Here is a 124,431-nt window from a genome sequence, read left to right on the forward strand (position 1 = left end):
AGTGTATTCCTCTACTCAGACACTGAAGTGTGGCAGTCACACACCAGGCAGTGCAGTTGCAGGGATGGAGATTTCATGGCCCTGTGGTACCAAGAGAAAACTACTGAATTTCTGCCCCCAAGGTGGGGTGGCTAAGGCAGAGCCGGACAAAATTATATTTGGAAGGGTCCAATGATTTACTTTTCAAATTGAAGGCAGAAGATTATTAATGGGCTTTTACTAGCTGAGGGGGAATGTTGTGCCCAGAAAAAAGTGCTTATAATTACCTGTATTATAATAAATATTCAAGTTACTAATGCATACATTTTCTCTGGATAACTCACTGTCACTTTGTTTTGTATTTCCCTGATCAGTTACCAATAACCTCTAACATCTTCTCACACACTTGTCAGAATTTTGGGTTTCCTGTCCATACTTTTTGACCATTTTTCTTTCTGGGTTGCTGTCTTTTTTCTTGTTGATTTGCAGCAGTTTCTTCTGTGTGCTAATATTAATTTCTCATTCACTTGAAACATTGTAAATATGTTTTCCCATTCTGCCATCTGATATTTGTCCCATGGTGACCTGGGTGAACAGGAATCCTTATTTGGATGTTATCAAGTGTATCACTTTTTCTGCCTTATGTTTTTGTGGTTTGATTCAGATGTCTTTTCCTTTGTGGTTGTCAGTGTTGTTACTGTTGGCATTAAGTATCCTTATGGGCCTTGAGGCGCCCAGGTGGTGCAGTGGTTAAATGTTTGGCTGCTAACCAAAAGGTTGGCAGTTTGAAACCACCAGTTGCTCCTTGGAAACCCTATGGGGCAACTCTACTCTGTCTTGTGGGGTTGCTATGAGTCAGAATCAACTCGAGGGCAATGGGTTTGGTTTGTTGTTTGGTAGGCCTTGAGGAAGGCCTGCATCTATACAAGTGCCAGGGCCTTTTCTGATGTCCTTTCCAAGGCTTCTCTGAGTCCCTAGAGGCTGAGAACACTCTCACACAACAAGCTCGGCTCAGCCAAGAGCATGATGTCACATCTTCAAGGTGCAGGTGCTGCAAGGGATGGGCTGAGAGACAGACGACACATCATAGGGGCTGATTAAGGCATACATTTAATAACCTAATTACTAAACTTTAAAAATTGACATGTAGAACTATTTATAAGTTTAGTAATTTTATATAAAACTTGCTTTCACTTATTCTTTATTATTTTTCAATGAACTTGTTGTTAGGTGCTGCCAAGCTGGTGCCGACTCATAGCGACCCTATGCACAACAGAACGAAACACTGCCCGGTCCTGCGCCATCCTTACAATCGTTGTGATGCTTGAGCTCATTGTTGCAGCCACTGTGTCAATCCACCTCATTGAGGGTCTTCCTCTTTTCCGCTGACCCTGTTCTCTGCCAAGCATGATGTCCTTCTCCAGGGACTGATCCCTCCTGACAACATATCCAAAGTATGTAAGTTGCAGTCTTGCCATCCGTGCTTCTAAGGAGCATTCTGGCTGTACTTCTTCTAAGACAGATTTGTTCATTCTTTTAGCAGTCCATGGTATATTCGATATTCTTCGCCAACACCACAATTCAAAGGCATTCAATTCTTCGGTCTTCCTTCTTCACTGTCCAGCTTTCACATGCATATGATGTGATTGAAAATACCATGGCTTGGGCCAGGTGCACCTTAGTCTTCAGGGTGACATCTTTGCTTTTCAACACTTTAAAGAGGTCTTTTGCAGCAGATTTTACCCAATGCAATGCGTCTTTTGATTTCTTGACTGCTGCTTCCATGGCTGTTGATTGTGAATCCAAGTAAAATGAAATCCTTGACAACTTCAATCTTCTCTCCGTTTATCCTGATGTTGCTCATCGGTCCAGTTGTGAAGGTTTTTGTTTTCTTTATGTTGAGGTGCAATCCATGCTGAAGGCTGTGGTCTTTGATCCTCATTAGTAAGTACTTCAATGAACTCATACATTTGATAAATCAAATTTTCCTAACAGATATCATTTTAATGCTTAATTTATCAAAATTGCTTTAACATTTTAATTATAAATTTAAAGTACCTGATTCTTTCAAATATCTAAATTCTCCTAAGGACCTAAAAAACTCTTGTGAAATAAGTCAGATTTTAAAATAAATTATAAGCATGTTATCTTATAAAAGAAATAGGATAAACAAATTTTAAAATATGTTTGCATAAATAAAACTTAAACAAAAAGGAAACTTATTTTTTTCATGTATTTGTGTTTTAAATTACCCACCCAACCAAAAGGAACAAAATCCCTGCCTCCAACTAGTTAAGTATGGCTTCTCTGTCCAAAACTTAGAGCTGTAATGCTTATTATAGGTCAAAGAATAGCTGACCTATAGGGACCCTCTAAGACAAACCTTACAAGTGTTGGGATAGACTACTTTGGTCATATACTTGAAAATTAAAAAAAAAAACTGTAGTCAGGACTTAACCAATTACTAATCTTAAAAGATTCTGCTTCTTATAACTCATTATCTTTCCAAGAAATGGCCTGTTATTTAAACAGGTTATTTTAGTGGAAGACGTTCCAGTCCTTGGGTTTTTACCCTCTTTCCGTATGAGTATAGTATAACTGCAGCAAGGTCTGCCCCGAGACCTGAAGGTAGCAAACCAAAAGGGAAGAACAAGCTCAGCATTTCTCAAGCTGAAAGAACTGGAGAAAAAATCCAAGCCTCAAGTTGCGATATTGAAGGAATCTATAAGGAAAATATTAAACTACACAGGAAGCATCAAAAGAAGATGGAAGGAATACACAGTCCTTATACCAAAAAGACCTGGTCAACATTCAACCATTTCAGGAGGTGGCAGATGACCGGGAACCAGTGGTACTGAAGGGAGAAGTTCAGGCTGCACTGAAAGCACCGGCAAAAATCCAAGGCTCCAAGAGCTGACAATATCAACTGAGATGTTTCAAGAAACTGGAAGTGCTCACTCGTCTATGCCAAGAAATTTAGAAGACAGCTACCTGGCCAACCGACTGGAAGAGATCCATATTTATGCCTATTCCCAAGAAAGGTGATTCAACCTAATGTGGAAATTGTAGAACAATATTATTAATATCACACACAAGTCAAATTTTGCTGAAGATCATTCATAAACGGCTGCAGCAGTATATCGCCAGGGAACTGCCAGAAATCCAAGCCAGATTCAGAAGAGGACGTGGAACCAGGGATGTCATTCCTGATGGCAGATGGATCTTGGCTGAAAGCAGAGAACACCAGAAAGATGTTTACTTGTGTTTTATTGACTATGCAAAGGCATTCGACTATGTAGATCATAATAAATTATGGATAACACTTCAAAGAATGAGAATTCCAGAACACTTCATTGTACTCATGAGGAACCTGTACATAGATCAAGAGGCAGCCATCCGAACAGAACAAAGGGATATTGCATGGTTTAAAGTCAGGAAAGGTGTGTGTCAGGATTGTGTCCTTTCACCATACTTACTCAATCTGAATGCTGAGGAAATAATTCAAGAAGCTGGACTATATGAAGAAGAACCAGGCATCAGGATTGAAGGAAGGCTCATTAACAACCTGTCTTATGCAGATGACACAACCTGGTTTGGTGAAAGTGAAGATTTTAAGCACTTACTGATGAAGATCAAAGACTGCAGCCTTCAGTATGGATTACACCTTAACAAAAAGAAAACAAAAATCCTCACAACTGACCAATAAGCAACATCATGATAAACGGAGAAAAGGTTGAAGTTGTCAAGGATTTCATTTTACTTGGTTCCACAATCAACAGCCATGGAAGCAGCAGTCAAGAAATCAAAAGACACATCGTATTGGGCAAATCTGCTGCAAAGGACCTCTTTAAAGTGTTAAAAAGCAAAGGTATCACCTCGAAGGCTAAGGTGCACCGGACACAAGCCGTGGTGTTTTCAATTGTCTCATATGCATGCGAAAGCTGGACTACGCACAGGGAAGACCAAAGAATAATTGATGCCTTTGAATTGCGGTGTTGGCGAAGAATATTGAATATACTACGGACTGCCGAAAGAATGAACAAATCTGTCTTAGAAGAAAAAAAAAAAAAAGAAGTACAACCAAAATGCTCGTTAGAAGCAAGGATGAAGAGACTCTGTCTCGCATACTTTGGACATGTTATCAGGAGGGATCAGTCCCTGGAGAAGGACATCATGCTTGGTAAATAGGAAGACCCTCAACAAGATGCATTGACACAGTGGCTGCAACAATGGGCTCAAGCATAACAATGTTTGAGGGTGGTGCAGGACCGGGCAGTATTTCGTTCTGTTGTACATAAGGTCGCTATGAGTCAGAGCCAACTCGACAGCACCTAACAACAACAACAAAAAAAAAGCACCTAATATATACTAATAACATTTTAAAAGCTTTGTTGTTGTTGTTAGCTGCTGTCAAGTTGACCCCTGACTCATGGTGATGCCATATGCTACATAGTAGAGCTGAGCTCCATAGGTTTTCTTGGCTATAATCTTCATAGAAGCAGATTGCCAGGCCTTTCTTCCATGATACTGCTGGGTCATTCAAACTGGTAGTAGAGTGCAAACCATTTACGCCACCCAGGCACCTCTTTGCACCCTTTACTCAAGCTAACATCACACCCCTTCTGTCTATTAAAAATTGTATCACTGCACTGACCACCATTCTGAAGTTTTGTATTGAAATCTATTATATCCACAAAGATGACAGCAGTTTGGGGTAAGATATAAATTCTACCTGCTTGTGCCTTTTGCATTATGTAACCAACCACTAGCACTAGAAAACATGAAGTTCTGGTTCTGGGGGCAAAGTTCTGCCCAAGAGAAGACTGTGGTCTGTCAGTGTTATAGAGATAAAGTTTATAAGTTGACACAGGGACAATGACTCTATGTTATGTACTCAGTCTCTTCCTCAACCCCTTTCGGTATCCCAAGCCCCTGATCAGATGATTTTTAGACCTTTGTATTTGCACAGGACTTAAAGTTTTCCAAATTGCCTTCACATTACCTAGAGTACCACCTCCTCCATGCCATTTCCTTGCAGCTGAGTTCTTCCAATCACTAATTACTGCGATTTATTAAAACAGGGTGTCCGTTTGAGAGAACAGATTGGAAAGGCGGCAGCTAGTTCAATTCTTTGTCATCCAACTTTTTGATTTGTTAAATAAGCTCTAACTGTGTGACTCTTGACTTTCTCCTATAACCCCATCCTCTCCCACTCTAACATGAATTTTGCATTGCTAAACTCAGCTCCTAAGGGTTTTATAAACTATTACATTTGATGTCATTGTATTAAGTCATATTCTGTATATATTCTCTCCACTTAAGACAACAAGGTCCTAGAGGTTTGGATTCCTTTCCTCACCATGAAGTCACTGAGGACTGTCAAACACATGGCTTTCTCATGACACTGCTCTTAACGTTTTTCTTGTCCTCTTCTGAAAGGAAGTGAATACTGAGATGAAAGTCCAGCAACCCTAGAAACCTTAATAATTTAGCCAAAAATTATTGACAGAAGAGAGGGTTAAAAGAATTTAAAAGTCCCAGGATTGTTGGAAAGCTTATATAATGTCTAAAAAACCTGTTTCCTAAAACAAAGGAACTTTGAAGTTGGAAGGAATGTTGTTAATAATGAATAACCAATAAAATATCACATTTGGAAAAGTGTTATACTTGCTTTTCTTTTTTTTCCAGTTGTCATGGAATTGATTCTGACTCATGGAAATCCCATTTGTGTCCAAGTAGAACTGTGCTCCACAGAGTTTTCAATGACTAATCTTTCAAAAGTAGACAGCCAAGCCTTTCTTCCAAGACACCTCTGAGTGGACTCTAACCTCTAACGTTTTGTTAGCAGCCGAGCATATTAACCATTTGCACCCGTAGGGACTCCATATTTGCTTTAGTATCTGTAAAGACCAGGCACTGTTTTCAAAAGTGATTTTGGTGAGAAGAGATGTTTTCCTTACTGCTTGGTGTTTTTCTTCAATCAATTATAATTACGTTATTCACTAGACCATGTAACATACACACACACATCTTAAGAGAGCTCAAGGTAAAACTCTGGATGGTTCTATAATTTTATTTCATTTCTTGGATTAACACCTCCTTTGGAAAAGGGCCATCACGACCTGGGCAAAAGAAAGAGTTGTGGTGTCTTTCTGAAAGAACGGCACATGCAAGCTGATGTATTCCCATATTCCTTGAGGTGGTATGCTTTCAGACTGGTCTTCAGTCGAACTGTGTGAAGCCATTCTACAGTCCTAAGTGATGCCCTCCATCTTCCCCACAGCTTGCAGAGGCTAACCGTTAGAGCCATTAATTACCACAGGAGGGTCTCCCCAACAATGGCAACGGCAAAAAGCCAACTTTACTGGCTAGAGGTTTGAATTGAGTAATGGCTGGATACCTGATCCTTTTAAAACCTTCCAGTCCCCAAAAGGAAAGGGTACCAGATGTCTCCCAAATTTGCATGATAATTAAAAATATAAATTCCCAGACCCTTCTTCTGTCAACTCTGATTTAGAAGGGCTGGCATGGGACTCAGGAACCTAGATTTCATACAAGTGCCCAGATAATTATTATCATCTGGAAAACACAGGAAAAATTGTTTTTTTTAATTAGATAGGCTTGAGTTCACATCTCATACTTACTAGCTATTATTGGTTCAGACCCAGCGTCCAGTGATTTCCAAAGGTCTGGGCATCTCCTTTACCCCAGTACATAGTTACTCTGAAAATGGCAACATGTTCCTTTGGAAAAAATTAGGAAGAATATTCACAGTAAAAACTTGAAAATATTGCAAGGTTCTACCCAAAGGCAAAATGCTTTCTTTTTATTTAAGCTTCTAGGCCTGACTCAGGTCTGAAAATTTAATGAGGGGCCTGATTCTCTATCATGATGGCTGCTTTGAGGCTTCTACTTATTAATTCATTTATTCAACAAATATTGGTGGAGCACTTTCATGTGGTAGAAATCGCTGTAGACGTTTGGGATATGTCATTGTGTAAAGCAGTGAAAAGTTCTGCTGTCCTGAAATTTGTATTCTCAAGTAGTATCTTAGTGGGTTGCCCATACACTTTGATACCAGGGGCCCCATGATCAATAGTCACAAAAAAAATACGAGGGTTGAACCCTCCTGATATTTACACTGGCTTAGCTGCGTGTTATGACAACCAATCTACTTTGTCTTTGGTGCTTGTCACCACCTTCCACTGAAACCAGAAAATCCTTTTTAAACCATAGCATCTTCTTCCAGGATTTTTGGCCATCCCCGCTGGGCACTTGTGCCACTACTGCTGGCAACACTGCCATTGAATATTTGCTGCCACTCCATGTATAGTCTCTAATTGACCCTAAGTCTTTGAGCCACCCCTTCGAGAAGAAAAGTTCTGTATGGAGGATGTCGTTTACTGGTTCTTGGACTGTTGCCTATGTCCTTGCTGACAGGGGCACGGAGAGTGAGTGTCTGGCCCTGTCTGGCATCCATAGTAGGAGAAAGTCCTACCAAGACCCACATAGTGATTTTTCATACAAGTTGAAAGATGAACAGAGACTGGACAACTAAAACCTAAGAAAACAAATTCCCACTAAGACCCACTAAGAGCCCTGGGGGCACAATGGTTAAGCACTCAACTGCTACAAAATGTTGGTGGTTCGAACCCACCCAGTGGCTCCCTGTAAGAGAAAGACCTGCTGAACTGCTTCATAAAGATTACAGACAAGAAAACTCTATGGGGGAGTCCTACTCTGTCACATGGGCTTGCTATGAATCAGAATCCACTCGGTGACACCTAACAACAACCTGACCCATTAAGTGTCCAGGATCCCTTTTCTTGGACTTATTTACAGTATCCTTGGACATCGCAAGAAAGAATGTCCAAATGTGGTAAATTGGACCCAAAGCCTGGATTAAACCAAAATGATTTACCTTGAAGTGAAGAAAAGTTTAATTTTCCCATACTTTTAAGGACAATAAAAAAAGAAAGAAAGAACAAAAGTTAACTTTCTATATTAAAATATTTTGAACACTTGTGTCTAGTCACAAATTAGTCTATGTGAGTAAATTCATGCTGAGTTCCAAGTTTCCAACTCATAAAGGTTTTAGACCTTGGTAAGTTGGAAATACTCTAGAAAACCCTTCAGTTTTCTTTCTTATCTGTTGTAATTGTTTGATCATTTCTAGGACTGTCTCTATGTGGACAAAATGGCTTTCTCCTCTTCTCTTTGTACGGATCCTGTTCACATCTATAAGAAGGCATGATCCAGTACGCAGTTGAAAAACACTAAACCGTATTGGGAAACCAAGGTGGTATAGTGGTTAAGAGTTATGTCTGCTAGTCAAAAGGTTGGCAGTTTGAATCCACCAGGCTCTCCTTGGAAACTCTATGGGGCAGTTCTATTCTGTCTACTCTATGAGTCAGAATCGACTCCATGGCAATGGGTTTATATCATATTAAGAAAAATGAAAATGAAAGACAAATATAACTCCTTTCTCATGTTGTCTCTTCCTCACTTCTGTCTTATGTAGAGCAATTGCTCTTGCTGAATGGGAGAATGATCAAGAAATAGAAAATCTGTGGTCAGAACTGGTCTGGGAAAATCTCCAGTTTTTGAATATGCTGTAATTTGATGAACATTTTAAGTGGCTTTGTTTCAGTCTTTGGGTAAAATTATTATATATGTGAGGTACCATATACCTTTCTGTATAGATAGATAGCTTGTCTCTTCCTTTACAACAGCTATACGAAAGAATGTCTAATTAAACATATAAACACAAAAAGTGGTTGGGTTTTAAAGAACTTGATCATATAAGGTCCAAGAGGGCTTTTTTTTTGCTTCAGTACTTATGTTAATTGAGATTTCCTTTTGATTTATAAAAATACAATTTATTTTTAGAGTAGTTTTAGGTGTGCTTAAAAATTTCTCAGAATGTACAGGGTCCCCATACCGAGGAGGTTTTCTTTTTCAGTCTGTTAAAATGCATTCTTCAGTGGAAAAGGGGGGAGAGGGTTGATTTTACTGACATAGTTGAAATATGGGCATATTTGACATAACAAGAACTCTTGAATTAAATAGGTCAGGATCAAACCTCAGTGTTGCCACTGACTATCTTTCAATGAACAGGGGATGATAATAATCTCTATTTTGCAAAGCTATAGGATTGAACGAGAACAAAGTACAAAATACCCAATCTAACTTCTACCTCATGGAAGGCATTCAGCTAATGTTTATTCTATCCCCCCTTAAAGCCAGGAGTCCTTAGGTGGACTAACAGTTAAGAGCTCAACTACTAGCCAAGCTGCCAGGTTGGCTGTTCAAACTTACCTGGAGGCTCCTTAGAAGACAGGCCTGGTGATCTGCTTCCAAAAGGCCACAGCCTTGAAAATCCTATAAGCGGCTCTACTCTGCACACTTGGAGTCACATGGCATCAGCTCGACAGCAAGCAACAATACCTTAAAGCTGATGAGTAATGAAGTAACCCACAGCCAACCAGAGTGAAATTATTTGGGAAGCATGAGAGGGCATAGGAAACAAAACTTGCATATTAGGTTGAATTTTCCAGCTTATTTGAGAAACAAGTCTTTAGACCCTTACTAAGCACCTTCTAAATTTCCAGAAGGATATTAGACCCAAGGGATACATTAGAAATAAACAGATCCCTGCCCCTCTTAAGCATACCCTCAAGTTAACTGAGAACTGAAGCTCAGGACCTTAGACAAAATTGTAAAGAACCTGTCAGTGCACACAAAATAGTATGGACTAAAGGCCCAAGTATGGGAAGAGGCTGGTAAGCTCAAGGGAATCCAGGAGATGAGGAAAGTTAAAGACGCATCTTCAGATTGAGGGCTATACCAGTGCTAAGTAGGCCACTGCCTGATAGAATCTGGAACCTCTTAGAGGAGGTATCACTGTGATTCACTGGGGTTCTGTTGGGGGGTGGTTCTCTGCTCCTAACTAATCACAGTGGTAGGAAATGCATGGCAACATGAGCAACACTGGTAAGTCTCTGCAAGAATGGTATCTTCAAGGCTGTGAGCCCTCCAAATAAGGCAAACCACTCCCCTTCCCAATCGCTAATAGGACTGAGCCATTCAGGGACATCATATGTGGCTTTAAGTTATTTATGTCCTTCGTTTTCCTTCTCTCTCTTGTTCTTGCCCCTCCTCCTACCTTCTGCTTCCAGATATTTGGGGGTAGGACACAACTCCATTGATGAGACAGATAAGGCAAGAGCAGCCACCTTACCTCCTCCAGGGAGACGGTCAGCATGAAGTTTGGAATTAGCCAATAATTTGTTCTCAAGTGAATATTCTTATTGCGTGGAATGGGTGCTGAAATCCTTCTCAGACTATTAGAAAATTTGAAGGCAGAACAGGTGAGAAGGAAAAAAACAAGAGTAATGAAATGGTAGGATGGAAAAACGAAGGATGTGGAGAGCCTTGCTCCCGTACCACATTAGGACTGTCTTGTCAATGATGAGCCCTATCATAGGCAAACCACTTGTCGCCAAAAGTGTGTGTGGCTATGGAAAATAGAATCAATTGGGAAACTTCTGTCATCCCACTTTCTTGCACTCAGTCTAAAAAATATGTAATCATTCAGTAAATCCATGTGAGAGTGTATGATTGACCACCAAAAAAAAAAAAAATTAAATATAGTCTCTTGAAAGACAATCATTAATTGAAAGAACAATTCAGCACTTTACAGAACTTAGACATTGTGCCTAGGGAAAGGAAGATGAAAAGAGAAAGTCCCTCCTCTCACAGAGGTCAGTCTAGAAAAGAAAACAAATATATCAATGGATAAGAACAATATGATTTTTAAGGTAATAATGGAAGATGTACATGACGGTGGACCAATTCTATCATCATGAGGTGGTTCACTAAGATTACATGTAAGTTGGCTTTTTAAAAAAATTTTTAATAGTATTTTATTGTTTTCCGTGAAGGTTTACACAGCACTTTAGGTTCCCATTCACCAATTTCTACACAAGTTGTTCAGTGACATTGGTTAGATCCTTCACAATGTATGAGCATTCTCAGTATTTCTGTTCTGGTTGTTTCATTTCCATTAATCTAGTTTTCCTGCCCCCCTTACATTCTCATCTTTGTTTTAAAGTAATTGTTGACTCTTTGGTCTCACATAGGTGATTTTTTAAAAAAGACACAGTCCTTACAAATGTTATTCATTATATTTTGAGCCAATTTTTTATTTAGCTACAAGGTGGCCTCGAGTTAGTTTCAGTTCAAGGTTTGAAGATATCTCAGGGCAATAGGCTCAGAGAGTCCATTAGTCTCAACCACCTCAGTAGGTCTGTTTTGTTTGTTTGTTTGTTGTTTTTCTAGATATTTGAGGTTCTATTCCACATTTTTCTCCCATTCTCTCAGGGTCCATCTATTGTGGCCCTGATTAGAACTGTTGATAGCTGTCATGGATTGAATTGTGTCCCCCCAAAATATGTGTCAACTTGGTTAGGCCATGATTCCCAGTATTGTGTGGTTGTCTTCCATTTTGTGATTGTAATTTTATGTTAAAGAGGATGAGGCTGGGATTGTAAAACAAACCTTTACTAAGGTTACATCCCTGATTCAATGTAAAGGGAGTTACCCTGGAGTGTGGCCTGCACCACCTTCTATCTTACAAGAGATGAAAGGAAAGGGAAGCCAGCAGAGAGGGGTACCTCATACCGCCAAGAAAGCAGTGCCAGGGGCAGAGCATGTCCTTTGGAACCCGGGTTCCTGTGAGGAGAAGCTCCTAGTTGAGAGGAAGCTTGATGACAAAGACCTTCCTCCAGAGCCAACAGAGAGAGAAAGCCTTACCCTGGAGATGACCCCCTGAATTTGGACTTCCAGCCTACTAGACTGTCAGAAAATAAATTTCTCTTTGTTAAAGCAATCCACTTGTGGTATTTCTGTTATAACAGCACTAGATAACTAAGACAGTAGTGGTAGCCAGGAACCATCTGTTTCTTCTAGTCTCATGGTATTTGAGGCAGTGGTTCATGTAGACTATTTATCCTGTAGACTAGTTTCTTCTTTGAGTCTTTGGTTTCCTTCTTTCTCTTTTGTTCTGGATGAATAGAGACCAATAGTTGCATCTTAAATGGCTGCTGTAAGTCAGTTCTTATTGGAAGACAGTAATTTGTGAAACAGACTGGAGTTGAAGAGGACATTTCAGGCAATGAGAATGTGGGAACAAAGACATAGAGGTTTGAGGTGTGAAGGCGTATCATGTACAGAAAATAACAATGTTTTGGTTTGGCTAATAAACTGGAGGCAGCTTGAGGTGAAGAGGTAGGAGATGAGGCCGGGAGATAACCCAAAATCTAGATGGGGTGAGGCCTCACATACAGCACTAAGAAATTTGGACTTTCCTTGTATGACAATGAGGTGACTTTGAAGGGCTGTAACAATAATAGCATCAACAGATTATGGTACTGCTGTGTGGACGATGCTGGAAAGGGAAGAGAATGAGGATGAGGAGACAATTTAAGAAACTGATGCAATAGTCCAGGTGAGAGAGGATAAAAGCAAAACAGCTACCATCAAGGTGCCTCCAACTCATGGCGATCCTATGCATGTCAGAGTAGAACTGTGCTCCATAAAGTTCTTAATGGCTGACTTTTCAGAAGTAGATCACCAGTCCTTTCTTCCAAAGTACTTCTGGGTGGACTTGAACCTTCAACTCTTTGGCTAGCAGCCAAACGCATTAACTGTTTATACCGCACAGGGACTCTGGCAGAGGATAGAGGCCTGAAATAAGAGTGACTTTATGGTTGAAGAGGAGAGGGATAGATTCCAGAGATATGTAAATGAAGAAACCACATCGCATGGTCTTCCACCGCATGTCGGGAGAGAGAGTGGTAGAAGGAGAGATAAGAATCAAAGATGATTCTCAGGTTTTTGGTTTTAACAATTGGATGGGTGGTGTTTGCATTAACTGAGATGAGGAATATATGAAAAAGAGCAGGTTGTGAGGCAGATGATAAAATCACTGTTGGACACGTTGAGATTAAAGTGTTTACGGGTTGTCTCTGTAGAGGTGTCCCATAGCTCATAGGATATTTAGAACTGAAGCCAAGGAGACAAGTCTGAAAATACAGATTTTGGAATCATCCATGTGCCATAGATTAAATAAATCAGGAAATGCTCATAAAAAGAAGAGCAGAAGCAGAGGGCTGAGGAAGGGGGCAGAAAAAACACACAGGGAAATTTATAACACTAGACAGCAAGAAAAAAGATATCTGGGTAACAGAGGACAAGAACACCAGCTCTGTTACTCACAATAGCGTTTGATTGGGATTCTATTTCTACTTCTATTAATCACTCCAGTGTCAACAGGAAAAGTGAGGGAGGGGATCGTGTAGCTATTTTTATGTTACTGTAACTGCTTTTTTTTTTTTATAACTGCACTCTAGTGATTGTGAGGGGCACTTACTGTTCTCACCAGATACTTAACTAGACTGAGAGATGATCCTAATGTATATTATTTAGGTTTCTCATTTTATAGTCTTTACTTATAAACTGAATATGGTGGAGGAATGCTGGGTCATTGATAGAACAATTAGCTTGTCATTCACTGTTGAGCATTGTGCTGTAAACAGCATAGGCAGTGGATGAGAGTGAACTTACAGAGAGGGGTCTCCTAGTTCCCCTGTGGCCTCTATTCTTGACTTTATGATATTCAGCAATTATCTTTTTGGATAAACTTGGGCTGCATGATGATCAAACCTGAGAGAAATAGTGAATATGTTATATGACCAAATTAATATTCAGAAAAGCTCTTGTCAGGCTGTAATATTGGGTTCAAATGAACAAGTTTTAGACTAGAATAAATATGAATTCCTGCCCTTGATTTCTGAAAAGTGACTGTCTAAATGAAGGATGGTGGAGTTAACAGTGTAATGTGAAGGCCCCCATTTCAGGCAACTGATATAACATGTCATACAGGCAAAAAACAGTTTTAGTGTGTTCTGGCTTGGAAGCATTTGGAATGCTTTAGATGTGGGTGCCGTTCTAACCAACAAGAGAGGAACTGGAATGGAAATGAGGCCATGTGAGCAACAGTTGAAGAATTGCATAGTGACTAGCAGAGAGGAGTTGGAGGTAAGCAGAAGAAGGTTATGATGTTCTTATAAATATTCAAAGCACTGTCCCATTTAAGAGAAGTTAGATATATTCTGTGCAACTTCAGAGGCAAGATTGCTACAAATGGAAAGAAGGTAAAGAAAGGAGCTTCACAGTAAGAAAAACCTACCTTTTCATCTCTTCATAAATGAGATGGGCAACCTTGTGAGGAGGGGTTGATCTCCCATGCGTGGAAGTTTTTAAGCAGAGTGACATTGTGGAGGAGAGTCCTGGAGAGGGAAAGAAATGGAGCTAGATGACCCTAAAAGCCAGCCTCATGCTGCGAATGGCTATGTGAGATGATCTACTCAATCTCTTCATTTTTTTCATCCTGATAGCAATCTTCGTTCATGAGGTTTTTATTTTTTTCTCCCCATATAGAGATAATCGGTTCTACAAATCTTATAATTCTGCTAGAGGATGAAATCTTTGCAGATTTTTTCAACACGTTTCTTTCTCTCCCGGTAAGTATTCTCAGACTTGAATCCAAATGTTCCATCAATAGCTGAATATCAAATCTCATGGAGTTCAGTGCCTTTTTTTTCAACTAAATTTGTTATCAAGTTAGAACCATTTCAATCAATTTGGGCAAATAAATATGACCCAGATTCTCTTTTAAAGTGTCCACAAGCTTCCCATCATTGACATAATCAGATCCCGAATCTTCTGCCTCCTTGATTGCCTTTATCTGTCCAAAGGTATTTCTCATCACACCTTCTGCTGGTACCCAGTGCTCTAGCAATGGTACCTGGACCCTCGCTGAGCATACCTGGCATTTGCCTACCTCTGCACTTCTCCTCGGGCTGTTTTCTCTGCCCTGAATGCTTTCCTTGTAGTTCCACCTACCAAAGTCTTACCTTTCTTCACATCTCTGCTTAAATCCTATTCTCCTTAAGGAGTTCCTAGGTTCTCCCAATCAGAACTGATTTCTCTCTGCCTTCTTGCCCCATGGCACTTTGCATCCCTCTTGTGGAATGTGTGTGTGTGTGTGTGTGTGTATAATGTCTTCCCCATTCAACTGTGAAATTGTAAATTCCTGCAGGACAGGGACTGTGGATTATTTATTTTGCTCTACTCCCCTCAGCAGGTATCTGACACATAGCAATTGCTGACTAGAACCAAACCTATATATGTTCTCAGTCTATGCAACTAAAACAAACCTCAAACATCAAACTATTCTTAAAGTCAGACCTAGACTATTCCTTTATCTTTTCAGGTTTAATTCTTTGGTTACCTTTTAGTTGGTGCCTTATAAATTGTGGCTCATCTCAGAGCCCATTCCTTCCTGGGTGTGCTACTTGTAAAAAGATAAAATTTTAGACAAATGGGGAAAAACACTCGGCTGCTTGCCTTTGATTCCTATATTGGTGTCAAATGATGCATCAACTCACAAACATCGGGCACTGACTTTGTGCAAAGCACTGTGCCTAGTGGTAGGGATGCAGGTAGTAATGATATTATCCTTGTCTTCAAGGAATTCCCAGTCTAATGTAAGAGAGTGGTATTTATGTTTTTTTTATAAAAAGGGTGACACAGTAGAAGTCTCCAGGAGGCAGTAGGAATCCAAGTACACAGATGGAAGAGACCACACCTAATTGGAAGCACCAGGAAAGGCTTCATTAACCAGGGCACTTGACCCAAGTCTTAAAAGAAGAGTAAATGTTTGATAATTGGCTAGGGATGAAAAGGGGGAAGGAATGATGGGTAAAGTAGGAGTAAGTAGGAGGAAACATCTGGGGGTTAGGTAGCAAAAAAAAAAGCAGAGGGCTTCCAGTCAGACAGAGCAGAGTAACTAAAGGCATCAGGGACTACCATCCTATGGCACATTGGTAGAAACTCTAGGTGACTCAGTCAACAGCTGAAGAAAAAGTTGTGAGAGGGAGACACAGCAAGGCATCAGGCTGCACAGCCAGGATGAACCAGGCCTTGGGGAGCAGTCAGGCCATGCTTAGGGTTTGGACATCACCCTGTAGGTGATAGAGAGCCACTGAAGAGTTGTAAGTAAAGGAATACCATGATCAGACTTTCATTTGCAAAAGTTTATTTCTGTAAAGCTCTGGCAAATGGGTTGGGGTTAAAGGGGGCCATACTAGAGGCAGGAAGGCAAGTTAGGAGACTGTTTCAATAGTCTAGGTGAGAAATGATGACGGGCTAAAGGGAAAAGGATGAGGAGAATGGGACAGATAGAAATTTTTTTTTAATTTACTCTTGTTTTTGTTGAGAATATGGACAGCAGGGTATACACAAAATCAACAATTTCTACATGTACAATTCAGTAAAGTTGATTACGTTCTTCATGTTGTGCAACCATTCTTGCCCTCCTTTTTCCAAATTGTTCCTCCACCATTAACGTAAACTCATATGCCCCCTAAGTTTCCTATCTAATCTTTTGTGGTTGCTGTTGTCAATTTGATCATATACATATCTTAAAAAAGCACAATGCTTAAGGCAGACATTCTTTACTAGCTAAGCTAAGCTAAGCTATGGCTTAAAGAAGACTTCAGGGGATACTTCTAGTTTAAGGTTTCAAGATTGCTTCAGGGCCATAGTTTCAGGGTCTCATCCAGCCTCAGTTGGCTCCAGAAAGTCTGGATTCCTTGAGAATCTTGAAATTCTGTTCTGCATTTTCCCTCTTTTGATTAGGATTCTTCTATAGAATCTTTGATCAAAACATTCTGTAATAGTAACTAGGCACCATTTTTAACAAAGTGAACTGTAAGATCTTGTCACTATTTGAAGGTGAAGGAGAGGCAGTGATAGAAAGGGAGGGCTAAAAGGTCAGACTTGGGTGCTTGGGTGAATGGTGGTGCCAGCCACCAAGATACAAAAGGAAGGAAGAGAGATTGCTCTGATTAATAGCAGTTCTTTTGGGTGATCTTTACTTATATTATGGCTTCTGCCACTGCCTTAACGAAAGGTTTTAGAAGTAACACTGAGACATTTTAGTTAGTCAATTCATCAACACAATTCAAATATTCTAGAAACACGGAAAGTGATGTGGGAGGTGGAATTCCAGCCAGAGTATAAGAGAGTCAGTGGTCTTTGGAGAGTTCCCTGGGTGGAACAAATTGTTTGCACTTGAGTACTAGCCTAAAGGATGGCCATTCGAATCCACCCAGCAGCGTCACGGAAGAAAGTCCTGACAATCTGCTTTCGTAAAGATTACAGGAAAGAATACTGTATGGAGCAGTTCTACCACATAACACATGGGGTCTCCATAAGTTGGAATCAATTCCATAGCAATGGGTTTGGTTTTTGAGAGAGAGTAGTATTTCACATTAAGTGCTGCTGTCAGTTCATAAACAGTAACCATTTAATTCCCACCATCACCCTGTGTGGTGACCATTACTCCCTTTTTACAGGTGAATCTCAGAAGTTAATGCCTTGCCTGAGATCACAGAGTGAATTGGGGTAGTCCTGGAGCTAACCAGACCTCCTGGCTCCAGGCCTGGTGTGCTCTCCACATCAACCCCGTGCTCCCTATGTTGCCACTTTCATGGAGTAAAACTGATTCCACACATCATCTTTCATAATCTCACCACTTTGCAGTCTTACCACATCCCCCTGAGTGGTCACTCAATAGACCAGAGGGGACATGCTGTGTCAAATACTGAGCAGGGAGGGACCACTTAGGATTGAGTTTCCTTTATCAGCTTCTATGTGTAAATATATACGCAGCACCCTCACCTTCTTTCCATACTTCACAGCCAGGACAAAGGAGAGAGAAAGTAGGGGACCACAGATGGATAAACATTTGGAGCTGTCAGTCTTGGGGAAACAGTCAGGCTGACAGACATGGATCTCACTCAGAAGATGGGGTTTCAGCCCTTCTAGCTTATCACCAATACTTCTGGAGCATTCTGAGGCATATCAGTGTCTACACTGAGACTGCTAAGCTTAGACACCTACAAACCTAGAAGCTCTTTCCCGTTAGTCTCAAAGCTGGTTGCCTAGGCCATGGTCCCTTCTCCATGACAAAAGAGGACAGCAGCTGGGAATTACCCATGAATTTTGTACGGTCTGGATGGCAAAGGGGTTAATTTTGGTAATGCCCCCATAACTTGAACTCCTAATTTTCATATCCCCAGTCCTCTCTATGTTCTCTAGTTCAGAAGTTTATGCAAATCCACATCTGTCGCTCATTAGAAAAAGGTCTTTTATTCTTGCTTTAATTCTGCAAGTCTATGGAGAAAGTAAATAAAACAATGCATAAAATTAATTTGCTCTGCAAACTTTCACCCAAAGCGCAATAAATAATAATAATAATGCGCAAAGCAAATGAGTTTTAGTATCATGGGCTTTGTCCTTTGCACACAGGCAAGGTAGCTTCCAGGTTGACAGAGGACAAAAAAGGGCAAGTTGATGCAGTGGAATATATTTAAGAATTCAGGTCCCTTAAAATATGGAAGCAATGGAATCTCTCTTACCCTGTGGCTACAAATGGACCGTGTCATATACATGAAGAAATCCCTGCTCCCTTGGCTGTTTCCTGGCTTTCTTTTGCAGGTCTTTGGTCAGATACCATTTTACATTGTCGAAAATTCACAGTGGAGTTTATGGCCAGAAATACCATATGACTTGGTGAGTAAGAGTCTTGAAAGGTGGAGGGCTTGGGAGAGGGAAAAAAAAAAAAAATTTTTTTTTTTTGAAAGAGGGAGCTAAAAGTTCAAATGTGGTTTGGGAGAGGGAAAGGAAGAGAGGGCTTCGTGGGTGATTCTGGAAGAAAACAGGTGAGTAGTACAAACAATGTCACTCCCAGGTGGACATTACTCCTTTTTTATGTTTTTGCCTCTTGGGCAAGCAATTTTTGGTGAATCCTTCCTTTTATATTCTAGTATATTGTTAGCAAAAGGGATTCATCTCTCAGATCCACTATAATTGCTGGGTAGTAGATGTTTGAAGCATTACATTGAGAAGAATTTTTGAGGCTACATCTAAGCTCAGCAAGAAGGAGTCTGGTAATTGCCTGGTAATGTCTGTCATGGGTATGGACTAGGAAGTAGCAGCCCATGTGCCACAGGTTTACCATTTGCCTTGTAAGGTATAGATCAAGATAATTTACTGCATTTACTAATGGCTACTCAACCATTATCCTCCAGAGTCTCTTCTTTTTCCAATATTTTTTTTCTCTTTATACCTTTTTCCTTTTCCTTGTCTATTGTCTTTCTCTTCTCCTTTTTTACCCTCTGTTTTCCTTTCCATTATGTAGACCTTACACCTACCAACGGCTTCCATATGCATTACTGGTGGCACATGGGACAGGAAAGATTGTTCTAGGCCCTGCTCACAGCTAACTTTGTTCTCCCACTCTGATTATTATCTTTGGTTTTCCTAAGTGACCCCTGAAACTTAAATTTTTTATTTTATTTTCTCCCTTCTCTGGTGGCCCAAGCCCTCAGGGGTCCATCTCATACTCTAAATGATGCAATTGTGAGCCTTTGTGTGTTTTTTTACACAGCATGCACTTTATATAGGTTATGGAGCCCTGGTAACACAGTGGTTAAGTGCTATGGCTGCTAACCAAAAGGTCAGCAGTTTGAATCCACCAGGCGCTCCTTGGAAACTCTATGGGGCAGCCCTACTCTGTCCTATAGGGTCACTATGAGTCAGAATCGACTTGATGGCAACGGGTTTGAGTTTGTGGTTTAGGGGCTTATGAGAAATGATGTTTGTCTACTAAGAAGGCTCAATAGAGTTTTTACCTGATAGCACAGACAAAAATCCCTTCTACTTCTCTGTCAACCAAGTTTTAGGTCACTTTAAGGAATGAGGAAGATTACTGATGAAAGACCAAGAGCTTAAACTCTTTCTTTTCCTACTAATCCATTTGGTAGCCTCCATCTGGAAGCCTCAACCCACGTCTCTACTCTTCTTAGATTTGATTTTTAATCACCACTCCCTCCCCTCCAGGCCATATACTGTGAGTATGAGGTTATTCATTGCCCTTTCCTAAATTGCATTTCTTAGTAGCTCCATTTCTCTTTTCCATTCCTCTTCTGTTTGGACTCTAGATTGCCAAGTACAAAGGATTATTGACCTGGTTGGAAAAATACAGGTTACCTTTCTTCTGTAAAACCAATTTATGTTTCCAGTACATTCTCTGTCAGGAACTTATCAGCTTCATTAAGTCCCCAGAAGGAGGTAAGCATGGGTGTGTATGGGGAGGTGGGGCAGAGTATGGGAATCCAGCTGTGTAACAATCCCTGTGCCTCTCAGTCCTATGTTAAGAACAAATACTGGCTGCCTTTGTAGTCTTAGACATGCTGGTAACCCAACCCATGTAAAGGAAACAGGTGAAAAAAAAAAGGCTGAAAAATGGGTTGTTGTTGTTAGTTGCAGTCGAATTGATTCCAAATCATAGCAACCACATGTGTACAGTGTAAAACTGCTCCATAGGATTTTTCAAGGCTATGATCTTTTGGAAGCAGAGCACCAGGCCTGTCTTCCAAGGTACCTCATGGTAGGTTCGAACTGCCAACCTTTTGACTATTAGTCGAGTGCTTAACTGTTTGCATCACCCAGAGACTCCAAAAAATGAATACTAACAACAAGTGCAGTCCCTAGGTGGTGCAAATGGTTAACATGCTCAAATGCTAACCAAAAGGTTGGAAGTCCAAGTCCCTCCAGAGGTGCCTCAGAAGAAAGTGTTGACAATCTACTTCCAAAAAAATCAGCTATTGAAAACCCTATAAAGCACAGTTCTACTCTGACATGCATGGGGCCACCAAAAGTCAGAATTAACTCAACGGCAACTGATTTTTAGAGCGATAAACAGGAGTCAAACAGGCTGGGCTCTTTGTTTCACTGCAGCCAGAAATGAGGGAGTTATTGGTGGTCACAGGACAGAGTAAATTTTTCTAAAATATAATCAGAAGTGAAAAAGTCTCACCACCTTCACTGCTACCATCCTGGTCTGAGCCACCATCATTTTTCACCCAAGTACTGGAATTGTCTCTTAATTAGTCTCTCTGCTTCTACTCCTGTTCCCTTGCTCACAGCAGCTGGAATGAGCCGTCTAAACCATAAGTCAGATGATGTCGCTCCTATGCTCAATCCCCCACCTAATGATTCCTGCCTCATTGTGAAACCCAGTACCCCTACAATGGTCTTCAAGGACCTAGAGACCAGGCCCCATTTCTTCTTTGACCTTGTCTCCTCCTACTCTGCCCTTTGCTCACTCCATCCAGACACATGATGGCCTCCTTACCGTTCCTCAAATGCGCAGGACACACTCCCACCACAGGACTTGGCACTGGTTGTTTCCTCTGTCTGGAATGCTCTTCATCTAGATATCCACATGGCTACCTCTCTAAACTCGTCAAATCTTTGTTCAAATTTCACCTTCTCAATAAAGTCTATCTTAATGACCCCATTTAATCCTGTCCACTCTTCCAAGCCCTGCCCCCAGCACTCCCAATTCCCTTTACTTGCTGTACTTTTTCTTCCTTTCTGTAGCACTTATAATCTTTAAATTTACTAGATTATTTACTTATTTATTGGGAAACCCTGATGGCATCGTGATTAAGAGCTACAGCTGCTAATCAAAAGGTTGGCAGTTCAAATCCACCAGATGTTCCTTGAAAGCTCTATGGGGGAGTTCTACTCTGTCCTATAAGGTCGCTATGAGTTGGAATCAACTCAATGGCAACAGATTGGTTTTGGTTTTTGGTACTTATTTATTATGCTTACTGTTTTTTTGTCTGTCTCTTTAGCTAGAATGTGAACTCCTTGAGGGCAAGGATTTTTGTTCTGTTTGCTGATGTATCCCAAGCACCTAGAACAGCACTTGGCTACTAATAGGCATATACTTGTGAGAGAATAAATGAATACAATTTCCATCCAGGGTTGAATTGGTAACCTGACTAACAGCTCTAGACAAAAGCAACCAAGTATGTTCCACCCCAGGCAAAGCTAAGATTCAGGAACCTCCATGGAGTAAAATGTTGTAACAAACCACTCAACTCCCTCCTTCCATATATGTATTGGAGAAACTGGGTTAAATGCATACAAAGGGCAAAAATGCCGTCTGATGGGGACTGTAGAAGGGAGAAGTCTTTGGTTGGAGGGTATTTGGGAGCTGTGGATTGTATGCACGCTTGTGGGCTCCTCACATGTCACCTGATGTCATGGCAGAAGGTCTGGTGCCTAGCCTCAAAAATAATACATAACCAGGACCCAACTCATCTAACTGGCCGCCATTCTTCCTACTCACACGGAATGAATGAGGGCTGGCTGTGTGCAAGTTTGAGAGACTGACTAGCAGAAGAGCTCATTCTCCATCTCTTACTGTGGACATTTCTTGGCAGCCAAGATGATGAGATGGAGAAAGGCAGACCAGTGGCTACTCCAGAAATGCATTGGCGGGGTCAGAGGGATGAGGCGCTTCTGTGCCTACCTCAAGGGCAGTGCAGGTGGGTTCTTGGAGTTATCCCTGGGGCCTTTACACTTTCTTAACAGTTTCCAGGGTGTCCCAGACCCTGATTGGCAGATAGGTGTGTCTTTAGTGACCACGGAGTCCCTGGGTGGTACAGATGGTTTGTGCGCTTAGCTGCTAACCTAAAAGTTTAGAGACTTGAGTCCACTCAGAGGTATCTCGGAAGAAAGGCTTGGCGGTCTACTTCCAAAAAATCAGCCACTGAAATCCCTTTGGAGAACTGTTCTCTGTGGTCACCATGAGTCAGAATCAACTCAACAGCAACTGGTTTTTATGGAGACTATAAAAAATGCTTAATAAAGCAGATTGGATAAAAGTCTTTGAAAGCTGAGCACCATATGTGGCAGGTACCTTGCTGGTAGCTGGGGATACAGAGATAAACAAGCGCTGCAAGTCCCTGGTTCATAAAGTTGCCACTCTCATATGGAGACAGACAAGGAGCAAGTAAACAAATCAGTCTCTGTTGCAAAAGTGCTGGAAGGCATTAGGGCAGCCATCTGCTGCTTGTTCTATTAAGTGTGTGGATAGAATATGGTTGCTGGGAGGCTAGCAGCCAGCACAGGCTGATGCTCCAGTTTAGCAAATTTAAGCTTCATCCGGGGGCAAGCCCTAGGTTAAGGGTGAAATCCTGGGTCTCCAGAAAGTAGGAGGAGAAGAACTAGACAGACCACGTCTGTAAGTCTGCCACTCAGAGTTGGCCACGCAAAGTTGAGAAATAGGGAATGCAGCCTTTGGAAACTTTAGACTCTAGCGCCTTTCCACAAGCTGCTCTGGGTCCATGATCTGGGAAATGTTTTCCTTCCCCTGATCTGCATTTTCTGGACAAAATTTAAATGTCTCATGAACAATTCTCAACGTCTTGCAGTTTTTCCTAAAGCGACAGTTCTTCTAACAACAACAAAAAAAAATCACAAAAGACCCCATCCATTAAGTCCCTGTCCCATTCTTTCCCGCCCATCCCCCCTCCTCCCACCCTGCATTAGGGCTTTTCTGAAGATGATGTTTTAACCCAAAGTGACTAATGGTGATGTTCGAGGCAGCAGAGCAGGCTGGTGTAGGGTATCAGCTGCTGCACCCAGATGCAACTACGAAAGGAGCATGATGGGGGTGCAGCTCTGAGCCTCCCCTGTCTGATCTATAGGTGAAGAGCTGGTGGATTTCTGGATCCTTGCTGAGAAGATCCTGAGCATAGATGAGATGAACCCGGAACTGAGAGACCACTACCTCTCCCTCCTGCTGGTGCTGAAGGCCACCCATCTGCAGGAGGGCTCCAAGGTGGTGACTCTATGCAACGTGAACATCAGTAAGAATTCTAAAGCAAACTTGAAGTGAAATCCTCGGAGGATGTAGCAAAACAGTCAAACCAGCAACTGATAACCTTCAGTCCCTTGCTTTGCAGACTTACCGCCCTCTCCTCTATGTAGCAGGGAAGCCAGTGAGAACCCTTAGCCGGGGAAGGTTTGAGAGAGAACAGCTGCACTTAGCCTGGTACTTGCCTTGTCCTGAGATATCATCAGTCAGTGCAGGCTGGCTGGAAGGAGTGAAGGGGAATTGGTGAGAGGGTAGCTGAACAGCTCCCATCATCTTCTGAGCCTGCATGGCTCTACCACATTTTTAAATTGAAATTTTCTAGGACAACCTATAGACCATGGGCCAAATGACGTTCATGTAGCCTGAGATCTAAAAATGGTTTTTACATTTTTAAAGGCTTTTTGTTTTGTTTTGTTTTTTTCCTTAAAAAATCTTCAGCAGAGACTGTACGTGGCTTGCAAAGCCTAAAATATTCACTGTCTCGTGCTTGACATAATAAAATTTTGAAAACCCTGACCCAGAACATTGGATTTATCAAGATTTAAAATTACTAAGTATGGAGGGATTTTTAACCCCAATACAAATGTGTTCCAGAAGATCTGCTGCTTTCCTCTGTTCATGTAGGTGATTGAGAACTGACAACATTAAGATCAGGACTAGTAAGAGTTCCTTCAAATTATTCAGTCCAAACCCCTCCTCCAGTCAGATCTGACCCTGAGGAACCCTATTCAGAGGTACACGACTTTCGTTCTTAAACATTTTTTCTTGTGCATTTTACTTTTCTTTATAATGACAGCCAATAGTCTAAAAAATAATTTCAGGAATCCCATAATATGGCTTATTTTTACGGGGAAGAAAGAAGGTAATCAGAGAAAGGGGCCACCGCGTACTGAGCAAACCGTAAAAAATGTGTCTATTACTTCCATATTCTAGAATTGTGTGAATAACTAATGAAATGCTATATACAAAAACATCCGGGGAAATTCAAAACCTCTCCAATATCATCACCGTCATTGAATCATTTTCACCCTTCTCTCTGTGTTCTTTTCAGAGTCCCTCCTAAACCTCTCCATCTGGCATCCAACCCAGTCAACCACCAGGAGAGAGATCCTGAGCCACATGCAGAAAGTGGCTCTCTTCAAACTCCAGAGCTACTCTCTCCCCAACTTTTATACCCATGCCAAAATGAACCTGGCCAAGGAGGAAGAGTGCCAGGGTTTGATGCAAGAATATGAGACTCGCCTTTGCAGTGTTTGCTACACCCATGAAGGCGGGCTACCTCTGAACATGAGCATCAAGAAGTGCCACTACCCCCCAAAATGGTACTCAAGCAGGAAAAGCAAGAGGAAAATGTGGCAGTCGGTAGACCATGGCTCCTGGTCTTTGGAAATGGAGCTGCCATCCATTCACTCTGAGCAAGACACCATCACCATGCCCCTACAGGAGCTCCTTTCTCGGGAGAAGGTAGTTACACAAATGCCTCCCCTGCACGTGGCCCATTCGAAGGAGAAAATGATTAGTTCCTTGGAAGAGAATATTTGCACCACGAAGTCCTGCACAAAGAAGAAAACCAAGAGTCACTTCCACATGGATGGCCTCTTTGAGACAAAGTTCTCAACCCACCTGAGGACGGTCACTCCCATTATCAATCACTACTCTCAGATGAAACTGAAAAAAGCAGTCAAGCAAAGGCTGTCCTTGGGGTACACCCACTGGGCCTTATGTGCTGACACCTATGCAGGAAGTCCCTTCCGGGACTACCTAAAGAAACAGAATTTGAGAATGGAGACCCAACTCCTGGACCTCTGGCAGGACTTGCACCATTTCCTCAGTGTCCTGATGAATAACAGGAAGAACGGGAATGCTGTCTTTCGGCACACGCTAGGCCACAGAATCTGTGAGCTCTACCTGAATGAGCAAATTGGTCCATGTGTACCACTCAAATCGCAAACCATTCAAGGCCTGAAGAAGCTGCTGCCTTTGGGAGATGTGAACCCCTGGATTCCCAGAGCTCAGAAAGAGATCTGCAAGGTAGGCCACGCTTCACAGAAATGGGTTAGTATCTTGTAGATAGGTCAGACTGACCAAAAATTCTGTCTGGTCACCTGCACTGGCTGAATTAACTATAGAATTACCCACATAGCCCTTCGTGAATCGAAGAGTTGATTGATCTCTTAGAAACAAGCTATGCAAATTCCCAAGAACCAACTGAAATTCCAAGTAGAATCAATTGGGGGAGGGGGAGGCAGTCAATATCCACTTTCTATTCCTTTTCCACTTCCCCCTTACATGGAAACCCCCAAAACTATGAACCTCAGATTGTTCTATTGAGGGAAGTTTTGCGATTTCTTTTCTAAGCATTATGCATTGAAATTCAGCGTTTGCCTTTCCTTGATTAGCCATCAAGGAAATGGTCTTTTGGAAGTGGTTTATTCTTATCTCAAAATATTAGAATATCCTAAAGACTCACAGGAAGTGAGACCCATAGCACTGTGTGATAATGGGTGACTATTTTATGAGGGGAGCCCTGGTGGCAAAGTGGTTAAGAGCCCAAGCTGCTAACCAAACAGTCAACACCTTGAATCACCAGTCACTTTCTGGAAACCCTATGGGGCAGTTCTACTCTGTCGTATAGGGTCGCTATGAGTTGGTGATGGATGGATGACCTGTATTGTCAAGAACTTGGCAGAAAACACATAGCAGAATCAAGTTGGGTAACAGATGGAAGCTGAATAAAGAGACTACATAAAAAAGGAATGGAAAAGTGCTGGTAAGAGTAACCCCTTGCCATCGAGTTGATTCTGACCCTACAGGACAGAGAAGAATTGCCCCATAGAGTTTCCAAGGAGCGCCTGGTAGATTTGAACTGCCGACCTTTTGGTTAGCAGCCATATCACTTAACCACTTTGCCACCAGAGTGGGCCCCCTTTATTATTCCCGAGTTTGAAGAGTTGAGGAGGGGCAGCAGTTACCAGAAGCAGGAGAGAAAGAATGGTGGGACAGTTCTTTAGACAAGTAAGAACCAAAGTAAGTAAGGGCTGGAACAACTACAGGAGCGGTAGTCTTCAGTAGAGAGAGATAGCCAGTCCACAGTGATCTGGAAGGAGGGAGCAGGGGGAGTAGATATCCTAGCCTCACACTTCTCCTGGTTTCCTATCTGCTGCCAGGACTCTTCATTGGATGAACCCAGCTCGACGACAATGGAACCCACCGATGTGGTCCATACAGGTTAATTTCCCAAGGCACAAGCAGGGTGGAGAGTGGACCTTCAGAAGCAAGCATAATGAGCAAATTACTTAGTGCGTTATAATGTATTTACCTTATAAAGCACATTCGCACATACTACGCCTCTTAGCACCGCTGGGGGGCAGGCAGGGTAGTTGTCTTAGTCATCTAGTGCTGCTATAACAGAAATACCACAAGTGGGTGGCTTTAACAGTCCAGTAGGCTAGAAGTCCGAATTCAGGGCTCAGGGGGGGAAGACTTTTTCTCTCTGTTGGCTCTGGAGGAAGGTCCTTGTCATCAGTCTTCCCTTGGTCTGGGAGCATCTCAGTGCAGGAATATCAGGTTCAGAAGACGCACTCTGCTCCCAGCGCTGCTTTCTTGGTGGTATGAGGTCCCCAACTCTCTGCTAGCTTCCCTTTCCTTTTGTCTCTTAAGAGATAAAAAGTGGTGCAGGCCACACCCCAGGGAAACTCCCTTTATATTGGATCAGGAATGTGACCTGGTAAGGGTATTAGAATCCCACCCTAAACCTCTTTAATGTAAAATTACAATCACAAAATGGAGGACAACCACAGAATACTGGGAATCATGGCCTAACCAATTTAATGCACACATTTTTGGGGGGACATAATTCAATCCATGACAGTAGTATCATTGCCTCTGTTGTACAGATAAGGAATATGAGACTCAGGCTAAATGAATTAGCCAAAGACACACAGCTGGCAAGTGGAGGAACCAGGGTCAGAACCCAGTAGTCCTGGGCTCTAAGTCCAGCCTGATTTCCAATAAATCATAATTATCCAAGGTTTCACATTCCAGTAGTATCATGCTGGACCAGCCCATCAGACCTGCAGCCAAAGCTTTCCTTTGCACAACCCTTGATTAAGGAAAGCCCAGAGGCCTCCCTCAACTTTGTTGGTTCATTTGGGGCTTAGCGTTGTGTTTTCCGGATCAGAATATCCCCATAGCAAAGCCCCTCATCTGGGGCTTTGTCTTTGCAAAGATTTTGGAGATATTTGTACACGGTTAAGACTGGCCTATCACGCTTTCTCCAACTGAAAATCTTGATATCATCTTTGCTTTGCTTCTTTGTTTCACATCCATGTCTATATCCTATTGCCTTGACCTTAAAAATATATCCATCATCTGACCACTTCTCCATTTCTCATCTCCCCTATCACAACCACTCTAATGTCAGCCCCATACTCTCTGGCCTGTTTACTGCAGTGGGCTCCTAATTGATGTCCCTGCATCTGCCTTGCCGCGAACAGGCTTGTTTCCACATCAGGATTCTATCAAAATTTGTGTAATTTAACTAAAAATAGGTAAAAGGAAGTGAGCGAGGCTTGAAAGTAGATGGCTTTCTGTCTCACTTGAGAGTAAGAGTGACAAGCGCCTCCCCACTCCCCCCTCCCTTCCTGGTGTTCTGAGCTCCCCTTCCCCATTCCTCTCCCCCTTGTGCTCCTCACTTCACAGTGCCAGGCACGTTGCTGGCTCAGCCACGCTGTTCCTGATGCCTGTAACGTGCAGGTATCTATCTGCACAGCCAAGTCTCTTGCTGAGTCACCTTCTCTTTGACGCCTTCCTTGGCCACTTTATATAAAATTTCAACTCTATCCCCAGTTTTTTTTCTCCTTAACACTGTATCATCTATCATATGTATAATTCTTCCAACATACATTTATGCATATGTGTATATAATATACATCTATTAAATGTAACGTACTTGTATTATATTTCTAATAGATACATAATATGTATACATATTTATAAATATATGTTTATAAATATGTATGTGTCTTTATAAATATGTATATATCTTTAATACACACACTTTTTTTTTAACTTACTTATTATATCTATTTTCTTCCTCCCTAGCAGGACAGGGGCTTTTGCCTGTTTTGTCACTACTGTCTCCCCAGCATCTAGAACATTGCCTGGCTCAACAGACACTTGTTGAATGAATGAATTAGTGAATCAATCTCAGTTGGAAATGACCCCTCTTGGTCTTGTCCCAGGACTACCTTGTCTGGTCTGAGATGAGTGACTCTGCGAGCCTTCTGATTTTCATTCATCTCTCCACTTATCCTGCAAGGCCCAAATTCCAGTTTTAATCTCTTTGCCTTTATGGATTCTTCCTGGATCTTCCTGACCCAAGCAGAAATAATGAATTATACTCCTTCCTTTCCCCTCCCAGACAACTCTTTTCATACTTTGTCATAATGTGTGTCACATGTAAGTTCATCACGCTAGAAGATGAGCTCCTTGAGAACAGGGCTTATGATATATTGATCTCTACATTCCCTGCAATTTGCACAGTGCCTGGAATACAGAGGCACTCAGAAAATAAGTGTCAAATAAATAAATGAGAGTGTAAAGAAATAAATCTAGCTAAGCACTGACTGGTAGGTTCTTTTATTTGTTGTTTGTTTCACTATAACGCAATGCTTTTCACAAATGGGCAAGGTCTTCAAGTTGGAGGTACAAGAGTAGACACACCAAAAGGAGAAACTTGGTTTGCAGAGAAGTTCTGAGCCTCATATGATATCATGATTTGGGGAAGAACAGAGCACTGAGCAAATGTCAAGTCATTGTCTTTGAGTAAATTATGTGTTATATATCTTCTTGGCAACCCTGGTGGTGTAGTGGTTAAGTGCTGTGGCTGCTAACCAAAGGGTCAGCAGTTCGAATCTGCCAGGCTTTCCTTGGAAACTCTATGGGGCAGTTCTACTCTGTCCTATAGGGTTGCTATGAGTCAGAATTGACTCGACGGCCCTGGGTTTGGTTTTTGGTTTTATATCTTCTTAAGAAAATATTGATTACTACTTTCTGGGACTCAGAGGGACGATGAGCGAGCTGCCATATTCAGAGATAGAAAGGAGTACCTTCTGGTGAGAACCGATGCTCTCCCTCTGTGTCTCCAAACTGGGGTCCAGATGCTACAGCCAACCCTGCTCCCAGCTGGGCACAGAGGAGAAAGGCAGCAGGCTGAGCATCTACCTCCTAACTCTTATGTTGTGTTTGGTTTCAGATGCTCAGTCCCTGGTATGATGAATTCCTGGAAGAAGAGGACTACTGGTTTCTCATATTTACAGTAGGGGAAACTTTGGGTTGGAGAGGAATCATGAGGTTGAGGGAAAAAAAGAGTAACTTCTCTTTTAGCAGCCTCATTTGCTAAAGTAAATGAAACTTTTATTTGTCGTAGAGTCAGTTGAGGCTCAAGATGCTTCCTAACGTTCTAAAGGGGTGATATAAGTGGTTCATGTGCTCTACTGCTAACCAAAAGTTTGGAGGTTCGAGTCCACCCAGAGGTGCCTCTGAAGAAAGGCCTAGCAATCCACTTCTGAAACATCAGCCATTGAAAACCCAGTGGCACACAGTTCTACTCGGATACTCACGGTGTTGCCATGAGTCAGAGCCAACTCAAAGGCAACTGGTTTATGCTCTAAAATAAACCTCTCTAGGGAAAAAACTCAAGTGTGTAAACTGGCTTTGACTTCATATGGAATTTCTCCCTTGTAGAAAATGGGTTTGATTAGGAGAGGGAGAAGGTTGGTTATGTGTTTTAGTTCTCTAGTGCTGCTATAACAGAAATACCACAAGTGGGTGTCTCTAATAAACAGAAATTTATTTTCTCACAGTTTAGAAGTCTGAATTCGGGGTACTGGCTCTAGGGGGAAAGGTTTCTCTGTTGGCTCTAAAGGAAGGTCCTTGTCTTTTCTGAGTGTCTGCTCCTGGGAGATCTTAATGTAGTTTGGCATCTCTCTCCCCCATCTCTGCTTCTTTAATTTCCTTGCTTAATCTCTTTTATATATCAAAAGAGATTGACTTGAAATACACCCTACATTAATACGACCTCATTGACATAACAAAGACAACCCAGCCCGAATGGGATTATAACTACATGTATAAACAAAAAAACCAAGCCGTTGTCATCGAGTAGATTCTGACTCATAGCAATCCTACAGGACAGAGTAGAACTGCACCATAGAGTTTCCAAGGAGTGCCTGGTGGATTCAAACTGCCGACCTTTTGGTTAGCAGCCGTAGCTTTAGCCGTAGCTCTTAATCACTACATCACCAGGGTTTCCAATCACATGTGTAGAGGTTAGGATTTGAAACACATATTTTGGGGGGACATAATTCAATCCATAACAGTGTGCAAACGAGCAATGACTCTTAATAAATTGAAAACAGTCAACATAAGTTGCCGTAACAGGAAAACATGGAAGGACTGGGCTATTACAAAAACCTTACTTCTTGTCTAGTTCCTGTGGCAAATGTTGTTTGCCTCTTGTCCTTACTTCCTTCTCTTAGACTCAGAATAGGTTCGCCAATGCCAAGTGGCATAAAAAAGGAGACACTATGAGCAAAGAAGACAACATTCTTCTCTGTAAGAGGGTTCAGGAATCTCTGGAGTTAAGCCAGGGTTTGGCTAACATGGAGGAAATGGATTCTCTGCAATGGCAAAAGATAGTTACTGAGAACCTGAGACAAGGCGGGTCTCTCCAGGTAGAACTGACTTCTCCAGTGTTTCTGGCAGGTAAGGGCAACCACTGTTAATTTATTTGACTTTACTTATAGGCAACTGAGATATATTAATATTTAGCATTTAGTGATTATTTGCAGTATGTCAGCACTGTACAGGGCAAGGGTTACTTCGTTTGATCTTCAAAATAACCTATGAAGTTAAGTACTATTATTGTTGTTAGATGCTGTCAAGTTGATTCCACTACGATATCCATTTTAGAGCTCAGTAACTGAAGCACAAAGTCCTTCGTGTTGCAAACAGTTAAGTGCTCAACTACTAGCTAAAATGTTGCCAGTTCAAACCCACCCAGAGGTGCCTCAGAAGATAGACTTGGCAATCTGCTTCCGAAAGGTCACAGCCTTGAAAACTCTATGGAGCAGTTCTGCTCTGCACATATGGGGTCATCATGAGTCAGAAAATCAACTTGATTAACTAACTACAACAAAAGGAACTGAAGCACAGAGAGGATAAGTGACCTTCAGAAGGTTACACAGTACATAGCAGGGCTAGGATTTGAATTCAGACAGACTGACTGCAGAGCCCATCCTGGCTCTGAAGGGAGCCATACCACTCAAATTTAGTCAGACTCATGCCACCAAAGAGCACCACCACTGTAATGCTGAATACTCCATCCTGTGCATATGACAAGCATATTCTACCTCACTGCACCTCCTTCAGAAGCAGGTCCAAGGCATTTCTGTGATAAATTTTTAACAGCCATCCCCACACATAACATACCAACACATCCCAGAATGTAGAGAGCTATGGTTAGGACCACAAGGCTCTGCTGTCCCAGAAGTCTGGGATTTCATCCTAGCACTGTTTTTGGCTGTGTAAACTTGAGCAAAGTACTAACCTCTCCTTAAACCTCAGTTTTCTCATCTGTAAAATGGGAATAACAACAAGCTTGATGTAAAGATGATATAATTCATGAAACTATTCGCACATTAGGCAGTAGTAAGAGTCCAATAAATGTTAGCCAGTATTATTCAGATTGAACACACTGCTGTAATTATCTATGCTGAGGCAGTTGGAATACTGCAGTATTCCTCAAACTTGGATCCACAGTAAGAAATGCATGACCCAGGCAGGGAACATGGACCTGTGTGTATGACGTGCATACATATGAAATAAGAACATCACAAAGCAATATCTGTTCTTATTTCATAAAATGATGCATTCTAATATTTTTGTTCCATTCCATTTCATTGTTTAAAAGCTGGTGATGACTCACTAAATTTATTATTTTTTTTATATTCTAATGAGTCATGGTTACATTTTGTAAGACATTGATAGAGTGGAGGAAAAGCAAAAGCTTTCAAAATTTCATCCCACCACTCACTAGCTTTGTGAGCTTGAGCAGTTACTTCATCTCTTTGAGCCTCAGTTACTCATCTATACCATAGGGATAATGGCACTTACTTTGCAAGAAGGTTGAGAGAATTAGAGGTAATGTATTTACACAGCAAATAGGTGCTCAGTAAATGGCAATTGTTAGATTACACTCCCCTGCGTCTGTCAGTTTGTCCTACTGTTGTGGCTTACGTGTTGCTGTGATGCTGGAAGCTATGCCACCTGTGTTTCAATACCAGCAGGGTCACCTATGGTGGGCAGGTTTCAGTGGCACTACCAGACTAAGACAAACTAGGAAGAAGGAACTGGCAATCTACTTCTGAAAAATTTGGTCAGTGAAAACCTTATGAATAGCAATGGGACATTGTCTGATATAGTGCCAGAAGATGAGCCCCTCAGATAGGAAGGCACTCAAAATATGACTGGTGAAGAGCTGCCCCTCAAAGTAGAGTCAACCTTAATGACATAGATAGAGTGAAGCTTTCTGGACTTTGGATTGCTGATGTGGCAGGACTCCAAGTAAGAAGAAACAGCTGCAAACATTCATTAATAATCGGACAGCAGAACGTACAAAGTATGAATCTAGGAAAATGGAGTTATCAGAAATGAAACAGAAGGCAGAAAGGTCCATATCCTAAGCAATAGTAAGCTGACTTGGACTGGTATTGGCCATTTTGAATCTAACAATCGTGGCATATATGCTGGGAATGACAAACTGAAAATGAATGATGTCACATTCATCATCAAAAAGAACATTTCAAAATCTGTCCTGAGGTACAACGCTATAGTGATAGAATAATATCCATCAAAGAACAGTTAATGTGACTATTATTCAAGTTTACACATCAACCACTAATGCCAAGGATGAGGAAATTGAAGATTTTTACCAACTTCTACAGTATGAAATTGATCAAACGTAATCAAGATGCATTGATAATTACTGGTGATTGGAATGTGAAAGTTGAAAACAGAGAAGGGTCAGTAGTTGAAAAATATGACCTTGGCAATAGAAATGATGCTGGAGATCGAATGATAGAATTTCACAAGACCAAGTCTTCTTCATTGCAAATACCTTTTTTCAACAACATAAATGGCAGCTATACAGTTGGACTTTGCCAGATGGAATACGTGGGAATCAAATCAACTACATTTGTATAAAGAGATGATGGAGAAGGTCAATATCATCAGTCAGAACCAGGTCAGGGGCCGACAGCAGAACAGACAGTCAATTGCTCATATGGAAGTTCAAGTGGAAGATAAAGAAAACTAGAGCAAGTCCATGTGAGGCAAAATATGACCTGGATTATATCCCACCTGAATTTAGAGACTATCTCAAGAATAGATTTGATGCAAGGCCAGAAGAGTTGTGGAATGGCATCAAGGTCATCAAACACAAAGAAAGCAAAAGGTCATTAAAAGGACAGGAAAGAAAGAAAAGACCAAAATGGATGTCAGAAAAGACTCTGAAACTTGCTCCTGAGCGTTGAGTAGCTAAAACAGATGGAAGAAATGATAAAGTAACAGGAGATTTCAAAAGGTGATTCAAGAAGACAAAATGAAGTATTATGAAATGTACAAAGACCTGGAGTTAGAAAACCAAAAGGGAAGAACAAGTTTGGTATTTCTCAAGCCAAAAGAACTGAAGAAAATAATTCAAGCCTCAAGTTGCAATATCGAAGGATTCTACAGGGAAAATATTGAACAACACAAGAAGCATCTAAAGAAGATGGAAAGCATACACAGAGTCACTGTACCAAAAAGAATTGGTCGATGTTCAACCATTTCAGGAGGTAGCATATGATCAAGAACCAGCAGTACTGAAGGAAGAAGTCCAAGCTGCACTGAAGGGAATGATGAAAAACAAGATTCCGGGAATTGATGGAAAACCAGTTGAGATGTTTCAACAAATGGATGCAGCACTGGAGGTGCTCACTCATCTATGTCAAGAAATTTGGAAGACAGCTTCCTCGCCAACCGTGTGGCAGAGATACATATTTGTGCCCATTCCTAAGAAAGGTGATCCAACAGATTGTGGAAATTATCAAACGATGTCATTAATATCACACACAAGTAAAATTTCGCTGAAGTTCATTCCAAAGTGGTTACAGCAGTACATCAACAGGGATCTGCCAGAAATTCCAGCTGGATTAAGAAGAGGATGTGGAACGAGGGATAACATTGCTGATGTGAGATGGATCTTGGCTAAAAGCAAAGAATACCAAAAAGATGTTTACGTGTATTTTATTGACTATGGAAAGGCATTTGACTGTGTGGATCGTAACAAATTATGGATAACACTTCAAAAAATGAGAATTTCAGAACACTTAATTGTGCTCATGCAGATCCTGTACATAGACCAAGAGGCAGTTGTTCAAATGGAAAAAGGGGATACTGCGTGATTTAAAATCAGGGAAGATGTGCATCAGGGTTGTATCCGTTCACCATACTTATTTAATCTGTATGCTGAGCAAATAATCCACGAAGATGGACTATATGAAGAAGAACCAGACATCAGGATTGGAGGAAGACCCAGTAACAACCTGCAGTATGCAGATGACACACCCTTGCTTGCTGAAAGTAAAGAGGACTCGAAGCACTTACTGATGAAGATCAAAGACCACAGCTTTCACTATGGGTTACACCTCAACAGAAGGAAAACAAAAATCCTCACAACTGGACAAATAAGCAACAGAATGATACATGGAGAAAAGATTGAAGGTGTCAAGGATTTCATTTTACTTGAATCCACGATCAACATGCATGGATACAGCAGTCAGGAAATCAAATGATGTATTGCATCCGGCCAACCTGCTGCAAAAAACCTCTTAAAAGTATTAAAAGCAAAGGTGTCACTTTGAGGGCTAAGGTGTGCCTGACCCAAGCCATGGTATTTTCAATCAACTCATATTTTTGCTTCTATTGTTGTTAGGTGCCGGCAAGTAGGTTCGAACTCATAGCGACTGGAAACACTGTCCAGTCCTGTGCCATCCTCACTAGCATTGTTATGCTTGAGCTGGTTGTTGCAGCCACTGTGTCAGTCCATCTTGTTGAGGGTCTTCCTCTTTTTTGCCAACCCTCTACTTTACCAAGGATAATGTCCTTCTCCAGGGACTGATCCCTCCTGATAGCAAGTCTGGCCTGTTGAAGGGCCTCCTGTGCGTTTGTCCAAGCAGATAGTCTGATGCCTCCCCTTCAGGCTGCACATGAACTCAGAGTGCTAAAACTAGAACACTCTCATCGTTCATGTGGAGAAACTGAGTCCTAGAGAGGTGAAAAGGGTTGTCTGAGCCCGAATCCACTGCGGAAATGATTCACTGCTCTTCCCACATACAGCCAGATTGCCCTGGATGATGACGCTGCTGATGCTGATGGTGATGATGTTGACGACAACAGTGACATAAGGATGCCTGACATTCTGGGTCCACAACCCAGTATTACTTCTAGACTCCAGCAGTATGACCTCAGAAAGTACTGGAGTGCCCTGAAGAGTTCCAGGAGAGCTGTGTCCAGTTAGACTTACTCTAAGAGCTGGCAAACACAAATGAATGTTTTCATTTTGGGAGCAGACTAGATGCTGTTACTCTGTTTTCTATTGCCCAGAACACTGTTAAAACTTCTCTTGCAGTCTCAGTCTTATTGTCCTGCCTCACTGTGGATACAAAAACGTATTCCCTCTAATTCACTACACATGCCTAGAAATGAGATTTGGCTATTTCTGAAAACAATAGTTCACCCTCAGAGAACAATGACTGGCAACTATTGATGCTATTCAAATATATGAGCTGTCAATTCTGAAAGAAATGCTCAAAGAAAGAGCTGAGGATGCATGTTATCTGTCACGCGTCACCCCTAAATGCATCAAGTTCCTTGAAGCAATAGAAGAACGTTTGAAATGCATTTGCAACTCCAACCCACAACAGAGGCGTGCTTTGAAGAGGTTAACGTTCATTTGCATGGGTTACTTCTTGTATATGTATGAAACGTTCACAACGATTTCAAAGTCACATCTTAGTTACCCCTACATCTCTCAGGCAGAAAACCTCCACAGGTCAGGTTTTTAAGAACGGTGGAATCCTCCCATGCTAGAGGGGGAAAGAATCCGTATTTCCTTGCTCCTAATTTTGTCCTAACCAAATCAAACCCATTGCTGTTGAGTTGATTCTGACTCATAGTCACCCTACAGGGCAGAGTAGAATTGCTCCATGGAGTTTCCAGGCTGTTTCCACTGTGCCACCAAAAAAAAAAAAAAAAACCCCAGTGCTGTCGAGTCGATTCTGACTCATAGTGCCACCAGGTCTCCTTTAATTTGGTCTAGGGAACTTGTATTTCTTATGTAAATACTTCATCAAAACACTGTTGTCCTATTTAAGTAATATTTTAAAGGCAAAACCTCGAACAAGAGTATCTGAATCTTTGAACCCAGAGTGGACAAGCTAAGCCCTATCCCTGTTTCCCTACTTGACAGACGTAATGAAAATGTCCTTTGAGGAACTTTGCTGTAAGAATCCAAAGATGGCCATACAGAAGATCAGTGATGACTACAAACTATATTGTGAGAAATCACCTGGAATAAGTAAGTGTTTAAATGATAGATTTGAGACAACCAGGCAAGAGAGAATCTCCAAACCCAAGGGGCATCAGCCAAAAGTGGAATATAAGAATGATTGGGGATTGGGGGGGAGAGGGCACAACATGACCTTTTTTCCGCCTACTAAGCCAGAAAAAGGTATCATGAAAATGCGATGCAAATATAAATTTATGATTTTGATGATAAAAAAAACCCAGTGTGTGCTAATTCCTACCTTCTTATCCTGGGTGGTACAGTAACAAGCTGTCCTGCTAACCAAATGGTTACAGGTCCAAGTCCATGGAAAGTCTTGGAAGAAAGGCCTACCGATCTGCTTCCAAAAATCAGCCACTGTAAGCCCTATGGAGCACAGTTCTACTCTGACACACATGGGGTCACCATCAACCAGAATCGACTCGATGGTAACTGGCTGGCTGGTACCGTCTTATCTAGTTATCACCATGGGATTTTAAATAATGTGGATTTGTCTTTTGCCTGGTTCCTGGAGTCAGGGATTTGAGGTAGGAGGATTGTTAGAGAGTCTCCTTGGGAATAACACTTGCAAGGGAATGAGGAATGCAGAATTGCACAATGGAGACACTCAACAGCAAGGCAGTTAGAACCGGCCTCAGCAGATCCCATAAGAAGCTCTGGAACTAGGATGGCCCTTCAGATTATCCCTTCCTGAGGCCAGGAGCCTGGGCATTGACTAAGATGGGGGAAGCTGAGCTGCACACTACAGCATGCACTATAGGATCCTTGACACTGAAGAGATTAACGTGGTCAACTTGGTACAGTCAAAGGAAAACTTTTATGTCTGCTCTGAGTGTGTTTCTTCAGGTGTGTTGTTTTAATATGCATTCCTAACTACTAACAATGTTGAGTGCCTCTTCATTTGTTTAATATTCAGTTGGGAATGTAGTGTGTATAATGTGTTTATTGTGAGTGTGTGTGTGTGGCATACTCCAATTCAAGTCTCTTGCCCATTTTTATATTTTGTTTTCCATCTTTTGATTATCGATTTGTATGAGCTCTTTATATGTTTTATATATGATTCACATGTCAGTTATGTGTTGCAAGGATTATCTTCTCTCTCTGTCTTGGTGACTTTAATGAACAGAACTTTTTAATTTAATGTAATCCAGTTAAAATTGTTTTCCTTTGTTGCTTCACTCCAAGATCATATTTTCTTTTTTTTTCCTAGAAACTTCTTTGTTTTGCCTTTCATCTTTAGATCTGCAATCCAACTGGAATTGATTTTTATGTATGGCTTGAGATATGAGCATCAAATTTCATTTATTTTTGACATGGATGTCTGATTGGCTTGTACCATTTGTTGAAAAGACTGTCCTTTCCCCACAATTTTGCAGTGCCACTTCTGTTATAAATCAAATTTCCTTATCTACATAGGATTGTTTCTGTACTCTTTGGTTGTGTTGATCTATTTGCCTATTCTTGAAAATATCTACACTATCTTAATTATGGTACATTTATAATAAGTGTTGATAATTCATGTAATTAAGTTCCCCATTTTTTTCTTATTGAAGACTAACAGTTTTTCTTAGCCCTTTGTATTTTCTATGTAAATACTAGAATCAGTTTATAAATTTCCACCAGTATAATTGCATTAAACCTATATGGAATTTGGAAACCACTGTGGTGTAGTAGTTAAGAGTCCGGCTGCATCAGAGAAATGCAAATCAAAACCACAATGAAATGCCATCTCACCCTGGCATTACGGGCATGAATCAATAAAACAGGGAATAACAAATGTTGGAGAGGCTGTGAAGAGATTGGAACTCTTATGCGCTGCTGGTGGGAACACAAAATGATACAACCATTTTGGAAAACGATATGGCGCTTCCTTAGAAAGCTGGAAATAGAAATACCATATGACCCAGCAATCCCACTCCAAGGCATATATCCTAGAGAAATAAGAGTCATCACGTGAATAGACATATGCACACCCATGTTCACTGAAGCTTTGTACACAAAAGCAAAAAGATGGAAACAACCTAGATGCCCATCAACAGATGAATGGATAAACAAACTGTGGTACATACACACAATGGAGTATTACACAGTGTTAAAGAACAACGATGAATCTGAAGCACCTGATAACATAGATGGATCTGGCGAGCATTATGCTGAGTGAAATAATCACAAAAGGACAAATATTGTATGAGACCAATAATGTGAAAACTCATGAAAAGATTTACATCTTTGATGGTTACGAGGGAGGGGAGGCACGAGGATGGAAAAACACTTACTAGACAATAAATACATGGTAACTTTGGTGAAGGGTAAGACAACTGGGGAAGCCAGCACAACCTGTACAAGGCAAGGTCATGGTAGCTCCATAGACTCAGCCAAACTCCCTGAGGGACTGAATTGCTGGGCTGAGGGCTGTGGGGACAATGGTCTTGGGGGACATCTAGCTCAATTGGCATAACATAGTTTATAAAGAAAGTGTTCTACGTTCTGCTTTGGTGAGTAGCATCTGGGGTCTTCAAAGCCTGTGAGCAGCCATCTAGGATACTCCACTGGTATCACCCCTTCGGGAGCAAGGAAGAATGAAGAAAATTACACACAAGGGAAAGATTAGTCCAAAAGACTAATGGACCATAGCTACCACCGCCTCCACCAGACTAAATCCAGTACAACTAGATGGTGCTCTGCTACCACCACTGACTGCCCCGACAGGGATCACAATAAAGGGTCCTGGACAGAGCTAGATAAAAATGTAGAACAAAATTCTAACTCAAAAAGAAAGACCAGACTTGCTGGCGTGACAGAGACTGGAGAAACCCTGAGAGTATGGCCCCTAGACACCCTTTCAGCTCAGTACTAAAGTCACTCCTGAGGTTCACCCTTCAGCCAAAGATTGAACAGGCCCAAGAAACAAAACAAACTAAAGGGGAACACCAGCCCTGGGGCAGGGAACAGAAGGCAGGAGGGAACAGGAAATCTGGTAATAGGGAACCCAGGTTTGAGAAGGGAGAGTGTTGACATGTGGTGGGGTTGTTAACCAATGTCATACAACAATGTATGTACCTAGCTGTTTGATGAGAAACTAGTTCTGTAAACCTTCATCTAAAGTACAATTTAAAAAAAAAAAAAAAGAAAACAGCTCCAACTCCAAAAAAAAAGAGTTTGGCTGCTAACCAAAAGGTTGGCAGTTCAGATCTACCAGGTGCTCCTTGGAAATGCTATGGGGCAGTTCCACTCTGTCCTATAGGGTCATTAAGAGTTGGAATCAACTTGAGAGCAATGTGTTTTATATATGAAGTTTAGGTTTGGGGAGATCTGATATCTTTAGATTATTGTAACTTTGTTTTTAATTGAGGTAAAAGGCACATAACAATATTAACCACTTTAAAGCATACAAGTCAGTGGCAGTCAGTGCATTCGCAGTGTTGTGCACACCACCTGTTATCAGTTCCAAAGTGTTTTCATGACCCCAAAAGGAAACTCCATGCCCATTAAGTAGTCACTCCCCACTCTCCCCTCCTTGAAGCTCCTGGCAACCACTAATCTGCTTTCTACATCTAGATACTTATCTCTTCCGGATATTTCATGTAAACGGAACCATCCAATGGATGACCTTTTGTGTCTGGTTTATTTCACTTAATGTTTTTGAGGTATATTTGCGTTGTAGAGTGCATCAGTACTAAATTTCTTTTTATGGCTGAATAATATTCCATTGTACAGATAAAGCACATTTTGTTTATTCATTAATCATTTGGGTTGTTTCCATCTTTGCTGATTACGAATAGTGCTGCTTTAAACATTCACGTATAAGTTTTGTTTGAATCTATTTAATTCTTTTGGGTATATATCTAGGAGTGGAATTGCTAGATCCTATGGTAGTTCTATATTTAACTTTTTGAGTAACTGTCCAAATTTTTTCCTCAGCAGCTGCACCACTTTATATTCCTATCAGAAATGTACAAGGATTCCTTTCTCCACAATCTCAATACTTCTTATTTTCCTTTTTTAAAAATTATAGTCGCCCTAGTAGGTATGAAGCAGTATCTCATTATGGCGTTAATTTGCATTTCCCTAATTACTAATGACGTTGAGTACTTTTCATGGGCTTGTTAGCCATTTGTATATTTTCTTCGGAAAAATATCTACTCAAATCCTTTACCAATTTTTAAATTGAGTTGTTGTTGAGTTTTAGAGTTCTTTAGATATTCCAGATGCTTGACCCTTATCAGATATATGATTTGCAAATATTTTCTCCCATTCTATAGGTTGTCTTTTCACTTTCTTGATAAAGTCCTTTGATGCACAAAGTTTTTATTCGATAAAGTCCAGTTTATTTTTTCTTTTGTTACTTGTGATCTTGGTGTCATACCTAAGAACTGGTTAGTAAATCCAAGGTCATGAAGATCTATCCCTGTTTTTCTTCTAAGAATTTTATAGTTTCAGCTCTTACACTTAGGTCTTTGACCCATTTTGTGTTAATTTTTGGATAGGTTTTTAAGCAGCAGTGCAACTTAGTATTTTTTGCATGTGGAAATTCAGTTATCCGAGCACCATTTGTTGAGGAGACTATTCTTTCTCATTTAATAGTCTTGGCACACCTGTGAAAAATCAGTTAGCTAAAGATGTATTTGACTTGGATCCACAAACAACACCCATGAAAGCAGCAGTCAAGAAATCAAACTACAGATTGCACTGGGCAAATCTGCTGCAACAGGCCTCTTTAAAGTGTTAAAAAGCAAAGATGTCACTTTGAGGACTAAGGCCCACCTGACGCAAGCCATGGTATTTTCACTCACCTCACATACATGTGAAACTGGACAATGAATAAGGGAGACCAAAGAAGAATTGACGCCTTTGAGTTACGGTGTAGGTGAAGAATATTGAACATACCATGGACTGCCAGAAGAACGAACAAATCTATCTTGGAAGAAGTACAGCTGGAAAGCTCCTTGGAAGCAAAGATGGCAAGACTTCGTCTCACATACTTTGAACATGTTATCAGGAGGGGGCAGTCCCTGGAGAAGGGCATCATGCTTGGTAAAGCAGAGGGTCACTGAATAAAGAGGAAGACCCTCAACAAGATGGATTGACATAGTGGCTGCAACAATGCGCTCAAGCTAACAACGATTGTGAGGATGGCGCAGGACTGGGCAGTATTTCGTTCTGTGGTACATAGGGTCGCTATGAGTCAGAACCAACTCCACAGCCCCTAATAACAACATAGATGTATGGGTTTATTTCCGGAATCTCAGTCCTATTCTGTTGGTCTGTATATTCTTATGCAGCACTACACTGTTTTGATTACTGTAGCTTTGTAGTAAGTTTTGATATCAGGAAATATGAGTACTCTAACTTTGTCTTCTTTTTGCGAGATCGTCTTGGCTATTTAGAATAACTTTCAAGTTCATGTGAATTTTAGGATTAGCCTTTCCATTTATATAAAAAAGGCCATGTGGATTTTGATAGAGATTGCATTGAATCTGTAGATCACTTCGGGTGGCATTGACATCTTATCAATGTTATGTCTTCCAATCCATGGACACAGAACGTCTTTCCATTTCTTTAGGTCTTCTTTAATTTCTTTCAGCAGTGTTTTATAGTTTTCAGTGCATGAACTTTTTTGGTTAAACTTATTCTTAAACATTTTATTCTTTTTCATGTTATTAATGAAATTGTCTTCTTAATGTTATTTTCAGATTGTTGCTGCTGCATAGAGGTACGACTGATTTTGTGTGTTGATCTCGTATCCTGCAACTTTGTTGAATTTGTTTATTAGCTTCATAGTTTTTTGTGGGATCTTTAGGATTTTATATATATATATATATATAAAAGCTCATGTCATCTTTGAATAAAGATGATTTTACTTCTTCGTCTCCAATTTTACTTCCTTCCTTTTCTTTATTTTATTGTCTAATTGTTCTGGCTAGGACTTCCAGTACAATATTACAGAAAAGAGGCAAAAGCAGATCTTAGAGAGAAAGCTTTAAGTCTAACTATTTGTTTACACATTAGCTGTTGTTTTCCCATAAATGGTCTTTGATATGTTGAGGAAGTTTTCTTCTATTCCTACTCACTAACACTCTTCTTTTTTTGTTTGTTTTTGTAGTTTTTTTTTTTGTAGTTTATTTTCTTTTTTAATTTCAATTTTTATTCTTTAGATGAAGTTCTCAGACAAAATTAGTTTCTCATTAAATAATTAATACACATATTGTTTTGTGACATTGGTTGCCAACCCCATGACATGTCAACACTCTCCCCTTCTCAACCTTGGTTTCCCTGCTACCAGCTTTCCTGTCCCCTCCTGCCTTCTCGTCCTTGCCTCTAGGCTGGTGTGCCCATTTAGTCTTGTTTTGTTTTATGGGCCTGTCTAATCTTTGGCTGAAGGGTGAGCCTCAGGAGTGATTTCAGTACTGAGCTAAAAGGGTGCCTGGGAGCCATAGGCTCGGAGTTTCTCCGGTCTCTGTAAGGCCATTAAGTCTGGACTTTTTTATAAGTTAGAATTTTGTTCTATATTTTCCTCCAGCTCTGTCCCAGGCCTTCTATTGTGATGCTTGTCAGAGCAGTTGGGGGTGGTAGCCAGGCACAATCTAGTTGTGTTGGACTCAGTCTGGTGGAGGCTGTGGTAGTTGTGGTCCATTAGTCCTTTAGACTAATCTTTCCCTTGTGTCTTTGGTTTTCTTCATTCTCCCTTGCTCCAGACAGGTTGGGACCAGTGGGGTATCTTAGATGGCCACTGATAAGCTTTTAAGACCCCAGATGCTGCTCACCGAAGTAGGATGTAGAACATTTTCTTTGGCAAACTATGTTATGCCAACTGAGCTAGATGTCCCCTGTGACCATGGTCCCCAGCCCTCAGCCCTGTAATTCTGTCCCTCATGGGGTTTGGATATATCTATGAAGCTTCCATGACCTTGCCTTGGTCAAGTTGTACTGAATTCCCCAATATTGTACACTGTCTGACCCTTCACCAAAGTTACCACTTACCTATCGTCTAGTTAATATTTTTCCCTCCTCGCTCTGCCGCTCGCTCGTAACCATCAAAGATTGTTTCTTTCTGTGTGTAAACCTTTTCATGAGTTTTTATAGGAGTGGTGTCATACAGTATTTGTCCTTTTGTGATTGACTTACTTCACTCAATGTAATGCCCTCCAGATTCATCCATGTTGTCCCTAACACTATTCTTATTACTGTTGAGTGTTTATGTCATAAAAGAGTGTTAGATTTTGTCAAATGGTTTTTCTTCACCAATTTAGATAATCATGTGTGTGTGTGTGTTTCCTTCACTCTGTTTATGTAGTGTATCACATCGTTTAATTTTTCATATGTTTAACCATCCTAGTATTCATGAAATTCAAATTCGAATTCCCTTATTCCTTGAGTTCTATTTGAAAGCCTGACATGTACCTAGATGGCCCAGAATTTCAGTTTTTGTCCTCTCCTGCCCTGTAACTCTGCGAAAAGCTCTGCTAAATTTCTCAGTAGCCATTTTCTTAATTATAAAATGCCTTGAGAGTCAAAGCAGTGCCGAAATCTTTAGTCATTTTCTAAAGGCTTATGGCTTTGTCTTCTGTCTCCAAGTGGTTTTAACATTGCAAACGTCTCTAGGGCAGATAAAATATTGGTGTCAGTTTACCTTTCTAGTTTTTTTGCAACCTCTTTGTTTTCTTGACTTTATGTTTTTCTTTTGTCTTAATTTCTTATAAGCTTACTTGTGAGTTTAAAAGTGTGTTATTTTTTTTTACCCAGCATTTCTAGGTGTTTTCCCTTGGAAGGTTCTTTTTTTGTTGTTGTTAATAATATCTAGTTTTCCAAGGAGCTCTGATGATGTGATGGTTAAGCACTTGGCTGATAACCAAAAAGTTGGAGGTTCAAACCCACGAAAGGCTCCACAGGACAAAAAACCTGGCAACCTGCTCCTGTAAAGCTTACAGGCTAGGAAACCCTATCAGGCAGTTCTACTTTGTCCTATAGGGTTGCTATCAGTCAGAATTGACTCAATGGCGCAAAACAACAGTCTTCCATAGTTTGCATTTTGTTTTTACACCTATTCAAATGTATTTCTTTAGATAGAGTACATATTTCTATTGTAATGAATTCTTTTTGTATGCTGTTTGTCTCTGAAGGTTTTACTAAATCACACAAAAATTTCCTGTGGTACCTTCTACTTAATAAACATTTTTAAAGCATTTATTATGTAGCTAGGCCCTGTTCTAATTTCTGGGGAGTTGTTAAAAAAAGGAATAAGACACCATCCCTGCCTTTAATGAGTTTATGGTCTGCTTTTTTCCTACAACATTAACCTTTAAGGGCTCTTCTACTACTGAGATCCTTGTAATCTATTATCTCTCGATGCTAATATTGTAATACATATTTGAACGAAGATTTCTAAATGACACTAGGGAACCCAAACACCAAGTCTGAATTATGTGTGGTGTGATAGAATAAACCCTCAACATCTGAGAGGCTTGCTGTGGAAGCAGTATCCTCAGGAAAGAGAATGACTTCAATGAAAGCAAGAAGGTGGAGGGAATGCTTGAAAAAGAAGTCGAGAATATGGGAGAGTTTGCTGATTAAAGGAGCCTGTGTGGCTCAAGCAGTTTGCAATCGGCTGCTAACCTGAAGGCTGACAGTTCAAACCCATGCAGCAGTTCCATGGAAGAAAGGCCTGATGAACTGCTTCCATAAAGATTACAGCCAAGAAAACCCTACGGAGCAGTTCTGCTCTGTAACACGTGGGGTCATCATGAGTCAGAATCCACTCAAAGCAACGGGTTTGGTTTTGGTTTTTGCCGATTACAGAGCAAGGGTCCCAGAGGGCAAGTGGAAGTGTTTAGGACAGTAGCAATGGTGTCGACAGAGACAGAATGTTATGCAGATGATGGTCCAGTACAACTGGCTGGTTGGGGGAGAGATGACTCTTGGCCTTGACTAAGGTAATAATGAGGAGAGGTATAATGGACTTGGTCTCAGCCATTTCTATGAGGTAAGTGCCCTAGACCTGGTGCTGGCAAACTTAGATAACACAGCCTGTGCTGATGTTAATCTCAGAGGTGGAAATCATTCCTTAGTCCTTGTTCTCAGCAATAATGGCCTGATATGATAGCAGATGCATGGACTGCAGTTTTTCTGCCTGCACCTAATACCTGATAAATGTCCTTGCTACTTTGCTCCTTCTTATTGTCTGCAATGCTCCTTATAACATGATGTTTCCCAATTTTTCATCAGATTTTGCAGTGGAAATTGTCAAGGAGCCGAGGATTATATCAACCACACAAAGGAAATTGTCTTTTAAAAAGACACATACAAGGAAACCCTCAATGAGACCCAGGTAAGATATAGGATCTGGTTACACCTTCCTCTCCAAACACAAGCTCTCTCTTTAATTTCAGCATGTCTAATGATGAACTTATCTTTCTCTATATAGGTTTCCAGACCTTTTTCATCTATCACATGTATACCATGTTTTTATACAAATAACACATGTGTTGTACGTTTTTGCCAACCATGCCGTTCCCCTATACAGTATTTTTGTAAGCTCGCGGTGCCAAAATTTTTTTTAGCATGCTGTTTAAAAAAAAAAAAAAAATTAGCACAGTGCACTATGAAAATACCTCCTGGGGTGGGGGCTGGAGGAAGGAAGCTGTTGGCAAAAAAAAAAAAAATGTGCAACATGCACATTATTTGAGTAAAAATATGGTATGCTAGGCACACTTTGTACTTTAAATCTTTATTTTCTAAAATTGGCATCATGCAATATATATTAGACAATAACTTTTTTTTTTTAACTTAAACTGTCATGGAAATCTTTTCATGTCGATATGTATAGATCTAACTCCTTCCATAGTATTGATGTATCATGATTTATTTAACTATACCCTTTCAATGGACATTTACATTGTCTTTAATTTTTCATTGTTATAAATATTACCACAATAAGCATCTCAGTACGTGTACCCTTGCCTGTTTGTGTTTTTCTGGATTGTTTATGTACTAGTGTAGTAGCCTCCTAACTGGTTCTTTACTGCCTGTCTCTTTCCTTCATCATCAATTCTAGGTTCAGCCTTTGGTAAGGTCCCACTGCTAGGCAAAGTCTCTGTGGACTTCTCTTCCAGGGATGCCCATCCTCCCATTTTCCTACTTCTTGTTGTTGTTAGGTGCTGTCAAGTTGGTTCCGACTCATAGCAACCCTGTGTATAATGATGAAACACTGCCTAGTCCTACGCCATCCTCACAGTCATTGCTATGCTTGAGCCCATCATTGCAGCCACTGTGTCAATCCATCTGGTTGAGGGTCTCCCTCTTTTTTGCTGACCCTCTTGGTGGCACAGTAGTTAAGAGCTAAGCTGCTAACCAAAGGGTTGACAGTTTGAATCTACCAGCTGCTCTTTAGAAATCCTATGGGGCAGTTCTACTCTGCCCAACAGAGTCGCTATGAGCTGGAATCGACTAGACAACAGTTTGGTTTTCTTGTTTTGTTTGGCTTTGTTGGTTATACTTTACCACGCATAATGTCCTTCTCCAGGAACTGACCCCTCCTGATAACATGTCCAAAATACATGAGACAAAGTCTCACCATCCTTGCTTTTAAGAAGCATTCTGGTTGTGCTTCTTCCAAGAGAGATTTGTTCATTCTTTTGACAGTCTGCGGTGTATTCGATATTCTTCACCAACTCCATAATTCAAATGTGTCAGTTCTTCTTTGGTCTTCTTTATTCATTGCTCAGCTTCTGCATGCATATGAGGTGATTGAAAACACCATGGCTTAGTCAGGCACACCTTAGCCTTCAAGGTGACACCTTTGCTTTTCAACACTTTAAAGAGGTCTTTTGTAGCAAATTTGCCCAATGCCAATTCATCATTTGATTTCTTGACTGCTGCTTCCACGGATGTTGATTGTGGATCCAAGTAAAATGATATCCTGTACAACTTCAATCATTTCTCTGTTTATCGTGATATTGCTTATTAGTCTAGTTATCAGGATTTTTGTTTTCTTTAAGTTAAGGCGTAACCTGTATTGAAGGCTATATAGTCTTTGATTTTCATCAGTGAGAGCTTCAAGTCATCTTCAGTTTCAGCAAACAGGGTTGTGTCATCTGCATATCGCAGGTTGTTAATGAATGTTCCTCCAATTTTGATGCTCCGTCCTTCATAAAGTCCAGCTTCTTGAATATTTCCTCAGCATGCAGATTGAATAAATATGGTGAAAGGATACAACCCTGACACACACCTTTCTTGATTTTAAACCACACAATATCCCCTTATTCTATTCGAAAAACTGCCTCCTTGTTTATGCACAAGTTCCTCGTGAGCACAATTAAGGGTTCTGGAATTACTGTTCTTCACAATGTTATCCATAGTTTGTTATGATCCACACAGTCAAATGCCTTTCCATAGTCAAAAAAAAAAAAAAACCACAAATAAACATCTTTCTGGTATTCTCTGCTTTCAGCCAAGAGCTATCTGACATTGGCGATGATATCCTTCGTTCCACATCCTCTTCTGAATCCAGCTTGAATTTCTGGCACATCCCAGCCGATGTACTGCTACAACTGCTTTATTACTTGTGTGTGATATTAATGATATCGTTCCATAATTTCCACATTCCGTAGGAACACGTTTATTTGGAAAGGGCACAAATATGAATCCCTTCCAGTCAGTTGGCCGGGTACCTGCCTTGCAAGTTTCTTGGCATAGACTAGTGAGCACCTCTGGTGCTGCTTCCCTTTCCCAAAACATCTCTACTGGTATTCTGTCAATTCCTGGAGCCATGTTTTTCTCCAGTGCCTCCTGAAATGGTTGAACATAGCCCAACTCTTTTTGGTACAGTGATTCTCTGTATTCCTTCCACCTTCTTTTGATGATTCCTGCATTATTAAATATTTTGTCCATAGAATCCTTCAGTATTGCAACTAGAGGCATGAATTTTTTCTTCAGTTCTTTCAGCCTGAAAAATGCTGAGTGTGCTCTTCCCCAGAGTTTTCTAACTCCAGGTCTTTGCACATTTCATTGTAATTCTTTCTTTGTCTTCTCGAGCCACCCTTTGAAATCTTCTGTTCAGCTCTTTTACTTCATTTTTCTTCCATTCACTTTAGCTATTCTGCATTCAAGAGCAAGTTTAAGAGTCTCTCCTGACATCCATTTTGTTTTTTTTCTTTCTTTCCTGTCTTTTTAATGACCTCTTGATTTCTTCCTGTATGATGACCTTGACGTCATTCCACAGCTTGTCTGGTCTTTGGTCCTTAGTGTTCAGTGCATCAAATCTATACTTGAGATGGTCTCTAAATTTAGGTGGAATATACTCAAGGTTGTACTTTGGCTCTCAGGAACTTGTTTTAAATTTCTTCAGCTTCAACTTGAAATTAAGGATGAGCAATTGAGGATCTCTTCCACAGTTGACCTATGGCCTTACTTTGGCTGATGATACTGAGCTTCTCTATTGTCTTTTTCCTCAGATGTAGTTCATTTGATTCCTGTGTATTCCATCTGGCAAGATCCACATGTATTGTCACTATTTATATTGTTGAAAAATGGTATTTCCAATGAGTAGGTTGTTGGTCTTGCAAAATTCTATCATGAGATCTCCAGAGTCATTTCTATCATCAAGGTCATATTTTCCAACTATGGATCCTCCTTCTTTGTACCCAACTTTTACATTTCAACCACCAGTAATTATCAATGCACCTTGATTGCATGTTTGATTAATTTCAGACTGCAGAAGTTGCTATTCATAAGGTTTTCACTGGGCAATTTTTTCAGAAGTAGACTGTTCCACTGATACCTGTGTAGCATGGGTGACCCTGATGGTATTTGAAATACCAGTGACACAGTTCCAACATCACAGTAATACACAGGCCACCACAAGGTACAATAAACTGACAGATGAGTGGTGTTTCTTTCCACTTACCTTAGCTCAAGTACCATCTCTACATAAAAGTTCTCCAAATTTTATGCTGGCTATGACTTCCCCTACCTGTGAAAGTCTGAATTCCTGAAGATGCCATGTATTTACAGTGTACTACTTTTTACTGCTGTCTATTTTTCTAAGTATGTTTTTCATCTGCCTAACTGGACTATGATTTTCTTGAAGACCATCCCATTCATTCAGTCCTTCATTTTTTTTTTTAAGTAATATTTTATTGTGTTTTTGGTGAAAATTTACACAGCAAATTGAGTTCCCATTTAACAATTTCTACACAAATTGTCCAGTGGCATTGGTTACAGTTTTTACAATGTATCTGCATTGTCATTCTTCCTTTTTTGGTTGTTTGCTTTCCAGTAATCTAGTTTCCCTTCCTCCTTACCTTCATTTTTTTTTTAAAATCAATCATTACCTATTAATTACTGGCTCTTCAAAAGGTCCTAATCTAGATGATGGAGACAAGCACAAGTAAATCTGGTTGTCCCAGTCACTGATAGAATATTTTGCATAGAAATCATCCCTAAAAGAATGTTTTCAGTTACTGATAATATTCATTGGGGGGTGATAAGCCCTCTGTCTATTTTTGAAACTCTAGGTAGATCTTCCTCCACTTTATGCAATTGAAATTATTCCCTGAGGTTCAATCATGTCTTTCTTTGCTTTTTCAGTTTGTACTACTCATTCCTCTCCACTATATCTACAAAAATACTTATTTTTTTCTATTTAGTTGAGTGTGAGCATCATCAAAGTCTTTTCAGGTCATATATTCACAAGATTTTTAAGTTATATAGGGAATATGTAGGATCATATAGTCCAGTTTCATGTCTTCAGTTAAGACCACGATGAACTGGTCCAGAAATACTACTGTTGCAATTCTCTTAAATTCTGTCTCTAGCCATCATTCAATGTGATAAACAGTAATTGATCATACCCTGTGTCCCAGACACTCTGTGTTTGTTAATGTACAAAAATAATAATCCCTGTCCTTAATCTAATACATGACTAAATACGATACAAGGCAGATCTTAAAATTTTCTGATAAAATATTAGCTAATTGTTATGGGAGTATGGTAGAAGGAAAAAGAAATTTTGAATGAAGATTAAGAAAGCTTCGAATATCAGAGAAGACCCTGAACTGCATGTAGCAATTCATTTGCAAAGAAATTGGAGCATTTTGTGGGTAGGTATGTTTTCCAAGCTGAAGGAATCACACAAAGATATAAAAGATAAAAATTTCACATACATAAAATTACATGGGTGAAAGTAGTATTTAAATATTTGAAAATAGTTCAATGGTGTTAAGTATAGAATGCATGGGGGTGAAGGGAGATAAGACATAAGGCTAAAAAGTTAGATTGAGACCAAATAACTGAAATAAGTCCTTGAGTAAATTATTAGGGAATTTGTATTGATTCAGTGGCAGTGGGGATACATTGGGATTTATTAGAACACAGGGCGGCAGGATTAAATTATTTGGATTAAAAAGGATATTACGCTGGTAGCAATCCAAAACAAAATCAAACTTGTTGCTGTTGAGTCAACTCAGACTCATAGAGATGACATTACAGGAAATCGGAGATCCAGAGACTGAAGGCAGAAAAAATAAGGTTGTTAAAGTTATTCGGGAAAGTAATTTTAAAGGCCTGAAGTAAATAGTGGAAGTGCAAATGGAGAATACAACTTTAAAAACACTAAAGAATCAGACTTCTGGAGTGGTGCCATGAGCGTCTTGCAAATCTTCTCACCAAAACTGGCAAAAACAATTTCAGAATTCTGGAAATTAAATGTTATATATTAAAAAAAACTTTGAAAGCATGTGTTTAAGAAAACATGTGTTTGCGGCATTTTAACTTGGAGCTGCTCCCATCACCACATAAGCATGATAGCTAGCCATGAGGACCACAAGGGGATGGTTTGATTTGGAGCTTCACAAAAAAGCTGTGACCAGGAATATTGTTGAAAACAATAGCAGTCTTGGTGGCAAATAATCAGGGAAGGTAATGATACTACTTGCAGCAATCAATAAAACAGACAAAAATGTAAAACGAAGATCTAGAGAACAAGACAGTCACAGGGAGTTTTGACAAGGCTGTACACATGTTCAAGAGAGATTGAAGAAGGACTCAGTTGTCTACTCATCCCTGACTAATCAGGAAACACTGTGCAAAAAGAAACGAGAGATAAGACAGACTTGTAAACTGAAGTAACTTTGCGTGCATGCCCCAATCCAAACACAGATTTCCTTGACAAAGGATGGAGGGCTCATCAGTTCAAGATCTTTAAAAAAAATCTCTGACTAATCATTGACTGACTATCAAGATATAATGACCTGCACTGACATCTAGGAACTAGAATTTAATTAAATTAAAGAATTAAAAACAAAAGTGAGCAGTTACTTCAGTGGCCATACACTGCAGGAGAGACATGCTGTACAGAGCAATTCACTTAACAAAAAGCAAAACAAACAAACAAATCAACAGCAATAACCTTTGATGGTCAGGAGGTGGGGCATGGGATTCAGCTTTAGAATTGCTTCAATGTATTATCCAAAATGTCCAGTTTTAAACAAAAAAACCATGAGACATGCAAAAAAAGCAGTAAGTATGGCCTACACAGGGGAAAAAAGCAGTCAATGAATACTGTCTCTGAGGTGCTCCAGATGTAGGATTTACCAGACCCAAAATTCAAAAGAATGTGTTCAAAGAACTAAAGAAAATCATCTTTAAAGAATTATAGGAAAGTAGGATGACTAACAGACAATATCAATATTGAGACAGAAGTTGCATAATAGAACCAAGTAAAAATTCTGATGTTGAGAAGTATACTAACTGAAATTAAAATTCATGAGAGAGGCTCAACAGCAGATTTGAGTTGGCATAAGAGAGAATCAGAGAACCTGAGGTTAGCTCAATAGGCTATTCAGTTTGAAGAACAAAAGGAAAAAAAGAAAATGAAACAGAACATCAGAGACCTGAGGACATCAAGCCTACCAACATACAAGTAATAGAGTACCAGAAACAGAGAAGAAAGAAATAAAGAGGCAAAAATTATTTAATATATAACGATTGAATGTGTTCCAAATTTGTTGAAAAACACTAATCTAGACATACAAGAAGCTTAATGAACTCTAAAAAAAAAAAAAAAGATAAATTCAAAGAGATCCACACCTAGCCACATCATAGTTATCATAGTTAAGCTGTTGAAAGACAAAGACGAAGAGAAAATTTCAAATACTGCAAGAGAAAAATGACTCATCATATACGAGAGAGCTGTAACAAGACAGCTTACTTCACATCAGAAGTAAAGACCAAAAGCAGTGGGATGACATTCAAATTAAACCCAAAGGAAGCAGAAGGAAGTAAATAATAAAGATTAGAGTAGAAATCAATAAAATAAAGAGAAAAACAACAGAAAAAATCAAGGCAAGCACGTTGGTTTTTTATAAAGATTAATAAAATTGATAAATCATTATATAACGAAAAATAAGTGAGAAGACACTGACCACCAAACTCAGTATTGAAAATTATAAAGATTGTAAGGAAATGTGAGGAGCAATTTTATGCCTGCAAATTAGACAACTTAGATGAAATGGACAAATTTCTAGAAATACCCAAATACAGAAATACCCAAATTATTGAAACCAGCTCAAAAAGAAATAGAAAATCTGAATAAACCTGTAACAAGAAAAGAAATTGAATTAGTAATCAAAAATATTCCCACAAAGAAAAGCCCAGATCCAGGTGACTCTGGTGGAGAATCCTATCAAATAGTTAAAAAGAAATAATACCAATAGTCCATGAATTCTTCAAGGAAATAGAGAAAGAAGGAACACTTCTCAAATTATTCTGAGTCTAGTATCATTCTGATACCACAACCAAAGATATTCGATATTCTTCAGAAATATAGATGCAAAAATCCTCAATAAAATGTTAGTAGACCAAATCCAGAAACATATTGTTGGGGGACAGCCCCAGCAAGGAAAGACCCTCACTGTGTGTCCTGGCAGATAATCTGAAGAACGGACACGTAGTCCTTTCCAGATTCATCCGTTCAGGGAAATTACTGACACAGGAAAGCAGCTGCTCTCCAGTGGCGGCCAGCTAGAGTATTTTCCACAATCAACTAGCAAGGGACCCAAGCTTATATACCATTCCAGCTGGGACCAAGGCTCATCGTTTTCTCCCATGGCCTTGGGTAGTCAGTGTTCCCAGGGACTTCACGTCCAGGCCCAGATGTTTTCCTTCTTGTCGCTAAAGAATTCCTCGGCCTTGGCGCTGGCCCAGTCATGCCACTCCCAGCCTTGTACCTCAGCACGCTTCAGAGAAGATCAAACCTGATTCCAGTAGAGAGGGGATGCATATAGCTGAATAGCATTACCCTACACATACGAAAGGATTATATACCATGACCAGTGAAAAAAAAATGACCAAGGGGGATTTATTCCTAGAATGCAAGGTTGATTTCATATCCAGTAATCAATTAATGGGAACTTCCTGGTTGGTGAAAGATATCAATGTGTGTGCGAGGGTAGCACGTCCCTTTTTAAGATTTAGAAGTTTTGTGTTGGAACCCTTCCAGACCTTGCCTTATATGTCTCTTCATTTGCATCATTTTTGCTGTAATAAAACTGTAATCATATTGAATATATCTCCTTGTGAGGCAAAGGTGTCTACCTACAAAACTATGGATGATACAACAACTTCACTTGAAATTAAAGAGCATTCTGATACTGAGATACAGACAAATTGAACATCAACTCTGGAAGAATGACAAGAAAAGTAGATGAACCACAAAATTGTATTTCATTAAGAACAAGGATATCAACTATTAAAGAAACATTAGATACTTTTCCTAACTATAAGAGTGGACTCGGGGTATTTATTCCTCTTTGTGCAAAAGCAGTTGAAATGAGATGGTAGGCAGACTGGGGATGCAGTGTAGTTGGTATGGAAATAAGTCAACTTGGGATACAGGAATTTTTACAGAACAGAATCTCTCTTACTCAGAAGAATCAATCACCAACATTTCTGGAGCCAAAATATTTGAGTCCTTCAGGAAACATTTCATTATACCGTTGCAGCATGTTTGATCTTCTCAGAGCAAATATTGGCCAATTGAACCAGATTTGGGATAAAAAAAAAAAACCAAACCCGCTGCCATTGAGTCAATTCCGACTCACAGCGACCCTATAGGACAGAGTAGAACTGCCCCATATGGTTTCCAAGGAGTGCCTGGTAGATTCGAACTGCCGACCTTTTGGTTAGCAGCTGTAGCTCTTAACCACTATGCTACCAGGGATAGGGGGACATTAAAACCAAACACCAAACCCATTGCCTTTGAATCGATTCCAACTCATAGAGACCCTTTAGGACACAGTAGAAAGAAGAGTATTAGTTGCTATTAATCTAGATGATCAAGATGCTATGCTGATATAATGCTGTCCCTAATTAGAGAAAGATTTCACTACCTCATGCCTGTTCTTTCTTATGATCCACTAAACATGCAGGCCCATCATTTTATGTTCCAGATGCTGAAATTAAAAGATTGTGGTACAAAATGCAATATTTATTGTCTTGAGAAGGTTCATGTTTTTGAAGAATGACATAAAATTTGGGGAACTGACTACATTTTTAAAGAGTTGTATCTATTTACAGAAAAGTAAATGGGACATAAATAAAATCCAGTAACCTCAATATGCTTTTGAGTTTTTAAGAATTGAAAATTCTGCTAAGCCATTAAAATATAATTAAAGACTCTTTTTAAAAATGTTTACAAACCATATCACAGAAGCGTATATAACTTTTTTGGAAAAAAATATACTAGAATGTTAAAGTGGCTACTTTTTGAGATAAGAGTGTGATTGAATGTGGAAGTGGACTTACAGATTCTAAGAAATCTTTATAGTCAGTATGTATTTCTTGTATAATTAAAAAATAAAAGAGAAATAAAAACCTGAGATTCTTTATAAAATTTAGAACTATTGAATAAATGTAACGCTTTAGTAAGGTACAAGGTAAAATGGCCTAATAAATTATATAAAATATTAGCTTTTACTGTAAAGACTTATACTTAAATCTTAGCACCCTTTTCACATTCTGTCTCCTTATATAATAATTTTGTACATAGCACAATCAAGAAACAAAACATTTTAATTAAATGAACCAACCTACATAGAACAACATATTTTTCCCCAAATGTAAAAATTTTTTAAAGTAAAAAAAAAAAATCAATTAATGTCATATATCATATTAAGTAGGGGAAAGTCATATGATAGTCTCCAGTGGTGTAGAAAAAGTATTTAACAAAATTTTTTTTTTTTTTTTAAGACCCATTCAAGATAATAGCTCTCAATAACTTGGAATAAAAAGGAAGCATCTCATACTAATAAAGGATACCTATGAAAAATCTGTAGCTAACATCATACTAAATTATTTTTTGCTAAGATAAACAAAAAGGCAGGAATGTTTGGTCTTGTTACTTAGGAGAAAAAGAAAATTCAGATTGGAAAGGCAGAAGTAAAATTGTCTTTATTCACAGAGAAATGATCCTGTATGTAGCAAATCTTAAGGAACCCACAAAAAAATCTATTCGATCTAAAAAAAAAAAAAAGCTCAGCAAGGTCACAGGATATAAGATAAATATACAAAACAAAACTCAATTGTATTTCTATGTACTAGGAATTAACCAAACCAATCAAAGTCATTGCCATTGAGTCCATCCTGACTCAGACCAACCCTACAGGAAAGAGTAGAACTGCTGTATAGGGTTTCCAAGGAGCAGGTGGTGAATTCAAACTGCTGACCTTTTGCTTAGCAGTCGAGCTCTTAACCACTGCACAACCAGGGCTCCAATACTAGGAATTATCAATCCAAAACTAAAATTAAGAAAATAATTACATTCACAGTAGCATCAGAGAGAATAAAATACTTAGAAGAAATTTAACAAGTGCAAGCTTTCTACACTAAAAACTACAAAACGTTGCTGAGGAAAATTAAAGAACATCTAAAGAGATTGAGAGGCATTCCATGTCCATGGATTAGAAGGCTCAATAATGTTAAAGTGGCATTTCTCCTGAAATTGATCAGTAGATTCAACACAATATCAAAATTCCAGCAAGGTTTTTTTTCAGAAATTGACAAGTTGACCCTAAAATTTATATGGAAATGCAAAGGACTCAGAAGAGCCAAACAGTTTTGATAGTACAAAGTGGGAAGACTTTCACTTTCTTATGTCAAAACTTATTTAAAAATACAGTAATTAAGACAGTGTGGTACTGGGATAAGCATAGACATATAGATCGATGCAGCAGAATGAAATGTCCAGAAATAAATTCTTATATTTATTGTCGATTGATTTTCTTTAGAGGTATCAAGCAATTCGATGGGGGAAAGGATAGTTTTTCAACAAAGAGTGCTGGGACAATTGGATATCCACATACAAAAACATGAACTTCACACCAAACACAAAAATTAACTCAAAATGGGTTAAAAACCTGAATGTAATAGCTAAAGCTATAAAAGTTTTAGATAAAAACATAGAAAAAAATCTTCATCGTCTTAGATTAGGCAAGGATTTCTTAATTAATATAGGCTGCGAGAAAATACTTTAAAATACTTGTTAAAGTATTTGTTTCCAGAATATATATATAGAACTCCTAAAACTCAATAATAAAAGTCAACAGCCTAATTTAAAAATGGGCAAATGATTTGAATAGAAATTTTACCAAAGAAGATATACACATTGTTATTATTCACATGAAAAGATGCTCAACATCACTAGTCATTAGGGAAATATAAACTAAAACCAAAATGAGATACCTCTTCACATCTACTGGATGTTTACAATATAAATAAATATATAAACAACAAATGTGAGTGAGGATGTAGAGAAAAGTCATACATTGATGGCAGGAATGTAAAACAGTGCAGCCACTTTGGAAGCTTCTTAAAAAGTTGAATATAAATTTACCATAGAACACCCCAATTCCACTCCTAAGTATCTACCCAAGAGAAATTAAAGCATATGTCCACAAAAAGACTTGCATGCAAATGTTTACAGTAGTATTACTCTCTGAAATAGGTAAATAACTGCAGAACAAGTTGTCAATTGCAAATGTGTGTGAAGAAGTGTAAATAACAACTATGACCTAAAGATGAGGTTTAATAGGCAGTTGAAATTTGGAAAAAGACCTCAGGGAAGAGTTTCACCAGCCTTCAATGAAGGTTATCAGTGAAAATTGGAACCACAGAGGAGGCAGCGATTACCCAAGGAAAAGCCATAAGGCAAAAAAAAGAGAGAGAATTGAGGGTGTAATATTAAAAAAAAAATATATATATATATATATTAGGAGCACCTATATTTAAGGAAAGGAGCCCTTGTGGCACAATGGTTAAGCTCAGCTGCTAAATGAAATCTTGGCGATTTCACAGGAGTAAAGACCTGGCGATCTGTTCCCATAAAGAATACAGCCTAGAAAACACTATGGTGCAGTTCTGCTTTGTCACATACAGTCACTATGAGTCGAAAATTGACTCTACGGCACCTAACAACAACAACATATTTAAGGAACAGTGGAAGAAGAAATTAGCAGCAGAAATTTAGAAATATTGATCAATAACTGTCAAATCAGCCATGCTTTGCCTCAGAGAAATGGCTACCAATAAGGGGTTGTTTTATATGCATAATGTAAAAAAGAGAGTTCCTTGAAAAAAAATTATCCCCTTAAAAACATATCCTTTCTCTGCCCTTCCGCTGTTGTTGTCAAATAACTAGACCAAGCTTACCTCTAAGGAAACCCACAAAATAACCTACTCATCCACTATGCCCTTCACCCATGGCTATTGGCCCTGTGGCCTGGGAGATGCCCTTTCCCATTTCCACATCAGAACAGAATCCAGGGTCACCATCCCTTTCTCTCCACCAAAATGATGCTTTTTTGTTTGCCAGAAACTTGACTGAAGTCCTCCTAAATACACAGCACTTGGACTACTTCAAGGAGTTCCTCAGAGAACGGAAGGCTGAGGCCCCATTGCAATTCCTGGTAGCCATACAGAAGATCAGTGTTGAGACCAATGAAAAGCTTTACAAGTCTCTCCTTGACAATGTAATGAAGACTTTCTTCCATGGCAAAGTCTCTGCTGGTATGCCTCCCCTTTGCCATTCCCTCCTTCCTTTAGTGCCCTAGGAGAGTAATTTGAGAAAGAGCCTATCTTATGTGAGCATCATAAGCGTGCAGAACAGTGCAGAGGCCATGTGGGACAGAGCTGAGAAACAATTTAAAAGGAACAGTGCAAGCGGGCAGCAACAACGATAATAAATCCAAAGTAGTAATAACACCAGTAAAAGGAGCCAAGGACAAGACGCCTACACATAGGTGTTATCATTTATTTTTTAAAAAACTTTTTATTGTGGTGAAATATATATAACAAAACATTTCAATGACTTTATGTGTATAAATAATTAGTCTCATTAAATTTTATTTAATCCTGAAAATAACCATTTAAGGCAGGGATAGATAGCTTCATTTTTACCAAAGAGGAAGGCAAAACACGGAGGAGTGAAATAACTTGTGCAGTTGGTGGGGTCTGAATTCAAACTCAAGTCTTTTGACCCTCAAATCATCTAGGCTGGAGCTAGATACAAAAAGCAAAATTGGAGTGTCCACTACATGTGAGTTATGAACAGAGTTGTACTGGGAAGGAGAACTTTCTGCTTGAAAATCTTTATTTCATAAATTTTGTCTTGTTTTCTAGTTGTCTAGGGTGGGAGGCCACCACTGGTCTGTTTGTTATACTGTGGTGCCTTGCATGTTGCTGTGATACTGAAGCTATGCCACTGGTATTTCAAATACCAGCAGGATCACCTGTGGTGGACAGATTTCAGTGGAGCTTCCAGTCTAAAACAGACTAGGAAGAAAGACATGGCAGTCTTCTCCTGAAAAAATTGGCCAGTGAAAACCTTATGAATAGCAGCAGAACATTGTCAGATATAGTGACGTGGATGGAATCAAGCTATTAGGACCTTCATTTGCTGAGGTGGCATGACTTAAAATGAGAAGAAACAGCTGCAAATATCTATTAATAATCGGAACATGGAATGTACAAAGAATAAATCTAGAAAAACTAGAAGTTGTCAAAAATGAAATGGAACACATAACAATTGATATCCTAGGTATTAGTGAGCTGAAATGTACAGGTATTGGCCATTTTGAATCAGACAATCACATGATCTACTATGCCAGGAATGAAAAATTGAAGAGGAATGGCATCAAATTCATCATCCAAAAGAATATTTCAAGATCTATCCTGAAATACAATGCTGTCAGTGATAGGATAATATCCATACAAGGAAGACCAATTAATACAACTATTATTCAAATTTATGCACCAACCACTAATGCCAAAGATGAAGAAATTGAACATTTTTACCAACTTCTGCAGTCTGAAATTGATCGAACATGGAATCAAGATGCACTGATAATAATTGGTGATTGGAATGGGAAAGTTGGAAACAAAGTAGGCTCAGTAGTTGGAAAATATGGCCTTGGTGATAGAAATGACACCAGGGATCACATGACAGAATTTTGCAAGACCAATGACTTATTCATTGCAATTACCTTTTTTCAACAACATAAACAGTGGCTATACACATGGACCTCATCAGATGGGATACACAGGAATTAAATTGACTACATCAGTGGAAAGAGACAATGGAGAAGCTCACTATCATCAACCAGAACAAGGCTAGTGGCCGATTCAGAACAGACCATCTATTGCTCATATGCAAGTTCAAGTGAAGCTGAAGAAAGTTAAAACAAGTCCATAAGAGCCGAAGTATGACCTTGAGTATATCCCACCTGAATTTAGAGGCCATCTCAAGAATAGATTTGACACGTAGAACACTAATAAAGGAAGACCAGATAAATTGTGGGATGACATCAAGGGCATAGTACATGAAGAAAGCAAAAAGTCATTAAAAAGACGGGAAAGAATGAAAAGACTAAGTTGGATGTCAGAAGAGACTCTGAAACTTGCTCTTAAACATAAAGCAGCTGAAGTGAATGGAAGAAATAATGAAGTAAAAGAGCTGAACGGAAGATTTCAAAGGGCAGCTTGAGAAGACAAAGTATTATAAAGAAATGCACAAAGACCTGGAGTTAGAGAACTCCAGGGAAAAACACACTCAGCATTTTTCAAGCTGAGAGAACTGAAGAAAAAAATTCAAGCCTATAGTTGGAATATAGAAAGAGTCTATGGGCAAAATATTGAACGACGCAGGAAGTATCAAAAAAAAATTGGAAGGAATATACAGAGTCACTGTACCCAAAAGAATTGGTGGATGTTCAACCTACCTTTTTAGGAGGCAGCATATAATCAAGAATCGATGGTAGTGAGGAAAGAAGCCCAAGGTGCACCAAAGCATTGATGAAAAACAAGGCCCCAGGAACTGACGGTATATCAGTTGAAATATTTCACCAAAGGAACGCAGCTCTGGAGGTGCTCACTCATCTATGCCAAGAAATTTGGAAGACAGCTACTTGGCCAGTCAACTGGAAGAGATCCATATTTGTGCCCTTTCCTAAGAAAGGTGATTCAACAGAAAGTGGAAATTATCGAACAAAATCATTAATATCACACACGAGTAAAATTTTGCTGAAGATCATCCAAAAGTGGTTACTTGAATTGCCAGAAGTTCAGGCCAGATTCAGAAGAGGAAATTGAACAAGGAATATCATTGCTGATGTCAGATGGATCTTGGCTGAGGGCAGAGAATACCAGAAAGATGTTTACCTGTGTTTTATTGATTATCGAAAGGCTTTCAACTGTATAGATCATAACAAATCATGGATAACATTGCGAAGATTGGGAATTCCAAAACAATTGTGCTCATGAGGAACAGTACATAGATCAAGAGGCAGTCATTCAAACAGAACAAGGGTATACTGCGTGGTTTGAAGTCAGGACAGGTATGTGTCAGGGTTGTATCCTTTCACCATACTTAATCTGTATGCTGAGGAAATAATCCAAGAAGCTGGACTATATGAAGAAGAACCAGGCATCAAGATTGGAGGAAGACTCATTAACAACCTTTGATATGCAGATAACACACCCTTGCTTGCTGAAAGTGAAGAGGACTTAAAGCACTTACTAATGAAAATAAAAGACTATAGCCTTCAGTATGGATTGCACTTCAACATAAAGAAAACAAAAATCCTCACAACTGGACCAATAAGCAACATCATGATAAATGGGAAAAAGACTGAAGCTGTCAAGGATTTCATTTTACTTGGATCCACAATCAATGCCCATAGAAGCAGCAGTCAAGGAATCAAACAACGTATTGCGTTGGCTAAATTTTCTGCAACAGACCTCTTTAAAGTGTTAAAAATGCAAAAATGCCACTTTGAATACTAAGGTCCACCTGACCCAAACCGTGGTATTTCCAATCACCTTATATGCATGGGAAACTGGACAATTAATAAAGAAGACTGAATAAGAATCAATGTCTTTGCATTACGGTGTTGGCGAAGAATATTAAATATAACATAGGCTTCCAGAAGAATGAACAAATGTGTCTTGGAAGTACAACCAGAATGCTCCTTAGAAGCAAGGATGGTGAGACTGCATCTCACATACTTTGGACATGTTATCAAGAGGGACCAGCCCCTGAAGAAGGACATCATGCTTGGTAAGACAGAGGGTCAGCAAAAAAGAGGACGACCCTCACTGAGATGGATTAGCCCAGTGGCTGCAACGATGGGCCCAAGCATAACGATGATTTTGAGGATGGCGCAGGACCAGGCAGTGTTTCGTTCTGTTGTACATAGGGTCACTATGAGTCAGGACCAACTCGACGACACCTAACAACACAACAACAACAGGGTGGGATGGTAAATTTGGCTCATTTAAATTTATCTTGCAAGTAATTCTAGAGGAAAAAAGGGGGTGAGCATGATTCCACCCTTGAAGTAAATAAACGTACAACAGCAATGAGAATAGAGCCTCCTGTTTAGGCACAAACGAATAGATGGGAAGGAAGAATAGGTTTTTGTGTATTTATTTATTTTTTCTTTTTTTTTTTTCCTGTGGTAAACCAATATAAGGTTATACATTTTACGAAAGTAGAAAGAAGAGGTAAAATTGGCAAATCTTTATTTGTAAGAAATATTTCTTCGTTGAGTCCCTGGATGTTGAGTCCTGTACACCATGTTGAATGGGATAGAAGAGAAAGACAAGTACGAGATCCTGAACTTGCTAAGTTTCTAAGTCTTATTATTTCACACAGCCACCTCTGAACACTTGGAGAATCATATTGTTCTTACAATACTGATCTGTATTCTTGGATTCACCATCTGCCCCCAAGAATGTAACTTTAATCCCTACTCTTCTGCTCATTCCCTATTTCCTACCACTCTCTAAAAAGAAAATCTCAAACCAGTTGCAGAAATGGATCCTTTCAAAATGCCTTTCCATTTAAGCCCTCAATGGATGTGCTTAAGGGGACACATGAATCTAAACCGTGTAAGTATTTGCTTTACCAATATACTTGCACATAACTTTTCAAATATGCTCTTGAGATTTTCAGTCAAACTGTCGACAGCGTGGGGTAGGGGTTGTTCAGAGCCTGGTCAGATTCTGAAACAGTGAGATTCTAAGATGAAAACAAACAAACCAACAAAAACAGTAGCTACCTCAGAAATGGTAGACAAAGAATGATTTTTTCTCTCTCTCTTGCAATTTTTTTTTTAGAAGAAATGCTGCAGTGCAATGCCCCTATTATCAAAGAAATCACTCACGTGCGTCAGGTCAGCGCAACCACATTGTTAACGATCCAGGGCTATGTCATGAAATCTCTGGAAGAGAAGTGGTGAGTATACTCAGTGATGGCCAGGACTCTTTCTGGAGGTGCTCATTGGCTTCTGAAGACCACACTGATCAAAGAGTATCAGAGTCCATTATCACAGCCACCCAACAAAAGAAAAAGCCAGACTTACCTTGAAACCTCCTACCTACCTATACACACACACACATTTCTGTTTATTTGCCTTAACAAGGAACAACACAGTATTGGTCAGGAAGGATAGGCTGACATCAGCAAAGGATTTAAAGGGTAAGAAGAGTATTTTTGAGTATCTCACCATTCCCCTCTTCACATTTCTAACCCATCACCGTCAAGTTGTTCCAGCTCTATACGACAGACTAGAACCGCCCCGTTGGGTTTCCAAGGCTGTAATCTTTACAGGGAGCCCTAGTGGTGCAGTGGCTAAGCCCTCAGCTAACTGAAAGGTCAGCAGTTCAAACCCACCAGCTGCTCCACGGGAGAAAGATGTGGCAGTCTGCTTCCATAAAGATTACAGCCTTGGAAACCCTTTGGGGGCAGTTTTAGTCAGTCTCATAGGATCACTATGAGTTGAAATCAACTCAACAACACTGAGTTCGGTTTTTGGTTTTTTAGTCTTTAGGGAAGCAGACTGCCACATCTTTCTCTCCCTGAGCAGCTGGTGGGTTTAAACTGCTGACCTTAAGGTTAGCAGCCAAGCACTTAATCACTGTGCCACCAGGGCTCCTTTTTCACATTTCTGCTTCCTCCAAGAGCTGACATAGTTTGCTTTGACTGGTATCCTTCAAATGCCAGACTTTACCGTCTTTGATATTCTTGGTCTCCTGTTGGCAGGTTTAAAGATTACCAAGATCTGTTCCCATTGCGTCCTCTGGAGGTCGAAGTTGAAGAACAAGTTTCCCCTAGGAAGCCCTCAAAGACGGCAACAACTTACCTACAAGAATCACAGGTCAGTGAAGAAGAAAGGGAAAACAAGACATTGGGAACAAGAAAACCACTGCCTGTGTGTTATCCCTACCACCTGTCTGTCAGTTTGTCGCCCTGTGATGGCTTGCATGTTGCTATGATGCTGGAGGAAAACCTGGTGGCATAGTGGTTAAGAGTTCGGCTGCTAACCAAGGTGTCGACAGTTTGAATCCACCAGGTGCTCCTTGGAAACCCTGTGGGGCAGTTCTGCTCTGTCCTATAGGGTCACTATGAGTTGGAATCAACTCAACAGCAATGAGTTAATTAGTTTATGATGCCAGAAACTATGACACCAGTATTTCAAATACCAGCTAGGTTACCCGTGGTGGACAGGTTTCAGTGGAGCTTTCAGAATAAGACAGATTAGGGAGAAAGGCCTGGCTGTTTACTTCTGAAAATTAGCCAATAAAAGTCCTGTGGATCACAACAGAATATTATTTGATATAGTGCTGGAAGATGAGCCCCCTAGGTTGGAAGTCACTCAAAATACACAGTGGTCGCAACAATAGTCTTGAGTACACCTGTGATCATGAAGATAGTGCAGGACTGAGCAACATTTAGTTCTGTTGTTCATGGCGTGATCATGAGTTGCAGTGGACTCGATGGCAACTAACAACGACGTGCATTATCCATTGTACAAAAGAGTTTTCACTGTTAGCCTATTTAATCACCAAAATAATTACCTTTTAGGATAAGTTTGAAATCCCCGTTTTACAAAGGAGGAATGTGAGACTGAGAGAAAATGTTACACTGGGAACTTCAAGAGAGTCGGTGTCTTTTCTATCCATAATTAGAATCAAGAGTGGGGCACATGAAGATGAAAATGTCAGTTTCGTTACTGCTAAAAGCTAATTTAGAGAACATGGATTGTCCAAATGGGTTTGATAACCTTCTGTACATACAAATTAGATTTACTTACACACACAATCACTAGCATAACTGAATAATTTAGGCTTCCCCTTACCAGGGTGAGCCCATTACTGTATGACAAAGGGCAGACCTGAACACAAGTCCTCTGCAGACAAGCCAATCCAGACAGATAATGCAAAGGGGTGAGAACTGGGCATGCACATTTTCATCTTCCAAACTCATCAACTATCTAGCTTAATCTTTCTTTCACAGGGGGAGAGAAGAAGGGAAGAAAGGAGAGATAGGAACATCAGTCAGGAAAGTCTCTTCCCGTGGTATGAGCAAAGAAAAATACATATTCCACTTAAATAACCAGTTGCTCAATGTGTTGTAGAGTTGGTTAGTATCAGAAAAATTTGAACCCAGCTCTGTCTGACTCTATGAGAACATATCTCTGAAAATAATGCCTAAGCCCATTGATCCACTACTCCAGAAATGTGACGAGTATTATTGCCCTCTCTCTCCACCATACTTCCTCCATACATAAATCCACTCCACATCAAGGTGCGATGAATGTTGTTATTGTTGTTAGCCGCCATCGAGTTGATTCCAAGTCATGGTGACCCCATGTGTGCAGAGCAGAGCTACTCCATAGGGTTTTCACGGGGCTTTGAACTGGTTCGAAACAGTTCAGTCATGGCCAACAGAAACGAGGGCAGCGTATGCATTGCATAGCGACCAGAGCTATTGCCTGTGGGATTTGATACTCAGAAGGAAACAGCACTGCCCACTCAAAGATGGCGTGGCACACATTCAAAAAGGGGCAGTCAGCCACCATTGTTGAGTGGTGCGGCTCTGCTTCCTGTTCGGGACAAAATCCCACGGGCAAGAGCTTTGGTTGCTATGCAAGGAGTACGATGCCCTCGTTTCCATCAGCCATGACTAAACATTTCTGAGCCAGTTTGAAGCCCTGGGTTTTCAAGGCTGTGGACTTTTGGAAGCCAGTCACCAGGCCTTTCTTCTGAGGTACCTCTGGGTGGGTTGGAACCACCAACCTTTTGGCCAGTAGTAGAGTACTTAAATATTTGTGCCACCCAGGTACTCTGAATGATCATATAGGTTATTGAAAAGAATACTGGACTAGAACTAGGACACTTCATTTTAATTTCAGCTATGCCATTTGCTTTGTGACTTTAGATAAGAAAAGATCAAAGGAAACCAACATGTACTAAATGCCCACCTTTCACCAAGCATTGTTAGGGTGTATACATATATATATTCTCTGACACTCACAATGCTGAAGACTATTGTTTCTATTTTCACATGGAGACATTGAAACACAGGTTAAATTACACAATTAGAGAGAAGCTAGACTCCAGACTCAAAGTTGCTGATTCCAAATCCAGTGTTTTTTCTACTTCACCACTGGCTCTCTAAAGCCATGCTTAGATTCTGTTTCCTTTAGCAGAGTGAAAGAACTGAACTAGATGCTCAAGATCTCATTAGATTCTTTCTGGCTCTTAATAACAACTTCATGAGGGGTAAATGTACTGGAGAAACTTATAAAATGCTTCTGCAAGTATGTATGTGTGTCTTAGTTATCTAGTACTGCTATGACAGAAATACCACAAGTGGATGGTTTTTACAAACAATTTTCTCACAGTTTAGGGGGCTAGAAGTCCAAATTCAGGGTGTCAGCTTTAGGGGAAAGCTTTCTCTCTCTGTAGGCTCCAGGGGAAAGTCCTTGTTTCTTCAGCTCCTATTTCCTGGTTCCTTGGAGACCTCCATGTGGCTTGGCATTTTTCCACTCTGCTTGCTGGATTGCTTTTTTAATCTCTTTTATATCTCAAAAGAGATTGACTCAAGACAGGTCCTACTCTAATCCTGCCTCATTAACATAACAAAGACAACCCATTCCCAAATGGGGTTATAATCACAGGCATAACCAAAAACCAAACCAAACCCACTGCTGTGGAGTCAATTCCGACTCATAGCGACCCTACAGGACAGAGCAGAACTGCCCCATAGAGTTTCCAAGGAGCGCCTGGCAGATTCGAACTGCAGCTCGGTTAACAGCCGTAGCACTTAACCACTACACCACCAGAGTTTCCAATCACAGGTATAGAGGTTAGGATTTACAACACGTGTTTTTAAGGGACACAATTCAACCCCTAACAGTATGTGAGTGCGTGCATACAATTTTACTTTTCTCTTTTAAGTACTTAGAAACGGTTTTACTTGTTTCCTTATTTTTTCAATATTTCCAAGTCTGCATGACTCATTATTCCCTTCTTGTGAGTCACGTTCATCTCTTTGCTTCCTGTTTGTAGCTCCCACACTCTGTCTGCCAATCATTACACCTCAAATCTTCACCTTCAAAGACTGTGGTTGAAGGAACATGAGTAATGGCCCCACCCGTGCCTGGCTGAAGTCAGACTCTTCCACCTGCCAGCAGCTTAATCTGGGGCAGGTTATACAAACTCTCTGACCTGAGTTCCCTCTATAAATTAATCCTTTATAGAGGTGTTGTGAGGAATACATGTAATGAACATCAAACTTCTGGCACACAGTAGACTGTCATGGAAGCAGCTATACCAATGAATATCACACATCTCTCTCCTTCTCCAGAAGAGGGGCTGGCTGAAAATGATCAGCTTTATCAAGAGCTTTTGCAAATACCGCAGATATATGTTGGATCCCATTAAGCGCCAGGAATTTGAAGACTATCTTCACATGGAACTGTACAATAACAAGGAAAGTAAGTCACTTCATTGTGTACTCCCCTTGCTGGTTGATATTTCATCCATAGGGTTAGCCCAGATAAGACTTTGCAGAGTTTATTGCTTGCTGTAATGCTTGCATCAGCCTGAGGTCTAGCAAGAACCCCAGATCCTGGGTGCAAAGCCAACCACAGGCCTGCTGAGAGAGAATGCAAGCTCACAGCTTCTGCCCAAGGAGCCAGGAAGATGGAGAACGCTTATTTAGTCCAAAACAGTACTAGAGCTTCCATTTTACAAAACTATTCCCTTATGTTGTTTAATTTGGTCCTTAAAAAATGCTTTAATTTTTTTTTCTGCTTATAAAATTAGTTAAAAAAAAAAAAACTTGTTGAGTTGATTCCAACTCATAACAACCCGTGTGTGTCAGAGTGGAACTATGCTCCACAGGTTCGTCAATGTCTGATTTTTAAGAATTATATCACCGGGTCTTTCTTCCAAGATGCTTGTGGGTAGACTGGAACTGCCAACTTTTGGGTTAGTAGCCAAGCACTCCGTAAGGAGTCCCTGGGTAGTGCGAATGGTTAACACACTCAGCTGCTAATCGAATGGTTAGAGGTTTGAGTCTACCCAGAGGTGCTTCAAAAGCAAGGCCTGGCAATCTACTTCTGAAAAGTCAGCCATTAAAAGCCCTATGGAGCAAAGTTCAACTCTGATACACATGGGGTCGCCATGAGTTGGAATCAACTTGAGGGCAACTGGTTTGGTTAGAAGCAAGTCACTCTTTTTTAATCTCAAAAGTACTTTCTTCAGTTCTACTAAGAGTCTCCATGGTTGAGGGGTCCTGGAGATCCCGACCTCATTATTAACACATGTTTTTGCCCTGTTCTGTTGTCCTGAAGTATATGCATCACCTTAGCTGGTTGTATAGTCATGGGAACCTTTTGGCATCCAGGTTCTGTCTCCCTAATGATCACATTACTTCCATAGCAGTTCATTCATTCAATAGATATTTATAAATTACCTTTTATGTACTAGGCCCTGTGCTAGATTCAGAGGATAAAACAGTAAACAAGATAGATATTGTCCCTGCGAGTCCCTGGGTGGTGCAAATGATTAACACACTCAGCTGCTAATCAAAAGTTTGGAAGTTGGAATCTACCCAGAAGTGCCTCACAAGAAAGGCCTGGCAATTTACTTCTTAAAAAATCAGCCATTGAAAATCCTATGGCGCACAGTTCTACTCTGACACACATGGGGTCACCATGAGGCAGAATCAACTGATAGCAATTGGTTAATGGAGCATGCATTTCAGAAGGGGAAATAAGCAAAACAAGACTAACAAGATGTATTTAGTGTTAACTAGGGAAGTACATAGTTGTCTAGTTATCTAGTGCTGCTGTAACAGAAATACCACAAGCAATGGCTCTAACAAAGAAAAGTTTATTTCCTCACAGTAAAGTAGCCTAAAAGTCCAAATTCAGGGCGTTAGCTCCAGGAAAAGGCTTTCTCTCTCTGTCGGCCTTCTCATCAATCTTCCCTGGGGCTAGGAGCTTCTCTGCACAGGGACCCCAGGTCCAAAGGATGTGCTCTGCTCCTAGCACTGCTTTCTTGGTGGTATGAGGTCACTCTGTCTCTCTGTTCACTTCTTTCTCTTATATCTCAAGAGAGATTGCCCCAAGACAGTCCAATCTTGTAGATTGAGGCCTGCCTCATTAACACAACTGACATCCATCCTCCATCATTAACATCATAGAGGCAGGATTTACAACATATAGGAAAATCACACAATACTGGGAATCATGGCCCAGCCAAAGTGATAAACACATTTTGGGGGGGACATAATTCAATCCATAACAATAGTACTATGAGAATCCAGGGAGAATAAAAGTAGACTACAGGATAATGGAGGGCCTCCTGGAGGAAGTAGCAACTGAACTGAATTCCGAAGGATGAGTGGGAGTAAATCAGAAAAAGGATGACGGAGAAGACGGTTCCAAGTAAAGGAAGTGGCATGTACGAAGACCCAGAGGTAAGGGAGAGAACAAAGCCTTAGAAGAATTACAACAGGGTCAGTATCAGTTGGAGGTTAGGATAGGGACATTTCCTGATGTTCCGTGTCTTTAAAACCATCGTTTCATATATCGTGTCTGATTTTTTTTATTGTTTCAGGTGGAAGGATAAATCTGGTTTCTGTTATTCCATCTTGGACAAAAGTGGAAGTCCTAAAAAAAGGTTTTAGCACAGGGGTAACAAAATCCAATTTGTTTTAGAAAGATCATTGTGGCTGTAGTGCATACAGAATGTGCTAGAAGGCAGCAAAGTTCAGTGTAGAGTGGAAGTCAAGGTTGGCGCTAGGGTGAAGCAAGTGAAGCAGATAGGCACAAAAGTCAAGGAAGTGCTGACTCTCAGTGTCGTGCAAGTTCCGACCCTGCACTTGTACCACCTGGAGAGTGTGGGCCTCCTTAATCTTTGTGCCCCAGGTGTCTCAGTCACCTTACTTTGGTCCTGGCCCTGAGTTAAATGGTTTTACAATAAATTAAGTGAAAGATACTGGTGCATACTGGTGCTTTAAACTAATGTGGTTGCAAGAGAGACAGAGTGGGTACATTCGAAACATATGTAGAAAGTAGAATCAATGGGGTAAGATGGCTAATTGGATGTGGAAAGAGGAAGAGGTCAAATATGACTCCCAGGTAGTAGTGTGCTGGAGCTGACTCATACTGACTCAGTGAAAGACAATTGTTAAAACATTCAGGAATTTTGTGAGCCATTGTTAAAGCACTGGTAGCTTGAAATTGACCATGGTAGGGACTTTTACACTATAGAAATAGAGAAACATTACAAATCAGCCCCTCTCCCCATCACAGCACACAGTTGCTCCCAGGCTACTTGGGTGGATTTAGTACCTTCTTTTCCTAAAAACTCTGACCATCGTATCAGCTTCCACTGTTGGCCAGGCTTATTTTCTTTTTCCATCAAACTCACAAACTCAAGTCTGAGAGAGAGAGATTGTAAAATAGTAGGGCAAGTACCTTATGCCTTATACAGGTCTGTAACCCTAGTACCTAGCACAGTGTCTGGGACATAACAGGTGCTAGGTATTTATTGAATGGTGTAATTATCCTCCCTTCCTGTATGTAACACTACGCTAAAAGGAATGATACTTATACCGTAGGGAGCACCATGCCCACATCAGTTATTACTAAACAGTACCCAGAATAAAGGATTTACAGTAAAAATAGTAAATTCTAGAGTTAGATTAGACAATTTTCTTAAACTTAGTAAGGCAATTAATTTGAGTCAAGCTGTCATATCCAGCCCCAAACTGTTCCCTTCTCATCTCTGAATTCCTATGGATGGTGTTCTTTGGATATACCTTGCTCAAGAAACTTCCTAGAAGAAATGTCTTATTTTTGACATGCAATCCAAGCCTTCTAGAACCTTCTATGCTCTCCTTTACTCATTCCTGCCTCTTTTCTGTTCGTTACCTTCCTTCCTTCAGTGTCTTTAAAAAAGTTCTTTATTCTTCATGTTTCACTTCTTTCTTAGTGTTGCTTTCCTACATTACTCCTTAACTACTTCCCTAACAAACCTTAAATAAATATCTTCAGAACCACACACTCCACTTCAGAGGTCCCAACTGCATGTTCCATTTTCCCAGTCTCCACAGGAACGTTAGGGATTAGCATAGCTACAGTGTGATTATATTTCTATTAGACAAGCATAAGGCAAATATCTTTCAGTGCTAAGGCGATATTTTTTTCTTAATATGTATTGTCATAGCATCTGGGCAGATGGCCTTTTCAACAGTCTCTTTCCTAGTCCATCAAGTCTAAATAAAAACTTGAGCCTAGGGGTAGGGAATGACTGTTTCAAAAAACCCAAAGATGCTTCACAGTTTGTTGTTGTTGTTATTAGTTTGTTTTGTTTTTCCTTCATTTCGGTTATACCCAAGTTGAAGCCTGAAGGCTTAAAGTGGTTTTATAAGCCAGTTCAACTCCTTTCTCTTTCTGTCTCAGATTTCTCTGCACCAGTAAACCCACCAGGACGCCCGGGCACAGTGCCGTCTAATGTCCGGAGCACAGACCACGAAAATGGAGAAACAACACTTACGAAGCGCCGTATATTTGGCCACAAGATTATCACGGTCAACTTTTTGGCCAATGATATATATTTCTTTTCTGAGATGGAAAAGTAAGTTTCCTACCTCTCCTTTCCCTCATGGATTTCCATCGAAAGTGCTTCCCAGCAAAGACTGATTTGGCTTTGTACCTGGCACAGTGATTTCAGGCCTGCCAGGCAGTGGTCTTCAGCTGAGTATCCCACTGAAGACCGTTGCCGCATCAGTTTCCGCCATCCTTTCCTTTAGCAACTACAAGGCTCTTCAGTGTTCTGCAGCTCCTAATAGTGAAATGCACTTACTTATTCCCAGGAAGTAAAGAATTTTTTTCATTATTTTAAGTATGATAGAAGTCCTCTTAAGTGGTACCACTAGATCAGTAGTTCTTTAGTTAAAGCCAGGGATTATAATAATAAAAAATGGTTGTGTGTGTGGATAAGCATATATGTCTATATAGAGACATTAACCAGAAATTTAAGTTAAAATTTATCAATGTGCATTCATTCATATGCCAAGTTTCTGATGTAAAACCAAAGCTATTCCACTCATTTGAGATCTATACCTGTATAAACTCCAAGGAGTAGCTGGTGGCTTCAAACTGCTGGCCTTTTGGTTAGCAGCCAAGCTCTTAACCAATGAGCCACCAAGGCTTCTTGTATAAACTATTCCCAAAATGTTATCTAAAACCGCAAACCAAACCAGTTGCCATCAAGTCAATTCCAACTCATAGTGACCCTATAGAACAGAGTAGAATTCCCCCATAGAGTTTCCAGGGCTGTAAATTTTTATGCAACCAGACTGCCACATCTTTATCCCACAGAGCTACTGGTGGTCTTGAGCTGCCGACCTTTCCGTTAGCAGCCAAGCACTTAGCCACTGCACAACCTGGGCTCCTTCAAATGCTACCTACTAGTTCTAATTTTGCTTTCTCTAAAGTGGAGCAAGGTCCCTGGGTGGCACAAGCAGTTTCCAATCAGCTGCTAGTGTAAAAGTTGGCAGTTTGAACCCACCTAGTAGCATTGTGTAAGAATGGCCTGGTGAACTGCTTCCGTAACGTTTACAGCCAAGATAACCCTATGAAGCACAATTCTACTCCATAATACATAGGGTCTCCATTAGTCAATCAATTCATTGGCAACTGGTTTAGTTTTTTTGGCTTAAAGTGGAACAAGACTTTAAGGGTTACTGCAAAGCGATGTTATCCTTCTGTAATTTTATACTTGTTTTTTCTATGTTTTAAATTGTCCTGACACACCTCAACAGCAATTTTTTTAAGTGTTTTGCCCCTATTAGAATGTTCCAAAGCATTCAAACTTATTTTTATAGAAACAACAAATTTTCATGTTCATATTTCATCATTTTACATAAATTATTAATTACAGTAGCAAGCATAATAGGTAAAGATATTTGGGAAGAAAGCAGGACCCTTGGTAAGCATCTCCTCAACTAGTTGGAGCAGAAGTGTGGGGGTGAACTAGAAACAGTCCGCCAGTGTGTGGTCAACAGGCCATGGGCATCATCTTTTGTATTTTAGAAGAAATGAACAGCACCAACTAACCCAGTGCATCAGTTAGGGGAGTTTATTTAAGAGATCTTCCACCCCAATAAGGGAGTTAGTTTAGTCCCACAAACTAAAGTTTATCAATTGTTTACTCTATATTGAGTGCTTGTTTTGGCATTGTATCGAATAACTATGGTGAAAGGATACAACCCTGACACACACCTTTCCAGACTTTAAACCACACAGTATCCCCTTGTTCTGTTCCAATGACTGCCTCTTGATCTATGTACAGGTTCCTCATGAGCACAATTAAGTGCCCTGGAATTCTCATTCTTCACAGTGTTATCCAAAATTTGTTATGACCCTCACAGTCAAATACCTTTGCATAGTCAATAAAACACAGGAAAACATCTTTTTGGTATTCTCCACTTTCAGCCAGGATCCGTCTGTCATCAGCAATGATCTCTCTGGTTCCATGTTCTCTTCTGAATCCAGCTTGAATTTCAGGTAGTTCCCTGTCAACAGACTGCTGCAGCCACTTTTGAATGATCTTCAGCAAAATTTTACTTGCATGTGATATTAATGATATTGTTAGATAATTTCCACATTTGGTTAGATCACCTTCCTTGGGAATAGGCATAAATATGGATCTCTTCCAGTCAGTTGGCCAAATAGCTGTCTTCCAAATTTCTTGACATAGACAAGTGAGCACTTCCAGCACTGCATTCATTTGTTGAAATATCTCTATTGGTATTCTGTCAATTCCTGGAGCCTTGTTTTTCGCTAATGCCTTCGGTGCAGTCTGGGCTTCTTCCTTCAGTACCATTGGTTCCTGATCATATGCTACCTCCTGAAATGGTTGAACATCGACCAATTCTCTTTGGTATGGTGACTCTGTATTCCTTCCATCTTCTTTTGATGCTTCCTGCATCGTTTAATATTTTCCCAGTAGAATCCTTCAATATAGCAAATTGATGCTTGAACTTTTTCTCCAGCTGTTTCAGCTTGAGAAATGCCAAGCATGTCCTTCCCTTTTGGTTTTCTATCCCAGGTCTTTGAACATGTCATTATAATGCTTTAGTGTGTCTTCTCCAGCCGCCCTTTGAAATTGTCTGTTCATCTCTTTAACTTCATCATTTCTTCCTTTTGATTTAGCTACTTGATGTTCAAGAGCAAGTTTCAGAGTCTCTTCTGACATCCATTTTGGTCTTTTCTTTCTTTCCTGGCTTTTTAATGATCTCTTGCCTTCTTCATGTATGATGTCCTTGATGTCATTCCACAATTCGCCTCATCTTTGGTCCTTAGTGCTCACTGCATTACATCAGTTACTGAGGTACTAAATATACTCAAGGTCGTATTTTGGCTCTCATGGACTTGTTCTAATTTTCTTCAGTTTCAACTTGAACTTGCATGTGAGCAGTTGACTGGGCCCCTGGCCTTGTTTTGACTGATGATATTGAGCTTTTCCGTTGTCTCTTTCCACAAATGTAGTCGATCTGATTCCTATGTCTTCCATCTGGCAAGGTCCACTTGTATAGTCACCGTTTATGTTGTTGAAAAAGGTATTTACAATGAAGAAGTCATTGGTCTTGCAAAATTCTATCATGTGATCTCTGACATTGTTTCTATCACCACGGTCATATTTTCCAACAACTGATCCCTCTTCTTTGTTTCCAACTTTCACATTCCAGTCACCAGTAATTATCAGTGCATCTGATAGCATGTTTGATCAATTTCAGACTGTAGAAGTTGGTAAAAATCTTCAATTTCTTCATCTTTGTCCTTAGTGGTTGGTGCACAAATTTGAATAGTAGTCGTAATAACTGGTCTTCCTTGTAGGTATATGGATATCATCCTATCACTGATAGCACTGTACTTCAGGCTAGATCTTGAGATGTTCTTTTTGAGGATGAATGCAACGCCATTCCTCTTCATGTGGTCATTCCTGGCATAGTAGATCATATCCTGGCATTGGATATGATTATCCAATTCAAAATGGTCAGTACCAGTCCATTTTAGCTCACTAATGCACAGGATATCCATCTTTATGTTTTCTGTTTCATTTTTGACAATTTCTAATTTTCATAGATTCATGCTTCATACATTCCACACTCTGATCATTAATGGATGTTTGCAGCTGTTTCTTCTCATTTTGAGTCATGCCATATCAGCAAATGAAGGTCCCAAAAGCTTGACTCCATCCATGTCATTAAGGTCTTCTCTACTTTGGGGAGGCAGCTCTTCCCCAGTCATATTTTGAGTGCCTCCCAACCTGAGGGGCTCATCCCCCTGCACTATATCAGAAAATGTTCCACATCCATTTGTAAGGTTTTCACTGGGTAATTCTTTTCAGAAGTAGACCACTGGGTCCTTTTCCCTATTCTGTCTTAGTCTGGAAGCTCAGTTGAAACCTGTCCACCATGGGTGACCCTGCTGGTATTTGAATACCAGTGGCATAGCTTCCAGCCTCATAACAACACACAAGCCCCCACAGTACACAAACTGACAGATGCGTGGGGGAACTAATAGGGGTTAGTTATATAAAAAAAAAAATAAGGGGGAGGTGAGAGGGGCACAGAATGGGCTACTAGTCAGATTGGACAGCCTCCACACTGCTATTACTCCAGTTCCCACCACCATCATCTCTACTTCCTCGAACTATATATTTTGCCCTCTACAAACTATTCTCTGCATGGCAGTCAGAGTGGAATTTTAAAAATATAAATCATATAATGTCACTCTCCCGGTTAAAATGTTCTGATAGCTTCCCATTACCACTGGAATAAGATCCAAGCCCCCTCCCATTGCCTACATGGCTTTATGTGAGCAGTACCTGTCTGCATCTCAGAGCTCATCTCATGCTACTTGCCACTGACGCCTAAGGTCTAGATATGCAGCACTCCACTCAGCTGCTCCCACAGGCCACGCTGTGCAGGTACCTATTTAATGGCTTTGTGCTTGCTATTCCCTCTGCATGAAGAATCCCCTGCCCTCAGATCTTCAAGTAACTGGCTCTTTTTTTCTCATTATTCAAGTCTTAGTTCCCATGCCTCTCACAATCACATCATCCTCTTTTGTTGTCTTTATAGCACTCTATTGGATATTTAATTATCCATTTATTTACTTATGTGTCTTCTCTACCTCATTGATTGTAAGCTCCCAGAGAGCAGAACCTTGTTTGTTGTGTTCTTTGCTGAATCCTTGCTCCTGTAATAGTGCAAGCCCTTAATTAATATCCACAGATGGAATAAATAAATGGATCTTGAAAATATTCATATAAGAGAAAACCTTGGTATTCTACTTTTCCTGTTGCTGTTGAGTCAATTCCAACTCATAGAGACCCTATAGGACATGGTAGAGCTGCCCCACAGAGTTTCCAAGGAGCAGTTGGTGGACTTGAACTACCGACCTTTTGGGTAGCAGCCATAGCTCTTAACCACTATGCCGCCAGGGTTCCATTCTACTATTAGGGAGATTTATAAAATGCTTAGGATTTAAAATTGCTTGAGAGAGTCCTTGTGAGCAAAATGGCAAAGTAGGCAGCTCCATGCTTTCATCCATCCACAGAAACATCTAAAAACAAGCAGAAACTGTCAGAACAAACTTTGTAAGATTCCAGAAAATAGTTATAAGGTTACTGCAACAAAGCAGATGCTGAATGAAGAAAAAAGCAACTTCAAAATGCTAAGGAAACTTTATGCCTTTTTTATTTGTCTGTGTCATGCCCTGGTCAGCTTAGCAGCCAGCTTAGAAGACCCTGGAAACTGCTTCCTGAGTGAGCAGAGAAGACCTAACTCACAAATTATTAAGTTTCTCTTTTATAATTTTTTTTGGATACCTGAAAGACTACCTGAGGATTGATGCAAAGTGCTTTTCCTTGTTTTTCCTATCTTGGAACTCACTCAAGACAGAAGATCAGCAGGCATTGCTTGAAAACACTGTAGGGCAAATAATCAACCTTGTAGCCACCTTGGGCAACAAAGCTCAATAAAGACATATGATAGACTGCCTAAGGGCTGAGAAGCAAAGATGAGAAAGAGTTTGGGAACTTAGGGCATTCAAAAGCCCCATGTTTTGGGGTAGAATTTAGAAAGCCACTAGGATACCCAGGTCAAAAGCTATACTCAAAAAAAAAAAAAAAAACCCTAAGCTTCCATCTTAGGTTAATTTCTGGGTTCAGTATAAGCCTGGCTAAGTGTTGAAGGAGTGTCCCAACACAAAGACAACCTGCAAAGGCTGAAAGAAATGGTTTTATTTTTGTTGTTCTTTTGTTTGTCTGTTTTTCTGTTCTGTTTTCAGCCTCTGACATTCAAGGAAATCTCTGTCAAAATACTAGCTAAACACAAGCTAAAGGACCAGAGACTTCAGTGACCATACATGAGAAGGAATACAGTCTTTGCAAAAATAACTTGGAAAAGTCACTAAACCTATGGACTACCCTAGCCATCAAAATTAAAAAAAAAAAAATCTAACCCTGGGGAAGGGGAAGAATCCGATTTCTAAAGTTACCATATTATAATACTCAAATGCCCAGTTTTCAACAATGAACTACAAAAAGAAACAGGAAATGATAACCTATTGAAAGAAACAAAATAAAGTGACATAAACCAGCCCTGAGGAAGCCCAGACATTGGATGATAAAAACTTTAAAACAACTGTCTTAAGTATGCTCAAAGAACTAAAGAAACACATGGACAAAGAACTAAAGGAACAAAATGAGAATATCAAGAGCTAGAAATTATAAAAGGGGACCAAACAGAGAGGCTTAACAAATTAAAAATTTGCTAAAGGCATTCAACAGCAGATTTGAGCTGACAGAAGAAAAAAATGGCAAACTGGAAGATAAGACAATTGAAATTATCCAGACTCAGGAACAAAAAAAAAAAAAGAAGAAGAATGAAGAATAGAAAGCAGAGCTATGGAGCACCATCAAGCAGACTAATACATGTGTTATTGCAGTCCCAGGATGAGACGACAGAAAGAGCAGAAAGGATATTTGGAGAAATAATGGCCCAAAACACTGCAAATTTGATGAGATACATGAATCTACGCATCCAAGAAGTTCAGGGAAATCCAAGTAGTATAAACTCAAAGAGATCCACTCTGAAGCACATTATAATCAAACCATCAAAAGATGAAATGAAGAAAGCAGCAAGAGTGAAGTAGCACATCACACACAATGGATCCTTAATAACAGCCAGTTTTTCATTAGAAACCATTGAGGCCAGAAGGTAATGGAATGATATATTTAAAGTGCTGAAAGGAAAAAAAAAAAAACCTGTGAACCAAGAATTCTGTATCAGAAAAATGGTCTTCATAATGAGGGAGAAATTAAAACATTTCCGGAGAAACAAAAGCTGAGGAAGTTTGTTACTACTAGACCTACCATACAAGAAATGCAAAAGGAACTCCTTCAGGCTGAAATGAAAGGATGTTAGAAAGTAACTTGAAGCCATATAAAGAAATAAAGATTTCCAGTAAAGTTAACCGCATGGCATACATAAGGGTCAGAATTATTGTATTTTTGGTTTGTAACTTCTCTTTTTTATGTCCAACATGATTTAAAAGACAAATGCATAAAAAACTATAAATTTATGTTACTGGGCACACAGTGTATAAAAACAACAACATAAAAGAGAGGAAAAACTGAACCCAATAGGAGCAGAATTTTTATGTTATTGAAGTTAAATGAGTATCAATTCAAACTATATTATTATACATTTAGGATGTTAAATGTAATCTCCATGGTAACCACAAAGAAAATATCTAAAAAAAATGCTCTCAAGAGAAAATGAGAAGAGAATCAAAAGTTTCACTAAAAAAAAAAATCAAGTAAACACAAAATTAGGCAGTAATGGAAGAAACGAGGGGAGAGGTATACTAAATATGAAAAGCAAGTAGCAAAAGAGCAAAAGCAAGTCTCTCCTTATCAGTAAATATATTAAATGTAAATAAATTAAGCTCTTCAATCAAAAGGCAGAAATTCACAGAATAGGTAACAAAACATGATTCAACAATATCCTATCTATAGATCCAAGGTCACAACTAAATTGAATGTGAAAGGATGGCGGAAAAAAATTTCATGCAAATAGCAACCTAAAGAGAGCTGGCATGCCCATACAAATATTAAACAAAGTAGATGTTAAGCTAAAAACTATTACAAGAGACAAACAAGGACATTACATATTGATCAAAAGGGACAATAAATCAATAACAATATATAACAATTATAAACATATATGTATCTAACAAGAAAGCCCCAAAATATATGAAGCAAACATTGACAGGGAGAAATAGTCCTACAGTAATAAAACATTTAGACAGAAGATCAATAAGTAAATAGAAGACTTGAACAACATTGTAAACCAACTAGACGTGAAAGATATATAGAACACTCCATCCAAAAGAATCAGAATAGACATTCTTCTTAAGTGCACATAAATCATTTCCCAACATAGACTATATGTTAGCCTACAAATCAAGTCTCAACAAATTTAAAGATTGAAATAATGCAAAGTATCTTCTCTGACCACAATGGAATGAAACTAGAAATCAATAGCAGAAAGAAAACTGGAAAATTTACAAATATATGGAAATTAAAGAACACATTCTTAAACAGCTAATGACTCAAGGGAGATTTTAAAATACTTACGGATGAGTGAAAACTAAAACACAACATACCAAAACCTATGGGATCTAGCAAAGGTAGGCTCAGAGATAAATTTATAGCTATAAACACCTACATTAAAAATTAAGAAAAGATTTCAAATCAATAGCCTAAGGTACACCTTAAGGAGCTAGAAAAAGAAAAGCAGACTAAGCCCAAAGCTAAAAGAAGAAGGAAATAATAAAGATTAAAGTGGAGGTAAATGAGAAGAGAGTAAAAAAACAGAGAAAATCAACGAAACCAAAATTGGTTCTTTGAAAAGATGAATACAATATAAAAGACTTTAGCTAGCCTGACAAAGAAAAAAATACCTAAAATCAGAAATAAAAGTGAGGACTTTACTACTGATCTTGCAGAAATGAAAAGAATTATAAGAGAATATTATGAACAATTATATGCCAACAGATTAGATAACCTACATGAAATGGAAAAATTTCTAGAAACTCATGGTTTACCTAAACTGACTCAAGAAGAAATAAAATCTCAATAGACCTATAACAAGTAAAAAGACTGAGTCATTAATCAAAAACCTCCCAACAAAGAAAAGTCTAGGACAAGATGGCTTTACTTCTGATTTCTACCAAGCATTTAAAGAAGCATTAACACCAATCTTTCCAATCTCTTTCAAAAAATAGAAGAGGATGGAATATTTCCTAACCTATTCTATAAGGCCAGCATTGCCCTGATACTAAAGTCGGGTAAAGACATCACAAGTAAAAAAAAAAAAGAAAGAAAGAAACTACAGACCAATACCCTTTCTTAACATAGATGCATAAATCTCAACAAAATACAGGCAGTCCCTAGATTGAGAACATCTGGTTTCTGGACAACTCACAAGAACAGACTGCCATAAAGCCTATTGTATTAAAAATCTGAGTTAAATACAATGGTTTGTAATAATGAACGCATGCACTACTTTGTGGCATTCATGAAAACATTGCGTGGTTTGGAAGTATTTCTTCAGTGTTTTATATGCATGCAAAGCTAAAATATATGCTATATGCTAAGACAAACATTTGACTAATTGATGCTAAATAAGAACCATATGTATCTCTTCTGACTGACCTACAAATTCAACTTTAAGACAGACTTAGGAACAGATCTCATTGTAACCTGAAGGTTACTTGTGCTAGCAAACTGGACTCAACAGCATATTTAAAGGAGTTTAAACCATGACCAAGTGGGATTTATCCTAGGAATGCAATGGTAGTTCAATGTAAGAAAATCAACCAGTGTAATACAACCGCATTAATAGAAAAAGTGGTGGGGGGAACCCCATGATCACTTAAATTGGATCAGAAAAGGGCATTTGACTAAATCTAACACCCTTTCAGGAACGGTTAATGGTGATGGTTGAGCAACATGATGGACATATTTAAAGTCACTGAACTGTATGTGTGAAGATTGTTGAAATGACTAATGTTTTGTTACCTATATGCTTACCAGAATTTTAAAAATTAGGAAAAAAATCCAACGCTGTCTCATGATAAAAAAAAAACACTCAGAAAACTGCAATAGAAAGGAATTGTCTTCATAATAAAGGGCATTTATGAAAAACCCACAGCTAACATCACACTCAATCTGAAGAGCAGAAATAAGACAAGGAGACCAATTTCACCACTGCTATTCAGCATTGTGCTGAAAGTTCAAGCCAGAGCAATGAGGCAAGAAAAAGAATTAAAAGGCGTTCAAATTGTAAAAGAAGTAAAACTATCTTTATTTGTGGATGACATGATTCTATACATAGATAGTCCCAAAGAATTCAAAAGAAAGCTATAAGAGCTAATAAAACAATCTGGCAAAGTTGCAGGGTAAAAGATCAGTACACAAAAATCTGTTGTGTTTCCATACACTACTAATGAACTATCTAAAAAGGAAATTGATAAAACAATGTGATTTATAATAGCATCTAAAAGAATAAAACACTGAGGAATAAATTTAACCAAGGAGGTGAAAGACTTGTACACTGAAAACTATAAAACATTGCTGAAAGAAAATAAAGTGTACCTAAATAAATGCAAAGACATTCCATGTACCTGGATTGGAAGATTTAATATTGTTAAACTGTCCATACTACCCATGGTGATCTAAGGATTCAATGCAACCCCTATCAAAATTCCAACATCCTTTTTTACAGGAATGGATAAGCCAGTCTTCAAATTCATAGGAATTTCAAGGGGCCTTGTATAGTCAAAACAATCTTGAAAAAGAACAAAGTAGGAGTACTCACACTTCATAATTTCAAAATTTACTACAAAGCTACAATAATTAAAACAGTGTGCATAAAGATAGACATATAGACCAATGGAATAGAATTGAAAGTGCAGATATAAACCCACACATCTATGGCCCATTGATTTTTGACAAGGGTGCTAACTCCAGTTAATGGGAGAAAAATAATCTCTTAAACGATTGGTACTGGGACAACTGGATTTTCACAAGTAAAATGAAGTTGAACACTTACCTCTCACTGTATATAAAAATTAGTTCAAAATTGATCAATGACCTAAATGTAACAGCTAAAATCATAAAACTCTTAAAGGGAAGTGTAAGGGTAAGTCTTCAAGACCTTATATTTGGCAGAGGATTCTTAAATATGACACCAAAAGCATAAGCAATAAAATTTTAAAAAATAGTTAAATTTCACTTCATCAAAATTAAAAACTTTCGCACATCAAAGGTTATTATCAGAAAAGTAAAAAGATGATCTACAGGAGAAAATATTTACCATATATCTGATAAGAGTTTAATATCAGTATATGTTAAGAACTCCTATAACTCAAAAAGAAAAACAATTAAAAAATGGGCAAAGAAATTGAAGACATTAAAAAAAAATTTTTTTTTTATTGTACTTTAGGTGAAGTTTTACAGAGCAAACAAGTTTCTCATTAAACAATTAATACACATATTGTTTTGTGACATTGGTTGCCAACCCCACTATATGTCAACACTCTGCCCTTCCCAACCTTGGGTTCCCCATTACCAGCTTTACTGTCCCCTCCTACCTTCTCTTTCTTGTCCCTGGGCTGGTCTGTCCATTTAGTTTCATTTTGTTTTACGGGCCTGCCTAATCTTTGGCTTAAGGGTGAACCTCAGGAGTGACATTACTGAGCTATAAGGGTGTCTGGGGGCCATTCTCTCAGGGTTTCTCCAGTCTCTCTGTTAGACCAGTAAGCCTGGTCTGTGTGTGTGTGTGTGTGTGTGTGTGTGTTTGTATGTGTGTGTGAGAGAGTTAGAATTTCTATATTTTTCTCTAGCCCTGTCCAGGACCCTCTATTATGATCCCTGTGAGAACAATTGGTCTTGGTAGTTGGGCACCATCTAGTTGTGCTGGACTCAGTCTGGTAGAGGTTCTGGTAATTGTGGTCCATTAGTCCTTTGGACTGATCTTTCCCTTGTGCTTTTGATTTTCTTCTTTCTACCTTGTTCCAGATGGGTTGGGACCAGTGCAGTATCTTAGATGGCCACTCCCAAGCTTTTAAGGCCCCAGACATACTACCCACCAAAGTAGAATGTAGAATATTTTCTTTATAAACTATGTTATGCCAGTTGAGCTAGATGTTCCCTGAGACCATGGTTGAACAGACATTTCTAATGATGATATACAAATGGTCAACAAGCACATGAAAAGATTTTCAACACTATTATTAGTTATTAGTGAACTGCAAATCAAAACCATAATGAGAAACAGTTTCACAGTGATTAAGAGCTCCACTAATAACCAAAAGGTTGGCTGTTCGAGTTCTCCAGCTACTTCTTGGAAACCCTATGGGACAGTTATACTCCGTCCTATAGGGTCACTATGAGTTGGAATCAACTCAACGGCAATGGGTTTTATGATGGTTATTACACCAGAAAACACAGAAACTAGAAAGCATTGGTGAGGATGTAGAGAAATTGGAACATTAATGTATTTCTAGTAGGGATGTAAAATGGTGCAGATGCTATGGAAAACGATTTGGTAGTTCCTCAGAGTTAGCATGACCTGGTAATTCTACTTCTAGGTCTATACCTAAAAGACTTGAAAACAAGGACTCAAACAGATGCTTGTATACAGTGTTCATTGCAACATTATTCACAATAGCCAAAAAGTGGAAACAACCCAAGCATCCATCTACAGACGAACAGATAAATAAAATGTGGTATATCCATACAATGGAATATTATTCAGCCATAAAAAGAAACAAAGTTCTGATATATGCTATAACATGGATGAACCTTGAAAAAGTATGCTAAGTGAAATAAGCCAGACACAAAGGGACAAATATTGCATGATTCCACTTACATGAAATATCTAGAATAGGCAAATGCATAGAAACAGAAAGATTAGAGACTACCCGGGGCTAGAAGGTGGGGAGAATGGGGAGTTATTGTTTAACAGGTATAGTGTTTCTGAAACCCTGGTGGCATAGTGGTTGCGTGCTACGGCTGCTAACCAAAAGGTTGGCAGTTAGAATCCACCAGGCACTCCTTAGAAACTCTATGGGGCAGTTCTACTCTGTCCTATAGGGCCGCTATAAGTGAGAATTGACTCAACGGCAATGGGGTTTTGGTGATGACAAAGTTTTAGAAATAGATGGTGGTGATGGCTGCACACCATAGTGAACGTAATTAATGCCACTGAGTTGTATGCTTAAAAAAGGTTAAAATGGCAGATTTTATATTATAAATTTTTAATTGAGAGAAAAAAAATGTGTACTTAAATTCATTTTATATAAGGTATAACTGAGTTATTTGGTGGTTAGTAAAAGAATAGTAGTCCTGGTGGCACAGTGGTTAAGCACTCAACTGCTAACCAAAAGTTGGTGGTTCAAACCCACCAGCCGCTCCAAGGGAGAAAGATGTGGCAGCCTGCTTCTGTAAAGATTTACAGCCTCAAAGACCCTATGGGGCAGTTCTCCTCTGTCCTATAGGGTCACTGGAGGTTGGAATTCAACTTGACAGCAATGAGGTTTAAAAGAATATGTTGTTCTGAAGGGTGATGGTGATTGTAGGGAGGTCAGCATAGGAGAGGAAAGAAAGAGCAAGATGCCTCTTAGCACTTAAAGTAGGCAGAGAAATGGCTACAGTGGCCAGGAAGGGTAAAGAAGGGAGGATGGGATAAGTAATGGGTATGTGTTGAAGAAATACACTTGAAGGCACGCAGCATACTATCTGACATGTGGTAGACACTCAATTATTTGCCAATGGATAAATTCTGATCAACTGAATGAAGTCACAACCTGGCCCAGGACTGGTCCTGCCTTTTTCTAGGCTAGAAGATAGGTCTGGGTCTGGTGCCCTATCTAGTCACTGCTTTTGTCTTTTTCTTGTTGTTTTCCCACTTATTGCCTCTTTTTAGATTTAACGATCTGGTGAGTTCATCTCAAGTGCTGCAGGCCAACCGGGCATGCAACGAGAATGACGTGATCCTAATGAGATCCAAAATTAACGTCATCCTAAAGCTCTATCTGCAATCTGAGGTCCCTCCGAAACTCAGGGTAAGGGGGACTCCCACTCTGCTCTGGCCTTTTGCCAAGAAGCATTTCCCCAACAAGGAGCCTGAAAGCTAATTATCAGACACCTCCTAAATCCTGGGCCAACCACATGTATTTTGCCTACAAGTCCCATGAAAATTTTCTCCTGCCCTCTGGAGAGGGGGTGGTCCTGAGGGTCCTCGGGGCCAAGAGAGGTTTGCTGGCTCCCCCAGAGCCTCTTCTAGTGATGGGCTTTTGCTCTGTGGGTAGGTGAATATCTCTGACTCCCAGAAGGAAGCCATCCTTGCTGCCATTTTGGAGGGGCACCTAGATCGGAGCATCTTCCACGGGGCTATCATGTCTCTCTTCCCCATCATTATGCACTTTTGGAAAAGGTAACTATCTTCCTTTACGCAAAGATCACAAGGTCAGGAAAACATGTTTAACTTTTTGGAGGGTTTTCTGTCTTCTTCTAGGCTTCTGCTTTATAGTCTACAGTTTCATGAAGGATGTCATGCAGCTTCAAATACTGCATCTTATCCTTCTTGCTACATTGCTGTCTGTCCTTCACATTCACACACTACACTGAATCAGAAGATGGAAGGCAGAATAAGAATGAGAATCAGAATGCTTGGGTTCTCACCTCTCTTCTTCTTATGCTTAGCAGAGGCATAATTAGGGTTTGACAGGTAGGGCAGGTGTTGCACTGGCTCTGGGCACATGGCACCATTGAGCAGTTTCTATTAACCCCTCGTAGCCAGTGGCGTATCTACAGAAAATCGTACCTACAGCAAGCCCTGAAATTGTGCTCCTGTCCAAACATCTGACACCCCTCTTTTAGATAACTTTACTGTAATATCAGCTCAAAGATACAAGTCACGCCTGTTAATCTTTTAATTAATACATTATTGTGCTTGAGGAAGGGCGTTGGGCCATACTGGATTAATAGAAACTGCTCAGTAGCACCACACATTGCGCAGGGCCAGTGCAATACCTTAGATATGCCACTACGTTGAAACACAAGTGTGAGTTTCTCTTAGGCTTAGATTCCTTGCCTCATGGGTAAGGGTGGACTATAGCTACTCGGGAAGAAGTTCTACTAAGGTTAACATAACTGTGCTTGTGCTTAAAGACCATCATAGAGGAAGTAAACCAGAAGTGTTTTTCTTGGTAATGCCCAAGTCTGTGTAATTACTACTGAGGGGCACAGTTGCTAGATAGTCCAATTTTCCACAGGAACTAGAAATTCAGGATTTTATGTCATATTTACCAAGGCTAAAGTGGCAAATTAAAACATGGTGAGGAACATGTGAAGGCTAAAAACACAAAAACAAAAATGAAACAATATGTCCAAGGTCAAATGCAACCCTTGGCCAACTGGTTCCTAACTTATGCTGTCAAGGTTTGGGCTGAAAACTGGGCCGAGGTTGTCCAAGCTGGTTATTTACTCCTAGGTTCCACCATGGTTCCAATTCATATTTTTTATCTGGTGAATGACAGTGCCTTGTGTGGTAGTGACCAGAGGACAACTGGCTGAAATTTTCCCAGACATGGCTATTTGGGATGTTGAGATTATTATGCATTTAGGCTTAGGGTTCCCCTCCCCTAAAAAATAAAAAAAAATATTACTTTACTAAAATAGAAGTATAAAGGCTGTTACCCAGCACCAACCTTTATTTTTAAAACCTTAAGATAACAAATTATTTAATGTGGGATTGAAAGAAACCTACATTCAAGATAAGGACTTTAGCCTTTTCAATACCAGTTGTTACCTAGCACTGATTGACTTAACTCAGTTCTCCTAACTAGAGCTAAATAGAAATGCTTCCTGAAACTTTTGGGGGGATCAAGAACCTCTGAGAAATATATGTTACTCCTGGCTTGAGTGCATGCTCATCCCTCCATCATAAGTATTTAGGAAGTTTGGGGATGCTTCAGGGAGCTTTTGAATCCCTCATCCTCATGCAGTTGGTCCTTTAGTTGCTTCTATATTTCACTTATAAAGAGCTTTATATTGTGCAAATTGCGTTCACTTATATTATCTCAAATGAACTTCCCAATGACCCTGTGAAGTGGGTGGGCAAAGAATTATTATCCCTGTTTTACAGATGAGGAAACTGAGATTCAGAGTGGTTAAGGGGCTTGCCTAGAATCACATACTTGGTAAGTGTTAAAAACCAGGATTAGAAACCAGGTCTCTTATCCTCTTGACTGTCATAAATAACGCAGCTGTGGCATAATGGGAGGTCTATGATGACAGGGAGACCCAGTTCATGAGCAGAATGAGAGAAACCAACCGTGATAGACTAGCTTGCACCCCAGGGAGGGGGTAGAGGGCAGCAGTTGAGACGATTGGCGTCAAGATAGCATAGAAAATAAATTCAGTCTTAGCCAGGACTGATCTTCAAGGGGTCCAATCCAAGGGCAGACTGAGGGTAGGGATAACTAAGGATTAGGAAGATCAAGGAGGAAGAGATGGAGAGTGTTTGTGAGGACTTTAGGGATCAACAGCTCTCAGGTTCAGTGAGTATGAAAATCTGAGTCCATGTGAGGAACTACAGTCCATTCCAGGGAAAGGGGCTGTTGGGAATGAGGTAAGGGGATCAAGGCTCTCAATGAAGGAAAGGATGGAGACCAGGGATTGAGATCTAAACAGAGTCCAGTCAGATGCTCTGGCCATGCCAAGTAGGGTTAGATAAGGATACCACAGCCTGATGCTCACGAAAGCACCCTAGGGACCAACTCCACTCAGGCACAGGTACAGCAGACTCTTTACAGGTTCGTTCACTAGTGGAGAAGGAGGGCCTAATATATTGCCCATGCCAGGGCCTCACTGGGGCCAGATCTAGACAGAGGAGGCATCAGAGGAAGGGCCTCTGACAGGCACCACTCCGAGGCCAGGACCGTCTGCTCTTCAGTTCTACACCCTACACTCTCTGTGAGGCCTGACCGCGGTCCCCTCAGGCTGTGGTATTCTCCCTGTAACCACGGCCATTCTTCTCACAGGTTTTGTTCTTGGAAGGCAACCAGATCTTACTTACAGTTCAGAGGGAAGAAGCTGAAGGATAAAAGAACTCCTCCTAAACCTGTGTTCAGGTACCCTCCTTGGAGTGGAGGTAAGCTCCACCATGCCTCACGGTCCCATTCTCTATAGAATGAGACTTGGGAAGAGAAGTTGAAGGCCCAGACGGTCAGCTATAAGTCATCACAGAGGGCGTTTGCTAGAGGAGTATGCAGAACACTCAGTTATCTGTGGCTAGCAGTGCTAGCAAGAGGGCACCCCACCCATATACTACTCCCCAGCATTAACTCCCAGGGTGCTTCTGAGCATGCCTGTCACAGCCTACATGGTGGATAAACAGAGATGGTGACCTGCTTCATTAATGCTTATGAAGCCCCCTGCTCTGATTAGTTCCATGAACTCCTCTATTTGAACATTGTTTATTTTATAGTGTTAAGGGAGAAAAGAAAAAATTGAACATTCAGTATGGTTTGAATGTGGCAAATATATATACAACGAGCCCTGGTAGCACAACCGTTAAGCACTTGGCTGCTAACCAAAAGGTCACTGGTTCGAACCTACACAGTGGCTCTGTCAGAAAAAAGACTTGGCAATCGGCTCCTGTAAAGATTAAAAAGAAAAAAAATTACAGCCTAGGAAATTCTATGGGGCCATTCCACCCTGTCACATGAGGTTGCCATGAGCTGAAATCCACTCGAATCATGTATGTATAATTTTTTTGAAAGCATAGGAAAAAAACTTGGGAATAAAAATGAAAGTATTAATAGGGTTATCTCTGAAGGTGTGATTATGAAGGATTTATATACGTATTTTCTACTTTTCCATATTCTCTATGTTTTATACAGTAAGTATAAATTTTATAATCAGGAAAAAAAGTAAAAGAGAGAGAGGAAAGAAATCCTTTTGGCGAAGGACCCCTTTGGGAGGGTTAAGCATTAAGCCCAGTGTTAGAATGCACACTTAAGCACAGATGAGTTAAACCCAGTTCATTTCCCCATACTGGGTACTTGCACTGAGATCAGTACTTGAACAAAAGGGAGTTTTCATGACAGGGAGGAGGGTGCACAGGGCAGTGCCCTGCAGGGACAAGACTAGGTATCTCTGTAGTGGAAGGTCTGGGAACCAAAGAGAACAGGTCTGTGCATCTGGAAGCAGCATGAACATCAGAACAAAATGGAAATAGGACAGGAGTAGTAAAAACAGTTCCTAGAATTGTGTGTGTGTGTGCGTATGTGTGTGTGTGAAAGACAGAGAGAGGCATTGACTGGTTGTTCACATATACTGATATATACAGAGAGGCAGGAATGACCCCAGAAGCCTCCAGAGAATTTCCAGGACCCGGCCATATTTCTCTTCCATATAGGTTGCTGGGAAACTTCTTGAGCGCAGTTTGGATGCCTAGGGCACCTGCATGCTATAGAAGGTTCTCGTGTCTCTAAACTGTGGCATAAGATGAGAAACTGCACACGTGTGCATACTCAATGACCTCACAATGCAAATACAAAAACAAGAAAAACAGCAGCCAACCACCCTGAGATGGAGCTGAGCATTCCGTTCCTTCAGCTCAAACTTGCTCAATGCTTGTGTCCAAGTTCCATGATATCTATCCCATCCCTACAACACCTGTCATGAACAACCATTCTGTCCCCTTCTTGGAGTGTAGATGTGGGCCCTTGAGACCTAAATCAACATCAGCCTTACCTGTATTGTTGGAAAACAACTCTGGCTTGCTGTGGAGCTCTGTAGACCCTCTGAGAGGGTCCTCAGTTCAGAAGAAGACAAATTACCTCCTTCCTTGGCTGCACCAGTCTTGAGGGTCAATAAACTTTATTTAGTATCCTTGTCTCTGCCTTACAAATGTCACCTCAGCAGAGAGAAATCAGCAGTCTCTTCCACTGTTGTTATAGCTGTTATCGAGTTGTCCCTGACTCATTGCGACCCCATGCACAATGGAATGAAATGCTACCTAGTCCTGTGCTATCCCCATGATTGGCTGCAGATCGGAATATCCATAGAATTTTCATTGGCTGATATTTGGAAGTAGATTTCCACGCGTTTCTTTCTAGTTCTTCTCAGTCTGGATGCTCCACTGAAACCTGTTTAGCTTATAGCAACATGTAAACCCCTACTGACAGATAAGTTGTAGCTGTTCATGAGGTACATTGGCTGGGAAGTGGACCTGAGCCTCCTTCATGAAAGGTGAGAATTCTACCAATGAACCACCATTGTCCTTAATCTTTTCAGTACATGAAGCTCAATATCCTTGTGGGTGGGACAGCTATTTAGGGTGATGGTGGGAGTGGAAGAAGAGGAAAGGAATAGTAAGAGAAAAAGGAGAGAGAGGTGACTGGTAGACCAGGAAAACAATATTCATTCAGAGAAGTGAGAAAATGTTCTAATTCTGTCTTAGTTATCTAGAGCTGCTATAACAGAAATACCACAAATAGATGGCTTTAACAAACAGAAATTTGTTCTCTCACAGTTAAGGAGGCTAAAAAAAACCCAGTGCCGTTGAGTCGACCCTACAGAACAGAGTAGAACTGCCCCCATAGAGTTTCCAAGGAGTGCCTGGCGGATTCAAATTGCCGACCCTTTGGTTAGCAGCTGTAGCACTTAACCACTACGCCACCAGAGCTAGAAGTTGAAATTTGGGGCCCCAGCTCCGGAAGGCCTTCGCTCTCTGTTGGCTCTGGGGGAAGGTTCTTGCCTCCTTTCAACATCTGTGGGCCCAGCATTCCTTGGAGATCTACATGTGTCTTGGCATCAGTCTTCCCCTGAGTCTAGGAGGTTCTCAACACAGAGATCCCTTCTAAAGGAAGTGCTCTACTCCAGCTCTTCTTTCTTGGTAGTAGTAAGTCCCTCTCTCTCTGCTAGCTTCTGTCCCTTTTTATCGCCTATCAAATAAAAGGTGATGCAGTTTTCCCAGGAAGACTCCCCTTCCATAGGATCAGGGCTATGACCTGAGTAAGGGTGTTACACCCCACCCTAATCCTCTTTAACATAACCTAACCTTGCCTCATTAACCACAGGCAAAGATTAGGATTTACAACACATAGGACAATTACATTAGATCACAAAATGGAGGACAACCACAGAATACTAGGAATGAGGGCCTAGCCAAGTTGACACATATTTTGTGGGGACACAATTCAATCTATGACATTCTATCCTTTAGTCCCCAAAATTCATGTTCTTGCCACATGTAAAACATTTTCACCCCATCATAACACCCCAAAAATCTTAAATCAACTTCAAGTCCAAATTTCCCCCTGGGACAAAGAGTTCCCAGTCTTTGGCTTATTTCCTACCTTTGAGCTTCCAGGAAGTAAATCTCCAAGTCTTGTCTTGTGTCAAAAGAAGGAAGAGTGCAGCAGTATGCCCTGAATTAAAGGGTCAAGTCACTTGGATTCCAGACCTGGAGACTCTTTGCATGTGAGCTGAGTGACCTTAAGCACATTGCTTCCCCATCGCTTAACCTCAGAATCTTCATCTGAGATACAAAGGTTTGCATTTAGATGAAGTTTTAGCACTAATGTCCTGTAACATAAGGATTATGAAACAAGCTCTTTTCTTGCTTATTTAGAAATATTTACTTTGTCATATGTTGCTGTAAAAGTTTTGAACGTCCCCTGCCCCTTATTTTTCCCAGGAGACCATGCTGTTCTGAGGTTCAGCCTGCTCAGAGGTATCGAGTGGTTTCGCCCTCAGCAGCGGGAAGTGGCAGCCAGTCCAGGAGCCCAAAACTGTAAGTTTAGAGCTGGAACTCTACTGATGTTAAAAGTCCACTGCTCAATTAGAGGATGACCTTAAGGCTAGCGTGTCCAGTCCCTTTATTGACCATGAAGGAAGTAAGACCACCAAATATGAAGTGATATACTCAAGATTACACAGCTTATGAGTGGCAGAGATGGGCTAGAATGTGCATCCCCTGACTCTTCTTGCAGAGCCTGGTCCACGCATAGCTCCCATATGAATAACCTTATCCTCTTGATTCTTGTATTACCTTGGAAAAGCAGGTACCTAAGCTACTCTATACCTCTGCTGACATCTCTGCCCATTTCCGGGCATGGTATACAATCTTTATTAAGAAACAATCATAACATCCCAAATATTGCTTTCCCATCACTCTAAAACCATCTGCTGGGTTGAGCAGGACCCCCATCCCATACCTCCTGCTTTCTGGAGGCTCCTGTTACTGGTCTTCTTATCCCTATAATAAATCCTGTGGCCCTAGTCTCCTATAGTGGGGCCACATTAGATTGTGTTTTTGGTGAAGGTTTACACAGAAGTTTAGGCTCCCATTCTACAATTTCTACACAAATTTTTCAGTGATGTTGGTCACAGGGTTTTCAAAAAAAATCAAACCAAGCCCGTTACTGTCGAGTCAATTCGGACTCATAGTGACCCTATAAAAGGACAGAGTAAAACTGCCCCATAGGATTTCCAAGGACTGCCTGGTGGATTCGAACTGCCAACCTTTTATAGCAGCTGTAGTTCTTTACCACTACCAGGGTCTCCATAGGGTTCTCAGGGGCTGATTTTTCAGAAGTAAATCACCAAATCTTTCTTCTGAGGTATTTCTGGGTGAACTTGAACCTTCAACATTTTAGTTAGCAGCCAAGGACATTTACTGTTTGCAACACCCAGGGATCCTCCCTCGAGATTAAACAAACAAACAAACAAAAAAACCATTGCCATCAAGTCGATTCTGACTCATAGTGAACCTACAGGACAGAGTAGAACTGCCCCATAGGGTTTCTAAGGAGCGCCAGGTGGATTTGAACTGCTAACCTTTCGGTTAGCTGCCATAGCTTTTGACCACTACACCACCAGAGTTTCCCCCCAAGATTAGTAGGTAGTAAATGGCAGAGTCTGGACTAGAATACGCTACTTCTGATTCTTTGTCCAGTGCTCATTCTGTGGTAACCCCACTATGTAACTTTTCAAACACAGTGTTCTGCTCATTTGCCAATTAATAGATAAAGAGACTTTGCAAAAAATTTTTTGCCTAAAGGCCTAAACAGTTGTCAGTCATCATTTTAGAGTATCTACGCCCATTTTCTGTCCTTCGAATAAAATCAAGGGTAAAATAACAGAATTTCCTAGACGAGCCCGCCACTTTAGATGATTGGGGAGGTTGGCTCATTGTCTTCTTGGGTTGCAGAAGTCACAGTTTACTGCTCAGCTGATCTTTTATTTCCTAGACTTTTCCCAAGGATAGATAATGGTGTGATATCAGAACAGGGCTAATGAAAACCTAGGACTTTGAGACCATCTGGGTGGGACTGTGATTGTGGGAGGTCCAGGAAGAGTTCAGGCAGACACGACTATGGAGCAGGTCTGGATGTAGGCAAGGTGTTGAGAGCCTCTCAGGCCACTAGAAGGTCCAACCAGGTGAGCGTTCAGGGTAAGGAAGACCCAGAAGAAAGGTTGTTGTTGTTTTTAGTTGCCCTCAAGTTGATTCCATCTCATGATGACCCCATGTGTGCAGAGTAGCACTGCTCCGTAGGTTTTCAAGGCTGTGACCTTTTGGAAGCAGATCTCCAGGCCTGTCTTCCAAGGCACTTCTGGGTGGGTTCAAGATACCAACCTTTCGGGTGGCAGTCGATCACTGAACCATTTGCACTATCCAGGATAGTGGGAGCAAAATAACAGTACTAGGGCTTCAGAGCAGGATGTCAAAAATAGAAGAAATAGACCGTGTGAGACAAAATTCCAATTCCTGAAAATCAGGCAAGGAATTGAGGTAATATCCCAAGAAAGGAATAGAGAAAAGCTCAATTATTGGCACTGAGGTATCTAGGAAAAATCTTAGTTAAAAAGGAACAATTCAAGGGCATGAAACCAAAGATGTTAGGTCAGCAACAAGAGTGATTAATGAGGAGCTAATAAAATACCAACTCAGGGCTACATGCCTAAATACCCACGTGTAGGACTAGAGCATAGCTGAGCCTACATATTGGGAGTAGGTGTGTCCCGCTTAAGGAAAAGAAAGATAATTCAACTTGCCTATCTTCCCATTTCTTAATTCTGTCCCTCTCTTTCTGCATGTACCCCGTGTTCACCCATGGGAATACTCAAGTACGGGTACATAGCACACACAAATATGTTATTTAGAAGACCTCATAACACTAGGATTCTGCAGAATGGGAAACTACTTGCTCTTTTATTGAGTCTTACTGATTGTTTTCTTTGGTTTCTTATGTACTTCTTGTAGAGATTCCCAGATCTAGCATGTTCTTACAGCAAGCATTAAGCTAGTGTCACAATGTCACTCACCTACAGAATGCAGGCAGAAAATATACATGAGTAGGGCATCCCATGAGAGATGACAGGGAGTGGAAGAGACCACAATGAACTGGGGAACACCACAGTGACAGCAATACTCAACTCCAGCCAGCCAACCCAGTGTTGCAAGACCTTCTTACTTGAAAGGAAGGAGAGAAAATAGGGAAATTTAGATGTTTTATTATACTACACAGGTCAAACACAACTTGGCAGGGGGCAAGATTGGCCCACAGCCTAACTAACAAATTATAATCATTGCTTTAAGTTTTTCTTTCCCCTTGGAATTAGATTTGGGTCCTGGGTCTATCTTGGACAGTGAGCATGAGCATAGGAGGGGAAGAAGAGAAGTCCAACAGTAGGCCCAAAGGGGTCACTGACATCTAAGGAAAAATCTGAGACAAAAGAGGCAGGTAAGGGTTCGGCCTACTTTAATTCCTGTATTTTCTATTGCTGCCATAACAAATTATCATAAATTTAGCAGCTTAAAACAACAGAAAATTATTATTTTACATTTCTGTAAGTCTGAAGTCTAACATGGGACTTAGAGAACTAATATCAAAGTATCAACAGGACTGCATTCCTTTCTGGAGCATCTGGGGGAGGATCTGTTTCCTTACTAAGTTGGGTTATTGACAACATTCTGTCCCTTGAATGGGATTCAAGGAATTCAGTGTAAGAGTTGCTCAGTAGTTGTAGGACTGAGGTCCGTCTATCCTTGCTGGCTGTCAGCTGAGGGCTATTCCCAGCTTCTAGAAGCTGCCCGCATTCCTTGGCTCTTGACCTCTTTCCTCCATCTTCAAAGGCAGCAACAGTGGGTTGGTTGGTCTCCTTCACACTTTAAAAACTCTCCTGCTTCTTCTTCCAACATGGCATCTCTGTCAGCCACTCTTTTACCTTCATCTTCTACTTTTAAGGGATCATGTGATTACATTCAGCCTACCCAAAAAATCAAGAATACTCTCTAGATTAAGGTCCTTAACCTTAATTCTATTTTCAAAATTCTTTTCGCCATGTGAGATAACATATTCACAGGCTCCGGGGGTTGTGGGAGAGATGGATGTCTTGGGGGGGCCATTATTCTGCCTATCACAGTCCCTAGACTAACTTCCCCACAAATATGTGTGGAAACACAGAATCTTTGTCTCTGATATGTTACTGCCTCCTAGAATCTTGGTAACACCATTTTCTTCTTCTACGTCTTTTTTTTTTTTTTCTGTCACATTTCTTTGACTATACTTTTTCAGACTTCTTAACTCTTCCTTTGCCTTCTCCTTAAATATCAGGGCTCCCTATGTCTCTACTGTTGAACTTGTCTTCTTACAACACACACTCTCCCATTGAATTGAAACCCCTAGTCCCAACTTCTTTTCTAAACTCAGAATCCGTATTTCCAATTACCTAATGGACATAGCAAATTTAATTCAAACCAGCTTTGCCTTCTTTATTCCCTACCTCTGATCATTACATTACCAACAACCCAGTCTTCCAAGCTAGAAATTTAGAGTCATCCTCAACTCATGCTTGCTCCTCCCCTTCCACATTTTAACTGCAGTGATAGGAAGCTTGCTAGTTCTGCCTTGGAAATGTCTCTGTCCTATCCAGTCTCCCCTTTCTATCCTACACCAGCACTGCCTTAGTTCAGGCTCTCATCTTCTGTTGCTGGCACTTTGAAGTAACCTCCATGTTTTAATCTCCCTGCCCCCTCTCCACCTACACTTGGCACACATCTGTTTCATCCCTTACACTAAGAGCAGTCTGATCTTGTCATTTCCTCAGTGTAAAAGCCTTCATTCCCTTTCTTTTCCTGATTGAAAAGGCCTCAACTCATTAGTGTGACATACAAGGCCTTTGACAATTTGACCCCAAACTAGGGTTCCAGGCTCATTTCTTGCCTCACTCCCTAAGACACCCCATTCTCCAGCAACATGATTGCCTGAAATGTCCTTCCATTTCTTCACCTGGTGAAACCAGGTGTCACTCCCATGATACCTCCTGTTCCCTCTCACCCTCTCCTTTTTCTTTCCAAGATGCATTATCGTCCCTCTTTGAAAATGCTTTTTTGTGTATCTGCCTCACCTACTATACTATAGACTTTTGAAGGTCAAAGACCATGTTGTCTTTTTCTTTGCACCTCCAGTACCTAGCATGGTGATATGCACATAATAGCTGCCCAATAAATATGTGTTTGATGCATGAGTAAATCAACTGTGTTAAGTGCTGGGATATAATGGAGAAACTGGAAGGTATAGTTTATGCCTTCATTGATCAATTAGGATAGACAATGCTATTGACCTGAAAATCAAATAAATGATCAGTTATAATTTTTAATTAGCACTATAAAGAAGTATCAAATGTTATTTTTCTTTATGAAAATTGTTTTGAATTCCAGTAATTCTTGATGATTTAAGGACTTTTATATTTTTTAGGCAATGCACAACCTGTTCAGACTAAACAGTGACAAAAGAGGCACAGGAAAGCAGAATAAAGCAAGAGAGACTGAGAGTGACTTCCCTTCCACCTTTGAGAGCCTTTTCAGATATGTGTGTCAGGTGGTGACATGAAATCTCCCCTCTCTCCACAGCCATGTCAAAGGACATCTGCCCCTCCATTCTGAGTGCCTCCAACTGATCCAAGTGTGGCCACAGAGGAGAAGGTAGTCTGCATGAGCAGCCTTTCGGGGTGCCAGTCCTCACTGCTCACCTCAACCAGAAACACAAGAACATTAGCCAGAATAAAGGATGTCCATATTCACTTTCTATAGGCTTTGTGTCCTCTCCTTAACCCTTTCAAGACCCTATTATTTTCTGCTTTGAATTTTTTTTTTTTTTTTAAATATCATGTGTTTTCATTAACGGAAGCATGCTGAGTTATGGATGTGTTTAAATTTTTGATTGGTAATACAGATTTTGAGAAATTTGATTTTGGAATACATGGTTTCCACAAGCCTCGGGGGGTTCTTGTGTGCCAGGGTTGCTGAGCGCCTGTCTGTCCCCCCAGTCACTGGTGGCAGGGTGTATTGCAACACACACACAAAAACAAAACCCACCAGACCTCCTAACTATCACAAGGAAACCATAATTATGTTTACAAGGCTCATATAGCTGTGCAAAATCCAAAAGAGAAAAATTTTACCCAATCACACTTTCTGGAGGAGCCACCTCACATTTAAGACTGATACCCCAACTATTTTGCTTCAATGAACATTTCTTTCGCATTTCACTATTACACAAGTCCCCACTGGAGGGCAGCAAATACTTTTAGTAGGAAAAGTAGGTCCCAAAAAACCTGAGAGCAGGAAAAATGGGTGGGAATACTGTATGTCCCACGGGTCCTGAAAAGGAAGAGAGAACAATGTGTTGTGCCCAGAGAACTCCTAAACTTCATTTCCGATTCAAGAGATTCCTGGAAATAATAATCCAGTCCTGGATCAGGTCCAGGGGCTAGCTGGTCTCATCCAGGAGGCTCCAACACGAGGCCCCTTCCCTACCTCACACCAAACCCACACCAGAAGGCCCTGCTGCTATCCCTTCAAAGTTTTTCCATGAGTCAGGCTAGCTTTAAATTCCATCTCCATGCCTTAGTAACTGTGTGATCATGAGCAAATTACTCAACCTGGCCAAGTCCCAACACCCTGTGTGTGAAATGGAGGTGGTAACACATACCTCATAGGGGCATTGGAGGACTAACTTGAGATAACATAGGCAAAGTGCACAGGGCAGGGCACAGAGTGTAGGGTGGGGATGTTAGTTGATACCTCTCTTTCCACTTTTTCCATAAAGTTCCCAGAACATGGAGGAAGGAAGTGATGACCAGGAGTGGTGTAGTTGAACAGTTAATTCCTGGGGAAGTTCTGAATGCATTTTTTCTAAAAGCTACATGATCCATAGTGATTAAGTGGCCACGACATCCACAAAATCTATTAATTCCTAATGCATATGTAGTGCTTTGGAGGATTCATATATGTTTACTGTTAATAGGGGATATATTAGTTTCCTAGAGCTGCTGTAACAAAATGAGTGGTTGTAAGAACAGAAATTTATTTCTCACAGTTCTGGAGGCTATAAGTCCAGATTCAGGGCATCATCTGGGTCATGTTCAATCCAAAGGCTGTAGGGGAAGATCTTTTCCTTTCTCTTCCAGTTTCTAGTAACCTCAAGTATTCCTTGGCTTGAAGCTGCAGTGTAGCTCTGTTGTCACACGGCTGTCTTCCCTGTCTCTGTCTCTCTTGTCTTTTATAAGGATACCACTCATATTGGGTTAGGCCTCACTCTACTCCAATATGACCTCAGTTAACTAATAACATCTTCAAAGACCCTATTTACAAACAAGGTCATGTTCACAGGTACCAGGGGTTAGGATTTCAACATATCTTTTTGGAGAACAATATTCAATCCATAACAGGTGATAAGATGACTTCCTCCTGTGCCCTCACCTCCGAAGAGATGCCTTAAAATATTGAGACTCTTTATTGAGCACTTACTATGTGACAGCCAGCAGGAATGGGAATCATAAGTCTTATTTTACAGATGAGGTAATGGAGGCATCAAGAAGTAGGGTGGCAACTTCAGCTACATACCTAGTAAGTGGCTCCAAAATCTGTGATGTTTCCTTGTTGCCACACTGATATTCTGTTCAAAAAGACACAACAATTCACTTAAATGCCGGAGGAAAATTAGGGAGTCTATACTGGGCATTTTTTCTTGAGAAGTGCAAAAATATGTGTTTGGGTAGGTAGGGTGGAAAGGAAAAGGTAGATAGAAGGGTTGAAGAGAAGTAGAATTTCCAGACTCAGCAAACAGGAGGTCCAGTTAAATGTGAATTTCAAATAAGCAACAAATAATTTTTTAGTATACATATACCCAAATATTGCATGGGATATACTTAACACTAAAGAAGTATTCATTGTTGACTTGAAATTTAAATATAACTAGATTTCCTGTATATGATCTAACAACCCTGAAAAGATGGAATGGGCCTGGGAATTTGTTTACTGAGGCCAATACTGAGGCTGACTGGAGTTGGGTCAGGGGCAGAGGCAGAGACCCCAGTAGGGTCTCTTGAAGGAAGAATCTACTTTGATGGAGGAATACTCTATGCCAACCCTGTCCCTTGAGACCCCACGCTGAAGTCTCTATGGGTGAAGGTAAGTTGTAAGTGCAAAGTCCCTGCGGATAAAGGGAGGATCGAGGAATGATGTTCAAGGGGCTACAGGAAGGAGGGAGGGAAGGGGCACTCCAAGTTCTCTGGGCAACTTGATTAAGGGAAAGGAAAGATGTATATGAAACTGGGCCTCCCTATAACATTTGTACTTCAATTACATTTGGTCTAAATGAGCTTTTGATGGCCTCATTTGACAAATTCAATGCCTATTTTAATATTGCTTATGTGAGACCTTGTTTCTGCGTCCAGCTACCACCTGTCAAAGAAATTTGGAAATTAAACCCACACATACACAGAGAACTACCAACCTGTGTGATGTCACAGACAGTGGGGAGGGAGGGGGCCATGGGAAGACTCAGGAAACATCCCAGCGGGAAAGAGATGGCACTCTCAGAACAATCTAAGTTCGGTTTAATAAAGGAACTATTTACAAAGACACGGATGGGTGTAGGGAGACCATAAGGGAGAGTGCAGCATCCCTGACCTAGTTACACAGGGGCTCCAGTACTATCCCTAGACCCTAAGGATAAGGGAAGAGAGTGGCAAGTAGATCCCAGAAGGACAGAAATGTGAAAATAGGACCTCCTTGCCAGTAGCAGTGAACTTCACAGGCCAGCAGGAGGGAGCTAAGGGAAAAAATAACCAAAAACCAGTTGCCATGGAGTTGATTTCAACTCATGGCGACCCCATGTATGTCAGAGTAGAACTATGCTGCATAGAACTTTTGTGGTGAATTGAGTTCCTTTATGTGGCGTTTTGCCTTGGTTCTTTGAAAAAATAACTTAAGAGGTTTTTTTCCTAAACCCTGAGGAGTTGTTTTTGCCCTAGTTCTTTGGAGGAGCTCCCAGGTTGTTTTTTACCCCCGAGTGTTTGTTATTTTTGCCTCAGGGTTTTCCCTGGTTGACTAACTGTTCCTGGGTAAGCTGTAAACAACTTGATGGTTTGATACTTTTTGTCTGGCCCTGGGCTGCGGTCTTCTCTGTGATTGGTCTATTTTACACACCTTGCAGGGTTGGTCCATTTGCTATGCAAATATCAGGTTGAAAATCCACTGAATAGGATTGAGTGACTTGTGGGGATAGGTCGATTTTGTGGTTCTGCTGGGAGGACCATGCTTTCAAATAGACAGAGTTTGCTTATATAAGCAGTCAACCCCACAGAGGCTTTTAGAGGAAAGGAGAGAAGAGAGAAGAAACGAGAGAGGAAACAAGGAGTTTCCTAAAAGAGTTGTAATGTGGTGCAAGTATGTGTACAAGTCAGTGACATTTAACTCATAGTCAAGGGCTGTAACATTGAAAACAGTGAGAGGCCTGCATGGGACCCTGTGGACACAGGTGGCGACAGATCCAGAAGGGGCCCTGTGACAGCGTCAGTGGTGATGGCAGAAAGCTGCTGCTAGGAAAGCAGTTAAGAGAGCTGAGCAAGCTGCTGCACTGGCTATGAGCTGGACCAGTTAGCAGAGAGGCAGATGATAGGGTGGGCAAAGGCAGAGAGGTGTGCATGGCTGAAAGGGGGCATGCACAACTGAGGGGCGGCTGCACACAGCTGAGAAAACGGCCTGTCTACTTGCACAGCTGAGAGCAACTGTCCTGGTTGGAAGCTGTCCTGCACTGAAGAAGGGGTGGATGTTATCTCAGTTATCTAGTGCTGCTATAACATATATACCAAAAGTGGGTGGTTTTAACAAGCAGAAATTTGTTTTCTCACAGTTTAGGAGGCTAGAAGTCTGAATTCAGGCTGCTGGCTGTAGGGGAATGCTTTCTTTCTTTGTTGGCTCTGGAGGAAGGTCCTTGTCTCTTCTGAGCTTCTGTTCCTGGGCGATCTTCATGTGGCTTGGTATGTCTCTTCCCCCATCTCTGCTCATTAGCTTGCTTGTTTAATCTCTTTTATATATCAAAAGAGATTGACTCCAGACACACCCTACACTAATCCTGTCTCATTGACGTAACAAAGTCAACCCATTCCAAAATAGAATTATAACCACTGGCATCACCCACCAACTCATAGCAACCCTATAGGACAGAGTAGAACTGCTCAGGCATAGAGGTTAGGATTTACAGCATGTATTTTTAGGGGGACGCAATTCAATTCACAACAGATGTGCTGTATACTTTAAAGGCTTGGATAGGCTATCCAAACCTCACCTGTGTGCAACCTGATCCTGATCCCGAGTTGTTCCTGTTACTTACCAGTTGTTCCTAATCCCAAATTGTATCCTGTTACTTCCCTAATAAACCACCTGACTGTGAGTATAGTCTGTGAGTTCTGTGTGGCCATTACAACAAATTATTGAAACTAGCACAGAAATAGAGCGCTGGGGGGCTGTGGGGGGAGGGGATGGCTGGTGTCAGAAATGGTGAAGAAGTTGGGGAGTGAAGGTATGTCTGACCTCCACCTCATAGGAACCAGCTTGTGCTGATCCTGATTCTTATCCGTCTTGGATTTAGGTGAGTCCTGGTGCTTCATTACAGTTTTCAATGGCTGGTTTTTCAGAAGAGTCTGAAGCCTTTCTTCCAAGGCACCTGAGGGTAGACTCAAACCTCCAACCATTCAGTTAGCCACCTATCACTTAACCCTTTGCACCACCCAGGGATTCCAATATTATCTTTTGCCCTTCCTTTGATTTCCTGCTGAGACTTCTCATTGGCCAAATCCACTCATCGGCCAGAAAGTGAGGGAGTTCTTTGATATAGGCCACCCAGGTCGGAGAGGGGACAGAGAGTAGGGTGGAGACTGGAACTGGAGCAACAAACGGGAAGATATGCAGTATCAACTGGAGTCAAGGGAGCTTCCTACAAAGGGCGTACTTGAGCTGAGGCAGGAAGGAGGGAGAGCAGACTGACAAACAATCAGGAAGGAGGGGGGCTGGGAGATGGCTCAACTATAGGAATAGCACACATCAACACTGAGGTGTGAAGGAGCCAGGCATATTCTGAGAACCACGGGCAGTTTAGTATGCCCTACATGGGCAAGAGGGAGGCATAGTGGGGAGAGAGAAGGAAGGTAATTACATGGCAACGGAATGTAACAACTAACATTTACTGAGCACTTATATGTTTTTCTTTAATTGTGGTGAAAATATACATAACACCAAATTTCACTTTTTATGTGTACAATTCAGTGACATAAATTACGTTCACCACGTTGCGCAACCGTCACCTTTATCTGTTTACAAATTTTTTCATCACCCTTAACAAAAACTCAGTGTCCCTTAAACAGTGATTCCTCGTTCCCTCCTCCCCCAGCCCTTCGTAACCATTAATCCACTTTGGTCTTTATGCATTTGTCTATTCTAGATATTTCATGTAAGTGGGATCATACAATATTTGTCCTTTTGTGTCTGGTTTATTTCACTCAGAATAATGTTTTCAAGGTTCATCCATGTCATAGCATGTATCAGAACTTCATTTCTCTTTACGGCTCAGTTATGTTCCACTGTACGTGTGTCCTGAATTAATCTTTCAGTAAATCTATGAGGAAGATACTATTCTTACCCACATTCTATACGTAAAAAGACCAAAGCTTAGAAAGTTTAAGTAATGTCTTCAACATTACAAACTTAGTATTTGCTGATCTGAGATGTGAATGCTGAAATCCTGTCTCCAAAGCTCTCACTATTAACCACAACTTTTTTCTATTTCCTGTATAGTATACAGGTAGTCCCTGACTTACAGTGAGGTTCCATTCTGATGACTCCGACGTAAGTTGGTTCTGACTAAAGTCAAATACCTCATCGTTTTTCTGCTTGCTTGTTTTGGTTTGGTTTTCATTATTGTTGCCTTTTATTATCAGTATCTTTATAAATCTGATCTTTATTTGTCTTTTTGCTTTCAAAACATCAATATAAACTTACAGATACATTTTAATACATACATACATAAAAAGTACACAGATCATAAAAATCTACCCTGATGCTGAAGAGTCGGACATTGGCATTTCATCGGTTGGGGTAATAACACCACTTGTGGACGGTCTGGATCATGTGGATTATCCATGGGAACGGGGATGGCATTTCTAGTCAGAAGACTAGTGAGAATCGGCTGTCCGGTTCTTTTCTTTTTTTCTTCATATGTTTCATTGTAACATCTCACTGCTTCTCAAATCTGCCTGTCGACTTTAGCAAAGCAATCAGTGTTTGGGTAGATGTTTTCAAACAACTGAAGCCCCTGAGTTTAGAAAAAACTCCAACTAATCTTTCTACTGTAAAAATTTTTGATAACTTCTCTCCTTCCTTTTCCTCATTATTTCTTTCTTCTGCAGCATTGCTTTCCTCTTCAAAATTCAAAAGTCCTGATCTGTCTATTCCCCTTCTAGGTGATCTATGCACTCACTGTTCCATGTCGGTGATACTAAGTTCTAAAGTCTTGCCATATGGACAATTTTCATAGATATTCAATTTCCATAGATTTTCATAGATGATCTCTTTCATCGTATTATCCTGATCAAATCTTGGAGCATTATCACACAATTCAGCAATTTTTCCCATATCCCCTGCATGCATTTTCCTATAACTTCCTCCCAGGAAGATGCAATGTTCTAGAGACACTCGCAGTCATAAGTGCCGTGCATAAATGAAATACTTCTTAAGTCAAGGACTACCTATATGCCAGTGGCCCTCAACCTGGTGGCACGTTGGAATCCCTGAGAGATTCCTCCCTCCCCCCTCATGCCCTTGGGATTCTGATGTCTTGGGTGGGACCCAGGCATCACTGTTTTTTAAAAGCTTCCCAGGTAATTCTAATGTACAGCCAGAGTCAAGAGCTACTGATATTGCCATTCCCTTTGTTGCTGAAGAAGCCTTGTCCTCTTGGCCACTCCAGTCAGCCTTCTCTGGACTGGCTTCAGGTCATTATTAAAAGAAATGTTGCCTATATGACATAACGCTGTTTTGCTCCAGGAAAGGGGCCTTTGTCCGCCTCCCTGAGAGCTCTATGTGTACTTGCGCCATGCCTTAGATGAGGGAAATAGTTTTAGATTTTGCTGTAGTTGCCTTCCTGATGACAACTCAGTATCTCCATGTTTTCCCTCCAAGACCAGCGATAGTTAGCCTCAATTCATTCCGTGTGCGGTGGCTCCTGTTGCCTTTCTAGAGGCAAGAAAACAAATGCATTTTACCAACTTATAAAAAAATAAGCATAATGTTTTATTTCTCCAAATGAAGTATTTTGTAACTTTCTTCTTGCACGTACACAGTCACCCAGTTTAGTCTAATCTCTGTTATTTTACTACCTGGATTATCATAGCATCAATGACAAGTTTAATGATTTTGCTATGAATTCACATTTCCCCCACCTTTGTTTAAAGAAAAAAGTTGTCACAGGTACTCTGTGAACTAAGAGATATAAGCAATGTTACATTATTTAAAAAATTTTTTGTAACAGAGGCATAATTAATTTATCATACAGTTCACTCATTTAAAGTGTACAATTTAGTGTCTTTTTTTAACACACTCACAGTGTTGTGTTACCATTACCTAATTTTTAGAAGATTTTTGTCATCCCAAAAAGAAACACCAACTCCATTAGTATTCACTCTCGATTCTTCCTCACAAACCTCCCCTAGCCCTAGGCAACCATTGAACTACTATCTGTCGCTATAGATTTGCCTCTTCTAGACATTTCATATAAATAGAATCATCAGTATATGATCTTTTGTGAATGGCTTCTCTCAGTGCAATATTTTCATGGTTCGTCCATGTTGTAACATGCATCAGTACTTCATTCCTTTTTAATGCTGAATAATGTTCTATTGTGTGGTGTTATGGATTGAATTGGGTTCCCAAAAAATATCTGTCAACTTGGCTAGTCCATGATTCCCAGTGTTGTGTGATTGTCCACCATTTTGTCATCTGATGAGATTTTCCTTTGTGTTGTAAATCTGTGACATTAATGAGGGAGGATTAGACGCAGCTATTTTTTATGTTAATGAGGTAGGACTCAATCTACAAGATTGGGTTGTGTCTTAAATCAATCTCTTTTGAGCTATAAAAGAGAGAAGCAAGCAGAGTGGCGGGTGGGGAGGATATCATACCACCAAGAAAGTAGTGTCAGGAGCAGATCGTGTCCTTTGGGGCCCGGGGTCCCTGCACTGAGATGCTCCTAGACCAGGGGAAAATTGATGACAAGGACCTTCCTCCAGAGCCAAGAGGGATTAAGCCTTCCCCTGAAACTGGTACCCTGAATTCGGACTTCTAGCCTACTAGACTGTGAGAGGACAAGTTTCTCTTTGTTAAAGCCATCCACCTGTGGTATTTCTGTTATAGCAGCACTAGATAACTAAGACAGAATTTGGTGTTGGGAGTGGGGTGCTGTTCTAACAGATCTTGAAAATGTGGAAGCAGTTTTGAAACTGAACGGATAGAGGCTGGAAGAGTTTAAGCGCCTAACAGTAAAAGCCTAAGTTGCCTTGAAGAGACTGTTGGTGAAATAATGAACAATCTAAGACAATTCTGGTAAGGACTCAGAAGGAAGTGAAGAGAGTTGTTATACTGGAGACAGCACAGACTGCAAGAAGCAGCAGCAGAACCAGAACAGTGCAAGGCGGCACTGGAACCAACTTGCAGAGAGATAGTTGAGTGCCTGGCAGAGTAGAGTGCCTCCAGGCACTTATTAGTGGAGCTAAAGAGGTTTGAAACATTTGCCTGAGCAGAGCAGACTCGTGTGGTGAGGCCCAAGGTGCCGAGAGGCCAAGGAACCAGGAAGCAGAAGCTGAAGAGACAAGAAACACAGGAAGCAGAGCTGCTTCAGTCTCAAAGTGTAGAGCCAAGGCCTCTTGAGTTTCTAAAGAGTTTTCGACTCACCACTCAGATGGACTAGGAGAATGGAGTCACCACCCAAAGCTGAGGGAGCAGTGTTGCCATTCCAGTGGACCTGGAAGGTGGAGCTGAAGCCCAGGGCCGAGAGGCCTCCTTGCAGAATCTGGAGAGTGTGGCCAATACCCAGAGTCTGGAGGGCAGAGCCATTTTCTAAATGGTCTCAGAACAGAGGATTATTTTCAAGCCTTGAGGGCTAATGTAATGTGTTCTGCTGACTTGCTTGCTGTCTGTTATCCCTTCTTTCCCTCCAATTTCTACCGTTTCTAATGGAAAAGTCTGGCTTGTGCCTGTTTCACCATTGGAAGCAGATAACTTGTATTTTAGATTTCACAGATGAAGGGGAATTTTTGGATTTCGGACATGGAGTTTGAGTTAAGACCTTTGTTATGATATTAAGGGGTGAATGTGTTTTACATGTGACAAGGACATGAATTTTGGGAGGCCAAAGGGTAGAATGTTACAGATTGAATTGTGTCCCCCCAAAATATCTGTCAGCTTGGCTACTCCATGACTCCCAGTACTGTATGATGTGATTTTTCTTTTTGTTGTAAACCCTACCTCTGTGATGTTAATGAGGCAGGATTAGATGAAATTATGTTAATGAGGCAGGACTCAATCTATAAGATTAGATTGTGTCTTAAATCAATCTCTTTTGAGATATAAAAGAGAGAAGCAAGCAGAGTGGGAGATGAGGGGGAAATCATACCACCAAGAAAGTAGTGTCAGGAGCAGATTGTGTCCTTTGGGGCCTGGGGTCCCTGCACTGAGACCAGGGTAAGATTGATGACAAGGACCTCCTTCAGAGCCGACAAAGAGAAAGACTTCCCCTGAAGCTGGCACCCTGAATTTGGACTTCTAGCCTACTAGACTGTGAGAGAATAAATTTCTCTTTGTTAAAGCCATTCACTTGTGGTATTTCTGTTATAGCAGCACTGGATAACTAAGACATATGGATATACCACATTTTATTTATCTACTTATTAGTTGATGGACATTTGCGTTATTTCCATATGATGGTTAAAGTTGTTTGTCAACTTGGCTAGGCCATGATTCTCAGTGGTTTGGCAGTTAAAAAGGAGTTTGGCAGCTATGTAATGATGTAATCACTTCCATAATGAGATCTGATATAATGTAATCACTTTCGTGATGAGATCTGCTATGAGCAGCCAATCAGTTGAAAGGGAGTTTCTTTGGTGATATGGTCTGGATCCTATATAGACAGACTCTCTAGCAAAGCTTGCTGGCTTTTGCTCACTCTGGATCCTACAGATGATTCCTGTTCATCTGACCTCCAGTTCTTGGGACTGGAGCTCGCGGCTTACCTGCTATCTTACCTGCCAAGTTTGGGATTTGTTGGTCTCTGCAATCTGTGACCCATGGGCCTGGGGTCTGACAGCTGATCTTGGCCCCTGCAGCTAGGTGAGTCATGAGAAGCCTCCAGCCTGACACACAGACTTGGGACGTTCCAGCCTCTACAGCTGTGTGAGCCATTTCCTTGATATAAGTCTGTCTATATGTTTTTGTTTTTTTAAAATGTATTTTTATATGCTTCACTGGTTTTGCTTCTCTAGAGAACCCAGCCTAAGACATTCCCCTTTTGGGCTATTATGAATAGTACTGCTATGAACACTCATGTTCAAGTTTTTGTGTCAGCATATGTTTTAATTTCTCATATATATATATAATGCTTATTATGCAGTGGTTAAGAGTTCAGCTGTTAACCAAAAAGGTTGGTAGTTCGAATTCACCAGCTGCTCCTTAGAAACGCTCTAGGGCAGTTCTACTCTATCTCATAGGGTTACTATGAGTCAGAATCGACTCAATGGTAACAGGTTTATTACAGTTAACAATTCTTCCTCTGGACAGCTTTTCAGTCCTAATTTATGCCTAAAATTTTTTAGCTAATGGCTCTTCTGCCATCGCCTCAGCCACTTTAATGTGAAATATATGGTCTCTTTTTGTGGTAAATACATATGTAACAAAGCACTTGCCACTTCAACGATCTTCACATGTACTATTCAGTGACATTAATTATGTTTATCATGTTGCTCAACCAACACCCTTAAATCTGAAATTATTCCATCGCCCTTAACAGAAGCTCAGTGGCCCCTAATATATTCTGACAAACACAAATAACTTTCTTCTTTATGATTTTCAAACACAACAATCCATACTTACTAATTTTTTTTCACATTTCCACAGAGACAGAGGTAGAATGATGATAAAATGTTGGTGAAAAAATTGATTGTAAGAAGTAACAATGAATCTCCAAGATAGGAATATTTCCCCAAATTGCTTTGTATTATACCTGAGATGGTTTATCGTCACCAAGTGGAAACAACTGGGGAGTCCATTGAACAAAAGAAGCAAGGTCTGGAAAGTTATGATGAAGAGCCCTGGGATGGGCCCCAGTTTACCCAGGAGCTTTCAGGCACTTGTCTACTTTTCTGATAGATATAAATCACCAGATCTGGAACCTTCTCCTGAAAATAATCCCCAATTATCTCCTGGATTTTGGAATGAACAATAATTAAACCCCACACTCATAATGATTTGTATACCCAAAGACCACTCTATCTATCTTAGTACATTTTTCGTCATCAAAGCAGATCTATTATTCAGACAACCTCAGATGCAGCTCTATAGAATAGAAGCAAGTATAACACCTAGATTTTGCCTGTACCCTCGCCTATGGGATCAAGGCATTTAAGAAGGTGTCTAGTGCGTTTCCATCAAAATACATCTCTTTCTATACCCTCACACAGTTACCACTTCTGAGCTTCTGCAATCTGCATTCAGAAGAATTAGTTGATCAAAAAAAATCAAACCAAACCCGCTGCTGTTGAGTCGATTCTAACTCATAGAGACCCTATAGGGCAGAGTAGAACTGCGCCATAGAGTTTCCAAGGAAAGCCTGGTGGATTCGAACTGCTGACCTTTTGGTTAGCAGCCGTAGCACAACCACTACGCCACCAGGGTTTCCAATTAGTTGATAATAGGTATTAAACTGAAGATGATTTTTTTTCTCTCTTTTTTTATTGTACTTTAGATGAAGGTTTATGGAACAAATTAGCTTCTCATTAAACAGTTAATACACATTGTTTTATGACTTTGGTTAACAACCCAACAACGTGTCAACATTCTCCCTTCTTGACCTTGGGTTCTCCATTACCAGCTTTCTTGTCTCTTCCTGCCCTCTAGTCCTTGCCCCTGGGCTGGCGTGCACCTTTCGTCTCGTTTTGTTTTATGGGCCTGTCTAATCTTTGGTTGAAGGGTGAACCTCAGGAGGGACTTCAGTACTGAGCTAAAAGAGTACGCAGGGCCCATACTCTCAGGGTTTCTCCAGTCTCTGTCAGGCCAGTAAGTCTGGCCTTTTTCTGTGAGTTAGAATTTTGTTCTACATTTTTCTCCAGCTCTGTCCAGGACAATCTTTTGTGATCCCTGTCAGAGCAGTCAGTGGTGGTAGCCGGGCGCCATCTAGTAGTACTGGACTCACTCTGGTGGAGGTTGTGATACTTGTGGTCCATTAGTTCTTTGGACTACTGTTTCTCTTGTGTCTTTAGTTTTCTTCATTCTCCCTTCCTCCCGAAGGGGTGAAACCAGTGGAGCGTCTTAGATGGCTGCTCACAGGCTTTTGAGACCCAGATGCTACTCACCAAAGTAGAACGTAGAACACATTCTCTATAAACTATGTCATGCCAATTGAACTAGATGTTACCCAAGACCATGGTCCCCACAACCCTCAGCCCAGTAAATCCATCCCTCAGGGAGTTTGGATGAGTCTATGGAGCTTCCACGGCCTTGCCTTGTACATGTCGTGCTGGCTTCCCCCGTATTGTGCACTGTCTTACCCTTCACCAAAGTTACCATTTATCTATTGTCTATTTTTTTTTCTATTTAGTGTTTTTCCTTCCCACGCTTCCCCTCCCTCGTAACCATCAAAGATTGTTTCTTTTTGTGTGTAAACCTTCTCATGAGTTTTTATAGTAGTGGTCTCATACAATATTTGTCCAAATGCCCTCCAGATTCATCTATGTTGTGAGATGCTTTGCAGATTCATCATTGTTGTTTATCGTTGCATAGTACTCCATTGTGTGTATGTACCACAGTTTGTTTATCCATTCATCTGTTGATGGGCAAACTCTTAAAAATATGCAAACCTTTTAATCCAGTTATTTCCAATTCTAGGAATTTAATTTTAAGGAACTAATCAGAGGTTTGTTCAAAGACTGAACTAAAATTAATTTTATTTATCTTAGAATAAATTTGGGAGTATTCCTTTCTTTTCTATGTTCTGAAATAGTTTGAGTAGTACTGGTGTGATCTCTTCTCTGAATGTTTGGTAGAATTCTCTAGTGAAGCTGTGCAAGCTAGGGTTTTTTTGCTGTTGTTGGGAGGTTTTTTTGTTTTGTTTTGTTTTGTTTTTTAACCTCTTCAATCTCCTCTCTTGTTATGGTCTGTTCAGATTTTCTGTCTCAGTTTGTGTTAGTTTAGGTAGGTGGTGTGTTTCTAGAAATTTGTTCATTTCCTCTATGTTCTTAAATTTTTTGGAGTACAATTTTTCATCGTATTCTGTTAGGATCCTTTTTATTTTACTTGGGTCGGTTGTAATGTCCCCTGTCTCATTTCTTACATGGATTATTTGCTTCCTCTCCTGTTTTTCTTTTGTCGCTTTGGCCAATGGTTTGTAAATTTTGTTGATCTTTTAAAAGAGCCAACTTTTGGTCTTCTCTATTCTTTCTGCAGTTTTTCTGTTCTTTATTTCGTTTATTTCTGTTCTAATCTTTATTATTTTCTTTCTTCTGATGGCTGCAGTCTTCTTTTGCTATTCTCTATTTGTTCTAGTCGTAGGGCTAATGTTTTGATTTTGGCTCATTCTTTCTTGATGTGTGCATTTATTGCTATAAATTGACCTCTCAGCACTGCCTTTGCTGTGTCCCAAAGGTTTTGGTATGATGTGTTTTCATTCTTATTTGAGTCTAGGAGTTTTTTGATTCCCTCTTTGACTTCTTCTATTACCCAGTTGTTGTTAAGCAAGGTGTTATTCAGTTTCCATGTAATTGATTTTTTTTTTCCTTGATCTTCCTGTTACTGATTTTCTACTTTTATGGTGATGTGATCAGAGAAAATAGTTTATATTATTTCAATCATTTGGATTTTATGTTGTGGCTGAAATCTGGTCGATTCCGGAGAATGTTCCGTGTGTGTTGGAAAAGAATGCATTATTTGCTGCTGTTGGGTGGAGTGTTCTGTATATGTCTATGAGGTCAAGATGGTTGATTGTGGCCTTCAGATCTTTTGTATCTTTGTTGAGTTTCTTTCTAGTTGTTCTGTCCTTACCAACAGTGGTGTGTTGAAGTCTCCTGCTATTATTGTGGAACTGCCTATTTCTCTTTTCAGTACTCTTGTAGAGTTTGCTTTATGTATTTTGGAGCCCTGTCCTAGGGTGTGTAATTATTAAGGTTATGTCTTCTTGGTGAATTATCTGTTTAATCATTATATAATGCCCTCCTTTGCCTTTTATAGTTGATTTTGTCTTAAAGCCTATTTTATCTGAGATTAATATTGCCACCCCTGCCCTTTTTTGATTACCATTTGCTTAGCATATTTTTTCCATCCTTTGAGTTTTAATATATTTATGACTTTGTGTATAAGATGTGTCTCTTGTAGACAGCATTTTGATGGGTCATGTTTTTTTAATCCATTCTGCCACTCTCTCTCTTCACAGGTCCATTTTAGCTATTTACTTTCAGTGTGGTCACTGATAGGTATGAGTTTATTACTGTCATATTGTTGTGCCTTTTTTTTTTTTTTTTTTTTGTGGTGCCAACACTTTCTTTGTTCCTCTTAGTTTCCTGTCCTGGGTTCCTTTTGTTTGTGGATTTTCGTTTGTTATTATAGATTTTGTATTTGTTAAGTCTTAATGTTTTTCTTCTTTTTTACCCTAATGAGTCGTTTTGTTAACTTTCCTTGTGGTCACCTTGAAATTTACCTTTGCCATGCTAAGTTTGAAGCAGTCTTTTATTATTTGATATTACCTTGACTTCCTCTCCCTTTGAAAGTTCTATACCTACACCATTTATTCCCCCTTTTACTGTTTTGATTTTGTTGTTGCTTACAAATTGACCTCTCTGTTTCCCTGTTTCAAGTCTTTTAGCTTTGTTTTACTATCGAGAGCTCTTTACCTAGTTTGGCATCTGGCTAATGCTGTCCTATGTCCTAGACTCCAGTTGTTGTCCGATGTTGTTGGTTCTCTAACAGAGAGACCTCCTTTATTATTTATAAGGACCTCCTTTATTATTACTTGTAAATGTGGTCTGGTTTTTACAAATTTTCCTTAATTGTTTATGTAGAAATATCCTAATTTCACCATTGTATTTGAGAGAGAGTTTTCCAGGACATATTATTCTTGGTTGGCAGGGTTTTTTTTTTTTCTTTTTTCTTTCAAGGTTTTATATATGTCATCCCATTGCCTTCTTGCCTGCATAGCTTCCACCAAGTAATCAGAGTTTAGTGTTATTGTTTAGTCTTTAGCTGTTCTCAGGATTCTTTCTTTGTCTTTGGTTTTGACAAGCGTGATTATATGTCTTGGTGACTTTCTTTTGGGTTCTACCCTGCATGGGGTTTGTTGAGCTTCTTGGATGGTCAACTTTTCATCTTTCATGATATTTGGGAAGTTTTCTGCCAGCAAATCTTCAACAATCTTCCCTGTATTTTCCATTTTCTCTCCCTGCTCTGTAACTCCGATCACATGCAAATTTCTTCTCTTGATTGTGTTTCAGATAATTCTGAGATTTTTTCCATTTGTCTTCATCCTTTTCTATGATTTTTCCTCAAGCAAAGTGGCATCCATGGATTTGTCTTTACTCTTAGTGATTCTGTCTTCCATTGTTTCAAATTTTCTCCTAAGATCTTCTGTTGAGTTGTGTGTTTCTAAAATTTTGTTGTTTAACTTTTGGACTTCTAGTTGCTGCTTTTGTATAATTTCTAATTGTTTTATTTTGATGTTTTGTTCTTGTATTATTTTTCTGACTTCTTCTATTGCTTTGTCTATTTTTTCCTTAATTTTGGCTATCTTTTCATTGGTTTTGTCTGTGTTTTCCTTAATCTCTTTCCTAATCTCTTGGAGAGCCCTAAGGATTAGTCTTTTGAATTCCACATCAGGTAGTTCCATTGCCTTTTCTTCTACCAGAAGGTTGTCTGATTCTTTATTTTGGTTACTTGCTGGAGCCATCTTGTCCTGCTTTTTTATATGTTTTTATATTGTCTGCTGTCTCTCAGACATTACGGTAATATTTTTCTTTATTTATTGAATGTTGGGTCATTTGTTTCATCCTGCTTGTTTGTTTGTTTTGTTTTGATATGTCAGGGTAGGTGGGTCAGGTGTGCTTTGCTGCTTGCTCATCTGCAGCCATGATAGCACTCACTACCTTGTCCAGGGGGGCAAGGCAGCAGCAGGCAGAGCAAGCCTGCTTTGCTGTACGCCGGTTTGGTGAGGTGGCTGAGGGTGTACTGGGCAGGACCTGTCTGCCTCCTGATGTTGGTCCAGTGGTATAGAAGTGTTCACGCTCCTCACTAGATAGGCAAGGATGTTAGATATGGAGTGGTATGGGCTCCCTTCCCATCGTTAAGCAGCTGATCGAGTGGCGGGAGTGGAGGGAGATGCAGAACTAAAATTAAACACATAGTGCAGGGCCTGAGTGCCACGCATACTCTAGTCACACCAGCACATGGGGGTCAGCAGGAAAGGGGATGGCATATGTGGCTAGGTAGGGGAGAGAAAGAAAAGATAAGAAAGAGAAAAGAATGGTAGCATGCTGGGGGCCTGCTAGTTGGGAGTCCGCTAGTTGGGGCAGGGCTGACCCAGGTTTGATGGGAAGGGAGGGCTAAGTGGGAGGGAGAAAGAAATGAAAGGAAAAAAAAAAAAACTTGGCAGCATGGTAGGGGCTATGGGTGAGAGTGGGTTGGACCAGGGGCAGTGGTGGGCCAGTGCACTAGTGGCTCTCTACCTGTGGTGGTACAGTGGGGTCCAGTGGGAAGGAGAGGATGTGGTGTACAGGGCTAAGTTGGAGGGAAAAAGAAAAGAAAGAAAGGTAGAAAAAAACAAAAATAGAAAAATAGGAGTTAAAAATAGATAAATAAATAAAATTAAAATAAATTTTAAAGACCAACTACATGGTGGGGTCAGCAAGAGAGGGTGGGAAAGATCCAAGGGCTGATGGGAAGAAAGGGATGTGGCTTATGGAATGAGATGGGAGGGGGAAATAAAACAAAGAGAAGAAAAAAAATGTCAGGGGTTGGCAGGTGGGGGTGGGATGAACCTGGGGTAGCAGTGGACTGGTTGCTGTCTGCCCAAGTGGCACAGCACGACCCATTGGGAAAGGGTGAAGGTGGCATACAGCGCTAGGTGGGAGGGAGAAAGAAAGGGGGGAAAAAAGTGTGACGGGAACCGGTCTGTGGGGGCAGGACAAACTTGAGGTGGCAACAGTCCAGTGGTTCTCCAGCCAAGTGGTACAGTGTGGCCTGTCAAGAATGGGTGGAGGTGGTGTAAGGGGCAGAAGGGTGAGGGGTGGGAAAGTGTATTTCTCTGGTTACTGGGTGCTCTACCTCTTTTGGGAATCCAACAAAGTTGCTTTCCCTACTCCCTGTCCAGGTTCCTTTCTGGCTGTGTTCCAAGATGGCAATGCTGTGCCATGTTAGTTGGCAGGCAACCTCCACTTCGTATCTCTCTTTGTTCTCTGTTTTCCGTCAGTTTCTTCTCCCATTCAGTGTTTGGTCTAGCTCTTTATCTTTTCATTTGATGCTCAGGGTTCCAGGATTGACATTTGTATATATTTTACTTAATTTTTCACTTTGTGCCAAGAGGCTCCACTCCAATTTTATTGTTATTAATTAAAGGAATAAAAGCACTAAATATCTAACGAGAGATATGTAGTTGAATAAACCATGGCACATTTTACGGAAAAATATTTAATAACATAAGAAAATAGTCACTATGGTAGCAGATGCAGAAGCAGCATGTATGTTAGGATCCAAATGATTATTAATATTATATATAGATACAAGTTCCAATTATTATTAAGATAATAATATAATGTATATGCATTTTTAAAATACCAGAAATTTGACAGTGATTATTCCAAGTGTTGGAGTTACAAATTGGTGTTTATTTTCTTCTCTTCTAAAATTGACTTTCCTACAATGAATTAAACTAAACATACACACATACATTTCACATATTTTAAGTGCAAACTATTTTTTTCTTTTTAAAAGGATGAAGTAGCTGCTTGGTAATTTTGCTTATATTAATGACAAGTGCAGGTACCTAAACATAAACCAAAAGAAAATGTTTAAACAATCTTTGGTATCTTAACTTAGTAGAGCATCATACATATATACCCATTACCTGTTGCTGTTGAGTTGATTCTGACTCATAGCCACCCTGTAGGACAGAGTAGAACTTCTCTGGAGGGATTCCAAGGAGCGTCTGATGGATTCAAACTGCTGACCTTTTGGTTAACAGCTGTAGCTCTTAACCACTATGCCACCAGGGTTTCACTATGCAAACATTCAAAAAAACCAAACTCATTGCTATCGAGTCAATTCTCACTGGTAGCAACCCTATATATACATAGTCATTTTAAAATAATTACTATAAATCAATGTGATATTTTTGTAATATCATCTTAAGAAACAGCATCCAAATGGTAAAATACATTTAAGTGTCAATTATGTAAAACTCTTCTATGCATATAAACAAAGTCTATGATGAAATATAACCAAAAATACCCCAACCCATTGACCTTTTAGTTAGCAGCATAGCACTTAACCACTGTGCCACCAGCACTCCTTGAGACGGAATACAGACAATTAAATTATGTATTATAGTAACAGAAGTATGGTGTTTTTTATTTCTGACACTCTCATGATATTATTTATCTAATAGTATGAATTATAAGGCAAATTAGGTTTCTCACAAGATACTACTATTAATCTTCTTGTGACAAATTTGATTACTCTTATGAAATTTGTTTATGTCTTAAAGTTCAGGGTCACTTTTATTCTGGTCATTTTCAACTCCACCTCATTTATCCAAACTAAAAGGAAAAAAAAAGTAACAGTAACACCCTTTGAGTCTTGATTTTACATTTGCTTACCCATCCAAGACTATGTAGAAATCTAAGCCAAAATGCAGCAAAAACCCTGGACATGGCCTTCTCTCCCACTGTCTGTGTGACATTGGTCAAGTCACTGAATTTGTCAGGATCTGTGCTGTTGTGAGTTAATGCGCATTACAACATCTAACTTGGAAAAAGGCTGGGATGGGTGTTATTCTTACCTTGGGGTTAGTGGAATTTCACTATGGATCACCATGACTCATTTCCTTATCTTGAGTCGCCAGAGTGGGAAAACAAGTTAAGGACAGAGTTCAAGATAAGTGGAGAATAAACTCTGCCTCTTGTACTCTTCGCCATCTTGGATGCTGGCATGTAAAATATACCAGCATATAATACCAGTGCTTTGGGCAGAGAAGGGGATCTTTAAGTATTTCCCACCTACCAGTCTTCCATGTACAGGTTCCTCATGAGCATAGTTAAGTGTTCGGGAATTCCCATTCTTTGCAAAATTATCCACACAGTTGAATGCCTTTGCATAGTCAATAAAACACAACTAACATCTCTGTGGTATTCTCTGCTTTCAGCCAGGGTCCATCTGACATCAGCAATGATATCTCTCAATTGTGAAGAATGGGAATTCCAGAACACTTAATTGTGCTCATGAGGAACCTGTGCAAAATCAAAGGGCAGTTGTTCAAACAGAACAAGGTGCGTGTCAGGGTTGTATACTTTCACCACACCTATTTAAAAAAAAAAAAAAAAAAATTTTTTTTTTTTTTTTAATTTAATCTGTATGCTGAGCAAATAATCCAAGAAGCTGGACTATATGAAGAAGAAGGGGGCATTAGGTTTGAAGGAAGACTCGTCGTTATGCAGATGACACAACCTTGCTTGCTGAGAGTGCCAAGGACTTGAAGCGCTTACTGAAAATGATCAAAGACTGTGCCTTCAGTATGGATTACACCTCAACATAAAGAAAACAGAAATCCTCACAAATGGACCAATAAGCCACATCATGATAAACAGAGAAAAGATCGAAGTTGTCAAGGATTTCATTTTACTTGGATCTGCAAGCAGCACCCATGGAAGCAGCAGTAAAGAAATCAAAAGACGCATTGTGCTGGGCAAATCTGCTGCAAAAGACTTCTTTAAAGTGTTGAAAAAGCAAAGAAGTCACCTTAAAGACTAAGGCACACCAGACCCAAGCCATGATGTCTTCAATAGCCTCATTGAAGTAGTGAAAATGTTTTTTCTTTAGTGTTTTAATATTAGGGAGAATATATTTTCTCATTTGTTTTAACATAGCTGTATAAGCTGTGATTAATCTCTAGTCCTTGGAAAATGGTGCGGGCTCTGTTCAAAATATAGCTGAGCAGCCTGTTCCACTCTTAAACATAACGAACACCATAATACCATACAACATATTTTCCCTTATTCGAAATAGGCGATTGAGAGCTTAACGTGGCTAACGCCATAATAATGCTCTAAGTAATTTCTAAATATTTTTTAATTGCACCAAGTGCACCGGTCTCCTCTGAAGGGGTGCGGAGCTATCTCAGCTCCTGTGGCTTTGATGTCTCCTTTCTTTGTTGTCTTGAGAAACGGCCTTCAGCCTGCAAACCGACAAGAAGGTTTACCTTCTTGCTCTCTATCTCAGCCATGACGGACTTGGCAAAACAGCCCCACTAGCTGAGAGATTCTTATGAGAGTTTTTCAACCTGTTATAAATATACTGATTAGAGTCCAGGTGCCTGACATGTTTATCTTTAGTTTAATAAAGAGTTTTTGTAGTTGTTTTGTGATGTATAAGACCATCTGTGGACTATGTGCTCAAAACATCAGGTAACTGTGATTTTTTCCATATAAAACCCTCCCATCAACCCTTTAGGGCAGACAGAATTTGGGAGAAATTTAACACCCTCTGTCTCTTGAACACCAGTATTCAATAAAGCCTTCTTACTGCTTACCTCCTCCTGTCTCAGTATTGGCTTTGCGGCAGGCGGCTCGAACCCACAATTTGCGGTAACAATATGCATGCAAAAGCTAGACGATGAATAAAGAAGATGAAAGAAGAATTGATGCCTTTGAATTGTGGTGTTGGCAAAGAATATTGAATATACCATGGACTGCCAAAAGAATGAACAAATCTGTCTCGGAAGTACAGCCAGAATGCTCTTTAGAAGCAAGGATGGTGAGACTACATCTCACGTACTTTGGACATGTTATCAGAAGAGATCAGTTCCCTGAAGAAAGACATCATGCTTGGTACAGTAGAGTGTCAGCAAAAAAGAGGAAGACCCTAAATGAGATGGATTGACACAGTGGCTGCAACAATGGGCTCAAGCATAACAAGGATTGTGAGCATGGCACAGGATCGGTCGAAGTTTCATTCTGTTGTACATAGGTTCACTATGAGTTGAAATCGACTCTATGGCACAAAACAACAAGTCTTCCATGTTGCTCCAAAGGGTCTCAAGGAAATGTCACTCAGCCAAGAAGGCCTGGTCTGGGATCCTAGGGGTGAGGAAGGAAGCCTTTTTCAAGGTCACCAGCTTGCCCAGTGCAGCCATGGTGGGGATGAAGGTATGGGTAGAGCAGGGGGTGAAAGTGACTTCCAACTCAGGGCAGAAATGGGCAGAGGTACGGTGTTAAGAAAAATAATACCATAAAATACCATAGGCTAGTGAATACTTATATATTCAAACACCCAACACCAAAGTGCCTAGATTGTAGCCGTCTTGAAGTTGGCAGGGTCACGATGCCACACACCCCCTGTGGAATTATTATCTCCTTTATATATTAACCCAAACCCCTTCCTAATACTTTTGTATTTACTTATTTTTCACAGGTCCAGAAGACAGGGTGATAAAGCGTGTCAAACAGCCATGTCTTGGATTCTCGTGGAGGGAAGATGAAGTTTTTGGCAAGGTCCTGAATCTCATAAAAGTCATGTCCCTCAGACAATCTGACGCCACGTCATGTTCATTTTTAGCCAGGATTTTCATAAAATGAATCTTTCTATTTGGACCAGCCTTGGAAGTACCTGAACAAATGAGATTGTCCTGATATCATTTCAGATTCATCACTCCGCCCCCGCCCCCGCCCAGGTGGGTCCTAATAGGCAGGTAAAGAAGCTGCCAGCAAATAGGGCTTAGAGGAGGAGAAACAAAGGAAAGGTATTGGCCCAAAACGTCTCTGCCCAGGAGATAAGAGAGGACTAGAGCAGCCCTAATCAACGCTGTAAACCCTGAGGCACTAGGGGATCCTATTCCTGATCAAAAGCAGAATTGCTGTGTTAGAATGGGGCTGACCTCAGGTGTGGGACCCACCATACTTTAGTATGACCTGATTAAGTTAACGAAAGAAAAAAAAAAATTTCCAAACAGGATCACATCCACAGGTACAGGGGTCAGGAATTCAGCACATAGTTTTGGGAGGACACAATTCAATCCATAACACCACCTAGTTACATGCAAACATGAGTAACTCACCAGCGCCTTTAAGGCAAATTGTCCCTTTTACAATGCCTTTGCTACCTCTCCTCTTTCCTGTTATTTTAATCTTTTTTTTTTTTTTGCCACAGTTCTCATTCCCCTTTTCCTCTCTCCTCTATCTTTCCTTAATCTTTTCTCCTCTTTCCTTGTTTTCATACTTCACCAACTTTCTTTTCCTCGTGCGCTCTATTTCCTCTGCATTCCCTCTGTTGTATTTCCCTCTCCTCTCTCTCACCCTTCCTTCTCTCCCCATACTCCATCTTCTCGTTCTTCCTATTCTTGTCACTTCTCTCTCTGACTCCTGTTCCCTCTTTTCATTACAGTGCATCATGAAAACACCAGATTGGCAGCCATTGTCCCTCAAGATCCATTCCCCCTTCTTGTTTTTAGTAGAACCCCCTAAGTTTTAACTGGGCCCTGGTTATCCAAGTAGAGACATCATTTCCCAATCTCCTTTGCAGCCAGGTAAAGTCATGGACCTAAGTTCTGGCCAAAGAGACGTTAGCAAAAGTGAAAAAAAAAAGGTTGCCATTGAGTCAATTTGGACTTAAGGTGACCCCACGTGTGTCAGAGTAGAACTGCGCTCCATAGGGTTTTCTTTTTTTTTTTTTTAACATTTTGTTTGAATTAGGTGAAAGTTTACATAGCCAATTAATTTGACAATCAATGATTCTTATACAAATTGTTCCAAGATCTTGGTTTTGCGATCCCGCAAATTGTCAGCACTCCACCCCCTCCCTCCGCCCCATTCCACCCTGGGTTCTCCATTTCTATTAGTCCAGATTCCCTGTTCCTCACTGTCTTCTCATCTTTGGTTTGGGGCAAATGTTGCCCTTTTGGTCTCATATAGTCGATTGTTCTAAGGACCACATTCTTCAGGGATGTTATTGTTGATTTTATAGCCCTGTCTATTATTTGGTGAAAAGGTGGCCTCCAGGAGTGTCTATAGTTTCAAGTTAGAAGGTTGTCATAAGGCAATAGTCTCAGGGGCTCCTCCAGTCTCTTTCAGACCAGTAAGTCTAGCCTTTTTTTTGTTGTCGTTATTTTGTTCTAATGATTTTTACCCATTCTACTCAGGACCTTCTATTGTGATCCCGGTCAGAGTGGTCAGTAGTGGTAGCCAGGCACCTTCTAGTTCTTCTGGTCTCAGATTAGAGGAGGCTGTGGTTCGTGTAGGCTATTAGTCCTTTGAACCAAATAGCATAATTGCTTCATTGGGTCTTCAGTTTTTTTGGTTCTCCTTTGTTTCTGGCAGGAAGAGAGCAATAGTTGCTTTTTAGATGGCTGCTCACAAGCTTTTAAGTCCCCAGACACCACTCACTAGGCTAGGATGTAGAATATTATCTTTATGAAGTGTGTTTTGCCAATAGATGTCCCCTGAGACTATGGTTCTTAGCCTTCATGTCCAGTATTTTCTACATATCCCCCCTACATCTCTATTATATATGTATATATATATGAGTACCTGCAGCATTTACAAATATATAGAAGTATCCACAACAATGCCTCTATATGTACACGAGTGTACTCCTGCACAAGCCTCTCACATATTTAGCATACATAGTAGCCCACATATCTATTCCCAAATTATCGATTGTTATTACTGTTTTTGCAGGATTGTATGTGTTGTAGAATTTACCGCAGTTGCCACAAAGGGCATCCTTATCTGGTCCCTGTTCTCAAGGGGAATGCTTTCAGTGCCGTCCACTGCTGAATATAATACACAAGACAGACATGTTGCCTCAAGCAAGTGCGAGATGGCACCAGGAGAAAGAAATTTCATCTGGAAACTGAAAAGAGGTAGCTGGACTGGTAGGAGGAATTACAGACTGGGAGTCCGCAAGCCTGGCAATAGGTTTCTCGGATGCCCCACAGATCAGCGGAGTTAAGGGGCCAGGAAGTGCTTCTTTTATGGACAGATGCCTGCTTGAAATAATGTGAAGGATACCAGGAAGCCTCCAAATAGCCTCTCTACCTCCTGCCATGATGTATGGAGTTCCAACACCCAAATATTCTTTTCTTTGGATATGAAAGCCTCTTCATTCATTGAGAAATCCATATTAATATGTCAGAGCCCCTAGGAAGGTGAAATCAACTCAACTAAATACAATAGATTGTATCGAGCACTCATTCTGTGCCGTAAGTCCTGGGGAGGTTCAGATGGTTTGCACTAGACTGCTAACCTAAATGTTGGCAGTTCAAACCCACCAGCTGTGCTGCAGAAGAAAGGTCTGGCAATTTACTTCTGTAAAGACTATAGCCAAGAAAACCCTATGGAACAGTTTTACCCTGTAACACGTGGGGTCACCATGAGTCGGAATCTACTTGATAGCAACGGGTTTGATTTTTGTTGTTCTATTCTGTGCTAAACACGTTGAACAAGAAAAAAATGCTGGCCCTCAAGATGCTCATTTTTTAAAAATAATTTTATTTATTTTGTTGTTGCTTAGAATATACAGCAAAACATACACCAGGTCAACAGCTTTTATACGTACCATTTAGTGACACTGATTACATTCTTTGAGTTGTGTAACCAGTCTCACCCGCCTTTTCTGAGTTGTTCTTTCCTCATTAACATAAATTCACGGCCCTCTAAGGTTCCTACCTAATCTTTAGAATTGCTGTTATCAATTTGATCCTATATAGATAGTTCTTAAAAGAGCATAATATTCAAGGAAGACTTGTTTTTACTAGTTAAGCTAAACTAGTGTTTGGTTTTAAGAAGACTTCAAGGCATAATTTTGGTTTAAGGTTTAAAGATTATCTCAGGGCTATAGTTTCAGGGGTTCATCCAATCTTCATGGCTTCAGGAAGTCTGGAGTCCATGAGAATTTTAAATTCTGTTCTGCATTTTCCCCCTTTTGATCAGGATTCATCTATGGGATCTTTGATCAAAATGTTCAGTAATGATAGCCAGGTTCCATCCAGTTCTTCTGGTCTCATAGCAAAGGAGGCAGTTGTTCATGGAGGCAATTAGCCACACAGTC

At 40.2% G+C, this 124,431-nt stretch overlaps 1 protein-coding gene and 1 pseudogene across 1 annotated transcript; both read left to right on the forward strand.

The window, feature by feature from the left end:
• Nucleotides 1–9,959: 9,959 nt before the first annotated feature.
• RGSL1 (regulator of G protein signaling like 1) lies at nt 9,960–93,374 on the forward strand. Its single transcript, XM_049867937.1, has 20 exons — nt 9,960–9,972; nt 14,482–14,564; nt 18,607–18,681; nt 20,112–20,241; nt 22,407–22,511; nt 23,676–23,837; nt 24,897–25,876; nt 30,102–30,164; nt 31,387–31,612; nt 37,419–37,526; nt 46,737–46,839; nt 59,377–59,570; nt 64,179–64,296; nt 65,104–65,218; nt 68,713–68,842; nt 72,824–72,998; nt 86,434–86,572; nt 86,819–86,943; nt 89,555–89,664; nt 93,220–93,374. The coding sequence occupies exons 1-20, from the start codon at nt 9,960–9,962 to the stop codon at nt 93,372–93,374; spliced, it is 3,309 nt and encodes a 1,102-aa protein (XP_049723894.1).
• On the forward strand, nt 55,114–56,092 carry LOC126066883 (thiopurine S-methyltransferase-like; annotated as a pseudogene).
• Nucleotides 93,375–124,431: the final 31,057 nt, after the last annotated feature.

Source organism: Elephas maximus, chromosome 24, assembly GCF_024166365.1.
Source record: "Elephas maximus indicus isolate mEleMax1 chromosome 24, mEleMax1 primary haplotype, whole genome shotgun sequence".
In the NCBI taxonomy this organism is placed as follows: domain Eukaryota; kingdom Metazoa; phylum Chordata; class Mammalia; order Proboscidea; family Elephantidae; genus Elephas; species Elephas maximus.

Bases quoted from the DNA above. Each gene is read 5' to 3' on its own strand.
- RGSL1 (XM_049867937.1), top strand. The intron at 22,512-23,675 runs GTGGGTTCTTGG...TCTGATCTATAG, and splicing joins CTACCTCAAGGGCAGTGCAG to GTGAAGAGCTGGTGGATTTC. The intron at 72,999-86,433 runs GTAAGTTTCCTA...GCCTCTTTTTAG, and splicing joins TTCTTTTCTGAGATGGAAAA to ATTTAACGATCTGGTGAGTT.